Source organism: Bombina bombina, chromosome 3 (assembly GCF_027579735.1).
Source record: "Bombina bombina isolate aBomBom1 chromosome 3, aBomBom1.pri, whole genome shotgun sequence".
Taxonomy (NCBI): domain Eukaryota; kingdom Metazoa; phylum Chordata; class Amphibia; order Anura; family Bombinatoridae; genus Bombina; species Bombina bombina.
Window position 1 is genome coordinate 735877851 of NC_069501.1, and position 144179 is coordinate 736022029.

Genomic DNA, 144179 nt, shown 5'->3' on the forward strand with positions numbered 1-144179 from the left:
ATCTGCATAATATGCCTAGTAAAGCAATTGTTTTAGCCCAGAAAAATGTCTACCAGTTTTTAAGCCCTTTTTGAAGCCCTTTATTCTTTTATGTTTAACTAAGAAAATGGCTTACCGGTCCCCATGAGGGGAAATGACAGCCTTCCAGCATTACATGGTCTTGTTAGAAATATGGCTAGTCATACCTTAAGCAGAAAAGACTGCTAACTGTTTCCCCCAACTGAAGTTACTTCATCTCAACAGTCCTGTGTGGAAACAGCAATCGATTTTAGTTACTGTCTGCTAAAAATCATCTTCCTCTTACAAAAAGAAATCTTCATCCTTTTCTGTTTCAGAGTAAATAGTACATACCAGCACTATTTTAAAATAACAAACACTTGATAGAAGAATAAAACTACAAAAAACTCTTAACCATCTCCGTGGAGATGTTGCCTGTGCAACGGCAAAGAGAATGACTGGGTGGGCGGAGCCTAGGAGGGATCATGTGACCAGCTTTGCTGGGACTCTTTGCCATTTCCTGTTGGGGAAGAGAATATCCCACAAGTAAGGATGACGCCGTGGACCGGACACACCAATGTTGGAGAAATAGGCCCCGCCCATCTCACTCGATGTTTCCTCAGCCTTAAAGAACCACACCAGAGCGGTTATAACCAGCCATACGGGTTCTAAGACCCAAAAATTAAGCCATATGTGTCCTAATAAAATTGCCCAAAAACGTTTATCCACAAAACGTTAAAGCACTCCCATCAACAAAAAAACGTTTGCTCACAAACATTTGTCTATTCAGTGTCAACCATATTAGAAACTGGCCCCATATGCAAGCTAAGTAATGCCCTTCTTTTAGCTCTACGATTACTGCTTACCCTTACCCTCCTGTGTATAATGTCAGCCTTTCTGAAATACACAGTCTCTCCAGAAAAATATGACTGAACATACCTCATTGCTGCATAGCATGAAACCGTTACTCACACTGAAGTTTCCTGTACTCCTCAGCCTCTGTGGGAACAGCAATGGACCTTAGTTACAAATGCTAAGATCATCATCCTCCAGGCAGCAGTCTTCATCCATCTGCTGCCTGAGAGTAAATAGTACACACCGGTACCATTTAAATTAACAAACTCTTGCTTGAAGAAATTAAAAACTAATATTTTATCACCTCTTTCACTTTACCCTTCCTAGTACTTAGAGTAGGCAAAGAGAATGACTGGGGGGTGGAGCTAAGGGAGGAGCTATATAGACAGCTCTGCTGTGGTGCTCTTTGCCACTTCCTGTAGGGAAGGGTAATATCCCACAAGTAAAGGATGAATCCATGGACTCGTCTTACCTTTATAGAAGAAAATATATATATTTATTTTTTTTAAAAAACTCAAATCAGCTTAGCACCCAGGTGGGAAATTGCTTAGCACTTAAAGGGTTAAGGGTAAGACCTTATTTGGTCCTGGCCTGGCAGAAATAATTTCCACAGTCATGGGTGGAAAGGGTGCCTTTCTGCCTCAGGATAAGAAGGTTAGGCCTAAGGGTCGTCAGACTTCTAATTTTCGTTCCATTCGCAACTATAAGGGACAAAAATCCTCTTCTTCTAGATCGGAGCAATCCAAGCCCTCATGGAGATCTAACCAACCTTGGAATAAGGTTAAGCAATCCAAGAAGCCTTCCTCAAAGAACAAATCAGCATGAGGGGTCCACCCCGATCCAAGTTCGGAGCAAGTTGGGGGCAGACTTTTCCGTCTTTCAAGAGGTTTGGAGGTTATAGTCAAAAGAACTGTCTTAAAATAAATGGTGGGGCAGTGGACTCACCATATCTGGAAATAAATTTATCAGGCAAGCATAGTCCACGGCTTGAGTAATTACTGTTGGGAGCCAATACCCAAGCTAGGAAACATGGATAAACAGGGAGGGACAAGACAGGCAGTCCTAAACAGAAGGCACCACCGCTTGAAGAACCTTTCTCCCAAAAGAAGCCTCGAAAAAGTATGTAGAGAAGACTAAGTTGCAGCCTTGCAAATTTGTTCCACAGAAGCTTCATTTTTGAAAGCCCAAGAAGAGGAAACAGCTCTTGTGGAATGAGCCGTAATTCTCTCAGGAGGCTGCTGTCCAGCAGTCTCATAAGCCAAACAAATTATACTTTGTAGCCAAAAAGGAGTAGTAGCAGTAGTTTTCTGACCTTTATTTAAGAGCACGTACAACATCCAAATTGTGTAACAAACGTTCTTTGGAAGAAGAAAGATTAGGACACAGAGAGGGAACAACAATTTCCTGATTGATTTTTCTATTAGAAACAACCTTAGGAAGGAAACCTAACTTAGTATGAAGACCTGCCTTATCTGCATGAAAAATAAGATAAGGGGAATCACACTGCAGAGGTGAGAGTTCCGAGACTCTTCGAGCAGAAGAGATAACAAGAAACAAAACCTTCCAAGATAACAACTTAATGTCTATGGAATGCAATGGCTCAAAACGGAGCCAGCTGTAAAACTTTAAGAACAAGGTTAAGGCTCCAAGGAGGAGCAACAGACTTAAAGACAGGCCTGATTTTGACCAAGGCCTGAAAAAAAGATTGCACATCTGGAACATCCGCCAAACGTTTATGTAGTAACACAGATAAAGCAGAAATCTGACCCTTCGGGGTACTGACTGACAATCCTTTCTCAGGGCCTTCCTGAAGAAAAGATAAAATTCTAGGAATTCTAATTCTACTCCAAGAGTAGCCCTTGGATTCACACCAATAAAGATATTTACGCCATATCTTATGGTAAATATTTCTAGTAACCGGTTCGTGGAAGGAGAGCAAACGGAGGAAACAGGTATGCCAACCTGAAAACCCAAGGAACCGCCAGAGCATCTATCAGAACGGCCTGCGGATCTCTTGACCTTGAACCATACCTTGGAAGCTTAGCGTTCTGACGTGACGCCATCAGATCTAACTCCGGCACCCCCCATTTGAGGACTAAGCTGGAAAACACCTCCGGATGGCGTTCCCACTCCTCGGGATGAAAAGTCTGTCTGCTCAGAAAATCCGCTTCCCAGTTGTCTACTCCTGGAATGTGGATGGCAGAAAGCAATTGTGGTCAAAATAAAGTAGTTTTCCAGCCTCCAGTCAAGTTAAAAAGACCTTTATTAGTTTCTTACAGGGTCCATCACACCAACCAACAACGTTTCAAACCTATTCCAGGTTCTTAATCATGTCTATTGAATGGTGTACAGGTGTGTCTTTTATACCTGTCCAATATTTTATCAATTTGCACACTAGTGCCATCTTGTGGTTAAAATTTAAAATTACATGTGATAAATAAGTTTTTAGATTTATAAATTTTTATTCTTTTCTAAAGGATTTTAAATGTGTTTTTTAACTCCTTTTATTTATCACATGAAATATTAAAACCAAATTATAGTATATACAATTAAAACCCATACACATAATAATATCAGAATCAAAATTGTGCAATTGTGGGTCTCTGCCCACTGAAGAATCCGAGTAACCTCCTTTATGGCTAAGGATCTCCGAGTTCCTCCCTGGTGATTGATGTCAGCCTCAAATTTTATGTTGTCTGACTGGAACCTGATAAACTGGGCTGTGGACAACTAGCCAATAGAGCATTATAAATCGCCCTCAACTCCAAGATGTTGATGGGAAGAGCAGACTCCTAACGAGTCCAAAGGCCCTGAGCTTTTAACAAGTTCTAGATTGCTCCCCAGCACAGCAGGCTAGCGTCCATGGTAACGATCACCCAGGAAGGTCTCTGAAAGCATGTGCCCTGAGACAGGTGTTCCTGAGAAATCCACCACAGGAGAGAATCCCTTGATGACTGATCTAACTCTATTCTCTGAGATAGATCCACATGGTCGCCATTCCATTGTCTGAGCATGCACAACTGGAGAGCTCTCAAATGGAATTGAGCAAAAGGAATGATGTCCATGGAAGCCACCATCAGACCGATTACCTCCATACATTGATCCACTGAAGGGTGAGCAGTAGCCTGAAGAGACGGCCAAGAGCTAATGAACATTTTTCTGACAGAGGTCAGGAAAAACAAAATCATCAATAGAGAATCTATTATGGTCTCTAAGAACACTACTCTTGTAGCAGGGGAAAGGGAGCTTTTTTTCAAATTCACATTCCATCCGTGGGAACGAAGAAAATACAACAACATTTTGGTGTGAGATTTTGCTTGTTGAAAAGATGGCGCTTGAACCAATATGTCGTCCAGGTAGGGTGTCACAGCAATTCCACGAGAACGGATCACAGCCAAAAGAGCCCCCAGAACCTTTGAAAAAAAATCTGAGAGCCGTAGCTAGACCAAATGGAAGGGCCACGAACTGGAAATGTTTGTCCAGAAAGGCAAATCTCAGCAATCTGTGATGGTCCCTCTGAATAGGAACATGAAGATATGCATCCTTTAGGTCTATGGTTGTCATGAACTGACCCTCTTGTACTAAAGAATGGAGCGTATAGTCTCCATCTTTAAGGATGGAACTTTGAGAAACTTGTTTAGACACTTCAAGTCTAGAATGGGACAGAAGTTCCCTTTTTTTTGGGAACCACAAATAGGTTGGAGTAGAACCCGAGACCCTGTTCCTGCACTGGAACTATCACTCCCAGGGAGGTAAGATGTTGTATACATTTCAAGAACGCCTCTCTCTTTAGCTGGTCTGCGGATTTGGAATCAGCTGCAGGTTTCTTTGATTGTTTCCCCTTGTTCCAAGACTGATTGGGTTTCCAAGAAGACTTGGATTGTTCCTGCTTGGAAGAAGAAGGGGAAGGCTTTCCTCTGAAGTTACGAAAGGAACGAAAATTACTCTGACATCCTTTAGGCCTATTCTTCTTACCTTGAGGTAGAAAAACCCCTTTTTCACCGGTAATATCAGAGATAATTTCTGCCAAACCGGGTCCAAACAAGGTTTTGCCCTTGTAAGGAATCGCCAGAAGCTTGACTTTAGAGGAAACGTTCGCAGACCAGGATTTCAACCATAACGCCCTGCAGGCTTGGAAAGCAAAACTAGAAGTTTTAGCTTCTAGTCTAACAACCTGTAAAATGTCATCTGCAATAAAGGAATTGGACAACTTAAAAGCTTTAATCCTATCCTGAATTTCATCCAAGGAAGTCTCTACTTGAAGAGAATCAGACAAGGCATTGAACGAATAAGATGCCACACTAGTCACGGTGGCAATACACACCGCAGGTTGCCATTGGAGACCTTGATGAACATAAATCTTTTTCAAATAAGCCTCCAGCTTCTTGTCCTTCGGATCCTTAAAAGAGCAGCTATCCTCAATAGGAATAGTGGTTCTCTTAGTCAGAGTGGAAAAGGCCCCTTCAACTTTGGGTACAGTATACCAAGGGTCTTTAATGGAGTCATCGACAGGAAACATTTTCTTAAAAATGGGAGACGGGGAAAAAGACACCCCAGGAAAAACCTCCGAAGTGGAAGGTTCATCAAAGAAACTATTAAGTTTACTAGATTTCTTAGGAGTGACAACGACTGGTATCAGAGTCATCTAAAGTAGCTAAAACCTCCTTTAACAATACACAAAGGTGTTCAAGCTTAAATCTGAAGGACACCACCTCAGTCTCAGAAGAAAGAATTATACTGGCCGAATCTGAGATTGCATCCTCAGAAAGTCCTGATGTATCTTCCACACCAGACTTATGAGAAAGAGCAACTTGGGAAGCAGAACTGAGGACAGGCACCTTACTTTCTGAATTTCTAGATTTCCTCTTGCGTTTCCCCTGTAATCTGGGAATGGCAGCTAATGCCACAGATACTGCTGAAGATACATGGGCAGCAATTTCTGCTTTTAAATAAACTCCACTAGGAATTATAGAGTAACCACATGACACTGCATGTGATGCCATTGAGGCTTGGGACGTAGCAGGAGAATGCAGAGGTATTTTTTTTAACAGCATCATCCTGAGAGACATTAGGCTAAAAAAATGTACCTTTATTTTGCAAGGTTTTCTTGACACATTAAGAACAAAATTGCATAAGAGCTGCAATTTGTGCATCTAAACATAATAATCATGAATTCATGAGAGCAGGCTCTTGCTCGATATCAGACATGCTGTGAAACAGTAAATAAACTTGTACAGATAAGTTTCAAATATAATATTAAATTAAAATAAGGAAAAAAATACACTTTTATCCCAAAATTAAGATCAATCCCCAGCTAAATTTATGTCAGAAAAGTTAAGATTTTTTTTTAATAAACATCAAATAAATAAACTTCTAAAATACCCCTCAGGCAACCCCACACCTCAATTACTGAGGTGCCTTACCGCTACCAATTAAGACCTGATCACCCAGAAATGGAGAAAAACAACTTTTTAATCAGAAACATTATGAAGTAAAGCCGTTCATGTGACCACAACTGCCAAGCTCAAATTACTGCTGCGACACAGAAAGGCACTAAAAATAGCTTCCTGGTACACAGAGTACCAGAAATAACCGTTTTTTCAAACCGGACAGTTTAAAATGTTGCATTGTTTTATTTTAAAGCAAAGAGGAAATGAATAAGCTGCTGAAATAGAAAATTCAGCCTTACTTTCAGTTTAAACTTGAATTGTTTTATCAAGTAAATGTGTCAGAAAATAAAGCCTAATAAAAAGATTTTACCCTTTTTTTTTAAAAAAGAGTTTAAATGTTAGTCTCACACATGCTACAGTGCCTGCTTCATGCCCCAGTGTAACCCATACAACAGGATTATCTAAGTCAAAATAAAAAAGCAGTGTTTTTAATTTGTTAAGTGCATGGTCTCCCCAGCTGGAAGAAAAAGCACTTACCTGCTCCACTGCCCGACATGTAGACAGTTACAATGTATGAGAAGACACAGTTCTTCACAGAGACCTTTGAAAAAGAAAGAACAGAGTAGCCAACTCTGGCTTTCTAAACTAGGGCAGGGCAGCAATTGTTAGGAAAATGGAGCAAGTACCTCTTTACAAGTTCCTAACTGCTTTAAAGCCACCACTACCCGACTGCAAGGAATGACGTGAAATACAGCTATACCCCAAAACTTGCTTGTAGATTAAATCAAAAAAATTTCTTCAGACACCTCCTCCATGCACCGAAGGCAAAGAGAATGACTGGGGGTTGTGGGTAAGGAAGTGATACTTAGCAGTTTAACTGTGGTGCTCTTTGCCTCCTCCTGCTGGCCAGGAGTGATATTCCAAACAGTAATTACTCAAGCCATGGATTCACCATAACTTAGGAAAGAAATAAAATACGCACAATTTGGTGTAAAAAATAACACTGCTCTTAATCACTAAAACAAATCATCATTTAAATTGATATGAAAAAAAAATTGTTTCATTGTAATAAAAAAAAAAAAAGCAGTGGGAAATTATAGCAATGTGTATTTAAAATTTTACATTTTAGTATTAATTTTTTAACTTTATTTGTTCAGGGTCCTATTACTTCCAGAGGTATCTGCAGGAAATGCATATATAGCTTGATGTTATAAATGTTCTAGAGTAAGTTAAGCTGGTTTACTGTTCAGTGAATGCAAGATAAACATGAAGTTACAATGTTTCATATCTCTTTAACTATTTAGCTGTTTAAAATGCATGAAACCCAATGAGATTGGAATATAAAATGCCTGTTTATATGTAGTAAAACAATTTTGCAATATAATGACACATTTTCTTATAATTTAACTCTGGAAATACCTTTAAGAAGTGAAAGTAAAGACCCCAAGCCTAAAACTAATTTATTCCACACAGACATTATTTCTCACTCTAGTAAGTAATTTATATTAGTCCCTAACTGGCCTCGGCAGAGGAAATAAGGGAAACCTAGGTTACAACATGGTGGTGCCCATTACTTCATAGAGACATACAAAACTGTATAAGTTGTTTTTAACAAATAAGTGTAAAGGAGTTGATCACAATCTTTTAGAAAAGTTTTTCTAATGCAGGGTTGACAAACCCAGGCGCCAGGGTGCCACTGACACCTTAAAGTTAGGCCCTGGCAGCCTGGATTAGAGTCCCAAGATACCCATGGGTGACCCCCGCCCTTCGCCCTGCCAGCCGCACCTAAAATTTAGCTTGGTGAGGCTGAATTATTCTACGCCTTGCAGCTGTGAAGTACAAATCTAACTTTTATTGTGTTATAATATAGTGTTTATGTATAGAAAAAAAAAGGCATGCTGCAGCGATTGGCTATTTTTGCCGCCGGATTTATTAGTGTAACCCACATATCTGGATTTGCACAGATGTGTGTTGCACTTTAACACGTATAAATCCAGCACTGAAAATAGTTTGCTGCAGCCCGCAGACTTATTCTGCATTTGTTTCTATAATGCCCATGCCTTATATGTATTAGGGATGACCAAAAGTTTAGTTTCTGTATATTTGATAAGCTTTGTGATCAACCCTATACTAAAAATAAAATAATAAAAAGAATAAAAACATTCTCAAGCAAATCTTTGTTTATGGTTTTATGTCACTTTAAATCTGAGTGAGTCACTGAAATCATATCTGAACAAAAAGACTGGAGCTGGGACACACTATGGGCTAAATTTATCAATCAAGGGTGGACACATTCGCCCCTTCTCCTCTGACGGGCAACAATCCGCTGCCCGAATTTAACATTGCACAAGAGCGCTATTTTGCACTCGCGTGCAACCCTGCGCGTGCAGAAGCTGTCAATCTTCCTGGTCGGACATTCTCCACCTAAGAGGTGGAGAAGACGGTAGGGATGAATGATGACCGATGCTTGATAAATCCTGACGGCAGGTTCTCTAGTGAGAACCTGTAGTCGAAGGAAGGAGAATGGCTTGATAAATTGAGCCCTACGGGACAATGTGTTTTTATCTGCTCAAGTTGAAATCCAAGCCTTGCGCTTTATAGGCTAATCCTTCCATAAAAGTCTGCCATTTGAACGATGCCATAAAACACTTTTTATTCTTATTGCAAAATGTAAATATTTATATTTAAAGCATAAGAAATAATTGCAGCTATTTATAGAAATCCATGAAAATGAAAAAGGTATTTTGCTTACACATAGCAATCCTAATATTTTGGGCCGAATCACCTATTTGTGCAAAATACCATTTTTATGGGAACAAAATATACCTGTATTTTAAAAAATAAAAAATTTACTCATTTCTTTTCATGTTTTTAATATTGGTTACATGGAAAATCACACAGTATTTTGGTATATTGGTCAGTGCCTATAATATATATTAGTCAGTGCCTATAATATATTTTGATCATAAAAATTATGGTGCAGTTATTGTCAAAATGCACAGGAATGTTCTGTGTATGACATAAAATAACAGGAAATTTTTCAGTTTTCATGAATTAGTTAAAATTATTTTTGTGAGCAATGTTAATATTTTGTTTTCTGACTAAATAAACTTGAGCAAACATAGCTCTAAATATATTCAAAAAAGCCAAAATCTAAGGACATTTCACCCAAAAACTGAAACTTGAACTTTCATGGCTCAGACTTTAAATAGTTTTCATAAATAACAAAAATAATTTTAAATAGAATTCTTTATTAAGGAATGTGTAGAATACATCTAAGGGGCCATATCATCTTAACAGACCTAGCTTTCTCCTATTTTATTGGTCATCTAAATAAAAACTGACCTCAGATTAGGACAGAATAATTTGATCTTTGGAGGTATAATTACACATTTCCTGCTAATTATAAAAAAAACCCAAAATTTATGCTTACCTGAAAAATTTCTCTCTCTTGTGGTGTATCCAGTCCACGGGTTCATCCATTACTTGTGGGATATTCTCCTTCCCAACAGGAAGTGGCAAGAGGACACCCACAGCAGAGCTGTCTTTATAGCTCCTCCCCTAACTGCCACTCCCAGTCATTCAACCGAAGACAAGCAAGAAAAAAAGGAGAAACTATAGGGTGCAGTGGTGACTGTAGTTTAAAAATAAAAAACACCTGCCTTAAAGTGACAGGGCGGGCCGTGGACTGGATACACCACAAGAGAATGAAATTTATCAGGTAAGCATAAATTTTGTTTTCTCTTGTAAGGTGTATCCAGTCCATGGGTTCATCCATACTTGTGGGATACCAATACCAAAGCTTTAGGACACGGATGAAGGGAGGGACAAGGCAGGAACTTAAACGGAAGGCACCACTGCCTGCAAGACCTTTCTCCCAAAAATAGCCTCCGAGGAAGCAAAAGTATCAAATTTGTAGAATTTAGAAAAAGTATGAAGCGAAGACCAAGTCGCTGCCTTACAAATCTGTTCAGAGGCCTCATTTTTAAAAGCCCATGTGGAAGCTACCGCTCTAGTGGAATGAGCTGTAATTCTTTCAGGAGGCTGCTGGCCAGGAGTCTCATAAGCTAAACGGATTATGCTTCTCAGCCAAAAAGAAAGAGAAGATGCCGAAGCCTTTTGGCCTCTCCTCTGTCCAGAGTAGACCACAAATAATGCAGATGTTTGACGAAAATCCTTAGTAGCTTGGAAATAAAACTTTAAAGCACGAACCACGTCAAGATTGTGTAATAGACGTTCCTTTGAAGGAGGATTAGGACACAGTGACGGAACATCAATCTCCTGATTGATATTCTTATTAGATACCACCTTAGAAAGAAACCCAGGTTTGGTACACACAACTACCTTATCTGCATGGAAGATCAGATAAGGGGAATCAAACTGTAAGGCAGATAACTCTGAAACTCTTGGAGCCGAAGAGATAGCTACCAAAAACAGAACTTTTCAAGATAAAAGCTTTATATCTATGGAATGCAGAGGTTCAAACGGAACCCCTTGAAGAACTTTAAGAACTAAATTTAAACTCCATGGCGGAGCAACAGGTTTAAACACAGGCTTGATTCTAACTAAAGCCTGACAAAACGCCTGAACATCTGCCAGACGCTTGTGCAGAAGAATAGACAGAGCAGAAATCTGTCCCTTTAAGGAACTAGCCGACAATCCCCTCTCCAATCCTTCTTGGAGAAAGGATAATATCCTAGGAATCCTGACTTTACTCCATGAGTAACCCTTGGATTCACACCAATGAAGATATTTACACCATATCTTATGATAGATTTTCCTGGTGACAGGCTTTCGAGCCTGAATTAAGGTATCAATGACCGACTCGGAGAAACCACGTTTTGATAAAATCAAGCGTTCAATCTCCAAGCAGTCAGCCACAGAGAAATTAGATTTGGATGTTTGAATGGACCTTGGAGTAGAAGGTCCTGCCTCAGCGGCAGAGTCCATGGTGGAAAGGATGACATGTCCACCAGATCTGCATACCAAGTCCTGCGTGGCCACGCAGGTGCTATCAAAATCACTGAAGCTCTCTCCTGCTTGATCTTGGCAATCAGACGAGGTAGGAGAGGAAATGGTGGGAACACATAAGCCAGGCTGAAGGACCAGGGCACTGCTAGAGCATCTATCAGCGCTGCCTGGGGATCCCTTGACCTGGACCCGTAACAAGGAAGCTTGGCGTTCTGACGAGACGCCATCAGATCCAGTTCTGGTTTGCCCCATAGTTGAATCAGCTGGGCAAATACCTCCGGATGGAGCTCCCACTCCCCTGAATGAAAAGTCTGCCGACTTAGAAAATCCGCCTCCCAGTTCTCTACTCCTGGGATATGGATAGCTGAGAGATGGCAAGAGTGAACCTCTGCCCATAGAATTATCTTTGAAACCTCCAACATTGCCAGGGGGCTTCTTGTTCCCCCCTGATGGTTGATATAGGCTACAGTCGTGATATTGTCCGACTGAAATCTGATGAACCTGACCGCATCTAGTTGAGGCCAAGACTGAAGAGCATTGAATATGGCTCTTAGTTCCAGAATGTTTATCGGAAGGAGGGCTTCCTCCTGAGTCCACGAACCCTGAGCCTTCAGGGAGTTCCAGACTGCGCCCCAGCCCAGAAGGCTGGCATCTGTCGTCACTATAGTCCACTCTGGCCAGAGGTCAGGTTATCTTTGATAACCTGACCTCTGTCAGAAAAAAATTCATTTCTACTGAATCTATCAGTGTTCCTAGAAAGGAAACTCTTGTGAGAGTGGAGAGAGAACTCTTTTCTTCGTTCACCTTCCACCCGTGAGACCTCAGAAAGGCCAGAACAATGTCCGTATGGAACTTGGCGATTTGAAAAGTCGACGCCTGTATCAGAATGTCGTCTAGGTAAGGAGCCACCGCTATGCCCCGTGGCCTTAGAACTGCCAGTAGGGACCCTAGAACCTTCGTAAAGATTCTTGGTGCCGTGGCTAACCCGAAGGGAAGAGCCACAAACTGGTGATGCCTGTCTAAGAAGGCAAACCTGAGGAACTAATGATGATCTCTGTGGATTGGAATGTGGAGATAAGCATCCTTTAAGTCCACATTAGTCATATATTGACCCTCCTGGATCATAGGGAGGATGGTTCGGATAGTCTCCATCTTGAAGGATGGGACCCTGAGAAATTTGTTTAGGATCTTGAGATCCAAGATTGGTCTGAAAGTTCCCTCTTTTTTGGGAACTATAAACAGATTTGAATAGAAGCCCTGCCCCTGTTCCTCCCTTGGAACTGGGTGGATCACTCCCATAACCAGTAGGTCTTGAACACAACGTAAAAATGCCTCTCTCTTTATCTGGTTTACAGATAATTGTGAGAGATGAAATCTCCCCTTTGGAGATGAAGCTTTGAAGTCCAGAAGATATCCCTGGGAAACAATCTCTAATACCCAGGGATCTTGGACGTCTCTTGCCCAAGCCTGGGCGAAGACAGAAAGTGTGCCCCCCACTAGATCCGGTCCCAGATCTGGGGCTACTCCTTCATGCTGTCTTAGAGGCAGCCGCAGGTTTCTTGGCCTGCTTCCCCTTGTTCCAAGCCTGGTTAGGTCTCCAGACTGGTTTGGGCTGGGCGAAATTTCCCTCTTGTTTTGCATTAGAGGAAACTGAAGCTGCGCCACTCTTGAAGTTTCGAAAGGAACGAAAATTAGTCTGTTTGGTCCTTAACTTATTGGACCTATCCTGAGGAAGGGCGTGACCTTTACCTCCAGTAATATCAGAAATGATCTCCTTCAGACTGGGCCCGAATAGGGTCTGTCCCTTGAAGGGGATGTTAAGAAGCTTAGACTTTGAAGTAACGTCTGCTGACCAGAACTTAAGCCATAGCGCCCTACGCGCCAAAATGGCAAAACCTGAATTCTTAGACGATAGCTTGGCTAAATGAAAAATGGCGTCAGAAATAAAGGAGTTAGCTAACTTAAGAGCTTTAATCCTGTCTAGAATATCGTCTAACGGGGTCTCTACCTGTAGAGCCTCCTCAAGAGACTCAAACCAAAAGGCCGCTGCAGCAGTAACTGGGGCAATGCATGCAAGAGGCTGGAGAATAAAACCTTGATGTATAAAAATTTTCTTAAGGAGACCCTCCAATTTTTTATCCATAGGATGTAGGAAAGCACAACTTTCCTCGACGGGGATAGTTGTACGCTTAGCTAGGGTAGAGACTGCTCCCTCCACCTTAGGGACCGTCTGCCACGAGTCCCGTATGGTGGCATCTATGGGAAACATCTTTTTGAAAGCAGGAGGGGGAGAGAACGGCACACCTGGTCTATCCCATTCCTTAGTAATAATTTCCGAAAACCTCAGTGTAAACAGGCACTGCAAAGTATTTGTCCATTTTACACAATTTCTCTGGAACCACAATGGGGTCACAGTCATCCAGAGTCGCTAAAACCTCCCTAAGCAATAAGCGGAGGTGTTCAAGCTTAAATTTAAACGCTGTCATCTCAGAATCAGACTGAAGCAACGCCTTCCCTGAGTCTGAAATGTCACCCACAGATAGAAGCTCACCTGCCTCGGCTTCTGAGTATTGTGAGGGTATATCGGACACAGGCAATAAAGCATCAGAAAGCTCTGTATTAGTTCTAGCCCCAGCAGTTTGGAGAATACCTCTGTGAGGGTAGCATTCATAACTGCCGCCATGTCCTGTAAGGTAAAAGAATTAGACGCGCTAGATGTACTTGGCGTCACTTGAGCGGGAGTTATAGGTTCTGACAGATGGGGAGAGTTAGATGGCATAATCTCCCTCTTTTCAGTCAGAGAATCCCCTGGAGATAAATCTTTAAGCGCCATAATATGGTCTTTATAGTTTATAGAAATTTCAGTACATTTGGTACACATTCTAAGAGGGGGTTCCACAATAGCTTCCAACATATTGAACAAGGAGTTTCCTCTATGTCAGACATGTTTAACAGACTAGTAATGAGACAAGCAAGCTTGGAAAACACTTTAATAAAGGTGAAACAGCAATTAAACAAAAATGTTACTGTGCTAGCACTTAAACTGCAAAACAGTGAAAAAATACAGTAAAATCTTTGAAATTTTTACAGTGTGAGTAAGGGACTAAAGCAACATTTCACCCACTTGCAAATGGATGATTAACCCCTTAGGCCCCAAACCGGATTGAAAAACGTTAAAAGTCAATTGAGCACCATGCCACAACTTTGCTGAGGCTCCTACCTGCCCTTAAATACGATTTTGTGCAGAAATAACCCCTGTGAAATGGTTCTCAGATGCCAGAGGACTCTTCTAGGGAAGCTGGATGTCTCAGTCTGAATTAAAACTGCGCAGTTAGAGCGCTAAAATAGGCCCCTCCCACCATGTACTGGATGTCAGAGGGGCCTTAAGAAAATACTCCTAGGAGCATCTGACTAGCCATGTGGAAACTAGGCCCCAAATAAAGACTTCTCCCTCAGAGAAAAAACGTCCTATTTTATGAAATCATGTAAACTTTTTGTCACTAAGCAATATGAATATTAACATGAGTATTACCCTGTTATGTAAGCATGATCCCAGTCGCTGTTAAATCACTGCATCAGGCTTACCTCAAATACACAAGGCTCTGTCAGCATTTTCTAGAACTTATTCATCTCTCTAGAAATAAAAATACTGAACATACCTCAAAGCAGGTAATCTGCAGGCCGTTCCCCCAACCGAAGTTTTCCCATATTCATCAGTTATGTGTGAGAACAGAAATGGACCTTAGTTACAAACCGCTAAGATCATCAAACCTCCAGGCAGAAATCTTCTTCTAATTTCTGCCTGAGAGTAAAACAGTACAATGCCGGTACCGTTTAAAAATAACAAACTCTTGATTGAAGGTAAAACTACACTAAGTCACCACATATCTTTTTATACTTCCTTTCTTGTCGAGAGTTGCAAGAGAATGACTGGGAGTGGCAGTTAGGGGAGGAGCTATATAGACAGCTCTGCTGTGGGTGTCCTCTTGCAACTTCCTGCTGGGAAGGAGAATATCCCACAAGTAATGGATGAACCCGTGGACTGGATACACCTTACAAGAGAAACATTGTTTTGCTGATGGGTAAATACACAGTACTGTAATTATGCAGTATCCTTCCCTGTGCATCTACGCAAGGCATCGTGTGTATATCAGATCTCTATTTCACAGAAATAGAGATGGAAGAATATTGTTTGGAGTGTCATTGTGACAAATAAAGTGCATAAAGAGATTATATTGTTGTTTTATACCCAAAAGGCAAATACTTATTGATTTCTGGGAACTGAGCCAGTGGTCTGTGCTTATCTCTGTTAGAGAGCCAAATCCACTTGTGGCATGTGAAAGCAAGAATCACATGTTTTGTGTATGTTGTGCACTTCATTAGAAGTGGGCAAACAGTTGTCTGACGTTTTGCAGATATCCTCTTTACAATTATCATATGAAATGTGTGTGAAACTGCCAGAGGTAAAGTCAGAGATTTCTAAGCAGTTGGCAGATTCAGGCCTCGTCTCCTCAGATCTTTCACTGCAGCTTGTGTACTCATCAGCCTGTTCAAGCTGCACCACGGATTGTAAGTACTGCTGCAAAAGGCTGCTGTCTTGTTCACTGTTGGAGCTGTCCTTGCTATTTTGGTTTTCATCTTCAGCGGCTGCTTCTTGTTCTGTACTGCAGTCTGATACTGGATTATTATAGTGTCTCACTGTGTCCAGTGACAACTCAGATGATCCACTCCCGTCACTACTGTTGAGTTTGTTGTCTATCAAGACAGAATGAAACCCGGAGTCTGGGAAGTCTGTTGAAGCTTTTCCGTCTTCAGGATTAGAAACAAAACCAGATGAAATTGGCTCCAGTATTTCAGATGAACAAACAGGGATATCAGTCAAAGACTGAGCTGATATTATACCAGGGAAGGGATTATTGAGTTGTTTATTAACTATAGTTTGCCACTTTTGAATGGATTGAACCTGAAAATGTAAAATATTATTAAATTAGTTTTATTTTAAAATATGCAGTATAAAATAACTAGGTTTTTTTTTTAACTATTAAAGGACCAGTCAACACAGTATATTTGCATAATCAACAAATGCAAGATAACAAGACAATGCAATAGCCCTTAGTCTGAACTTCAAATGAGTAGTAGATTTTTTTTCTGACAATTTTAAGTTATGTCTTTTTCCACTCCCCCTGTACCATGTGACAGCCATCAGCCAATCACAAATGCATACACGTACCATGTGACAGCCATCAGCCATTCACAAATGCATACACACTTATTCTTGCACATGCTCAGTAGGAGCTAGTGACTCAAAAAGTTTAAATATAAAAAGACTGTGCACATCTTGTTAATGGAAGTAAATTTGAAAGTTGTTTAAAATAGCATGCTCTATCTGAATAATGAAAGTTTAATTATCATTGAGTGTCCCTTTAATAAAGAATCAAGATATAGTATACAGAAATTTACAAGATTACTGAGATCACCAAGTACAATCAGTAAGACTGCTATATATATATATACATATATATATATATATATATATATATACACACACACACACATATACATATATATATATATATATATATATATATATATATATATATATATATATATATATATACACATACACACACATTATATATACATACATACACACACTCCTCATGTATCTGCACTCACAATTCCAACCAGGGTGTAAAGTCAAAATATCAATGGAAGTAAAGGTGGGGGACTGCACTCACAGGATTTAGGTAAAAAAAAAATTTATGGTAACGTTTTGGGGTTCGCAGACCCATTTCTCAGACCAAGCAGTGATCAATACAAACTGTGCAACTTAAATATATCCCACCCCCAAAAACAATTGCGCCAAAAGGTCAGTAACCAAACAACGTTTCATTGTCTGTGTTTACCTTAATTTGCGCAATGGATATTTACCTAAGTATTATTTCAGAGAAAATGTCAGTGTCTCAATAACCCTGATCATAATGGTGTACTACCTGCATGAGAGGCGTAGCGTCCTATTGCGTACAACTGACACGCCCCTTGGAGATTCTGCACATGGCTAATTAGCATATAATCAGCGCATGGAGCCAGAGTCAAAGTTACGTCAGTGTGTGCAGCCTTGTCTCTAATGATACATTTATTCCGATCCTATTAAAGAGTATAGATAGCCGCTGGTTTAGAGTGAGGAGTAAAGTGGGAAAGCATTTCCTTGGCTAGTAAGTTGCAATGTATGTATTCACCTTCCGATAAGTCTACCATTACATATATGTCCCAATCGCAGTTATTAAGTACATGATGTACTTTGAGTATGGCTCCATGCGCTGATTATATGCTAATTAGCCATGTGCAGAATCTCCAAGGGGCGTGTCCGTTGTACGCAATAGGACGCTACGCCTCTCATGCAGATAGTACACCATTATGATCAGGGTTATTGAGATACTGACATTTTCCCTGAAATAATACTTAGGTAAATATTCATTGCACAAATTATGGTAAGCGCAGACAATGAAACGCTGTTGTGAATCTTTTCGTAATTTATTAGACAATGTTGTGTTAGCATACTGACATGATGTGGTTATTAATATGCACCCTGAATGTACACTTTAGAGGTTATTACTGAACACCAATTGAATCATAAATTTCGAAACAATGAGCATGAGTGACACATTGCTTTAACGATCCACACTATGTTCGATACAGCAGGAATAACCCTGCTTTAAACTATGAGTACTTTATTATTGTTCTGACTGGAATGAGTTATGCTGTTCTCTATCTAATATTAGATTGTCACTAGTCACTGTATTAAGGGCTGTATTATGTAAAGATTGGTGTATATGTGTTTATAGTACACAGATTATTTTTGGGACTACTAATATTGGATGCTATTTTTCTATAAACTGTTTTCTTTCCTAAAATATGGTGAGTCCACAACTTCATCAATTGCTGTTGGGAATATCACTCCTGGCCAGCAGGAGGAGGCAAAGAGCAAAACAGCAAAGCTGTTAAGTATCATTTCCCTTCCCACAAACCCCAGTCATTCTCTTTGCCTTGGTGCATGGAGGAGGTGAAATTTTGGTGTCAGAAGAAAAATTGGATTTCTTTCACTACAAGCTTGGATTTTAACTACTTTAGAAAGCCAGAATAGATTTACTCTGTTCTTTCCCCTTTTTCAAGGATTGGGTCTAGCCGTACTCCACATCAGTCTCTTCAGTAGGGCAGTGGTGGCTTTAAAGCAGTTAGGAACTTGTAAGGTGGGCCTTGCTGCGTTTTCCTAACATTTTTGCTGCCCATGGTGCAGAGAGCCAGAGTAAGTTTACTCTGTTCTTTGTTTTCTCTACAGGTCCATGTGAGGAGTGGCATCCTCGCACACCGTGTAGGCTGTCCTCCTGCAGGATGGCTAGATGAAGGTAAGTACTGTGTCTTCTATGTATGGGGACTTGCACTGTTGAGAATTAAATCTGCAATGCTATTTGGGAATTATATATCCATGGGAAGCATATCTTAGGCAGAATGCAGGCACTTTCTGGTGACAAGGAGACTAGGGGTTAATACTTTATGTATAGTAACCCCTAACTTTTTGGCTCTTAGGACTAATTTATTACTGATGGTAACGTTTACATTTGTATCCTATTAAGAGGATTTTTCCAAACTTTTATCGGAGTGCGCTCTTCTATCTACTTGCCTGTTGCTAGTATCTTAAGCGGGAGGAGTGTATTTGTTTTCACATGTAGAGAGTCAAAGAGGAGATTGCGCTCGATGAGCCAGAGGAAAAATCAAAGTAAAGTAAGCCCAGGCAGGAGGTTTATTAAAAACCAAGATTTATTAGAAAAAATGTTAAAAAGTAAGAAATAAGGACCAAATACAAAAGTCCTGTAAAGAAGCCAGCAGTGACTCAGAGCAGTCAGGTTAGTGAACTGATCCTCCTGCAGACATGTTTTGTGCGCATGCGCACTTGTTCACTGCTTACCTTAGGATCAGTTCAGACTCCTATTAAAGGCTAAAATTAACACACAATTAACAATTACTAAACCTGATTGGCTACCTAAGACCACATGACATAATGGTTGTACATCCTGTCTGACAATACATTAGAGAAGAACATCTTATGCTAATTCTATGCATTATGCTGGCCAAATAACAGAAGATAATTATAGGCAAATAATATGTTACTCTTATACACCAATCTATAGTTACAATTTGCAGATACTATAGTTCTATTTAGTACTACATGAGTGATTAATTTGGATTTTGAATATTCAGACTCAAATCACCAAAATTTTAGCAATGCTTACAAGATATACATCTAAGTGCAAACCTTGCAAATACATGTTATATCTATGTATTTTCTGCTGCTCATTTAAATAAAGAATCAAGATGTTTAAATAGAAGAAACCCTAGGCTAATCACTGTTTTAGCCTTTCAATCAAAGATAAAAAAGAGTGAAAGAACACAGACATGGGAAGGCTAGTAACCTATTAGTATGATCTATAGACTCTAAGCATATGTCCAAATGGCATATTATTTAGGTAAATACATCAAGATCACGTCTGATGTTTAACCCTTCAGGTTCACTTGTCTGAAGGGTGAACATCCAAAAAATGTCCTTTTTATTGAGTAAAGTTTCCCTATTACCTCCTCTCTTCCATTTTGGGATGTGATCAATTCCTTGTATTTTTAGAGATGAAACATCTGACTTATGATTTATTTTAAAATGTCTGGATACAGGGGTATCACTCTCTTCATCATCTATTGACCTCAGATGCTGCAAAAATCTATCTTTCAAAGACCTTTTTGTTTTACCTGTGTATTGTATTTTGCAAATATCACAGGTAAGAAGATAAACAACATGAGTTGTTGCACAATTTATGTAGTACCTGATGTCATATTCTTTATCTGTTGTGCTAGAAACAAATTTATTGCCTTCATATATAAAACTACATGTTTTGCAGATAGGGCGTCTACATTTGAAACATCCCTGTTTCAGCCAACATTTGTTAGTTTTGGTTTTAACATCAGATGGAGAAAGATAGTTGGCTAGGGTCTTAGCTCTCTTGGGGATAAAGTCACATCCTGATTTCAAAATTTCTTTGATGGTAGGGTCAGAGTATAAAATAGGAAGAGATTCTCTAATGATGTCACATATCTTATTGTATTCAACACTAAAAGTGGTGATAAATTTAATCTTGTCTGGTTCTTCACTTTTAATATTCATTTTTTTCGGTTTATATTGTAACAATTCTTCTCTGGGAATTAAATCAACACTTGCCTTTGCTTTTAGTAGTACGTTCTCCTTATACCCTCTCTGTTGAAATCTGTCTGTTGCTTCTCTGGCCTGCTTTTGATATTCTTCCTCTGTTGTGCAATTTCTTTTAATGCGGGTATACTCCCCTTTGGGTATACCTCGCAAAACTGGCCGTGGATGGCATGAGTCAAACTTTAACAGCGTATTGCCTGCTGTTTCTTTCCTATACATCCTGGTTTGGATGAATGATCCTATGTCTCCCCCCTTGACAGTTAAGTCCAGAAAGTTAACACTACTAGCACTATGCATGCCTGTGAATTCTATGCCTAATTCATTGCAGTTGAAAATCAGGCAGATCGCTTCTGTAGATATCTCATCACATTCCAAGATAAAAAACAGATCATCTATGTAGCGGTAATAATGGATTATAATGTCCCTTAGTGGATTCTTATCTCCAAAGACGTGGGATAGCTCCCACCAACCCATAAAAAGGTTGGCGTAGGAGGGGGCAAATTTTGCCCCCATGGCCGTCCCACGTCTCTGGAGATAGTAATCTGTCTGAAACATAAAAAAAATTGTGAGTTAGAAGATACTCAACTGCAATGAGTAAGAAAACTTTAGTTGTTTCCTCAAAATCACAGGCAGAGTTAATGAAGAACTCTATGGCATTGAGACCTTTAGAATGGTCTATAGATGTATATAAAGATGTGACATCAATAACCATTAATCTGTAGTTGGCCTTCCATTCAATTTTGTCAATTTTATTGACAAATGAGGTAGTGTCCTGTATATAGCTTGGCAGCTGGACAACTAAGGGCTGCAAAAAAGTATCAACAAGCTCGGATAGGGCTTCATTAAGAGACCCTATTCAAGCAATGATAGGTCTGCCGGGAGGAGATTGGGAGTTTTTATGCAGTTTTGGAAAATGATGGAAAATAGATGTGATAGGGTGAGAAACTAACAATTTTTCCTCAACTGACTGCGAGATGATGTTATTGTGACGTGCATATTTTATAAAGTTGGTAATTTCTCTCTGAAACTTATTAGTTGTATTTGTTTTCACATGTACCGATGTTGGAAGGTATTTGTTTTTACATGTACTGTTTTTCATGTACCGATGTTGAAATGACTTGTGTATTCCTTTCGGCTGACAGAATGAAGCGCAAGGTTAGCATCTAACTGCACGCTTCATTTCTAGGCCAAATCTGTTTTCCTGCCTTCTTTCTTTTTCTGCTACGGAGAAGCACCATTTTCGGCTCTCTGAGCCGGTCTTTTGTACATGCCCCCTTTCTCCGATTAGATTGGAGCGTCATTTTTATTTTGTCTGTCTCTGTATGTTAAGAGACATTGAACCCTCATGTAGGAAATATTTAACTTTGCTTACAGTGTGGCTGCCTTATTGTGTAACATGGCTGGAAGTAACATTTCCTGGAATATTAGAATTAAGCTCTATAAATATTTAATGTATGTTTAAAGCATATGTTAAGTATTTTAAGCCTTATAAATAAAGCTTTTGCCACTGTATTTTTCATTGCCTTCTAATAAAGTGTGCTTTGCTGGCATTATGGTGTTCAGAAACATTCATTTTTCAATGTCGCTTTAAATCCTAAAATAAGGGTTTAATAATAACCTTAATTTTTTAATTAGGTGATTTGGGGTTTATGTTCAGGTTTTTGGAACAGAGGTCTGATCCTAGGAACTAATATTATTGTCTCTTGAGGATCATATTGTTTTTATGAGCATTCTGTTCCTCATATTTAGAATTGTCTTTTAAAGAAATAAAGATATTCTTAGTTTGAGCCCTTCGTTTTTAAGGATAATTTTAAACCGATTAAAATGTCTATGCCTCTAGCCGTATGTCTCCCAGGATAATGCTGTTCAGGCGATGCCACAGCTTTCTCCTCAAACGTCCCTAGCCTCTATGGTGTCACATGCAGTGCCCTGCGGTTCCTCTCAATCTCCTGGAGGAATGTATTTGCAACTCAGGTATCCTCTGCGGTATCTGCAGCTTTATCTGCCTTTCCTATCCTACAGGGAAAACGCAAGAGGACACTTAAAAGATTTAGATAGAACGGTTTCTGCTCCGCTTTATGCTACAGAGGTTGCTTTCCCTCATATGTCTGATGAAGGGCATTCGCTAGTAGCTTCTGAGGGTGATATCTCAGGTTCGGACAGTATAATTCCTTTATCTGATGCTGAAGTGATTTCCTTCAGATGTATGCTTGAACACCTCGTATACTGTTAAAGGAGGTTTTAGCTACTTGGACAACATTGATACCCTATCGTTGTCAACCCTAGGAAGTTTTTTGTATACTTTATCTTTTCTATGATGTTCCTTCCTATGAGGAAGTGTTTCTAGACGTGCTATGGATATTTACACAGGAATAGGAGAAACTAGGGATGCCTTTCTCCTTGTCTCCTGTCCTTTAAAGGATTGTCCTGTCGCTGACTCCATTAAATTGCAGGGTGTCTTAAGTAGAAGGTAGATTTTCTACTAGGGCTCAGAAAACTTTGATTCCTATAGAGGATAGTTGCTCCTCTGCGGATCCATAAATAAGAAGCTGGAGGTTTATTTAATCATCTGGAGCAATGCCTTGTCTAATTAAACTTGCTGTGCTAGCCCGCGGGGGCGTTGTGGCTGTAACCTTGGGTCAGCTGAGCAGCCTATCTGTGGCTTAGTGGCACAGCAGATGCAGGTTCTATATCCTAATTGACCAAGACATGTGACAACCATGGACATATTTGGATTATATTATATTTATGTTTCCTCTAAGTCTAAACTTCTGACGCTTCCTTACAAGGGCGAATAAGCCTTACACTTTAGTGGTATTGGTTTACTCCTGGGAATATGGGTACATGAGTTTGATCCCGACATATCCCATTTTAGAAGTGAATGATAAAAAAAGAAGGCGCCACCATAGTGCACATTCAGATGTATAAAACACGCCAATAAAACAAGTAAGACCGTACTTACAAGCTGTAAGACACTTGAGAAGTGTCACAACCGCCTTCTGGACTGTTATGGAGTCGTCCAGCTAACTCACACTGGTAGATCTCAAAAGTCCTCTTGGATGTGAGAGCGGCGATGGCAAAAGAAACCAGCATCCAGCAGCAATTTCACAGAGCCGGCTCGTCCTGTACTATCCACTATTATTGTAGATACAATGTATCAGATGGATAGGTAAAATGAGTAGATAAATGAATAAAAGATAGTTTGTGGCAAAAGTCTTGTAAAAGCAAACAGACTTTATTTGGGGTACAAAAGCACAACGTTTCTCGGTCTCTCCTGACCGTTTCCTCAGGTGCAATATACATAATAATTTAAACCACAAACTTTTATTGCCGCATTCTCGGCGTCCTCTAAAATGAACAGCGCATGCGTGGAGGTGTGACCACTGATAGAGCTTCCATTGGTAGCTGATTATCCAATGATAAGAGCAGAAATGTTCAAGCCTCTGTGTATAATCAAATCAATAGCGTAGCCGAGTAAAAGCTGCTGTTGGTAGATAACCAACCATAATCAGGCGGTAAAATGCTCGACTATCTGAGCATATTCAAAACATATGTGTCTTGAGGAATGTAAGGAATATAACAAGGGTATTGAGAGATAAATTAATAAACTGTATACGTATATATATGTGTGTACACAGGGAATAAACTAAATTCTTAGCCATTCGGTCACTCTTAGTGGTAACACCCACACCGCCACTTAAATCCTAAAGCTAAACAGGTAAAACCAGAGGGTCTCTCTATCAGGATACAAATTGTATAGATAAAACACTATTACTTAGTATACAACTCGCTATATAGAACTATAGAAAAGAACCTCATATAGATAGCCTATAAATTGCAGTATTCTAAAAAATATATATTCAGATTCTTAAAACATTGGCAGAGCTCAAAATCGAATAAAATCACAGATATAACAAGGTATCATACCTATTATTAGTACTGGACTAAAAATATATATATATATATATATATATATATATATATATATATATATATATATAACAAACCATAAAAACATATAAAAAATTATATATATATATATATATATATATATATATATATATATATATATAAAACAAACCATAAATACATATAAAATATATATATATATATATATATATATATATAAATATATATATATATATATATATATATACATACACAAAAAGGTAATTTGTAAAAATATAAATATAACCATACATGCATATATGTATATACACACATTGTATACCCACTGAGCATAAATAAATCAATGTACAAACGGCATTAGCAATGAAATACAATATACCTGTCATATAGTAGTGATATAATGCATGTGTATTAATAACATATGGTGTAATCGAAGTCCCAGAGGGCCATAGTGGTGGATGTAACCACTAGAAGCCCTATGAGTATATTCTAAATGTGTAGGTATGCAACAAAGTTGAAGCTATAAAATATATTTAAAAATAATAAGATAAAAACCTATGTAATTAATTAAAAGCTGCCATATCAATATTGGCATTGAGCCCGCAGGGAGACAAACTTTGGAGTTTCCATATCCAAAAGGTCTCCCTTTGTCTCAAATACAAAAACCTATTTCTGCCCCACTTAGGTAGGATCTGTTCTAATGGAAATATGGAAAAGCAATCAGAAGATGCAGAATGGCATTGACTAGCATGTTTGGGGACACTGTGGTTTTGTATATTGTTCTCTATATTTCTTTTGTGTTCCCCCCACCTCTTTTTTAGGGGCCTGGAGGTCCTCCCCACGTATTGGACCCCACAAACACACTCCAACAGATAAATGACAAAGGGAGAATCACACGTAAAATGTGAATTTATATTGAATTTTTCTTTGGTGACAAATGAAATAAATTTAGTTCTATTTGGTTTTGTAAAAGCACACAGGCCACAATGCGCTCGATTACATTTAAAAAAACCTGGTTTGCCTAGGATTGTAGAATCTCTATTTCCAAAAGTACATCCCTTAGCTTTGTTTTTCGACTGATGTACTTTCATAACTACTTTGCTGGGAGCCAGCTTGTTTTTTAGGGTAGGAGCTCTTCTGAAAGTACACACTGGTTGTTTACTCAACGTGCTTGTAAGAAATGGATCGTTCTCCAGGATGTACCAATATTTTTGCAAAATGCCTTTAATTTTGCTATGATTGTTATTATATTGTGTAACAAATCTAACCCCAGTGTTATTTTGATTCATAGGAGTTTTTGACTTTTCTTCTTTATTGGTCTCCTTATTTACCCCTGTGTATTTAATAAAAAAATCCTCTCTGCATTTTTTTCTGGCTTCAAGAAAACTGGTCTCAATTAAACTACTAGGGAAATTCTTCTCTATAAATCTTTCCTTTAAAAGGTTGGTCTTTATATCAAAAGTTTTCAAATCAGTGCAGTTTCTGCGCAACCTACAGAATTGGTTGTAAGGTATATTCTTTTTCCAGGGTAAATGGTGGTTGCTTTTAAAGTTTAGATAGCTATTAGCATCCACTGATTTGAAAAAAAGTTTTGGTAGAAATATTACCTAGGTTATCCCATTCCAGTATTAAATCCGGAAAGTCAATACTCATTTAATCTATTTTAGATGTAAAATGCAAACCCATATCATCATTTAATCTTTTGACAAAATTCCGGGCCTCTAGATGGGTGCCTTCCCAGATGAACAAGAGGTCATCAATGAAACGGCCATAGAAAACCAGATTCGCCACCGAGCTAGAGGAATAGATATATCTGTCCTCAAAAAGGCCCATAAATAAATTGGCAAAGCTCGGGGCGAATCTGGTCCCCATGGCCGTTCCCTTGATCTGCAGGAAATTTTTTTCTTGATAGACAAAGTAATTATTCTTCAAAACAAACAATATACACTCTAAAAGGAATTCCCTTTGTTTGTCTGGCATATAGATATCTTGTTTCAAATAATATTCAATGGCTTTGATGCCTAGATCATGAGCTATATTTGAATACAAAGCCGAGACATCACAAGTTAGCCATAAGAGTTTCCTATTTGCCTTCTTAATAGACATTGGTGGGACATTGACACACTCAAAAAATATAAAGAGAGAGGCCAGATCCCTAGAGGTCTTAGAATTTCCAAATTATGTTCCTTTAAACAAGATGCAGATTTGACTGAAAAATGGCAAGCTATTCTGACAGATTGTTCGCTAAAACTTATAGATCTATTAATTGAGTTTAGAACAACTCTATTGAATAGAACGGAGTTAGAAATCGAGGAAATTCAGAATACCTTAATCAAACATGAATCTAATACGGACTATGTAAAACACATAAAAGAAGTACAAGAAAGGTCAGATACATTTCAAAAGAAAATTATACACACTAAAAAACTAGCCAGGGATGAGAAAGATTACCTAGAAGGCAAAGTGTATGACCTACAGAAGGAAACTTTAGAAAGAGAACCTGACAGTGGTTTACCTGTAACAGATACACCACAAGATAAACCATGGGTAAAAGTCAATTACAAGAAACCTAAGGATAAAAAGAAAAATTTGATTTTCAGAAACACAAACAATACCCCTTTTAATTCTAACTTTAGGGAATACAGTCAATCTTGTACCTCAAATTGGGAAAGAGAGAACTTTAATAACAGTCCACACACACACAGATATAATCAATATCACCACAATACCCAACAACACAACAGAGAAGAAGAGAGAGATTATAGAAGCCCTGGTTTCCAACAAAGAAATCATGGGGGTAATCCCAGATTCCAACAAAATGAAATCGATTACAATAATAGTTACCAAAGAGATGACAATAGACAGATCAATAAATCTCAGGTTTTTCAGTACAACCAAAAACAAATGTACACCCGCCACATCTCAGACATGCACCAATCAGATTAAAACAACTAGAGAGGGCTCAAGAGGAAGAAAAACTGGTTACTACTACACCAAGAAAAAGATCATACGCCAACGTGGCAGCAGAGGGAGAGGTAAGACTTCCAAAAAAGAGAAACTTAAACGCATGAGTAAAAATATATACAATCTATCTGATCACGTTCTCTCTAATGAAGAAATTTGCGTTTTAAATATGGGTTTATCTTTTTGTCCATCAAATCAACATAACTTGTTTGATTTGTTTGTGGACCTGAACAAATTTATTCGCAAATTGTCTTTACAGCGTTATTTTTGTGAAAAAAAATTAAAAGATTCAGGCCACAAACCAATTCTGACAAATGATATGAGTGAACGTCCTTCTATGGATATTGTATATTTTGATCCAGACACTCTCTGTGCTGATCTCTTTGAAGATTATATACATTCAAATTTAACCCCCAAATCAAATTTCAATCCACCCAATGCAGGTTTAAATATTGAATTATTTCAGAAATTAGTATTGGAAGACTTTGGAAAATTACCAGGAGATAAAATCAAAGATTCCAATTTGAATGTCTATGAAACCAAAGCTCTATCCAGACTAGCTTCTAACAATAACATAGTGATCAGAGAAGCCGATAAGGGCGGAGGAATAATTATACAGAATCGTGTAGATTATATCAGGGAAGCAGATAGGATTTTGTTTGATCAACAATATTACAAAATTCTCACTTTTAATCCCACTAATAAATTCCTGGCCAGTCTGGTTAAAATGGTAGACCGGGGTTGGTTGGAAGGTATTTTAACAAAGAAAGAAAGGGATTTTTTAATCCCAAATACTCCCAATTTGGCATACTATTATCACCTCCCAAAGATCCACAAAAATTTAGTGGATCCTCCTGGGAGGCCTATCATTTCGGGCATTGGCAATCTCACATGTAATCTATCTGAATATGTGGACCAATTCCTAAAAAAATCAGTAGTCACCTTAACTTCATATATTCAAGACACCCCGGATCTGATTTATAAGATTTCTAAAATTAAGAAGGCAAATAGGAAACTCTTATGGCTAACTTGTGATGTCTCGGCTTTGTATTCAAATATAGCTCATGATCTAGGCATCAAAGCCATTGAATATTATTTGAAACAAGATATCTATATGCCAGACAAACAAAGGGAATTCCTTTTAGAGTGTATATTGTTTGTTTTGAAGAATAATTACTTCGTCTATCAAGAAAATTTTTTCCTGCAGATCAAGGGAACGGCCATGGGGACCAGATTCGCCCCGAGCTTTGCCAATTTATTTATGGGCCTTTTTGAGGACAGATATATCTATTCCTCTAGCTCGGTGGCGAATCTGGTTTTCTATGGCCGTTTCATTGATGACCTCTTGTTCATCTGGGAAGGCACCCATCTAGAGGCCCGGAATTTTGTCAAAAGATTAAATGATAATGATATGGGTTTGCATTTTACATCTAAAATAGATGAAATGAGTATTGACTTTCCGGATTTAATATTGGAATGGGATAACCTAGGTAATATTTCTACCAAAACTTTTTTCAAATCAGTGGATGCGAATAGCTATCTAAACTTTAAAAGCAACCACCATTTACCCTGGAAAAAGAATATACCTTACAACCAGTTCTGTAGGTTGCGCAGAAACTGCACTGATTTGAAAACTTTTGATATACAGGCCAACCTTTTAAAGGAAAGATTTATAGAGAAGAATGTCCCTAGTAGTTTAATTGAGACCAGTTTTCTTGAAGCCAGAAAAAAATGCAGAGAGGATTTTTTTATTAAATACACAGCGGTAAATAAGGAGACCAATAAAGAAGAGAAGTCAAAAACTCCTATGAATCAAAATAACACTGGGGTTAGATTTGTTACACAATATAATAACAATCATAGCAAAATTAAAGGCATTTTGCAAAAATATTGGTACATCCTGGAGAACGATCCATTTCTTACAAGCACGTTGAGTAAACAACCAGTGTGTACTTTCAGAAGAGCTCCTACCCTAAAAAACAAGCTGGCTCCCAGCAAAGTAGTTATGAAAGTACATCAGTCGAAAAACAAGCTAAGGGATGTACTTTTGGAAATAGAGATTCTACAATCCTAGGCAAACCAGTTTTTTTTTAAATGTAATCGAGCGCATTGTGGCCTGTGTGCTTTTACAAACCCAAATAGAACTGAATTTATTTCATTTGTCACCAAAGAAAAATTCAATATAAATTCACATTTTACGTGTGATTCTCCCTTTGTCATTTATCTGTTGGAGTGTGTTTGTGGGGTCCAATACGTGGGGAGGACCTCCAGGCCCCTAAAAAAGAGGTGGGGTGAACACAAAAGAAATATAGAGAACAATATATAAAACCACAGTGTCCCCAAACATGCTAGTCAATGCCATTCTGCATCTTCTGATTGCTTTTCCATATTTCCATTAGAACACATCCTACCTAAGTGGGGCAGAAATAGGTTTTTGTATTTGAGACAAAGGGAGACCTTTTGGATATGGAAACTCCAAAGTTTGTCTCCCTGCGGGCTCAATGCCAATATTGATATGGCAGCTTTTAATTAATTACATAGGTTTTTATCTTATTATTTTTAAATATATTTCATAGCTTCAACTTTGTTGCATACCTACACATTTAGAATATACTCATAGGGCTTCTAGTGGTTACATCCACCACTATGGCCCTCTGGGACTTCGATTACACCATATGTTATTAATACACATGCATTATATCACTACTATATGACAGGTATATTGTATTTCATTGCTAATGCTGTTTGTACATTGATTTATTTATGCTCAGTGGGTATACAATGTGTGTATATACATATATGCATGTATGGTTATATTTATATTTTTACAAATTACCTTTTTGTGTGTATATATATATATATATATATATATATATATATATTTTTTTTTTATATGTATTTATGGTTTGTTATATATATATATATATATATATATATATATATATATATATATATATATATATAATTATTTTTTTAGTCCAGTACTAATAATAGGTATGATACCTTGTTATATCTGTGATTTTATTCGATTTTGAGCTCTGCCAATATTTTAAGAATCTGAATATATATTTTTTAGAATACTGCAATTTATAGGCTATCTATATGAGGTTCTTTTCTATAGTTCTATATAGCGAGTTGTATACTAAGTAATAGTGTTTTATCTATACAATTTGTATCCTGATAGAGAGACCCTCTGGTTTTACCTGTTTAGCTTTAGGATTTAAGTGGCGGTGTGGGTGTTACCACTAAGAGTGACCGAATGGCTAAGAATTTAGTTTATTCCCTGTGTACACACATATATATATACGTATACAGTTTATTAATTTATCTCTCAATACCCTTGTTATATTCCTTACATTCCTCAAGACACATATGTTTTGAATATGCTCAGATAGTCGAGCATTTTACCGCCTGATTATGGTTGGTTATCTACCAACAGCAGCTTTTACTCGGCTACGCTATTGATTTGATTATACACAGAGGCTTGAACATTTCTGCTCTTATCATTGGATAATCAGCTACCAATGGAAGCTCTATCAGTGGTCACACCTCCACGCATGCGCTGTTCATTTTAGAGGACGCCGAGAATGCGGCAATAAAAGTTTGTGGTTTAAATTATTATGTATATTGCACCTGAGGAAACGGTCAGGAGAGACCGAGAAACGTTGTGCTTTTGTACCCCAAATAAAGTCTGTTTGCTTTTACAAGACTTTTGCCACGAACTATCTTTTATTCATTTATCTACTCATTTTACCTATCCATCTGATACATTGTATCTACAATAATAGTGGATAGTACAGGACGAGCCGGCTCTGTGAAATTGCTGCTGGATGCTGGTTTCTTTTGCCATCGCCGCTCTCACATCCAAGAGGACTTTTGAGATCTACCAGTGTGAGTTAGCTGGACGACTCCATAACAGTCCAGAAGGCGGTTGTGACACTTCTCAAGTGTCTTACAGCTTGTAAGTACGGTCTTACTTGTTTTATTGGCGTGTTTTATACATCTGATTGTGCACTATGGTGGCGCCTTCTTTTTTTATCATTCACTTCTGCAGAGTTTAAGATCTTGGGACACCAACAAGAAATTCGAAGAAGCAGCCTGCCATCCGTTCCAGATTTAGGATTTGGATTATGGACTAGATGAACTGTCCATTATAATATTCCCATCACGTACAACAGTGGTCTGGTTTGATTGGGTTTATGACTACACTGTCTTTACTTTCATACATGTCACTTATGTTTATATATATGTATAGGTGTTTTATTTAAGATGCACTATATGTTTATACATTTTTTATATAGGTATTTGGCGCACTGATTTTATATTATAAGTTCTATATCCCATTTTAGACCTTGTTTGGATCTGGCCTCTGACTTTCCGGGTGGAAAAACATAATTTATGTAAGAGCTTACCTGATAAATTCATTTCTTTAATAATGGCAAGAGTCCATGAGCTAGTGACGTATGGGATATACATTCCTACCAGGAGGGGCAAAGTTTCCCAAACCTCAAAATGCCTATAAATAAACATCACACCACACATATACTTCAATTTAACGTATAGTCAAGTAGTGAGGTGTAATAAAAAGCATACAAAAAAGAGGAACTAGAAAATAAAATTGTGCCTTTATACAAAAAATATAATCAATAAAAACAGGGTGGGCCTCATGGACTCTTGCCATTATTATGCCATGTAAATGGCAAGAGTCCATGAGCTAGTGACATATGGGATAAAATACCCAAGATGTGGAAATCCATAGAAGAGTCACTAGAGAGGAAGGGATAAAATAAAAACAGCTATTTCCGCTGAGAAATTAAATCCAAAACATAAGTTCTTCTTATAAACAGACTAATCAAACTGAGACAGCTGCCTGAAGAACTTTTCTAGCAAAGACTGCTTCAGAAGAAGCAAATACATTAAAATGGTAAAACTTAGTAAATGTATGCAAAGAAGACCAAGTTGCTGCTTTGTAAATCTGATCAACTGAAGCTTCATTCTTAAAAGCCCAAGAAGTGGCAACTGATCTAGTAGAATGAGCTGTAATTCTCTAAAGCGGAGACTTTCCCGTCTCCAAATAAGCCTTGTTAATCAAAAGCTTTAACCAAGATGCCCAAGAAATGGCAGAGGCTTTCTGACCTTTCCTAGAACCAGAAAAAACAAATAGACTAGAAGTCTTCTTGAAATCCTTAGTAGCCTCAACATAGTATTTCAAAGCCCTTACCACATCCAAAGAGTGTAACGATTTTTCAAGCGAATTCTTAGGATTTGGACACAAGGAAGGAACAACAATTTCCTTACTAATGTTGTTAGAATTCACAACCTTAGGAAGAAATTTAAACGAAGTCCGCAAAACAGCTTTATCCTGACGGAAAATCAGGAAAGGAGACTCACAAGAGAGAGCAAACAATTCTCAAACTCTTCTAGCAGAAGAGATAGCCAAAAGGAACAATACTTTCCAAGAAAGTAATTTAATATACAAAGAATGCATAAGCTCAAAAGGAGGAGCCTGCAAAACCTTCAAAACCAAATTAAGACTCCATGGATGAGAAATAGACTTAATAACAGGCTTGATACGGACCAAAGCCTGAACAAAATAGGGAATATCAGGAAGTTTAGCAATCTTTCTATGAAATAAAACAGAAAGAGCAGAGATTTGTCCCTTCAAAGTACTTGCAGACAAACCTTTATCCAAACCGTCCTGAAGAAACTGTAAAATTCTAGGAATTCTAAACGAATGCCAAGAGAATTTATGAGAACACCATGAAATATAGGTTTTCAAAACCAGCTAATAAATCTTCCTTGAAACAGACTTACAAGCCTGCAACATAGTATTGATCACTGAGTCAGAGAAACCTCTATGACTGAGCACCAAATGTTCAATTTCCATACCTTTAAATTCAGAGATTTGAGATCCTGATAGAAAAACGGCCCTTGAGGCAGAAGGTCTGGCCTTAAAGGAAGTGACCAGGTTGGCAACTGGACATTCGGACAAGATCCGCATACCAAAACCTGTGAGGCCATGCTGGTGCTATCAGAAACACATGAGATTGTTCCATTATGATCTTGGAGATCACCCTTGGAAGAAGAACTAAAGGCGGAAAAATATAAGCAAGTTGGTAAGACCAAGGAACTGCCAACGCATCCGCCATCTCGCCTGAGAATCCCTGGACCTGAAAAGGTATCTGAAAAGTTTCCTGTTTATATGGGAAGTCATCAGATCTATTTCTGGAAGACCCCACATCTTTACCATCTGTAAAAACACATCTGGATGGAGAGACCACTACCCCGGATGCAAAGACTGACGGCTGAGATAATCCACATCCCAATTGTCTACACCTGGGATATGAATAGACAAGAGTTGGATTCCGCCCAAGAAAGTACCCGTGATACTTCTTTCATTGCCAAAGGACTGCAAGTCCCTCCCTGATGATTGACATATGCCACAGTTGTGATATTGTCTGTCTGAAAGCAAATGAAAAGTTTGCTTTAATAGAGGCCAAGCCTGAAGATCACTGAAAATAGCACAGAGTTCTAAGAAATTGATTGGTAACCTCGCCTCTAGAGGATTCAAAACCCCTTGTGCTGTCAAAGACCCCCAGACAGCTCCCCGACCTGAAAGACTTGCATCTGTTGAGACTACAGTCCAGGAAGGACGAACAAAAGAGGCCCCTTGAATAATACGATGATGGTCTAACCACCAAGTCAGAGAGAGTAGAATGCTGGGATTTAAGAATATCAATTGTGATATACAAGTATAATCCCTGCACCATTAATTCAATATGCAAAGCTGCAGGGGTCTCATATGAAAACGAGCAAAGGGGATCACGTCCAATGCTGCGGTCATGAGACCTAAAACTTCCATGCGCATAGCCACTGAAGGGAATGATCGAGACTGAAGGTTTCGACAGGCAGAAACCAATTTCATTCGTCTCTTGTCTGTTAAAGACAGGGTCATGGACACTGAAATGATCTGGAAACCTATAAAGGTGACCCTTGTCTGAGGAATCAAGAAACTCTTTGGTAAATTGATCCTCTAACCATGTCTTTGAATAAACAACACTAGTTGATTTGTGTGAGATTCTGCTAAATGAAAAGATTGGGCCAGTACCAAGATATCGTCCAAATAAGGAAACACTGCAATACCCTGCTCTCTGATTACAGATAGAAGGGTACCGAGAACCTTCGAAAAGATTCTTGGAGCTGTTGCTAGGAAAAATGGAAGAGCGACAAATTGGTAATGCTTGTCTAGAAAAGAGAATTTCAGAAACCGATAGTGATCTGGATGAATTGGAATGTGAAGATAAGCGTCCTGTAACTATTACGGACATGTAATGACCTTGCTGAACAAAAGGCAGAATAGTGCTTATAGTCACTATCTTGAATGTTGGGACCCTTACAAAATGATTCAAAAACTTCAGATCCAGAACTGGTCTGAATTAATTTTCTTTTTGAATAAAAACTCAGACCCTGTTCCTGGAGAGGAACTTGTGTAATCACCCCTGAAAGCTCCAGATCTGAAACACACTTCAGAAAAGCCTGAGCTTTCACAGAATTTGTTGGAACATGAGAGAGAAAGAATCTTCTCACAGGAGGTCTTATTCTGAAACCTATTCAATATCCTAGAGAAACAATGCTCTGAATCCACTGATTCTGAACAGAATCTGCCCAAATGTTGTGAAATAATTTAAATCTGCCGCCCACCAGTTGAACTGCATTGAGAGCCGCACCTTCATGCAGTCTTGGGGGCTGGCTTTGACTTCTTATAAAGGCTTGGATTTATTCGAACTTGAAGATGGCTTGCAATTGGAGCCAGAGTCCTTAGGGAAAGGAGTGGTTTTCTGTTCTCTATTCTAACGAAAGGCACGAAACCAATTAGAAGCTTTAGATTTACCCTTAGACTTTTTATCTTGCGGCAAAAAAACTCCCTTCCCCCCCAGTGATAGTGGAAATAATAGAGTTCAACTGAGAACCAAATAAATTATTACCCTGGAAAGATAGAGATAGTAATCTAGATACCATGTCCGCATTCCATGATTTAAGCCATAAAACTCTTCTAGCCAGAATAGAGAAATACAGATTTAACATTAATCTTGATATAAAAAATAGCATCACAGATAAAATGATTAGCATGTTTAAGCAAACGAACAATGCTAGACAAATCAGGATCTGTTTCCTGATGTGCTAAGCTATCCAACCAAAAAGTTGATGCAGCCGCAACATCAGCCATAGAAATGGCAGGCCTGAGAATATAGCCAGAATGTAAATAAGCTTTCCTTAGATAAGATTCAATTTTCCTATCTAAAGGATCCTTAAAATAAGTACTATCTTCCATAGGAATAGTAGTATATTTGGCAAGGGGAGAAATAGCCCCATCAACCTTAGGGACTTTTTCCCAAAACTCTAAATTAGCCACTGGTAAAGGATATAACTTCTTAAACCAAGAAGGAGGATTGAAAGAAGCACCAGGCTTAGACCATTCCTTAGCAATCACATCAGAAACCGCATCTGGAACAGGAAAAACCTCAGGAGTAATCACAGAAGGTTTAAAAACAGAATTTAAACGTTTACTGGATTTGTTATCAAGAAATGTTGAAGGAACAACAGGTGCTGTACTAGTACTAATAGAAACATTAATCGGCATGCAAAAGCTTATCATGACGACTGTTACATAATATAGCCGGAGATATAATCTCAGCTTGCTTACAAAAGATACACTTAGCTTTGGTAAAACTCAGGCAGCATGGTTCCTACAGTAGCTTCTGAGACAGGAAGAGACTGAGACATATTGCAAAATGTAAAAGAAAAAAAATAACATTTAAACAAAATATCCAATTTCCTCATATAGCAGTTTCAGGAATGGGAAAAAATGCATATGCTACATAAGCAAAAAAGCAAACAGCATAGCCCTCTAGAATATAAAGAGAGCAGGGAGCATAAGGGAAGTAGGGTAACATAATCAAAAAAATATTTCCGGAAATGACGCAACTCACGTCATAACAATCGCGACTTCGCGCCAATCAAACTAACGTCAATAAAGGCTCAGAAAATGAGGAAACTTGCGGCACTATAGACGCAAATTTGCGGCAAACAAAATTTCGCACCAAAAATGACGCAATAAATAACAGCATTTTGCACCCTCGTGAGCCTAGATTTGCCCGCAAAATTTAAGGAAAAAACAGTCAGATTGGAAAAAAGACTAAACCCCAGGTAAGAAAATTTTAAAAAATAACTTCCTAAAACATGATTTTCATACTGAAACTGTTAGACTGCAAAGGGAAATGCACATAGACCTGACTCATGGCAAATATAAGTAAATACATATATTTAAAACTTTATATTAATACATAAAGCACCAAACATAGCTGAGAGTGTCTTAAATAATGATACATACTTACCGAAGACACCCATCCACATATAGCAGACAGCCAAACCAGTACTGAAAACTATCAGCAGAGGTAATGGTATAAGAGTATATAGTCGATCTGAAAAGGAAGGTAGAAGATTAATCCCTACGACCGATAGAGAACCCTTGAAAAGATTTCCCATGAGTGAAACCATAAAAATCAACAGGCAATACTCTCTTCACGTCCCTCTGACAAACACTGTACTCTGAGAGGAATTGGGCTTTAGAATGCTTAGAAGCACTTATCATAGAAGAAATCATAAAGACAAGCACAAACTTACTTCACCATCTCCATAGGAGGCAAAGTTTGTAAAAACTGAAGTATGTGTGTGGTGGGAGGTGTATTTATAGGCATTTTGAGGTTTGGGAAACTTTGCCGCTCCCGGTAGGAATGTATATCCCATACGTCACTAGCTCATGGACTCTTGCCATTTACATGAAAGAAAACATAATTTATGTAAGAACTTACCTGATAAATTCATTTCTTTCATATTAGCAAGAGTCCATGAGCTAGTGACGTATGGGATATACATTCCTACCAGGAGGGGCAAAGTTTCCCAAACCTCAAAATGCCTATAAATACACCCCTCACCACACCCACAATTCAGTTTAACGAATAGCCAAGAAGTGGGGTGATAAAAAAGTGCGAAAGCATATAAAATAAGGAATTGGAATAATTGTGCTTTATACAAAATCATAACCACCACAAAAAAAGGGCGGGCCTCATGGACTCTTGCTAATATGAAAGAAATGAATTTATCAGGTAAGTTCTTACATAAATTATGTTTTCTTTCATGTAATTAGCAAGAGTCCATGAGCTAGTGACGTATGGGATAATGATTACCCAAGATGTGGATCTTTCCACACAAGAGTCACTAGAGAGGGAGGGATAAAATAAAGACAGCCAATTCCTGCTGAAAATAATCCACACCCAAAATAAAGTTTAATGAAAAACATAAGCAGAAGATTCAAACTGAAACCGCTGCCTGAAGTACTTTTCTACCAAAAACTGCTTCAGAAGAAGAAAATACATCAAAATGGTAGAATTTAGTAAAAGTATGCAAAGAGGACCAAGTTGCTGCTTTGCAAATCTGATCAACCGAAGCTTCATTCCTAAACGCCCAGGAAGTAGAAACTGACCTAGTAGAATGAGCTGTAATTCTCTGAGGCGGAGTTTTACCCGACTCAACATAGGCAAGATGAATTAAAGATTTCAACCAAGATGCCAAAGAAATGGCAGAAGCTTTCAGGCCTTTTCTAGAACCGGAAAAGATAACAAATAGACTAGAAGTCTTTCTGAAAGATTTAGTAGCTTCAACATAATATTTCAAAGCTCTAACAACATCCAAAGAATGCAACGATTTCTCCTTAGAATTCTTAGGATTAGGACATAATGAAGGAACCACAATTTCTCTACTAATGTTGTTGGAATTCACAACTTTAGGTAAAAATTCAAAAGAAGTTCGCAACACCGCCTTATCCTGATGAAAAATCAGAAAAGGAGACTCACAAGAAAGAGCAGATAATTCAGAAACTCTTCTGGCAGAAGAGATGGCCAAAAGGAACAAAACTTTCCAAGAAAGTAATTTAATGTCCAATGAATGCATAGGTTCAAACGGAGGAGCTTGAAGAGCCCCCAGAACCAAATTCAAACTCCAAGGAGGAGAAATTGACTTAATGACAGGCTTTATACGAACCAAAGCTTGTACAAAACAATGAATATCAGGAAGAATAGCAATCTTTCTGTGAAAAAGAACAGAAAGAGCAGAGATTTGTCCTTTCAAGGAACTTGCGGACAAACCTTTATCTAAACCATCCTGAAGAAACTGTAAAATTCTCGGAATTCTAAAAGAATGCCAAGAAAAATGATGAGAAATACACCAAGAAATATAAGTCTTCCAGACTCTATAATATATCTCTCTAGATACAGATTTACAAGCCTGTAACATAGTATTAATCACAGCGTCAGAGAAACCTCTTTGACGAAGAATCAAGCGTTCAATCTCCATACCTTTAAATTTAAGGATTTCAGATCCTGATGGAAAAAAGGACCTTGTGACAGAAGGTCTGGTCTTAACGGAAGAGTCCACGGTTGGCAAGAGGCCATCTGGACAAGATCCGCATACCAAAACCTGTGAGGCCATGCCGGAGCTACCAGCAGAACAAACGAGCATTCCTTCAGAATCTTGGAGATTACTCTTGGAAGAAGAACTAGAGGCGGAAAGATATAGGCAGGATGATACTTCCAAGGAAGTGATAATGCATCCACTGCCTCCGCCTGAGGATCCCGGGATCTGGACAGATACCTGGGAAGTTTCTTGTTTAGATGGGACGCCATCAAATCTATTTCTGGAAGTTCCCACATTTGAACGATCTGAAGAAATACCTCTGGGTGAAGAGACCATTCGCCCGGATGCAACGTTTGGCGACTGAGATAATCCGCTTCCCAATTGTCTACACCTGGGATATGAACCGCAGAGATTAGACAGGAGCTGGATTCCGCCCAAACCAAAATTCGAGATACTTCTTTCATAGCCAGAGGACTGTGAGTTCCTCCTTGATGATTGATGTATGCCACAGTTGTGACATTGTCTGTCTGAAAACAAATGAACGATTCTCTCTTCAGAAGAGGCCAAAACTGAAGAGCTCTGAAAATTGCACGGAGTTCCAAAATATTGATCGGTAATCTCACCTCCTGAGATTCCCAAACTCCTTGTGCCGTCAGAGATCCCCACACAGCTCCCCAACCTGTGAGACTTGCATCTGTTGAAATTACAGTCCAGGTCGGAAGCACAAAAGAAGCCCCCTGAATTAAACGATGGTGATCTGTCCACCACGTTAGAGAGTGTCGAACAATCGGTTTTAAAGATATTAATTGAGATATCTTTGTGTAATCCTTGCACCATTGATTCAGCATACAAAGCTGAAGAGGTCGCATGTGAAAACGAGCAAAGGGGATCGCGTCCGATGCAGCAGTCATAAGACCTAGAATTTCCATGCATAAGGCTACCGAAGGGAATGATTGTGACTGAAGGTTTCGACAAGCTGCCATCAGTTTTAGACGCCTCTTGTCTGTTAAAGACAGAGTCATGGACACTGAATCTATTTGGAAACCCAGAAAGGTTACCCTTGTCTGAGGAATCAATGAACTTTTTGGTAAATTGATCCTCCAACCATGATCTTGAAGAAACAACACAAGTCGATTCGTATGAAATTCTGCTAAATGTAAAGACTGAGCAAGTACCAAGATATCGTCCAAATAAGGAAATACCACAATACCCTGTTCTCTGATTACAGACAGAAGGGCACCGAGAACCTTTGTAAAAATTCTTGGAGCTGTAGCAAGGCCAAACGGCAGAGCCACAAACTGGTAATGCTTGTCCAGAAAAGAGAATCTCAGGAACCGATAATGATCCGGATGAATCGGAATATGCAGATATGCATCCTGTAAATCTATTGTGGACATATAATTCCCTTGCTGAACAAAAGGCAAGATAGTCCTTACAGTTACCATCTTGAACGTTGGTATCCTTACATAACGATTCAATATTTTTAGATCCAGAACTGGTCTAAAGGAATTCTCCTTCTTTGGTACAATGAAGAGATTTGAATAAAACCCCATCCCCTGTTCCTGAACTGGAACTGGCATAATTACTCCAGTCAACTCTAGATCTGAAACACAATTCAGAAATGCTTGAGCTTTTACTGGATTTACTGGGACACGGGAAAGAAAAAATCTCTTTGCAGGAGGTCTCATCTTGAAACCAATTCTGTACCCTTCTGAAACAATGTTCTGAATCCAAAGATTGTGAACAGAATTGATCCAAATTTCTTTGAAAAAAACGTAACCTGCCCCCTACCAGCTGAGCTGGAATGAGGGCCGCACCTTCATGTGGACTTAGAAGCAGGCTTTGCCTTTCTGGCTGGCTTGGATTTATTCCAGATTGGAGATGGTTTCCAAACTGAAACTGCTCCTGAGGATGAAGGATCAGGTTTTTGTTCTTTGTTGAAACGAAAGGAACGAAAACGATTATTAGCTCTGTTTTTACCCTTAGATTTTTTATCCTGTGGTAAAAAAGTTCCTTTCCCACCAGTAACAGTTGAAATAATAGAATCCAACTGAGAACCAAATAATTTGTTACCCTGGAAAGAAATGGAAAGTAGAGTTGATTTAGAAGCCATATCAGCATTCCAAGTCTTAAGCCATAAAGCTCTTCTAGCTAAAATAGCTAGAGACATAAACCTGACATCAACTCTGATAATATCAAAGATGGCATCACAGATAAAATTATTAGCATGCTGAAGAAGAAGAATAATATCATGAGAATCATGATGTGTTACTTGTTGCGCTAAGGTTTCCAACCAAAAAGTTGAAGCTGCAGCAACATCAGCCAAAGATATAGCAGGTCTAAGAAGATTACCTGAACACAGATAAGCTTTTCTTAGAAAGGATTCAATTTTCCTATCTAAAGGATCCTTAAACGAAGTACCATCTGACGTAGGAATAGTAGTACGTTTAGCAAGGGTAGAAATAGCCCCATCAACTTTAGGGATTTTGTCCCAAAATTCTAATCTGTCAGACGGCACAGGATATAATTGCTTAAAACGTTTAGAAGGAGTAAATGAATTACCCAATTTATCCCATTCTTTGGAAATTACTGCAGAAATAGCATTAGGAACAGGAAAAACTTCTGGAATAACCACAGGAGATTTAAATACCTTATCCAAACGTTTAGAATTAGTATCAAGAGGACCAGAATCCTCTATTTCTAAAGCAATTAGAACTTCTTTAAGTAAAGAACGAATAAATTCCATTTTAAATAAATATGAAGATTTATCAGCATCAACCTCTGAGACAGAATCCTCTGAACCAGAAGAGTCATCAGAATCAGAATGATGATGTTCATTTAAAAATTCATCTGTAGGGAGAGAAGTTTTAAAAGATTTTTTACGTTTACTAGGAGAAATAACAGACATAGCCTTCTTTATGGATTCAGAAACAAAATCTCTTATGTTATCAGGAACATTCTGCACCTTAGATGTTGAAGGAACTGCAACAGGCAATGGTACTTTACTAAAGGAAATATTATCTGCATTAACAAGTTTGTCATGACAATCAATACAAACAACAGCTGGAGGAATAGCTACCAAAAGTTTACAGCAGATACACTTAGCTTTGGTAGATCCAGCACTAGACAGCGATTTTCCTGTAGTATCTTCTGACTCAGATGCAACGTGAGACATCTTGCAATATGTAAGAGAAAAAACAACAACATATAAAGCAAAATTGATCAAATTCCTTAAATGACAGTTTCAGGAATAGGAAAAAATGCCAAAGAACAAGCTTCTAACAACCAGAAGCAATAAAAAAATGAGACTTAAATAATGTGGAGACAAAAGCGACGCCCATATTTTTTAGCGCCAAATAAGACGCCCACATTATTTGGCGCCTAAATGCTTTTTGGCGCCAAAAATGACGCCACATCCGGAACGCCGACATTTTTGGCGCAAAATAACGTCAAAAAATGACGCAACTTCCGGCGACACGTATGACGCCGGAAACGGAAAAGAATTTTTGCGCCAAAAAAGTCCGTGCCAAGAATGACGCAATAAAATGAAGCATTTTCAGCCCCCGCGAGCCTAACAGCCCACAGGGAAAATAGTCAAATTTTTGAAGCTAAGAAAAAATGATTGCATTATCCCAAATATGAAACTGACTGTCTGAAAAATAAGGAAAGTTGAACATTCTGAGTCAAGGCAAATAAATGTTTGAATACATATATTTAGAACTTTATAAACAAAGTGCCAAACCATAGCTTTAGAGTGTCACAGAAAATAAGATTTACTTACCCCAGGACACTCATCTACATGTTTGTAGAAAGCCAAACCAGTACTGAAACGAGAATCAGCAGAGGTAATGGTATATATAAGAGTATATCGTCGATCTGAAAAGGGAGGTAAGAGATGAATCTCTACGACCGATAACAGAGAACCTATGAAATAGACCCCGTAGAAGGAGATCACTGCATTCAAATAGGCAATACTCTCCTCACATCCCTCTGACATTCACTGCACGCCGAGAGGAAAACCGGGCTCCAACTTGCTGCAGAGCGCATATCAACGTAGAATCTAGCACAAACTTACTTCACCACCTCCATCGGAGGCAAAGTTTGTAAAACTGAATTGTGGGTGTGGTGAGGGGTGTATTTATAGGCATTTTGAGGTTTGGGAAACTTTGCCCCTCCTGGTAGGAATGTATATCCCATACGTCACTAGCTCATGGACTCTTGCTAATTACATGAAAGAAAGGGTCTTTTTTACCACACGTTAAGCAGAAGAGACTAGAGGAAAATCTTCCTTTCCCTCTTTCTGCAAAGAAAGGTCTTTTGGAATCCCAACCTGGCTTGGTCCAGGGGGTAGCAATCTAAGATTTCCTCCAAGGGGCCGTTTTTCTCCTTTCTAAAGCAGCTGCAGACCAGGTTTGACGAGAGGCATTCTTGAACTGGGTTCAGGAACGTCCTCTCTGGGAGTGATAGTTCCAGTCAGGGGATGGGGTCTGGGTACCTTTCTCAAGTATTGTCAGAGTACAGTTCTTCAAAGTAGTATCCATTCTCCTTTGATTTAAGAGCATCTGCTCATGACGAACATAGACCTGAAAGATGTGTATCTTCCTGTTCCCATTATACAGGATTTTCTCAAGTTTTTGAGCTTCGTTATCCTAGAAAGACTCTATAGGTCTTGGAGAATTTTTCAGGGAGTGCCCTCCTGGACAATATATGGTTCAGGGCTCATCCCTTCTTCTCTCATCCCTTCTCTCTTTTTCAAGAAATGTTGTCCTTCTTCGCTCCTATGGATGGGAAGTGAATCTTGTATAGAGTTCCCTTGTTCCAACTACAAGGGTGATATTTTTGGGAACTTTATTATTCTCTATGAGAATGTTCTAACGGAGGTCAGACAGACAGACAATCATTTGATCTATTCCTCTTACCTTTCTTTTCAGTCTACGGTTCGGCCAACAGTAAGCTTTAATGACCGGTAGATAGTTTAGCCATCTTATAACCTGAGGGTTGGGAGTTTGAATCCAGCTGTAGCTGATTTTCCCTTCTCTTTTCAGTGGCAATAATGAATGGAGGTAATTGGTCTGAGCTCCCAGGGACGTCTTCCCTTTTCTTTAGTCAATCTGAGAACACTGGTTCAGATTTTAGAGACTCTTTTCAGTGTTGGTTTTTCAGGAGTATCTGTCTAAGGGCGCAGATTTCTGGAGACATTCCTGAGTGATTGTGACCACGGACGCCAGCCTGCTGAGCTGGAGAGCAGTCTGGAATTCATTAAAGGTGCAAGGACTTTGGACTCAAGAGGGGTCTGTTCTCTCCATCAATATCTTGGAGTGGAGAGCGATTTTCAATGCTCTGAGGATTTGTCCTTAGCCGGTTTATGAGGTTCCAGTCGGACAATATCTCCTTAGTGGCTCGGGGAGGAACTCAGGGTTCTATAGCCATGAAGGAGGTGCTTTGGCTTTGTTCAAGTGGGCAGGTAGCTCACAATGACTGTCTATTTTCCATCCTCATTCTTGGGGTGGACATCTGGGAAGAGGACTTCCTGAGCAGACAGAATTTTCATTCCGGGGAGAGGGTTCTCCATCCAGAGGTGTTCTCCAGGCTAACCCTCAAATGGGGGGGGGGGTGAGGGGGCTGGAGTTGGATTGATGGCGTCTCTGCAGCACGACAAACTTCAAGGGTAAGGTTCAAGGTTGAGAGAACCGCAGGCAGCACTGATAGTTGCTCTGGCGGTACCTTAAGATTTTGGTTTAGCATACCCGTTTCCTCTGTCTGCTCTCCTTCCACAAGTCATTGCTTGTATCAAAAAGAAGAGAGCATCAGTGATTCTAATAGCCCGGCGTGGCCTCGCAGGACCTGGTATGCAGACCTAGTGAAGATGTCATCTCTTCCACCTTGGCGGTTGCCTCTGAGGAAGGACCTTATAACTCAGGGTCCATTCCTTCTTACAAATCTCGTAATCTCGTTTCGCTGAAGCTGCCTGCTTGGAGATTGAACGCTTAGTTCTGTCTAGGCGTGGTTTTTCTGAGTCAGTCATGGAGACCATGATTTAGGTTTGCAAGCCTGTTACTAAAAAGATTTACCATAAGGTATGGCGTAATTACCTTTATTGGTGTGACTCCAAGAGCTAGTCTTGGAGTAAGGTCAGGATTCCTAGGATATTGTCCTTTCTCTAGGAAGGTCTGGAGAAGGGATTGTCAGTCAGTACTCTGAAAGGTCAGATTTCTGCATTATCTATCACCCTGCTTCCCTGCCACGTACTTAGAACAAACTGCTTCTAACACAGCAGTGGAATAATGGCGCGCAAACATGCCACGCAACATAGCTCCGCCCATCATGGGTGTAACAAGCTAAAAACTACAGGGCAGCTAAAATGTAAAAATGGAGCCGCCGGGAGAACTAAAGCCCATTCTAACAATAAATAAACAAACCTCCCGACAGTTATAGCATATAATAATAATGTCCAGGGGAGTAAAAATAACATTGATCATGCGACACACCTTACATGCGGTCTATCATGACTAACCTTCCAGACGGCTTGTTAGAGTAAAATAAAGCCGTTGTTAGAAGCCAGTATTATATTAGAGCCTCTTCTCCACGTCCTTCCAGTGCCTGCAATTACTGCCCAATAACATGTCCTCCCCTCCTAGGGATAATGTCATCTAGTGTTCCTTAATATAGAAAAGTGCCAATCTTTTTGTGAGTGTGTCCCCAGAAATAAAAATCAGCACTTACCTTAAATTACTGCCTGGCAGTAAGGCAGCCCACCCGGCTTGCGAGGTCCTCATTTTCTTCTCACATTGGCCTGTGGAAATAAAAAGTACTGAGTTTTTCTCTTCCCTCAGACTTTGACAAGCAGGGCAGCAAACCATGTATGGGAGGCGCAGTGAAAATTATGTCCCACAAGTTCCCATTGCTTTAAAGCCACCAAAAGCTCTGCTGTAGAGACCGACATGGACTACGGCTACACCCTAGAACAAAGCAGCACACTCTGGGACTACTTTAAAAATAAAAACTCTTGATTGAAGAATCTAATCTAACACCTCACTTTACCTCTTCCTATCACTAACGTAGGCAAAGAGAATGACTGGGGTGGGAGGGAAGGGAGGAGCTATTTAACAGCTCTGCTGTGGTGCTCTTTGCCTACTCCTGCTGACCAGGAGGTGAATATCCCATTAGTAATTATGATGATCCGTGGACTCAAAAAAGAAATATATGTATTTAAAGTGAAGGTAAACTTTAATGAATGAAAGACCGGTTTTAAAAAATACCATTAAAAACAGGGGCACTTTCATTCATCAAAGTTTAGAAAGCAGCCGTTTTGTTTAAAAACTTATCTTACCTTTCCTCTCTTCACAGCCGGAGCAACTTCCCCGGCCTGGAGATCCTCTCTTCACACATCAGCAATGACTAATCCAGCTTCCACCAATCACGGCTTTCCCCCCAGGGGAATCATTGCCTGAGGCCATGCTGTGATTGGAGGAAGCTGGATTAGTCATTGTGATGTGTGAAGAGAGGATCTCTGGGCGGGGGAAGCTGCTCCGGCTGTGAAGAAAGGTAAGTTTTTAAACAAAAACGGCTGCTTTCTAAACTTTACACTCAACTTGTCGTGATGTTGACTAAGATGACTAAGGTGTAGACTGTCCCTTTAAGTCACTGTTTGTTATGCAGCAATTCTGATTGCCTTGGTGTCTTTCCTGACAGTCAGGTGTTAAATGTTTGTTACAGGCAAAAGGATAAAAGTACTGTATCTCTGTATTCCTGGCAACCAAGGGGTTATATCATAAGTAGGCGAATATGTATTGCGTGTATAGATAGGTAGAAAGATATAAATACTATAGTTTAACAAAAGCTAGATTCATACATTATAGCAGTATCAGAGTGATTGTAAACCCTGTAAAATTTCACATCTGTTTAAGAAGGACATTTTAAAAAGGACAGTAAAGTCAAAATTAAACTGGCATGATTCAGATATAGCATGTAATTTTCTAATTTATGTCTATTATGTAATTTGTTTAAATCTCTTGGTATCCTTTATTGAAAGGAATACCTAGATAGATTTAGGAGCAGCAATGCACTGGAAACTAGCTGCTGATTGGTGGCTGTACATATATTCCTCTTGTTATCTGCTCACCGGATGTGTTTAGCTAGGTCCCAGTAGTGCACTGCTGCACCATTTAACAAAGGATACCAAGATAAAGAAGAAATAATAATATAAGTCAAATTGGAAAGTTATTTAAAATTATGTGCGCTGTCTGAATTATGACAGAACCATGTGTTTTATGTCCCTTTAAGTAGCACATATGCTGCGCTTTCAGATCTCACAGAACTATGATATTACTCATTCAATGTATTGTTTTCAAATTTCCGGAAATCAAACTAAATTACATTCCTACCTGTTCCCAAACATATTTCACAGCTTCTTCTTGTACCAGTCTTTGTATTCGCTCTTCATCTCTCTCTTTTTTCAGCCTGGGCAAAGAAAGAGGACAACATTTAGCTATCATCTGATTCTATGTCACGGAATACACAAAGTAATTTAAAACAGTAACAGTGCTGTGTTCATTACCATACTTTCTAAAAGGAATAAATATGCAACATAGCTCAGTAGTCCTTAGACTTAGATGTAGGACTTTTATTAGTTTTCAAACATTACTATGTATTCATGTTAGTGAAATAGGATGTGTGGCTATAGCTGTGTATAATGTAAAGTTACATGTAAATGGCACAGTATTGTAACTGTCATGATGTTCCTCCATTATGTACTCAACAGTCTCAATACAGCCATCTGAGGTAATTACATATCTACCACCAACAACGACTGCACCAGTGAAGCAATGTATCTCAAAGTTCTCACTCATTGCGGGATTCTTAACACAATGGGCTTGATTTATCAAGCCGCCTGCCGCATTACGACTGCAGGTTCTCACAAGAGAACCTGCAGTCAGTATTTATAAAGCAAAGGTCATCAGACCGCTGCATCCTACGGTCTTCTCCACTTCTTAGGTTGAGAATTTCAATCTCCCCAGTCTCGTCCAACCGGGGAGATTGAGGGCTCCTGCCCGCCCGTGACTGGCTGTGCTCTGGCAGGGAGCAGTGTTACACAAGAGTGCAAAATAGTGCATATGTACGCCCCTGTCGCTTCATAAATAGAGCCCAATGTGGTTGTAGTTGGTGGACCAGTAAAAAATAGATCAATGGTTTGCTTATATCACAGTGGTGCAGTCCAGACCCTTAAATAGTATATTTTATTATTACTGAAAAAGAAAGAAAATAGAGGGGAAGTAATTTACTCAAATAAAGCAGGGGACACAACTTGTGTGTGTGTGTGTGGGGGGGGGGGGGAGCAGCTAAAATAGAAGTTTAAAATCAGATAAACCTGTATTTGATTCTGAAATAAACATAGCTGTTTGCTTTCTTAGTACTGTTGAATTACTAAAATAACACACTAAAAATAAATGACAACTATTTCACAATAATTCTATATTTAGTACCGTAACTAAAATAAGCATGGACTATACTACACTTTCATATGGAGCATTTGTTCTAAAGCTTATTTATACTTCTAGATGATAATCACTTGTCAAACAGCAAAAAGGTTTACTATTTTTATCTTGTCACTGTTACTAAAAATAGATTATTTTCCCCCTTGTTTCACAATCTTAGTCACACCTTGCATGAGTGCTGTCAGACAGACAAATGTCAGAAATGCAAGTCTGCCTAGGCTCAAATACATAATCATTTTAATGTTACACGGTTTCAAACTTTTTTTTAAATCATAATAAATATAAATTGTACAAGCTTTATAATTACTGACATTTAGAAAAAAAAAACATAACAGCAAACGTGCTGTTAGTTTTGTTTTATGGGCTAAAGGATGTCATATAATGTGTGTGAGTTGGGTATCATTAATTACATAGAATAATCTGTAAATATTTGTATTTCTACTTAATATTCACAGTATACTTTAAAAGGACATAAAAAGGTATATAGAATAACATTACAGCATTTAATACAAGAGGACCTGATGTGTTATTGTGACTGTGAATATACATAAGCATACAACATCAAGTGCAGTAACTCAGCAAGCCAATGGAGCTCAACACTCCTCCAACATTACTGGCTCCCCAAGCAGAGTGGTATGGGGTTGCTGGGCCCTGGTTTTATATCACATGTTAAAGGTGAAATGCAAAGCATACCTATTGCATTAGTATATTTAAAAATAACCCTCTCACATGAACCACTCTCCGATTGGCTTTGGATTGGCTGTGGGTATGTGCTATTAAATGTACACATTTATGTCCAATTACAAAGACGGCAAGTTTTGGCAGGTCTTGCACATCTGGAGAATACACACAGAGGTCTTTTTCAGATGAACAAAATGTAGCACAACTGTCTAATATGGCTTTATGATAAACTGCATTTCTTAACACTATAATAATTTTACTGTTAATGATAATCATTAAAGACCGATAACTATAGTTTTTTTATTTTCATAATTGATGATACATCAACAATTTTGTATTGTATTATAATAGTTAGCTAGCTTTAGATTTATGTACAAGGTTGGTAGTTAAAGGCCCAAAATGTATCCAACACCTAATCCCACTGTACTTAAAACAATTGAATTTATAGTTATGGTTGTCTCTTACTAACTTTTTTGTAAATGATTGTTATATAGTCTTTTATGTTGCTTGTCTACACACTGCAGATAGCCATTACTGGTTGCAGCCTTTCCTCAGTCAGTAGCTGTACCACCTACCCCCCAGACTGCATGGTGCTATGCCTCTGAAGATCTAGAGCATCAAGACCATGAAAAAACCTGCAACACGCAAACAAGCACCACAGTGGGCATGCAAGATTATTTTAAGATCTTGTAGATGAAACTGGGGGTAGAATTGCATTGCTGTAGTTACCTGTCTACCAAGCAGCAAACAGAAGACCATAATGCCCCCCTATCTATCCACCTTATATACAAGAGAACCCCATACATCAGTTGACTAGTTCACCCGTCTGCCATAAATACAGTTAGGGGTCGATTTATGAAGCTGCAGCGGACAGGAGCATACATAAGCGCTCCTGTCTGCCATAGCTCACCTCTGGCGGGCTGAATTTCGCTGCTGGAATTCAGCATTGCACAAGTGCTCTTGTGCAATGCCGCCCCCTGCCCGCACACAGCCATTCACGCGCGGGCAGAAGCTGTCAATCTCCCGGTTGGATGAGACCGGGGAGATTGCAATTCACCACCTAAGAGGTGGCGAGAGGTTAGGGAAGCAGCGGTCTGACGACGGCTGCTTGTTTAATACGGACTACAGAATCTTGTGAGAACCAGCAGTCGTAGGGGGTCGAAAACCTTTGATAAATCGACCCCTTACAGTCACTTGTACAACAGAACCAACACACATGTTCATAAAGTACTCCAGCTGCACCAGACTAAATTTTGGTGCGACTCGGCAGGCGGTGGTCAGCAGGGGCAAGTGAGGAGGCACTTGAGATATCAAAAACAGGGCGTCCGGATTTGTCGAGGCCTGAAATACAGAATGTTTAAATATTTATATATGTGTGTGTGGATGTGTATATATTTATGTGTAAATATGTATGTGCACATATACACATAAATAAACTTATATACACACACTTTTGAGCCGTTCCCAGTCAATACCTTCAAAATATGCAATATAATTTTTTATGCGTTTTAAATAGAAATGCTTTAAATTCCAAAGATCTTCACATGTATTTTTTTTTTTTATATATCTGGTATATCTATATTTATATAAGTAAAGATATATATTTTACAGAAATACACACACACACATATATTTTTAGTGCAGTTAGCGTGCAAGTGAAAAATGTATTTTGTGCACCACTTGTAATCTAGCCCATAGTTCTTTTCGAGAGCTGCAGAAAACTGTGGTCCCAAGTAGAAACTGCCAGTGACCCAATCAGCAATGGCATAAACACAGCTGGGTAGCACTACTACTGCTGCTGATTGGGTCACAGCCCATATGTCATTTTTCCACTGTAATAGGCCTTTAGAATGTGCAGTTCAGTGAAAGGTCTTAGGGTTGCCCACAAGGTGCCTGGTCCAGTACTGCCTAATTTTATTCTTGTCTGGTCACAAGAGAAAGTGTAACAATCAAATCCTTTATTTTGCAAACATTCCATACACTATAGAATGACCTTCTGTTACACAAAGCGCAAATTCTATCCTAGACTGCCATCTAATGTTAGCCTGACAGTAGTTTAACGCAAAGTTAAAAGGACATAAAAGTTAGTATGACTATGTAAGCACGCTATATATCGGCAGTTAAACACTGCACTGCCAACTCCACTCACCATCTGCCCTATTTGGAAGAGCCAAAATGTGGTTTAGTCCACAGATAACAAGGCTAGCCACTGTCATAAAATTAGTAAAAAGAAATGCAATGTTTTGTAGTTGTCTAATAAAGCCAATTATTGACATATATGTAGTAGGGTCTTGAGAAGTTAGCAGAGTGCAGAATTGGAAACTGCTCAATTTTCAGAGCTCAATAACATGAAAAAAGGGCAAAAATAATATGCTGCAAAGTGGTTTCATTACGTAACTAAACATTTTCTATACAAATCTCAAGGTGTTTACAGTCCCTTTAAAATTATGTACCCACTATGGGTTAGATTACAAGTGGAGCACTAATTTATCTTGTGCCCGCAAACAGGCAAATTCACCAGTTTATGGGTGCGTGATAAATAACCAGCCATTCCGATGGCTGATTATTGCTACCGCGAGCTTACATGAAATAAAATGTTGAATCTTTTTAAAAAAAAATAAATATAACTGCACTAGGCAGTTTTTGGGGGCTAAAGTTGGTGACTGTGGGGGTGTTTGGAAAAAAAAAAAACGGCACTGAAAAGTACTTTTACATTGCCGTCTATAGGAATTGTGTGTTCCCTGTGTATATATATATATATATATATATATATATATATATATATATATATATATATATATATATATACATACATACATACACACACACACACTTTAACACATAAATATATATGTATATAATCATATACATATATATTTATATATATACCTCTTCACTGCGCTATTTCCTAGTGGCATGAGAACGAAGCTCCCATTGGAGCCTGTGGAAGCACGCTCTCGTGAGCACAATGCTTCTGTTCACATTGCACCTCACATGTAATACCAGCACACATTTGCGTGCGCTGGTATTACTAAGTTGAGCACAAATTTCGCTTTCGCGGAAGCAATATTTTGCACTCAACTTGTAATGTGGCCCTATGTAGTTGCATATCCCAATAAATGCACCTTCAATATGATGACTAACTTACAGTTAAAGATCAAAAAAACATAGTTTTGATAACTGAATCAAAATGCTGTAGAAGGAATGTAGTAGACAAAATGCTGACAAGCTTTTAAACTGAGATAGAATAAACTCCTATGGAAGGGATAATATTTACTTTATAGTAAATAATTAGAACTTACCGGGTGATCTCTTCTGACAAAAACACAACATAGTCTTGCATCCTGCTCAGCCGGATTTCATAGCGTACCTCCCTGACTTTTGGGTTATTTTTCCTAGTATAGTAGCCTCTCCAACATGACTGAACCTTTACAGCGGCTTTGTTTATAGTATTTAAACTATCGGCATTGTATTCTACGAGAGAGAATACCTTGCTTGGTAATGAAGAAGAATTGAATTGTTCAACACTCTCTAACACTGCGTTGTCAGACTCTGCGCTATTTGTTTTACTTAGTGTCAAGTTTTCAGTGGGTAATTGTGGAAGAACAGAACACATAATTTCTTCTCTCTTTTTGTTTCCCACTTTTTTAGGTACGCACTTGTCCTGCATCGCAAGGGATACCTTTTCTTTTTCAGCTGTATTAAATTCCAAGACTGTTTCGTTAGCCTCTATTTCACAGGTCATGCCTGGTATTCTCTCTGAAGTGGGAGAAACTGGGGACAGGCCAGGAGCAACAGGCATAAACGTAGATTCTGAAGACAGAAGGCTGCAGTTCAATTTATCCTCATCTGTTTGAATGTCTTCCAAATAAAGACTGTTGTAATGTGGATTTCCAGGCTGCGCAGAACTTGGGCAAATGTTTCTCTTTGCATAGGAGTGATCTTCAGGACTGCTGGCCCCAATCCATGTGTCTACCTTTATAACAGGCCCTAAAATAGATAGATAAAGGGATTAAGAAAGAGCTTAAAGGGACATAAAACCCAAACATTTTCTTTCATGATTCAGATAGAGAATACAATTTTAAAAAATATTTCCAATTTACTTCTATTATCTAATTTTTACTCATTGTCTTGTTATCCTTTTTTGATGCAGCTAGAAATGCACTATTGGGAGCTAGCTGAACACATTGGATGAGCCAATAACATGAGGCATATATTTTCAGCCACCAATCAGCAGCCCCTAAGCCTACCTAGGTATCCTTTTAAACAAAGGATACCAGATAAACAAAACAAATGAGAAAATAGAAGTAAATTGAAAAGTTGTTTAAAATAACACGTTCTACCTGACTCATGAAAGAAAACATTTGGGTTTCATGTCCCTTTAAAGCTGTAAGAGATTGTTGTGAATTATCATATTTACATTATTCAGTTACTAAAATAACATTTTAAATTGTGATTAGTTGATGATAATGTTGATGTGCATGACCAAGTCCTCAACTTCTTGCAACATCCCCTGTAATCTCTTCCCTACAATTCACAATATATTAATTCATTAAACTGATATGCACAAGGCAGTGACCAGATTGGACTGGCAGATAAGAACCCTGTGGTATGTAACAATATCTTAGCAATGCAAGGTATGCAAAGTAAAAAGCTTTCAGCTGTATTATGCTTGTGAAGTTCTTACAAATATCTGCTTCTGCACAATATACATGAAATTAGATTTTCTGGTGCACCGTTCAGATAATTTTATGTTGATATAAAACCGTTATTTTCAGAGCAGAAAGTATGCAATTCTCTATTTATCTTAGTTTTATAGAGAAAACTATTTGTTTGACACAGTCAGTGCTCACCATTTTCAGGCCATTTTTGGAAGGTTTGTGTTGGACTTTGATTTTCAGCAGAAGCTGCTGACCTCTTATTTGGTGTTGATGAAGACAAATGTCCATTACCACGAACCTGATGAAGTAACTGCCTCTGGTGTAATCTAGGGAAAGTCACTTAAACATCAAAATCCAATAAACTCTAGGCAAATTCTAAAACTAGTAACAAAACGGCACAGAATGAAAGTGCTACACATTTAATAATCTCACAGTATTTCAAAAACTGATGACTTAGAAACAGTTAGATGGAACATGATTTCATGAGATGGGAGGACATAAGTCAGGGGTCAGCAACCTTAGCACCCCAGAAGTTGTGGAACTACATTTCCCATAATGCTCAGACACACTTTAGGCTTGCTGAGTATCATGGGAAGTGTAGTTCCGAAACATCTGGGGTGCCAAGGTTGCTGACCCTGATATAAGTGATGATAAAAGCAGGCAATTAGAGAAGGGTTTGAAAATGAGGTCTGCAATGTACTCATTTATACACACACATACCTCATACTTACATTTTCTAATAGGTCATTTTTTCATGCAATATGTCTAATATTAGCTATGTACCTCTGTTTACTTAATATTTTTTCAAGCTTTGCGTCTTCTTCGGTTTGAAGGCCTGGTGAGGAGGTAATAGGGCACACAGATGCCAGATACTGCACAAGTGGGACATGCTGACCAGGTCTATATGATCTTCCTTTGCCCTGGCTATAAAGCCACTCAGCTTTCAAGCTAAAAATAAAAAAAAGGGAACTTTAGATTTATAAAGTTAACTGTATATAAAATAATAAGCCCTTCACTACGCCATGGTAAAAGAATATCAATGATGCAAAACTTCTACTATATTTGACAGAGACATTAAAAGGTGGCTGGTATTTAATTTGACATCAATAATTTATCTTAGCAATATAGAGACTAAATGATGTTGTTGCTACTTTATACTGAGAGTCTATTGGCGAGTTTAGCTGATTCTACACCATCCCGCTGCTTGTTACTTAGAAAAATGCGATTCTAGTATATATTACCTGAGCTACATTAACCAGTACAAACACACACACACACACACACCTACCTTTCTTTCTGAGATACCATGTACCCATCTAATACTTTGAGGTTCAAGCACCAACTAACAATGTAAGGTCTGTAGTCAAAACCAGGAATTGAAGGAGTGGCCATTACACATGGATTATTCATTATTGACAACTGTTCTAAATCAGCAAGGCCAGCAAGGAATGACACCTTTAAGAAAAGAAAAAGGAATGAATAATAAAAAATAAAAAAAACTATCAAGTTCGTTAGTTCCGAACTAGTAAGAATCTGTAGAGATCTAGCGCACTTTTGAGATGCAGTTTTTATTATGGGTTTAACCCCTTTGAAAACTTTAAACAGAATAATAAAAAATCATTTAACAAATAAAAGCATTTTGTTATTACTTTAATATTGAGTGGACTAGTAGTAACCTTAAAGGGACAGTTCACCCAAAAACTTTCTCCCCTTTAAATTATTCCCAATTATCCTTTTTACCTGCTAGAGTGTATTAAATTGGTTGCAAGTAGATCCTTTACTCATATTTCAGCATTAGAAATAGCTGATTTAGCTTGTGGTTTCCCAACCTATACTGAAAGTTTATATACTGGCGTATACACTATTGACAAGCCTAAGTAAACACAGCCAGCAGAAGAGATTACACCCTCAGTGGGGGCATGATAGTTAAGTAATAAAATGATAATATTCCATTGTTCTCTCTATGTATTGAGCTTTGGTGTTCCAGACAAATATAAGATAAGGAAGCAAGTCTGTGTACATAAAAGTGATAACATAATGAGATCTGATATTACCTGAAGCTCAACCCATTGTAATAGGCTGTGGTTTAAAAGTACAAAACCAGCTACTTCAGATACACAAATAAACCCGAAATTGCAATTTCTCAAATATTTTATACCCTGCAGTTGGTATAACAAGTCATTTAAAATACATTTATGGAAAAACAATTTTACAGTGTACTGTCCCTTTAAAGTAAAACTGAAAATTCCATTGTTTTAGAAGGCTTCAGCAACTTTTGTTTCCAATAGCTCCAAGCAAGACAGGAAGTTAAACATGACAAAGCATAGCTCAAACAAAGGTGAATCATTTCTAGTCAAACAAGTTTTACACATACACTATAGAAACGTCCTAGCATAACAAAGGACTACATACTTCTTTAATACAAATAATAAAAAAAAAATTGCTATAGCCAAAATGTTAACATTTGTTAATATTTTGTAGATCGCTGTATAAGGAAGCCTGTGAAAGTGATGGTAAATCCAAGCATATAACAAAACGCTAGGATTTACCATCACTAAAAAGCAAGTGGAGTTTAAGTGATGAGATATGTTAAAGAAAAAAAAGTGCTAAACTCGCCCTTTCTGTGCCGTTGCCCAGCACTAAACTCAGCGGCTCCGGCCACCCACAGCACATCACTCTCCTTCAATGAGGTGACGTTTGAAACTCTGAACCAATAGCCGTGCATGTCAGCTGACAGTGTTCTGTATGCACGCACGGCTATTGGTTTAGAGGTGCAAGCGGCATCTCATTGGTAGAAGAGCGATGTGCCGCGGGCGGCCGGAGCCGCTGAGTTTGGTGCTGTGAAACGGCACAGAAAGGGTGAGTTTATCACCCTTTTTTACATAACGCATCACTTAAACTCCACTTGATTTTTAGCGATGGTAAATCCTAGTGTTTGTTTAAAGTAATGGTATATCTGAGCATTTAACAAAGTTTTTTTATTTACTCAAATAAGTGACAACTTTTAGTAAAATACTTGTCATTATTTACAAACAAAACATACATATTCAGCAAGGGGGAGAAAATAAAAAGCATTGGAGGGCCTAATTCGGTTCTCAGGCATTAAGTTAAACAACCTTGGTATATAACAAGGTAAAAAAAGCGCTATTACATTTTTATACATGTAAAACAATTTGAATACACTTACTTCATTTAAATCTCTGATTTCATTTTCTGCCAATGAAAGTATATTGAGATACGGAGGAAGACAAGTGGAAGCTGTGCGTAGAGAGGAGATGTTGTTGCCATGCAAAAGAAGAGTCTACAACAGATTAAGTAATTAGTACATTTGGGTAATTTTCAACGAGTATGAAAATATCCTAAATTTAACACAAATAGCAAGAAAACTGTCTGGAAACTAAAGTAGACACCTTGTGGTTACAAGACATTTCTGTTATCTTGTTATAGTATAACATATCAGCCAAGACGAAACCATGTGCAATTCCAGCTCTGAGAATTAGAAAAACAAAATGTATGCTTACCTGATACATTTCTTTCCAGATATGGAGAGCCCACAACATCATTCAATTACTAGTGGGACTATCACTCCTGGCCAGCAGGAGGAGGCAAAGAACACAACAGCAAAAGCTGTTAAGTGTCACTCCCCTACCCATAATCCCCAGTCATTCGACCGAAGGGAAATGGAAAAGGAATAACAAAAAGGTGTAGAGGTGCCTGAGGTTTAGTAAAAAAATAACTGTCTTAATAAAAGGGTGGGGTCATGGACTCTCCATATCCGGAAAGGAAAAAAAATTTTTTATCAGGTAAGCATACATTTTGTTTTCTACTAAGATATGGAGAGTCCACAACGTCATTCAATTACTAGTGGGATACAATACCCAAGCTAGAGGACACAGATTGAACAGAAAGGAAGAACAAGAGAGGCAGACCTAAACTTGAAGAACCTTTCTCCCAAAAGTGGCCTGAGCAGAGGCAAAAGTATCAAATTTGGAAAAAGAATGCAGAGAGGACCAAGTTGCAGCCTTGCAAATCTGTTCCACAAAAGCTTCATTTTCCACAGAAGCCCAAGAAGAGGAGATAGCCCTAGTGGAATGAGCTGTAATTCTCTCAGGAGGCTGCTGTCCAGCAGTCTCATAAGCAAAACTAATCATACTTCTCAAACAGAGGGAAAGAGAAGTAGAAGTAGCCTTCTGACCCTTACACTTTCCTGAGAAACAAACAGGGCAGAAGACAAATCCTTAGTCGTCTGTACGTAGAATTGTGGAGCACGCACAACATCCAAATTGTGCAACAGACATTCTTTAAGAGAAGAAGGATTGGGACAAAGAGAAGGAACAAAAATTTCCTGATTAATATTTCTATCCGAAACCACTTTAGGAAGAAACCCCAATTTAGTATGAAGAACCACCTTATCCGCATGAAAGATAACATAAGGCGAATCATACTGCAAAGCCGAGAGTTCCAAAACTCTCCGAGCAAAACTCTCAGAGCAAAAGAGATAGCAATAAGAAACAAAACCTTTCAAGAAAGCAACTTAATATCTATGGAATGCATTGGCTAAAACGGAGCCTGCTGCCAAACTTTAAGAACAAGATTCAGGCTCCAATGAGGAGCAACAGTTTAAAAAACATGCCTGATTCTCACCAGGGCCTGACAAAAAGATTGAACATCTGGCACATCCGCCAGACGCTTATGTAACAAAATAGATAATGCAGAAATCTGACTGACAACCCTTTCTCCAGACCTTCCTGGAGAAAAGTAAAAATTCTAGGAATCTTGACCCTACTCAAAGAGTAGCCCTCAGATTCATACCAATAAAAAGGTATTTACGCCATACCTTATGGTAAATTTTTCGAGTAACAGGCTTGAGAGTCTAGATAATGGTCTCAATGACCGACTCAGAAAATCCACGCTTAGACAGAACTAAGCGTTCAATCTCCAAGCAGGCAGCTTCAGAGAAACGAGATTTGGATGGAGGAATAGACCCCGAGTTAGAAGGTCCTTCCTCAGAGGCAACCTCCAAGGCAGCCGAGATGATATCTTCATTAGGTCTGCATCCCAGATCCTGCGAGGCCATGCAGGAGCGATTAAAATTACTGATGCTCTCTCTTGTTTGATATGGGCAATAACTTGTGGAAGGAGAGCAAACTGAGGAAACAGGTATGCTAGACCGAAATCCCAAGGAACCGCCAGAGCATCTATCAGAGTGGCCTGAGGATCTCTTGACCTTGAACCGTACCTTGGCGTTCTGCCGAGGTGCCATCAGATCCAACTCCGGCACCCCCCATTTGAGGGTTAACCTGGAGAACAACTCTGGATGGAGAGCCGAGTCCCCGGGATGAAATGTATGTCTGCTCAGGAAATCCGCTTCCCAGTTGTCCACTCCAGCTTACGCCCACTGAATAATCCGTGCCACCTCCTTCATGGCTAAGGAACTGAAAATTTGACTGAAAACTGATAAACCGGGCTAAAGACAATTGAGTTCAAGCCATCAGAGCATTGTAAATCACACTCAACTCCAAGATGTTTATTGGGAGAGCAGAATCCTCCCGAGTCCATAGTCCCTACATCTTTAACGAGTCCCAGACTGCTCTCCAGCCTAGTAGGCTGGCGTCCGTGGTCACAATCACCCAGGAAGGTCTCCGAAAGCATGTGTTCTGAGACAGATGGTCCTGAGCAAGCCACCAAGGAAGAGTCTCTTGTAGACTGGTCTAGATCTATCCTTTGAGACAGATCCAAATGGTCTCCGTTCCATTGTCTGAGCATGCATAACGGCAGAGCTCTCAAATTGAATCGAGCAAAGGGAATGATGTCCATAGAAGCAACCATCAGACCAATTACCTCCATACATTGAGCTACTGATGGCAGAAAAAATTTCATAGATAGGGAATCTATTGTGGTTCCTAAAAAAACAAAAACAAAAAAAAAAAAAACACCCTTGTAGCAGGAACAAGGAAACTCTTCTCTAGATTCACTTTCCATTCGTGGGAATGTAGAAAAGACAACAAGATCTCTGTATGAGAGTTTGCTTGTTGAAAAGATGGCGCCTGAATCAATATGTCGTCCAGGTAGGGCGCCACTGCAATTCCCCGAGACCTGATCATTGCCAAGAGAGCCCCCAGAACCTTTGATAAAATTCTGGGAGCTGTGGCAAGGCCAAACGGAAGAGTCACAAACTGAAAGAGTTTGTCTAGAACGGCAAATCTCAGGAACTTGTGATGATCCCTGTGGATGGGAAGATGCCTCTCTTTACCTGGTCTGTAGATAATCGCGAGAGGCGGAATCTGCCCCTGGGAGGGAAAGTTTTGAATTCTATTTTGTAACCCTGAGATACTATGTCCACAGCCCAAGGATCTGGGACATCTTGTATCCACGCTTGACAAAACAGGGAAAGTCTGCCCCCCACTTGATCAGATCCCGGATCTGGGGCGGACCCGTCATGCTGACTTAGACTCAGCTGATTGCTTCCCCTTATTCTAAGATTGATTGGGCTTCCAAGAAGACTTGGACTGTTCCTGCTTGGAAGAGGGAGAGGAAGGCTTTTGACCTTTGAAGTTACGAAAGGAACGAAAATTACTTTGACGTCCTTTAGGTCTGTTCTTTTTGTCTTGTGGTAGAAAAGACCCTGTTCCAACCGTAATATCAGAAATGATTTCTGACAGACCAGGTCCAAACAAATTCTTACTCTTGTAAGGAAGCGCGAGAAGCTTGGACATGGAGGTAACATCAGCAGACCAAGATTTTAGCCACAAAGCACTGCGGGCTAAGACAGTGAAGCCAGACATCTTGGCTCCCAGTCTAACTTTCATGTTAGAATCAGAAATAAAGGAATTGGCTAGTTTGAGAGCCTTAATCCTATCTTGGGTCTCCTTCAACTGAGTCTCTACTAAAATTGATTCAGACAAGGTGTTGCACCAATAAGATGCCGCACTTGCTACTGTGACAATACAAACTGCAGGTTGCCATTGAAGACCTTGATGAACATAAATCTTTTTCACAAAAGCCTCCAGCTTCTTGTACATCGGATTCTTAAAGGAGTAGCTATCCTCTATAGGGATCGTAGTTCTCTTAGCCAGAGTAGAAATAGCCCTTACTACTTTAGGCACCGTGCACGATGAATCTTTAATGGAGTCAGCAACAGGAAACATCTTTTTAAAGACGGGAGACGGGCGGGAAGGTATCCCTGGCTTCTCCCATTCCTGTGAAATAATCTTCGTCACACAGTCTGGAACAGGAAACACTTCCACAGAGGAAGGAACATCATAGTATTTATTAAGTTTACTAGACTATTTTGTAATAATAGGTTTTTTAATTTGTAACGACAGAAGTATTGGAGTTGTCACTCGCCTCAGCTGCATTACAAAAGTTGTGTGAGGTAGTGGGTGATGGTAGTGCGCTTAGTGTAGAGTATTAAACACCTTAACTTAATAACAGATCCTTCAAACTGTTATAGTGAAAAGTTAGACAAGTGCAAGAGAGGAAGTAAGGGCGCTGAAACAGCTAAAAATACCACTTAAAAGCTGACAGATAATTGTATAATAACCAGGGACTTAGATAGAATATATGTATATTTAATATACCTTAAAAAATGACAAGAACATAAACATTTAAAAAGGGACGTCTCCCTAAAATTGCCAATACATTCGCATAATAAAACAACAATCCAACATAAAAATATCAAATATATTAGATTAGAGACCAGAATTCAAATAAGCGGTGGATACTATGTTTAGGTTAGTGTTCATTACTTAGGACATTGCCGTTTGCATGATACAGTGTCTATATTTAGTATCAAATGTCAGATATACAGTTCTCTTGATAGCTGGTCTATGTTATATTTGAAGGTTAAAAAGTCTTTACTTTATCTGTGATTTTGCGGATTAGAAACGTCTATACCTTATCTCAAATACTTGGCAACAACTTTACCAGTAGCCGGTCTCTGTCAGGCAAACTTCATATGTGTTCCTCGAGAACTCGGCGTCTGACGTCACAGTTTCCGGCTCGGGGGCTCGCCTCTACCCAGCCAACCAGAACCTCCGTGGGTCCCTGTCTGTTATTCCTCTGCTGTCCGGTCCGGTTCGTAGTAGTCAGGTTATGGTTGGAGATTGCTCTTAGTGCTGTGCACGCAACCTCTATTTGTCTATCCGCCAGGGGATATAAAGTAAAATAACAACCCGGGTTGATAATTTTCCTCTGTATGGTGGTGGTTAATTCTTAGGGTATAGTATGTGGTACTAGTGTTTCTACGCGTTTCACTCCTTTCAGAGCTTTATCAAGAATGATTCTTAGAGAAGAAGACATCTGCTTTAACCCGTTTACCATCATATGCATTGCCCTCCTGGCTTAACTTTTGTGATTTTTCACTTTACTCTCATCATTGCCGGATTTCCAAGCCCTGATGCTCTTTTGTGGTCCCCATATTTATGCTTATCCTACACTGATTGTTAAACTCTTATACTGGTGCCCCAAGGCTTAGGGTCTTTCACAGTAGGATCACTTGGGCTCCAGTAGTTTATGCTTTTGGGCTCAATACTTGTGCACTGCTTACTGCCCTAACAAGCGGAACTTTTACTTGCATGGAACTACTGCATATCACATAAGAATGTATTTTCATCACTGGTACCCCCTAACAGCCTCAATACGTGGAACTTTTGATTGATATTATTGTTGTGCCTCTAGCTTTGGCAACACAGTTGTAGTGACTGTCATGCTAATAAAGCTTAATTGAATTGACTAAAGTATATATATATATATATATATATATATATATATATATATATATATATATATATATATATATATATATACACACACACACACACTGTATTAGGCTACAATGTGTGATTTTTTGGGACGGTGGTGTGCCTCAGGATTTTTTAATGTAACAAAATGTGCCGTGGCAAAAAAAAAAGGTTGAAAATCACTGCTGTATATGACTCCATAGAGGCTTGGGACGTTTGAGGAGAAAGCTGTGGCATTGCCTGAACAGCATCATCCTGAGAGACATTGGGCTTAGAGGGCAACGATTTATCTTTAAATTGAAGTGTTCTAGCTAAGCATGCAGCACTGAAATGCATAGGCAAAACAATTTGTGTCTCTATGGAGAACAAGCATTTATCAAAAAACACAGATTCTTGGTCCATGTCCATAATACTAAATAAAATTGTAGAATTTTTTTTTTTTTTTTTTTTTAAATACACTGTCACTTTAAGAATTTTTAATACCACAATTTGGCCGCCCCGTGAATATCCGACAGCAGAGAGAAGTCACATGACCGGCAGAGAGAGGAAACTATGCAGCAAGTACTCTGCCTACAACATAAGATGCAAGTAACTGCAGCTAGTTTCAAACTCAAGCAGTTTGTCAGTTAGCCTGTTCTAGCTAAGCAAGCAAGCAAAGAAAACCAACTGACAAATTTTAAGTTTATACATAAATCCCTGTATAAAACATAAGCCACACACTTACTAATAAAGTATTTCAACAAAATTAGCCCAAAGAGGAAAAACTTCCCAATAAAGAGATGAGCCCCTAGTATCAACATACATAATGTGCCTGCCCACTGCCAAAGAAAATCCTGTATAAATCTACTGCATATGACATATTCTTCTGAAGTGCAAGTCTCCAAGACCTAGAAGACAAAAGCACTTACCTGCAGTCTAGCTGTCTGGCAGGAAGACAGCTCACAAGGCGTGAAAGGACACTTACTCTTTACAGAGACCTGTAGAAAAAGAAAGAACAGAGTAACCATCTCTGGCTTTCTGTACCATGGGCAGCAATGTGTTAGGAAACAAAGCAAGGACTACCTCACAACTTCCTAACTGCTTAAAAGCCACCAACTACTCTACTGATTGACGTGGACTCAGCTAAACCCAAATCCTTGCTTACAGGAAAAAGTACCCGAAAAAGGAATTCAAACCAAACTTCACCTCCTCCATTGACAGAGGCAAAGAAAATGACTGGGGATTATGGGTAGGGGAGTGACACTTAACAGCTTTCCTATGGTGCTCTTTGCCTCCTCCAGCTGGCCAGTTAGAGCGTGATTGGAGGCCAGAATAGAGAAGGCAGGCAGACAGTTCCATCTTATTGGATATGGATAATTCCGCGAGGAGGGGGCAGGCTTTGCAACATTTTTTATGTGACCCATTGGATATTTTTTATCATAGTACTTTTGTTATTTGTGTATGATACGGCAAAAGGTGATGAAAACCAAGTAGAATTGTTCATTTGTTTTTTTTCCTTCTGTATTATGCATGGTAATCTTTTAAGGTAAATGTGACGTACCTGTTTGTTTTTTTGTGTTGTATGGATCTATAATTGTTTTCTGAAAACCCAATTAAAAAAAAAATGGAATGAAGTCATGGACTCTCCATAGCTTAGGAAAGAAATCCACAATTTTAAGAGCAAAAATTACATGAAAAGGGGACAAAAATAAATAAATAATGAAAATATATTTCAAAGTTGTTTTACTAAGCAAACTAAAAACAAAATATATAAAAATATCAAGGTGTTTACTGTCTATTTAAAGGCATATTAAAAATAAAGGGCCAGAATACGAGTGGGGTGCAAACGTTTGCATGCGAGCGAAAAGGTTTATTTTCATGGGGTTTGCGCTTGTCTGGATTACCGCTGGTATTTTACTAAGCAAACTAAAAACAAAATATATAAAAATATCAAGGTGTTTACTGTCCATTTAAAGGCATATTAAAAATAAATGGCCAGAATACGAGTGGGGTGCAAACGTTTGCATGCAGGCGAAAAGGTTTATTTTCGTGGGGTTTGCGCTCGTCTGGCTTACCGCTGGTATTACAAGTCAGACGATTGAGCACAATCGTGATTTACGCTAGAATGAAAACTGACTTCAGAGCTCTAGTTTACCGTTTTGCAAAACAAAAAAGTTGCACAAAACACATCAAAAATACTTTACAAAGTATAGTTACACTAATAACACTATTGAATAAAAATTATATATACACGACATGAATATATTTCTATAATATAATTATATTACCTCTCGTGCTCATGAGTAAACAGACTCAGTTTGGCTATCCTCCCTTGAGAAATGTTTATAGTTATGCAATGTCCATTTCAATAGCGCTACTTTTTAGAGTTCCTGGTCTCCTTTGCCATAGCCAGAAAGGGAAAGAGTTTGTGCTCTCAGCTAAGCAATTATTTTTTAGACTCTTCTGGAAACAGGTAAATTTCACCATGCATAAAGGGACAATAAACATTTTAAAATTGTAATATAAAATGCTTAATTATACATAGAAATGCAACTCTGCAGTCTACTTACTTTATTTATTTTGTCCTCTTTTCCAGTCATTTAAGTCTATAAAATTGCAGATTTTCTAATTCTAAAAATTGGAAGTGCACATGGCAGGCTTTACAAACCTAAATGGCTTCAGAGAATATATATATATATATATATATATATATATATATATATATATCTATCATAGAGTATATATACGTCTCAGCTTCAGGAAGCTCCAGCAGTCTCAGCTGTTAAAGGGACAGTCTACACCAGAATTGTTATTGTTTAAAAAGATAGATAATCCCTTTATTACCCATTCCTTAGTTTTGCATAACCAACACATTTATATAAATACACTTTTTACCTCTGTGATTATCTTGTATCTAAGCCTCTGTCAAAAGAACTGAAATAAGGGGGCAGTCTCCAGACAACTATTTTAGCCAATCAGAGTTGGCCCACTGGATCTCCAAGTGCGTGAGCACAGTGTTATCTATATGTCACACATGAACTAACATCCTCTAGTGGTGAAAAACTGTCAAAATGCCCTGAGAGAAGAGGCAGCCTTCAAGGGCTTAAAAATTTGCATATGAACCTCCTAGGTTTAGTTTTCAACTAAGAATACCAAGAGAACAAAGCAAAATTGGGGATAAAAGTAAATTGTTTAAAATGACATTCTCTATCTGAATCATGAAAGTTTATTTTGGACTAGACTGTCCCTTTAAGTTACAGCCGAGAGCTCGAGTTCCTGAGCTCCAGGCATCTGCTGCGATCGGTGCTCTGGTTCCATATAAGGGCAGATGCCTGATTGTTACAGACGGTGACACTGTGTGTCACCATCTGTAACAATTGTTGCTGGTTACCGCGGGAGGGCCCTACGCTACAGAAAATAAAGGGATATGGAGGAATGGTGCCGCTACACTACAGAAAAAGGGGTGTGGGGGGTCCCTAACTTGCAATTGCGGGAGTGGGTGGAGGTGGTGGGACCACTACACTACAGAAAAGAAAAAAATATAACATAAAAAAGGGCTTTTATAGGTACTGGCAGAAAGCTGCCAGTACCTAAGATGGCGGCACTAGTTAGAGGGGAGAGGGATCAGGGAGGTTGGAGGGTATCCTACCCTGTAGAAGAAAAAAAAAAAATATTGGCAGAGGGAGGGAAGAGAGTTGTTTGTGAGGGATCAGGTAGGGATGTGTCAGGTGGGAGGGTAATCTCTACACTAAAGCTAAAATTAACCTTACAATCTACCTAATTAAACCCTTCACTGCCAGGAATATTAGAAAAGTGGTGCGCAGCAGCAATTAGTAGCCTTCTAATTACCATAAAGCAATAGCAAAGCCATGTATGTCTGCTATTTTTGAACAAAGGGGATCCCAGAGAAGCTTTTACAACCCTTTGTGCCATGATTGCAGAAGCTGTATGCAAATAATTTCAGTGAGAAACCCAAAGTTTCAAAGTTTATGGGGGGTGGTTGAAATTTACTTTAGTGAAATGGTGGCATGAAATATACCAAAAATAGGCCTAGATCAATACCTTGGCTTGTCTGCTTAAAAAATATATATCTAAAAAAATATGGCGCTATTTCTGTTTAAATAGTCCCGGTAGTTAAAGGGACACTGTACCCAAAAAATTTCTTTTGTGATTCAGATTGAGCATGAAATTTTAAGCAACTTTCTAATTTACTCCTATTATCAAATTTTCTTCATTCTCTTGCTATCATTATTTGAAAAAGAAGGCATCTAAGCTTTTTTTTGGTTTCAGTACTCTGTTTTTTGGTTTCAGTACTCTGGACAGCACTTTTTTATTGGTGGATGAATTTATCCACCAATCAGCAAGGACAACCCAGGTTGTTCACCAAAAATTGGCCGGCATCTAAACTTACATTCTTGCATTTCAAATAAAGATACCAAGAGAATGAAGAAAATTTGATAATAGGAGTAAATTAGAAAGTTGCTTAAAATTTCATGCTCAATCTGAATCACGAAAGAAAAATTTTGGGTACAGTGTCCCTTTAAGGGGTTAATAAACTTTTTCACATTTAATGTCCCTTTAAATTAAAGCTGCTTTTTTTTTTTTAAATCGACAGGAAGTTCACAAACGGTCCATGGGATAGAAAAATTAAAAAAAAAAAAAAAAAGAACACAACCAAACTAGTGGACAGAGACACTTGAAACAAACAGAATATATATATTTTGCACAACAATTGAGTCTTGAAACGTTTTATTTCAGATGAAATAAAGAAAAAAATTGCTTTAATTGACCCTTTAAATACTTACAGTTTGACCACTTACCTTTAAAGATATCAGCTTTGAAAGATCACCAATTAAGGAGATATTATTGTCTGATAAATCCAGATGTTGAAGACAAATGCAGCTGTTTATTTGATCAATGACCTGAAAAATATGTTTAAAAATGAATGTGTGTAGCTTCAGCAGTTGGCTCCATGTAGTTTAATGTTGTTACTGAGCCTACATATGCTTTCCAACAAAGGAAAGTCTTAATAGTAAATTGAAAAGGCTCTTAAAATTGTATGCTCTGTTTGAACCATGAACATTTAATGTTTTCATTCATGTAATTTAACCACGTAACGACCAAGGACGTGTCAGGCATGTCCCCATTTGGATGTCAGTTAATGACCAAGGACGTGCCAGACACGTCCTCTGGGGTTTGAAGCGCTGGAAGCAATCGTGATCGCTTCCAGTGTATTGCAGTGATGCCTCAATATTAAAGCATCATTGCAATACCCTTTTTTATCCACCGATGCAGAGAGGGACACTCTGTGGCCCTCTCTGCATCGGCCATTAATGGTGCTGATAGTGGGTCGGCGGCCTATCAGTGGTTTATTTCCTGTTTAAGTCGGCTCTGAGTGCGCACAGGGGGGCAGGGGGTGCGCCGCATTTCCAGTAGATGCATTTAAATGCATAAGGAGGGAGTGGGAGGAGGGACTCCGATGTTGGGCAAGGGATCTGGGTAGGGGGTAGGGTATTGAGGGAGGGCAGCTACACTACATAAGATTGAGGATTTTATTTATTCATTTAAAAAAGGCAATTTATTTTAAATTTATATATATTGCAATATTGGAAAAAACTGAATTGGTCCCTGCCACAATAGGGCCCCCCCGGCGGAGCAACCAAAGACTATACCGGTGTTATAGGGTCCTTGACTTGTAAAAAAAAATGTAGCAGTTTTAGCATTAATAATTGCATTAGCTAATGCAAACTTAATTGTGGCTTGAATTTCTTTGCAATTGTTGATAAACCTCCTTCTTATAAATCGTGCCTATCAAGTACAACAGTTGCATCGCCCTTGTCTTCCGATTTTAAAATTAACTCCTTCTTAGATTTAAGATGTTTTGCTGTCTTTTTTTTTTTTTTTTTTTTTTTTTTTTTTTAAACATGAGGTTGGTTAGATTTGTATATATCAATTTAGTATTCTTGTGAGGCTTCATAGCTGTTTATATGTATATTCACCTTTTTCCACCAGGTGGCACTACCATTATTTAATGAGATGCATTGGTAATAATTAAAGGCACACTGTACCCAAAAATTTTCTTTTGTGATTCAGATTGAGCATGAAATTTTAAGCAACTTTCTAATTTACTCCTATTATCAAATTTTCTTCATTCTCTTAGTATCTTTATTTGAAATTCAAGAATGTAAGTTTAGATGCCGGCCCATTTTTGGTGAACAACCTGGGTTGTCCTTGCTGATTGGTGGATAAATTCATCCACCAATAAAAAAGTGCTGTCCAGAGTACTGAAACCAAAAAAAAGCTTAGATGCCTTCTTTTTAAAATAATGATAGCAAGAGAACGAAGACAAATTGATAATAGGAGTAAATTAGAAAGTTGCTTAAAATTGCATGCTCGTTCTGAATTACAAAAGAAAAAATTTGGGTTCAGTGTCCCTTTAACTAAGGGTTAATCCCAGGTAGATGCCTATTTAAACAGGTGTATTGTGTATCTAATTTTATCATATGATTAAGGGGCATTGACCCCGAAACGTTATCTTTTTTTGATCCTGTCCTGGTTACTCGAATTGAATAAAGAATTTTGCATTATTGGAAATCCTCCTTTGCTTCTTTATAGTACCCAATATGGTGGCAACTAGGTAGAGAGTAATCAGGGAGGTTGGGGGCTAAGGGGGGGAATTCAACACTGCAGAATGAATATATATATATATATATATATATATATATATATATATATATATATATATATATATATATATATATATATATATATATATATATATATCTTATTTTAGTACTGGCAGACTTTCTGCCAGTACTTAAGATGGTGGTGACAATTGTGAGGTGGGGGAGGGAAGAGAGCTGTTTAAGGGAGGTCAGGGAGGGATCAGAGGGTGGGTTGTGTCAGGTGGGAGGCTGAACTCTACCCTAAAGCTAAAATTAACCCTACTAGTTAGTGAAAAGGTGAACTTTTTTTTTTTTTTATTTGATCGCATTTGGCGGTGAAAGGGAGGCATGAAATATACCAAAATGGGCCTGGATCAATACTTTGGGTTGTCTACTACACTAAAGCTAAAATTAACCCTACACGCTCCCTAATTGACCCCTTCACTGCTGGACATAATACACGTTTGGTGCGCAGCGGCATTTAGCGGCCTTCTAATTACCAAAAAGCAATGCCAAAGCCATAAAGGTCTGCTATTTCTGAACAAAGGGGATCCCAGAGAAGCATTTACAACAAAAGCGTTGAAAATTTTGAAAAAGTGAACGATTTTTTTTTATTTGATCACATTTGGCGGTGAAATGGTGGCATAAAATATACCAAAATGGGCCTAGATCAATACTTTGGGTTGTCTACTAAAATAATATATATACACATGTGAAGGGTTATTCATGGATTCCTGACAGATATCAGTGTTCCTATGTAAATATCGCTAATTTTGAGGGGGGAAAAAAATGGTTTGGAAATAGCAAAGTGCTACTTGTACTTATTGCCCTATAACTTGCAACAACAAAAAAGCAAAGAACATGTAAACATTGGGTATTTCTAAACTCAGGACAAAATTTTGAAACTATTTAGCATGGGTGTTTTTTGGTGGTTGTAGATGTGTAACAAATTTGGGGGGTCAAAGTTAAAAAAAAGTGTGTTTTTTTTAATTTTTTTTATCATATATTTTTTTTTTTTTTTATAGTTAATTATATGATGAAAATAATGGTATCTTTAGAAAGTCCATTTAATGGTCGAGAAAAAAAACAACGTATATAATGTGTGTGGGTACAGTAAATGAGCAAGAGGAAAATTACAGCTAAACACAAACACCCCAGAAATGTAAAAATAGCCCTGGTCCCAAACAGTCAACAAATGGAAAAGAGTTCTGGTCACTAAGGGGTTAAAAGGTACATAAAAAAAAGTAAAATGTTCTATTGTGCTAGAATAGAACTGTGTGTTTAACCCCCACAAAGAGGTTAAACACATGGTTAAAGTCTGCTCTGGACATGCAATGCACTTTAGGTCTGGAGCTGAACATGTTCACTGAGCCAAGGGTGGCAAATGTGCATAGCTTCCAAACACTGACCATGTTCAGCACACGATCAACAGTGCAGTGCAGATGTGGAATGAGCTTGAACTATATTTTTTTACCTCTTTGCAGGAGTTAAACACAGTTCTGTTTCAGGCAGTAGTGCAACATTAAAATATTCTAGAACATAAGAATATTTTATTACTGCTACTTTATGTTTATTTAAAGGGACAGTCAAGTCCAAAAAAAAACCTCTAATGATTCAAATAGGGCATGTAATTTTAAACAACTTTACAATTTACTTTTATCACCAATTTTGCTTTGTTCTCTTGGTATTCTTCGTTGAAAGCTAAACATAGGAGGTTCATATGCTAATTTCTTAGACCTTGAAGGCCACCTCTAATCTATATGCATTTTGATAGTTTTTCACCAATAGAGGGTGTTAGTTCATGTGTTTCATATAGATAACATTGAGCTCATGCACATGAATTTACCATGGAGACAGCTCTGATTGGCTAAAATGCAAGTCTGTCAAAAGAACTGAAATACGGGGGCAGTCTCCAGAGGCTTAGATACAAGGTAATTACAGAGGTAAAATGTGTATAATTATAACTGTGTTGGTTATGCAAAACTGGGGAATGGGTAATAAAGGGATTATCTATCTTTTAAAACAACAAAAATTCTGGTGTTGACTGTCCCTTTAAACTTAGATAATACTTAAACTTCTGTAACCACAGACAATTGTTTGGGCAATAATTTTAATAACTTTGCCTTGACAACTGTTTCAGCAATTATATCTAATTCACACAAAGACATTTGGCCACGCCCACGGTTATTTAACAATTACCTTTAAGTTGTTTCCAGCAAGATTAATCCATTCCAAATGCGCCAGATCCTTAAGTCCTTCCACATATCCAATGCTGTTATGAGGCAGGTTTAGTACACGAAGATTGGTCAGTTTTGCTACACCCATCATCCTCACAAGTCGATTGTTGGCTACAGATAGCTGAAAGCACAAAAAAATATATAATACTTAAATAATTTATCCACAAATGTACCGCTATCATAAAAGACAGATACAAACATTTTTTGATAAAACTATATATAGAGATATATGTCACAACAAAAAAAAACCTATTTTATTTATCTCAAAGCAATACAACTTAAATGGGCATATGCACAATTTAGAGATGCAAAGCTTGACAGATTATAGAGATAATTATTCCATCCAGTAAGAGCTATGTCTCCATGCATCGGTCATCATATTCCCAAAGTCCTTCATATGGATCAGCCACACAAGGAGGAGCAAGATCTAGGAGTCACTGGTGCCAAGCAGGGGAAAACTAAGAGGAGAACAGGCAGCTCATTTTTGCTAGATCTACCATTCTTAACTAGGTCCTGATTCTCAAAAACTATCCAGCATGGATAGAAGTCAACAGAGCATTATATAATAAAGTGAGTGTCTCTCCTTAAAATATTAGTAAACTCCTGTTAATGAGATACAAAATCCCCAAGGTAACAATTCCCATAATACTGACAAGGCCTCTTATAGAATCTCACCAGTCCAAAGAGCTTTAAAGAATGGGGCTACTAGAGAGAGCAAAGTAGCTGCTACTGGCCATTGTGATGACATCACCACAGGTAGCTCCATTGACAGCAGGGATGATGTGTGATTGAGTATTTAAAACACACAAACAAACCATTTATAATATAAACTCTTTTCATGTGCCGGTTGTGGTATAAAGGGTAGTGGTAATGCAAGCAATGGCTCAGAAGAGTTTGTTAAACATGGCACAACTGAAAAGCAAATTCAGTCATTTTACACCTAAAGAATTATCAGACCTGTGTGAGATTTTTGCATTTTTCCAGATGTTCCAGTTTAATGATCTGATTCTTATCCAATACAAGTGTGTGACTGTCTGCCCCAAAAGGTAAATTGGGGCTCAGTTTCTGTAGCCCTTGTCCAGAGAGATCCACTGTACCACCTATAGGAAAAATAAGTTAAAGGAACATTACATACAGTACAATTGCATTATCAATAAATATATAATAAAAAGGCTATGCAATAACACTTGGAAAACATTTCCCCCCTCCTCCATTTCAAAGCTTCCTTTCATTTTGCTGCACCCCTTGTATCATCATTTGATAGCCATCAGCCAATCATGGACTTATGTACATACCGTTATATACCGTGAACCGGAGCTCGACAAACCCAGGGAGCCAATGGCTCCTAGAATTTTAACCTGGCTCCTAACTTTTTGGGTAATTCTCCATATATCTTTATACAAATACCACTGTCTGGCTCCTAAATTTTGAACAGATTTGTCGACCACTGCCATGAACAATTGCATAAGCTTAGTAGGAGTTGGTGCCTCAGAAAGTATAAATAGACTGTGCATAGTTTGACAATGGAAGTGAACTGGAAAAGTTTTTATATTTTTTATTTTTACCGGCTGCTCTATCTGAAATATGAAAGCTTAATAGTGGCTTTATTCTCCCATTCACAACAATTAAACAATGCATGATGAGTTTCTACAAAACTGTTTTGCTAGAATTACAGGGCTGCATAGTTGACCTCATCTGCCAGTATTTACAAATACTTTAAAGTGAATGTAAACTTCGATTAAATAGTGCCCGGTTTTTAAAAATACTATTAAAAACAGGGGCACTTTCATTCATCAAAGTTTACATTGCAGCGGATTTTACAAATATTTACCTTCTTCTCCTGAAACACCGGATCGCCGATCCCCCGCCTGCAGTTCCTCTGCACTTAGTCAGCAATGACGAAAAACGCTGCCTCCGATCACGGCTTCCCCCCGGGAGTGTCCATCTGGTGAGGCCATGCCGTGATTGGAAGAAGCCTGTTTCGTCATTGCTGTGTAAGTACAGCAGGAAGAAGCAGGCGGGGGGGGGGGGGGAATCGGCGATCTGGCGTTTTAGGAGAAGGCATTTGTAAAATCCGCGGCACTATTTCATCAAAGTTTACATTCATTTTAAGGACATATTCGTCTAGCTAAATGTATTTTCTACAGTTAAACCAATTGTTAAATTAAAAAGTAGAACAGGTCATCTAATACACTAGTTGAGTTTGCCATAATGAGATACCCTTCATCTATTTATAATGGGAATATCAGAGATAAATGGAAATGCACACACACACTCACTATAGCAGCAGTGTTTACAACTGTGTACAATATTGATACATTGTTGCAAACACTACTGCCATAGAGTCTGAAAGATGTATGCATGCTCCAAGGAGCCTTTACTTTTGAACAATAGATACTAAGAGAACAAAGTAAATTAGATAATAGAATTAAAATTGGAAAGTTGTTAAAGACTGCATGCTCTAACTGTATTATAGTTTAACTAGGACTTTAACAGGACATGAAACCCAATTTTTTTCTTTAATGTTTTAGAAAGAGCATTCAATTTTAAACAACTTTCCAATTTATTTCTATTATCTCATTTGCTCCATTCTCTTGATATTTTTTTGTTGAAAAGCATATTTAGATAGGCTCAGTAGCTGCTCATTGGTGGCTGCACATAGATGCCTCATGTGATTGGCTCACCCATGTGCATTGCTATTTATTCAACAAAGAATATCTGAAGAATGAAGCTTATTAAATAATATAAGTAAATTGGAATGTTTAAAATTGTATCCTCTATCTGAATAAAAAAAAAAAAATGTTGAAGCACTTGAAAGTGGGGAAGCCTAACGTTAAATGGCAGATTAGAAAATAGAACATGAACATCTCTATGTAAAAAAATGAATATAGTCAACCCCCACTGTAAAGAGACTTTAAGCAGCCAATCAGAATGCAAGTCTCAGGACTTGCAAGGGAGTGTGCATCTGGGATGTGCAGGCACAATCAGCAAGATCTGATGAGATCAGAGCAAAGCAATGCAAAGCATGACCTCAGCGCTGCTGATGCCGTCTGGTTGATTTTTTGTGTTGTTTTTTTTTAACTTTCAGCTCAACAGCAGCTGAAGTATAACGGTTCACAGAGCACTTACTCTGTAAGGTAACATATCTTCCCTTTTTACAGAGATGTACAGGTGATAGTTCCATGTCAGCCTTTCATGTTTTATCACATTCAAGTGATTTATAATATAGATAATATATCCCTTTAAGTAATCATATATGGTAGTTTGATGAATCATGGTAGCCAATTGCTCCTAATATTTAATTGCAGTATAAAATAAAATGATTCCCCATCCAGATATGTCATAGGACTAGATTTTCCACAGAAATCCTTAGCAAACAGTAAGTTAAAGGGACAAGAAAACGCACATTTTCCATAGGGTTGTGCAACACCCTTCAAAATGCATTGTGTGGGTTGAAAAAAAAATGCTTTGGTATTTTTTCACAATGAGATTGGCACATTTTAGACACCCCCAGGTACCAGTCTGGAGGGGATACTTAGTCCCTGACTCGTACCATGTTGTGCACTTAAAGGGACACTGAACCCAAATCTTTTTGTTCGATAGATAGAGCATGCAATTTTAAGCAACTTTCTAATTTACTCCTGATATCAATTTTTCTTCATTCTATGCTATCTTTATTTTAAAATCATGAATGTAAATCTTAGCAGCCAGCCCATTTTAGGTTCAGCACCATGGATAGCGCTTGCTTATTGGAGGCTGACATTTACCCACCAATAAGCAAGCATAACACAGGTTCTCAACCAAAAATGGGCCGGCTCCTATGCATCACATGCCTGCGTTTTAAATAAAGATAGCTAGAGAACAATGAGAAATTGATAATAGGAGTAAATTAGAAAGTTGCATGATGTATCTGAATCATTAAAAAAAAATATGGGTTCAGTGTCCCTTTAACTGAAAGGTAAGCTAGAGCACACCCACCACTCGGCATCCATCTAAGCTCCTAGATCGACATCCATTTCTGTGTTTAAAATGCTAAAACATTTCTTAGATCAGTTTAAATAAAATTATAAATGTAAGAACAAAAAGTATACACTAAATACTAGTGAGATTTTTTTTATCGGGTTTACTGCAATAATGAATTTGTGACTATGGTATTGGTTATGCAAATTACAGTCACAATCTCCTACTTTTTTGCTCCTTAATCAGTTTTATTTTTATTCCCTTGTGCAAATTGGAGCTTTAAACTAGCAAGTGACAAAATTGCAATGTCAGGGGGAAAAAATACTACACATGCTCCTCTTATTCACTGGTGTAAATAAAACATTTGACATAATACATCAGTGGTATAGTACTCACAGTAACTGACGCAAAGCAAATTAGAAACCCCCATATTATGTGACTTCAGAACAGCTGTGCACTATTTCTAACAAATCAATAATAGATTCTACAAGATGACCATTTAGTGCCCTCGTAGTGTAATAATAATAACCCATTCATATACCAATGTTTAAGAATATCCTATAGCTGTCAGTTAAACTGCTACTAGTCCAATGTATTCTGGAACATGTAGTTTAAGCCGCAAACACCATCCAAATTGCCAAGCTCCAAAAGACCACAAGTCCCATAACCCCGTGCGGTGGCGCATATTTTGCTATTGTCCGCGCTTGAAAACAGTATACCTACTGCACAGATCCGATTCCCACATTACAGTAGCTACTTTATAATTTCTCTAAATCTGACAAAATTATTATTCAATAATCATGCCAGGGATAACTTTTTACCTTGTCCCCGTGCAGACGCCCCGCTGTCAAGCTCTTCCTCCGCCATGGTTCCCGCTGCCAGTCAGCTCCTGGGCAACCAAAGAGTTACACTAATGCCGTCACTTCCGGGTATGAAGTGTAAACATACCCAGCGCAGGGTTCACCAATGAGCGTGCCGCTGTCCATAGAAACGTTTAATTACCTTAGTGATAATCAGAAAACCAGGGCTACCAGCCCTGCCTTATATAATACCCAAACCCGTAAACAGACTTAGTTTTTGCATTTGCCAAGCGCACACTACAAGGTGTGGTTGATAAAACTTTCTGCGGTTGCCAAAACCTTATGTAGTAGAGTAGTTAAAATACATTTTTTTTTTTACAATATAGAGGATTGGTTTTCCTTTATTAGACGAAGCGTTTGTATCTGTGCAGCCTGGTAAATACAGTAGAGAGAAGTAAAAAAATACATTAAAAAAATAACATTATAGCGGCTAGGGCTATTACTTGAAAGTGTTCCTATCTCCCAGATAGCAGTAAAGTCCCAGGACACACAGTCATAGTTCCTATTAGTTTCCCTTTAATGTAAAGTGTATTGTTAACCTTTTTAATGCAAAACTATAAATTATTATACATTTATATCATATAAAACAGTAATTTGTATATCTTGGTCTATACTCTCCAATACCCACAAACTAATATACCCTTCCCTAGAGGGACATGGACAGCAACTTCTTCTACAACCCCTTTTACCTATAAATTGGATACCTTGATTACCTATTCCTATTACTAGTTCCATCCACCATAGCATGGGAAAGATAGAGACTGGGACCTGTAAATAAATATAGCGAATCGGAAAATATCATGAATGAAAGTGACATTTTTTTCGGATTTTCTTTACAATCGCTATTTCGAAGTAAGCAAAGTTTACCATCTCTTTAAGCATTGTCTAGGAGGTAGGCCAATACATATAGGCAGTACAAAATACATTATGGTGGGAAAACAAGAACAACTCAGAGAGGAACCTAGTCCTGTCCATGGTGGACAAAACTAGGAATAGGTAATCCAGGTATCCAATTTGTATGTAAAAGGGGTATGTCACATTTTATTTCATATAAATGTCCCTGATCACCCAACTACACCACTAGACAGTGACTGTCCTAAATATAGTATGTCTAGGCTCGCACACAGCATAATTCAACTCCACCCCTGGCCCACCTTTACTCTGCCCTGTTTGCCATGACACTTCCCTAGCCTTCTGGTCCCAGCTATTAGGAATATATGGTAAGTTTGTAAGGCTCAAGATATTGTGGTTGCGAAGCTGCTGGAGAGCTAGTGGGAGTTAATACACACAAAGATGCATAGTTGCCAACAGTCCCTGATTTTCAGGGACAGTCCCTGGATTTTGTTGTATGTTCCTGGATTTTTTTTGGAGGGCTGCAGCCTGCAGCTGAGCTGGGGCATGTATGACACAAGTTAATGGGGAAGAGCTGCCGGTGAGGCTATGCATGCAGAAAGTACTCTGCTTGATAACTCAGAGCAGGTCTAGGAAAAGACTCCTTACTATACCTTCTGTGAGTGATCGCTGTTTAAACTGCCACAAATCAGAAGAAAAAACACTTACAAACAGCTCATCCACACTAGACAACAAGAATGGAAGGGAGCGCTAAAAGCTGAATAGGAAAAATGATCTAAAAAGGGTCTAATCGTAAGTACATAAAAACACAAGTTTAATTGGATGAGTCTATAAAAATGAATCAGAATGAATTCGGCTAAAAATGACAGCAGCCTAAGGATATTTTAAAAGCTTAAAAGTAACATGGATCCATGATACATATAAAATAAACAATAATACAATAAAACATATGATGGTGACAACAGAAGATATTGGATGATAAAACCAATCCTATAAAATTCTAGGGATACTTTCTGGGAACTCCCTTAGAGTAAATGCTAAACAATGAAATGCTAAACAGAGAAATGAACAATAAAATGATGGAAAGTGGTACAAAACATATGGGTTAAAATATAAAGTTATACATCAGTGTAAAAAATGAACAGACAGAGTAAAAAATGGGTGTAAAGTGTCCAAAAAGTGTCCAAAAAATGTCTATGAGTCCAAAAAATCCAAAAATCCAGTATAGTCTATCCAAACAAGTGTATGAAATCAAATAGCTGGGAAATGGTATCCAACATAAATGTGTAACAATCCAAAAAACTCCAGTCGTGTCAAAGCAGCAAAAAAAAGTCAAATAGGTGGTTACAATAAACCAGAAAAATTATGGAAAATTAAAAAATTGAGTAAAAAATAAGTTAGGTGATGTGAGATAAAACTATAGATCCTTTTTCAAATTAAAGAAGTCAAATGTGATGTTGGAAATGTGTATCCAAGTGGGTAAAAAAGGTGAAGGTAAAATCTAGTAACAATACAAAGTGCTGATGGTGATGATGAAAAATACAGGTAAAAAATAGTAGAAACTTCTGACCTGTAAGTAAACAAAAAACAAACAATGGTGCAATAAAGTTTTTACACTTTAGGCATAAATAGAAATAAGCTTACCAGTATGTCTGTGTCAACGCATTTCGGCCTATACCAAGGCCTTTCTCAAGACTATACTGATTGTGAGTATACTGGGAGCTTATATAGGGTGTCAAGTAGAATGATTGGTGGTAATTTTGGCGCCAAAAATTAATGGAATACCTCTTCCTGTCAATCCTAATGCATTCTGGGAGTTGGCTTCATTTAATTTTCTTTCATGTAATTGGCAAGAGTCCATGAGCTAGTGACATATGGGATATACAATCCTACCAGGAGGGGCAAAGTTTCCCAAACCTCAAAATGCCTATAAATACACCCTTCACCACACCCACAATTCAGTTTTACAAACTTTGCCTCCTATGGAGGTGGTGAAGTAAGTTTGTGCTAAGATTTCTACGTTGATATGCGCTTCTCAGCATTGTTGAAGCCCGATTCCTCTCAGAGTACAGCGAATGTCAGAGGGACGTGAAGGGAGTATCACCTATTGAATACAATGATTTCCCTAATGGGGGTCTTTTTCATGGGTTCTCTGTTATCGGTCGTAGAGATTCATCTCCTACCTCCCTTTTCAGATCGACGATATACTCTCAAATGTATCATTACCTCTACTAAAGAACTGTTTTAGTACTGGTTTGGCTATCTGCTATATGTGGATGGGTGTCTTTTTGGTAAGTATGTTTTTATTACTTAAGACACTCTCAGCTATGGTTTGGCACTTTATGCAATTATATAAAGTTCTAAATATATGTATTGTACATATATTTGCCATTAGTCAGGTTCATGTATTTCCTTCTGCAGACTGTCAGTTTCATATTTGGGAATATAAACACTTTAAGAAATTTGTTTCTTACCTGGGGTTTAGTCTTTTTCAATTTTGACTACTTTTGCATTTGCGGGTATTAGGCCAGCGGGTGCGTCAAATGTTAGACTTTATTGCGTCATTTTTGGCGCGGGAAATTATGTTTTTGACGCAACTTCGTCATTTTCAGTGTCATACGTGACGTCGAGACCTTTCACACGGCGGCGTCATTAGTGACGCAAGTGTGTCATTTCCGGTCATTTTTGGCGCCAAAAAAGTTTACGTTACGTTGTGCGTCATACTTGGCACCAAATTTTTTTCATTATTTCAATACCCCATTCATGTTTGCCTCCTGCTTTCTTCTCTATCAAGAGGCCTATGCTTTTACTTTTTTTCCCATTCCTGAAACTGTCATTTAAGGAAATAGATCATTTTGCTTTATATGTTGTTTTTTCTTTTACATTGAGCAAGATGTCCCAATCCGATCCTGTCTCTGAAGTTTCTGCTGGAACTTTGTTGCCTGACATCGGTTCTACCAAAGTTAAGTGCATTTGTTGCAAAATTGTAGAAATTATTCCACCGAATGTCATTTGTAATAGTTGTCATGATAAACTTTTACATGCAGATAGTGTTTCTATCAGTAATAGTACATTGCCAGTTGCAGTTCCTTCAACTTCTAATGTGCATGATATACCTGTAAATTTTAAAGAATTTGTTTCTGAATCTATTATGAAGGCTTTGTCTGCATTTCCACCTTCTAACAAACGTAAAAGGTCTTTTAAAACTTCTCATTTAGCTGATGAAATTTCAAATGACCAACAACATAATAATTCATCCTCTTCTGCTGAGGATCTATCTGAAACAGAAGATCCTTCCTCATATATTGACACTGACAAATCTACTTATTTATTTAAAATAGAGTATATGCGTTCTTTATTAAAAGAAGTGTTAATTACTTTGGATAGTGAGGTAACCAGTCCTATTGACGTTCAGTCTAATAAACGTTTAAATGCTGTTTTTAAACCTCCTGTGGTTTCCCCAGGTGTTTTTCCCATTCCTGAGGCTATTTCTGATATGATTACTAGGGAATGGATTAAGCCAGGTACTTCCTTTATTCCTTCTTCAAGGTTTAAGAGATTGTATCCTTTACCAGAAAAATCTATAGAGTTTTGGGAAAAGATCCCCAAAGTTGATGGGGCTATTTCTACTCTTGCTAAACGTACCACTATTCCTATGGAAGACAGCACTTACTTTAAGGATCCTTTAGATAGGATCTACAACATGCTAATCATTTTATTTGTGATGCCATTTTTGATATTATCAAAATTGATGTTAGATCCATGATGTTAGATCCATGGTCAAGGAACCAACTCGTAAGGAAGCTATATTAGATCTAATACTTACAAACAGTGATACAGTTTCAGATGTGTCTGTAGGTGAGAACTTAGGATCCAGTGATCATCAATCTGTTTGGTTTAGTATTCATGTTCAGGAACTGTCCACCCAGACTAAAACAAAAGTTTTAGACTTTAGGACGGCAGATTTTTCATTAATGGGAGAATATCTAAAAAACTATTTAAAGGGGAAAACTCTTATTACAGGGGTTCAAGAACAGTGGGAATTTGTGAAAGGTGCCATTTTAGATGCAACCGCACACTGTATTAGACATGTCTGTAAAAGTAAAAGAAAGCGGAAACCAATTTGGTTTTCCAAAGAAGTAGCACATGCTGTAAAGACAAAAAAGATAGCTTATAAAAATTACAGACACACACAAGCAGATGATGATATGAAAATATGGAGACTCCAACAAAAAAAGACTAAGCAGTTAATTAGGAAGGTTAAAGCTCATGCAGAAGAGAAGATAGCACAGTCAGTAAAACATGGGGACAAAACATTCTTTAGATATATCAGTGAAAGAAGAAAAAATAAGGTAGGAATAGTAAAATTGAAATCAGTTGATGGTAGAATAATAGAAGGAGATAAGCAGATTGCAGACTGTCTCAATGATTACTTCTGTTCTGTTTTCACTAAAGATTGTGAAGATACAATGTCTACATTAAGGGATGCTACGCAAAATAGAAACAAGCTTAACAGTAATATTTTTACAGAGGATGAGGTTTTGTTAGCATTATCAAAAATAAATGTTACAAAGGCAGTGGGTCCTGATAATATTCATCCAAGGGTTTTAAAAGAACTTCGATCAGTGCTAACTGTCCCATTAACTGATCTGTTTAATCAGTCACTATTAACAGGAGCTGTCCCAGATGATTGGAGAATAGCAAATGTAATACCCCTTCATAAAAAGGGCAGTAGAGAAGAATCTGGCAACTACAGGCCAGTTAGTTTAACTTCAGTAGTAGGGAAATTAATGGAAAGCCTCTTAAAAGAAAGAATTATGACTTACATAAAGACAAACAATTTAGAGGACCAAAATCAGCATGGTTTTACTTCAGGGAGATCATGTCAGACTAATCTAATTGACTTCTTTGATTATGTAACAAAAGTATTAGACAAGGGAGGAGCAGTTGATGTAGCATATCTAGATTTCAGCAAAGCATTTGACACCGTCCCACACAATAAACTTATTCACAAACTATATCTCCTTGGTCTAGATTCAAAAATTGTGAAATGGGTGGAATGCTGGCTTAAGGACAGAAAACAAAGTGTCTTAGTAAATGGAGTTCATTCAGCAGAGGGGGCTGTTACTAGTGGTGTTCCTCAGGGGTCAGTTCTGGGGCCTGTTTTGTTTAACATATTTATCTGCGATATCAGCAAAGGGCTACAGGGGAAAGTATGTCTTTTTGCAGATGATACAAAAATTTGCAACAGAGTGGATGTTCCAGGGGGGGTAGACAAAATGAGAAGTGATATACAACAATTGGAGGATTGGACAAACGACTGGGATCTAAAGTTTAACACAGCAAAGTGTAAAATAATGCATTTAGGGAAGAAAAATCCAAATGTTGATTACAGACTCAATGACACTTTACTGACTGTTACAGACGAGGAACAGGACTTGGGAATTATTATTTCAGATGATTTAAAACTTAGTAAACAATGTAGTAATGCAGCGAGTAAGGCTAGCAGAATGCTTGGATGTATTGGTAGAGGTATTTGCAGCAGAAATAGTAAGGTTCTTATGCCACTTTATAGATCATTAGTTAGGCCTCATCTTGAGTATTGTGTGCAGTTCTGGAGACCATATCTTCAGAAGGATATTAACAAACTTGAATCTGTGCAAAGGAGGGCTACCAAAATGGTACATGGTCTAAAAAATAAAACTTACCAGGATAGGCTCAATGACCTAAATATGTATAGCTTAGAGGAGAGAAGGGAAAGAGGTGATATGATAGCAACTTTCAAGTACATTAAAGGGTTTAGTAAAACTGAGGCTGTGGGTATTTTACATAAAATGGAAAATTCAAGAACAAGGGGTCATGAGCTCAAGCTAAAGGGTAGTAGATTCAGGAGTAATTTGAGGAAGCATTTCTTTACAGAAAGAGTGATTGATTTATGGAATAAACTTCCTCAAGAGGTAGTAGCAACAAACACTGTGGGGGACTTTAAAAATGCATGGGACAAGCATAGGGCTATCCTATGAACTAGATAAGTTTATACTGTTAGGTAAGGTCGGGCAGACTTGCTGGGCCTATGGCTCTTATCTGCCGTCAATATCTATGTTTCTATGTTTCTATGTCTTTAGCTGTATTAGCTAGAAGAGCTTTGTGGCTTAAATCTTGGAATGCTGATATGACATCTAAATCTAGATTACTATCTCTTTCTTTCCATGGTAATAATTTATTTGGTTCTCAGTTGGATTCTATTATTTCAACTATCACTGGAGGAAAAGGAGTTTTTTTGCCTCAGGATAAAAAAACCTAAGGGTAAATCTAAGGCTTCTAACCGTTTTCGTTCCTTTCGTCAGAATAAGGAACAAAAACTCAATCCTCCTCCCAAGGAATCTGCTTCCAGTTGGAAGCCTTCCTCAAATTGGAATAAATCCAAGCCATTTAGGAAACCAAAGTCTGCCCCTAAGTCCGCATGAAGGTGCGGCCCTCATTCCAGCTCAGCTGGTAGGGGGCAGATTAAGGGTTTTCAAGGATTTTTGGATAAAATCTGTCCAAAATCATTGGATTCAGAGCATTGTCTCTCAAGGGTATCGAATAGGTTTCAAAGTAAGACCTCCTGTGAGAAGATTTTTTCTCTCACACATTCCTGTAAAACCAGTAAAAGCTCTGGCTTTTCTGAAGTGTGTTTCAGACCTGGAGTCTTCAGGGGTAATCATGCCAGTTCCTCTTCAGGAACAAGGTTTGGGGTTTTATTCAAACCTATTCATTGTACCAAAGAAAGAAAATTTGTTCAGACCAGTTCTGGATCTGAAAATTTTGAATCGTTATGTAAGAGTACCAACTTTCAAGATGGTGACTATAAGGACTATTCTGCCTTTTGTTCAGCAAGGACATTATATGTCCACAATAGACTTGCAGGATGCATACCTTCATATTCCGATTCATCCAGAACACTATCAGTTTCTGAGATTCTCTAGACAAGCATTACCAATTTGTTGCTCTTCCATTTGGCCTAGCAACAGCTCCAAGAATCTTTTCAAAGGTTCTGGGTGCCCTACTATCTGTAATCAGAGAACAGGGTATTGCGGTGTTTCCTTATTTGGACGATATCTTGGTACTAGCTCAGTCTTTACATACTGCAGAATCTCACACGAAACAACTAGTGTTGTTTCTTCGGAAACATGGTTGGAGGATCAATTTACCAAAAAGTTTCTTGATTCCTCAGACAAGGGTCACCTTTTTAGGTTTCCAGATAGATTCAGTGTCCATGACTCTGTCTCTAACAGACAAGAGACGTTTAAAATTGGTTGCAGCCTGCCGGCACCTTCAGTCTCAGTCATTCCCTTCAGTGGCTATGTGCATGGAAGTTTTAGGTCTAATGACTGCAGCATCGGATGCAATCCCCTTTGCTCGTTTTCACATGAGACCTCTACAGCTTTGTATGCTGAATCAATGGTGCAGGGATTATACAAAGATATCACAATTAATATCCTTGAATCCCAATGTACGACACTCTCTGACATGGTGGATAGATCACCATCGTTTGGTTCAAGGGGCTTCTTTTGTTCGCCCAACCTGGACTGTGATCACAACAGATGCAAGTCTTTCAGGTTGGGGAGCCATTTGGGGGTCTCTGACAGCACAAGGGGTTTGGAAATCTCAAGAAGCGAGATTACCAATAAATATTTTAGAACTCCGTGCAATTCTCAGGGCTCTTCAGTTTTGGCCTCTACTAAAGAGAGAACCGTTCATTTGTTTTCAGACAGACAATATCACAACTGTGGCTTATGTCAGTCATCAGGGTGGGACTCACAGTCCCCAAGCTATGAAAGAAGTATCTCGGATACTTGCTTGGGCGGAATCCAGCTCCTGTCTAATCTCTGCGGTGCATATCCCAGGTGTAGACAATTGGGAGGCGGATTATCTCAGCCGCCAGACTTTACATCCAGGGGAGTGGTCTCTCCATCCAGATGTGTTTTCTCAGATTGTTCAGATGTGGGGGCTTCCAGAGATAGATCTCATGGCCTCTCATCTAAACAAGAAACTTCCCAGATACCTGTCCAGGTCCAGGGATGTTCAGGCGGAAGCAGTGGATGCACTGACACTTCCTTGGTGTTATCAACCTGCTTACATCTTCCCGCCTCTAGTTCTTCTTCCAAGAGTGATTTCCAAAATCATCATGGAACAGTCTTTTGTGTTGCTGGTGGCTCCAGCATGGCCACACAGGTTTTGGTATGCGGATCTGGTTCGGATGTCCAGTTGCCCGCCTTGGTCACTTCCGTTACGGCCGGACCTACTATCTCAAGGTCAGTTTTTCCATCAGGATCTCAAATCATTAAATTTGAAGGTATGGAAATTGAACGCTTAGTTCTAAGTCATAGAGGTTTCTCTGATTCAGTGATTAATACTATGTTACAAGCTCGTAAATCTGTCTCTAGGAAGATTTATTATAGAGTTTGGAAGGCTTACATTTCATGGTGTTCTTCTCATAAATTCTCCTGGCATTCTTTTAGAATTCCTAGAATTTTGCAGTTTCTTCAGGATGGTCTGGTTAAGGGTTTGTCTGCAAGTTCCTTGAAAGGACAAATCTCCGCTCTTTCTGTTTTATTTCACAGAAAAATTACTATACTTCCTGATATACACTGTTTTGTACAGGCTTTAGTTCGTATTAAGCCTGTCATTAAGTCAATTTCTCCTCCTTGGAGTCTTAATTTGGTTCTGAGGGCTTTACAGGCTCCTCCATTTGAACCTATGCATTCTTTGGAAAGTGTTGTTCCTTTTGGCTATCTCTTCTGCTAGAAGAGTTTCTGAGCTATCTGCTGTTTCTTGTGAGTCTCCTTTTCTGATTTTTCATCAGGATAAGGCAGTTTTGCGGACTTCTTTTCAATTTTTACCTAAGGTTGAGAATTCTAACAACATTAGTAGAGAAATTGTTGTCCCTTCTTTATGTCCTAATCCTAAGAATTCTTTGGAGAGATCCTTACATTCTTTGGATGTGGTAAGAGCTTTGAAATATTATGTGGAAGCTACTAAAAATTTCAGGAAGACTTCTAGTCTATTTGTTTTATTTTCTGGTCCTAGGAAAGGTCAAGGGGCTTCTTTTGTTCGCCCAACCTGGACTGTGATCACAACAGATGCAAGTCTTTCAGGTTGGGGAGCCATTTGGGGGTCTCTGACAGCACAAGGGGTTTGGAAATCTCAAGAAGCGAGATTACCAATAAATATTTTAGAACTCCGTGCAATTCTCAGGGCTCTTCAGTTTTGGCCTCTACTAAAGAGAGAACCGTTCATTTGTTTTCAGACAGACAATATCACAACTGTGGCTTATGTCAGTCATCAGGGTGGGACTCACAGTCCCCAAGCTATGAAAGAAGTATCTCGGATACTTGCTTGGGCGGAATCCAGCTCCTGTCTAATCTCTGCGGTGCATATCCCAGGTGTAGACAATTGGGAGGCGGATTATCTCAGCCGCCAGACTTTACATCCAGGGGAGTGGTCTCTCCATCCAGATGTGTTTTCTCAGATTGTTCAGATGTGGGGGCTTCCAGAGATAGATCTCATGGCCTCTCATCTAAACAAGAAACTTCCCAGATACCTGTCCAGGTCCAGGGATGTTCAGGCGGAAGCAGTGGATGCGCTGACACTTCCTTGGTGTTATCAACCTGCTTACATCTTCCCGCCTCTAGTTCTTCTTCCAAGAGTGATTTCCAAAATCATCATGGAACAGTCTTTTGTGTTGCTGGTGGCTCCAGCATGGCCACACAGGTTTTGGTATGCGGATCTGGTTCGGATGTCCAGTTGCCCGCCTTGGCCACTTCCGTTATGGCCGGACCTACTATCTCAAGGTCCGTTTTTCCATCAGGATCTCAAATCATTAAATTTGAAGGTATGGAAATTGAACGCTTAGTTCTAAGTCATAGAGGTTTCTCTGATTCAGTGATTAATACTATGTTACAAGCTCGTAAATCTGTCTCTAGGAAGATTTATTATAGAGTTTGGAAGGCTTACATTTCATGGTGTTCTTCTCATAAATTCTCCTGGCATTCTTTTAGAATTCCTAGAATTTTGCAGTTTCTTCAGGATGGTCTGGTTAAGGGTTTGTCTGCAAGTTCCTTGAAAGGACAAATCTCCGCTCTTTCTGTTTTATTTCACAGAAAAATTGCTATACTTCCTGATATACACTGTTTTGTACAGGCTTTAGTTCGTATTAAGCCTGTCATTAAGTCAATTTCTCCTCCTTGGAGTCTTAATTTGGTTCTGAGGGCTTTACAGGCTCCTCCATTTGAACCTATGCATTCTTTGGACATTAAACTACTTTCTTGGAAAGTGTTGTTCCTTTTGGCTATCTCTTCTGCTAGAAGAGTTTCTGAGCTATCTGCTCTTTCTTGTGAGTCTCCTTTTCTGATTTTTCATCAGGATAAGGCAGTTTTGCGGACTTCTTTTCAATTTTTACCTAAGGTTGTGAATTCTAAGAACATTAGTTGAGAAATTGTTGTCCCTTCTTTATGTCCTAATCCTAAGAATTCTTTGGAGAGATCCTTACATTCTTTGGATGTGGTAAGAGCTTTGAAATATTATGTGGAAGCTACTAAAAATTTCAGGAAGACTTCTAGTCTATTTGTTTTATTTTCTGGTCCTAGGAAAGGTCAGAAAGCTTCTGCTGTTTCCTTGGCTTCTTGGTTGAAACTTTTGATTCATCAAGCTTATTTGGAGTCGGGTCAAACCCCGCCTCAGAGAATTACATCTCATTCTACTAGATCAGTCTCCACTTCATGGGCTTTTAAGAATGAAGCTTCAGTCGATCAGATTTGCAAAGCAGCCACTTGGTCCTCTTTGCATACATTTACTAAATTCTACCATTTTGATGTATTTGCTTCTTCGGAAGCAGTTTTTGGTAGAAAAGTTCTTCAGGCAGCTGTTTCAGTTTGATTCTTCTGCTTTTTGATTTAAGTTTTTTTCTTTCAAAAGTGAAAATAAACTTATTTTTGGGTTGTGGATTATTTTCTCAGCGGAATATGCCTGTTTTTGTTTTAGTCCCCCCCTCTCTAGTGACTCTTGAGTGGAAGACTCCACATCTTGGGTATTGATATCCCATATGTCACTAGCTCATGGACTCTTGCCAATTACATGAAAGAAAACATAATTTATGTAAGAACTTACCTGATAAATTAATTTCTTTCATATTGGCAAGAGTCCATGAGGCCCACCCTTTTTTATGGTGGTTATGATTTTTTGTATAAAGCACAATTATTTCCAACTTTCTTTTGTTGATGCTTTCTACTCCTTTCTTTATCACCCCACTGCTTGGCTATTTGTTAAACTGAATTGTGGGTGTGGTGAGGGGTGTATTTATAGGCATTTTGAGGTTTGGGAAACTTTGCCCCTCCTGGTAGGATTGTATATCCCATATGTCACTAGCTCATGGACTCTTGCCAATATGAAAGAAATGAATTTATCAGGTAAGTTCTTACATAAATTATGTTTTTTCTGAGTTAATTCCTTTTAATTTTGATTATCAGTTTGGTTGTGTGTAGTGTATCTAAGATTTGGTTTCTGTAATTTATAATGGCATTTTGACCCAAGGTATTTATCTAAATGTTTGTCTATTTGATTATCGGCAATTTTTACCGGTACTTCCGTTTTTTCGTGTCACTTCCGGTTCCGGTTTTGCGTGTCACTTCCAGTTCCGGCTATGGGTTTTTTTTTACATCACTTCCGGTCCCGGAATTTTATCACTTCCGGTTTTGAGTTTATATCGTTATTTCATGTCAGTTATGTTTTTATCTTGCTTAAAAATAGTCTGTCCATCTGTCAATATTGTGAGTGGGAGAAATTACATATTACTTATGATATTTGTAATAACATTCTGTATGTGTGAAATGTATCCAAAGTACCCTCTGGTACTTCCTGTCTATTCATAGGAAGCAATCTTATTTGTTCCAGAAAAGGAACAAGCAATATATAAAAAGGAATAAGCAGTATATAAAAGGTACAAACAATATATAAAAGGTACAAGCAATATATAAAGGTAATCTGATTTACTTTCAATAAAGGGCGTATGCTTGCAGATGGTGAAGATGGTGGTGGCTGCCCTCGTGTATCCAATGGGTCTTATGACACATAATATCCTGGAGTCTGAATAGCCAATAGATCCTGTCTAACATTATGTGTGTATATGTCTCCAATGTCTGTATTTAAACATCCACATAAATTGGATGTGAATGATTGGCATAGATTGGGGAGGAACCATACACATGTTCAAAAATAAAAAATGGTCAAAAGAGTCTCCAAGTCTAATAAAACATGAAACAAAGTGTTTATATCAATTTATAACAGCAAATCAGCAAACATGTTATGTTAAATGCTGTTATCTGTAGTTATTGTATATATAGTATGGATCTTGATCTAGACTATAAAGCATCTTTAAGTTGGGATCAAAATGTGCCCAAAATGTGAGAGGATAAGAATTATGGTGTGGTTGGATGTCTATGTTTACTATGTATATAATGATCCTATACTAAGACCTAACCCACCCTATGATCTAATATCTGTGTTTTAGGGTAGTTATAGATTATTTATAGTAGGGCTAGACTCATCTAAATATTATAGAATGTCCAATGATGGACCAAACCTTTCACTGCCTAAAGGTCTAAATCTGAAAAGGTGAGGGAATCTATAGAATAGTCTGTCCTATTAATCCAATTTTGGTATGGGAGCTAGTGTGATGACACATGCAGTCAAATAAAAATTAATATCAAATGGTCAGGCTTAATCTTTCTATTCCTTTCTCAGAGACAGTAGGTGTGATAGGTCTTCTTTGTGGTTCAGCCCTTTTGGAAAGAGACAGTCCAATATGAAAATCCATTTGGACTCATTATATAGTAGCTTTTTCTCATGGTCACCTCCTCTCCATTTGTTCTTGACCTTCTCGATTCCAAAATATTTGAGATCTTTCACATTACCTCCATGTTTCATTGAAAAGTGTTTGTATAACGGGGTTTCTGTGTTGTTTTTCTCAATGCACAAAATGTGCTCTCTGATTCTATCTTTGAGGGCTCTCGAGGTTTGTCCCACATATTGTAAACCACAAGTGCAGGATATCACATATATTATTCCTTTATCACTGCACCTTATGAGGTCTCGGATCTTATGTTGCTCTCCCTTGTGGTGGGAGGTGAATCTGTTAGTCTTCAAACCATTCTTGCAAGCCTTACAGCTAGAGCAAGGAAAAAAGCCTTTGATCATTTTTCCTTCACAGTTGGTTATATTTGATGTCTTATTTCTTGGGATACTTGGGGCTAGCATGTTTTTCAAATTGTTAGCTTTTCTATAAATGAACCGCGGATGTGGTATAAATTTTTCACCTATTATATCATCCTCCTTGAGTATTGTTTCTTGATGATCTTTTCAATGATGTATTTGTTGGCACAATACTCTGTAGCCATGGGAACGTCGATGATATTTGCGTCTCCTCCTGGTATGCGTTTAGGTTTATATTTAATGAGTTCGTTCCTATCAATTTTATAGACTTCGTCTATTTTTTCCTCCAAAGTCTCCTTGTTATAGCCTCTATCCAGAAACCTTTGTTTCAGTATGTTTGCTTGTTCCTCCCATTTTTGGGGATTGGAGCAGTTTTTCCTCACTCTTAGCAATTGACCCTTTGGTATGTTCGCCTTCCAGGTTGGATGGTGGCAACTTAGGCTGTGTATATAATTGTTGCAATCGACCTTCTTGAAGAAGGTCGATGTCTCAATTTTGCCATTATTAATTTCAATTGTTAGGTCAAGAAAGTTGATTTTGGTAGAGCTATGTTCATATGTGAATCTCAGATTCATTTCGTTTTTGTTCATTACATCAAATGTGTGTTTGAGATCGTCTAATGAACCTTTCCAAATTATCAATATATCATCGATATACCTCGAGTAGAGGACCAGGTCCGTGCCGGCTGGGCATGAGTCCCAGAAAATCTGTTCCCATTTGCCCATGTATAAATTCGCATAGCTCGGCGCGAACCTGGTCCCCATTGCTGTTCCACATAGCTGTTTATAGAATTTGTTGTCATGACAGAAGTAGTTGTGGTTTAGGATAACATTTATACTATCCAGTATAAATTCTCGTTGTTCTTCTGGTACCTCTTGATCCTTTTTAAGGAATGAATACACCACTTCTATACCGTCTTCATGCGGAATGCTTGTATAGAGCGAGGTGACATTGCATGTTGCCATAATGTATTTGGGGTCCCAAACCAGTTTATCTAAAATCGCTAAGACTTGGGTAGAGTCTCTCAGATACGATGGAAGCTGGGTCACGTATTTTTGTAGGTTCTTATCGACATACTCAGAAAGGTTACAGGATAGGGAACCTATTCCTGATATTATCAGCCTTCCTGGCGGGTTATCTATGGACTTGTGGATTTTAGGCAATTGATAGAATACTGGAGTTATTGGGTGTAGTATTCTAATATAGTTAAACTCCTTGTCGTTTAGTATTCCTTGTGTCTTAGCCTTTGTTAGTAAATCCTCTATTTCTTTTTTGTATCTTGTCACTGGGTTGTTACACAGTTTTTGATAAGTCTTCTCATCACTTAAAATCCTTCTACATTCTCCGTCGTATTTTTCTCTGTCCATTTTGACTATCCCGCCACCTTTGTCTGCTGGCTTGATAGTCAGTTTGTGGTTTCTTTCCAGTTTTTTTATGGTCTCTATTTGTGACCTCAATAGATTTTTTTAATTTTCCACAATGTTTCTGGTTTATTGTAACCACCTATTTGACTTTTATTTTTGCTGCTTTGACACAACTGGAGTTTTTTGGATTGTTACACATTTATGTTGGATACCATTTCCCAGCTATTTGATTTCATACACTTGTTTGGATAGACTATACTGGATTTTTGGATTTCTTGGACTCAAAGACATTTTTTGGACACTTTTTGGACACTTTACACCCATTTTTTACTCTGTCTGTTCATTTTTTACACTGATGTATAACTTTATATTTTAACCCATATGTTTTGTACCACTTTCCATCATTTTATTGTTCATTTCACTGTTTAGCATTTCATTGTTTAGCATTTACTCTAAGGGAGTTCCCAGAAAGTATCCCTAGAATTTTATAGGATTGGTTTTATCATCCAATATCTTCTGTTGTCACCATCATATGTTTTATTGTATTATTGTTTATTTTATATGTATCATGGATCCATGTTACTTTTAAGCTTTTAAAATATCCTTAGGCTGCTGTCATTTTTAGCCAAATTTCATTCTGATTCATTTTTATAGACTCATCCAATTAAACTTGTGTTTTTATGTACTTACGATTAGACCCTTTTTAGATCATTTTTTCCTATTCAGCTTTTAGCGCTCCCTTCCATCCTTGTTGTTTACTGTTTCTCACAGTCCGCTAGGGGACTGCTTTGGAAGTGAGCTTTAGGTATCTTCAGTGCTTGGTTTTCTATATCCATTACATATTTGTCATTTGCTCATCCACACTAGGTAAGGAGCTGTGATTTGTTGTAAAAGTGGGGGAATTACTTGGCTACTACTGTAGATAATTTATTGTTTGCATCTTTGCATTATTTAGTCTGACAGTAATCTTCATATTTTAGCACACTGTATCGTCTGCAGCTTACTGATTTTAGCATGAGTTTTAAACATATACCACTTCCTACACACTTTGCAAAAATATGAAAATCACTGTCAGACTAAATAATACAAAAATCCTATTGCCCCCAACAGCTCACCCAGTGTTGTGCATAATCACACAGTAATATCATCTGCACTGAATGTTTGCTCTCCTCCTGTTTATAGTAACTTGACACACTGCAGCCTAGCTCCTTCCCTGAACCCTTGCCCACAGAGTGTCATTATGAGTCCAGGATAGCTTAAAGGGACACTGAACCCAAATATTTTCTTTCGTGATTCAGATAGAGCATGCAATTTTAAACAACTTTCTAATTTACTCCTATTATCAATTTTTCTTCGTTCTCTTGCTTTCTTTATTTGAAAAAGAAGGCATCTAAGTTATTTTTATGGTTCAGAACCATGGAAAGCACTTGTTTATTGGTAGGTGAATTTACCCACCAATCAGCAAGAACATCACAGTGTGTTCACCAAAAATGGGCCGGCATCTAAACTTACATTCTTGCATTTCAAATAAAGATAGCAAGAGAACAAAGAAAAATTGATAATAGGAGTAAATTATAATATTGCTTAAAATTGCATGCTTTATCTTTATCACGATAGAAGAAATTTGGGTTCAGTGTCCCTTTAAGAAGCATTGCTTCTGGCTATTAGGATAGGGGATCTAAGGTAACTTTGCGTCACTTCAGTTCTGTGTGTCTTTAAGCACTCAGCTGAGCCCTGCAATTGTGTAATATATAGGGAAGTGATATAAGACCTGGACAGTTAAAAATAATTGATTAAGAGATGGTTTATGTTTCATTATAATTTTACTACAATAGTGCAATAATGCTTCTATTTTTATGGTCTTTTGGAAGAATTAATGACTGTTAATAGTTAAAGATTTGTAAATAAGTGTGCACACGTATTATTTGTTAAATTATACACTTTAATACATTTTGACTAGTGATGAAGACTTTTTTCTGTTAACTGGTACACATTCTAAAGTAAAGGAATTGTTTTTATTCTTTAACATATTTAAAAGTCTGTTTTTGCATATTGCTTTACTTCATGTGACATCTTGACATCCCTTCCTATGACATCTCTTACTGTGATGTCACTGAGGCCACAATGATCAAAAGTGCTACGAGGCGGCGAGATATTCAAAGGGATCTGCCACTGTGTCGAGATGTCATAGAAAGGGATGTCAAGATGTCACAAGATTGGTCTGAAGGAATTCTCCTTCTTTGGTACAATGAATAGATTTGAGTAAAAACCCTTTACCTGTTCCTGTAGAGGAACTTGAACAATCACTCCCATTAGTTCTAGTTGTGAGACACATTTTAGAAAAGCCTGAGCTTTTAATGGATGTTTTGGAACATGAGTTAAATAAAACCGTCCCCTTGGGGATTTTATTTTGAAACCAATTCAATATCCCTGAGAGATTATATTCTGGATCCAGGGATTTTGGACAGATTCTGACCAAATTTTCTGAAAAAGTTTTAATCTGCCCCCTACCAGAAGAACTGGGTTGGGGGCCACACCTTCATTCTGTTTTCTGCACAGGATTAGTTTTTTTTAATTGTTTACATTTATTCAAATTGAAAGAAGGTCCCCAGTTAGAGCCAGGGGCTTTTGGAGAGGGGGAGGCTTCTAATCTTTGTTTCGAAAAGAACGAAAACGATTTGGAGCCTTGAAGTTGCCTTACGATCTATAGTCTTATGTTGAAATATTTTTTATTGGTTTACAACATAAATAAAAAAAAAACAATAAGCTTCATACAACCTCATTTGTATATATGGGTTCTTATATAAATTGCCGTAAAACAATACACCTTAAGGTACAGAGTACATAAATCTTATGACTTTATATCCGCCTTCATCTGGTAACCATCATAAAACCCACATTGCAATGTAATTATAAATGCAATCAAGTTTTAACTATCCCTGCCCTCCCACCCCACACCCCCTGATACCCATCCCCCCCTACCAGAAAGTGCCATTAGTATTCTAACCAATCCTAATGATCCTTTTTAAAGGTGACAATCTCATAGTATATCTTTTCCTCCCCCCGATTTAGGTAACACTCTTGTCTAGGTCTGTGACTTCATCAGTTAGTCAAGTAACTTACTATCCCTCTTAATTTAATCTCCACACCTTAGTACCCAATAGAACCACACCTTATGAAACTGTTCTGGCTACCCCTGTGACCATGCAGCTAATTCTGACAAGGTATATATCTCTGTAATTTTCCCCAACACTTCGTGCCATGATGGAACTCCCACCTTCCAATGTCTGGCTATGCATATTCTGAAGCAGGTGCATAGTATTCTAATAAGTTTATTAATTGATGAGTTAAATGGTTTCACTCTTTCATGTAATAAAGCTTGGGTCATTGTGAGGTTCACTCTCTCGTCTAACAATTTACTTATTAATTCTGATAGTTTCCCCCATAGAGGCCGTACCTCTTGACACTCCCACCACATATGTCTATATGTATCCCTTTCCTGACAGCCTCTGTAGCAGCAACCGTCAAGCCCTGTGGAGAAATGTGCTGTTCTTTCCGGCGTCAGGTACCATCTAAATATTACTTTCATGCAATTCTCCTTCATATCTGCACTAATCAAACCTCTGTAAGCGATCTATAGTCTTAAAGGGACAGTCAACCCAAAAATTACTGTAACTTATTTAGATTTCTTTCATATTAGCAAGAGTCCATGAGCTAGTGACGTATGGGATATACATTCCTAGCAGGAGGGGCAAAGTTTCCCAAACCTCAAAAGGCCTATAAATACACCCCTCACCACACCCACAATTCAGTTTAACGAATAGCCAAGAAGTGGGGTGATAAAAAAGTGCGAAAGCATATAAAATAAGGAATTGGAATAATTGTGCTTTATACAAAATCATAACCACCACAAAAAAAAGGGCGGGCCTCATGGACTCTTGCTAATATGAAAGAAATGAATTTATCATGTAAGTTCTTACATAAATTATGTTTTCTTTCATGTAATTAGCAAGAGTCCATGAGCTAGTGACGTATGGGATAATGACTACCCAAGATGTGGATCTTTCCACACAAGAGTCACTAGAGAGGGAGGGACAAAATAAAGACAGCCAATTCCTGCTGAAAATAATCCACACCCAAAATAAAGTTTAATGAAAAACATAAGCAGAAGATTCAAACTGAAATGGTAGAATTTAGTAAAAGTATGCAAAGAGGACCAAGTTGCTGCTTTGCAAATCTGATCAACCGAAGCATCATTCCTAAACGCCCAGGAAGTAGAAACTGACCTAGTAGAATGAGCTGTAATTTTCTGAGGCGGAGTTTTACCCGACTCAACATAGGCAAGATGAATTAAAGATTTCAACCAAGATGCCAAAGAAATGGCAGAAGCTTTCTGGCCTTTTCTAGAACCGGAAAAGATAACAAATAGACTAGAAGTCTTTCGGAAAGATTTAGTAGCTTCAACATAATATTTCAAAGCTCTAACAACATCCAAAGAATGCAACGATTTCTCCTTAGAAGTCTTAGGATTAGGACATAATGAAGGAACCACAATTTCTCTACTAATGTTGTTGGAATTCACAACTTTAGGTAAAAATTCAAAAGAACTTCGCAACACCGCCTTATCCTGATGAAAAATCAGAAAAGGAGACTCACAAGAAAGAGCAGATAATTTAGAAACTCTTCTGGCAGAAGAGATGGCCAAAAGGAACAAAACTTTCCAAGAAAGTAATTTAATGTCCAATGAATGCATAGGTTCAAATGGAGGAGCTTGAAGCGCCCCCAGAACCAAATTCAAACTCCAAGGAGGAGAAATTGACTTAATGACAGGCTTTATACGAACCAAAGCTTGTACAAAACAATGAATATCAGGAAGAAAAGCAATCTTTCTGTGAAAAAGAACAGAAAGAGCAGAGATTTGTCCTTTCAAGGAACTTGCAGACAAACCCTTATCTAAACCATCCTGAAGAAACTGTAATACTCTCGGTATTCTAAAAGAATGCCAAGAAAAATGATGAGAAAGACACCAAGAAATATAAGTCTTCCAGACTCTATAATATATCTCTCTAGATACAGATTTACAAGCCTGTAACATAGTATTAATCACAGAGTCAGAGAAACCTCTTTGACCAAGAATCAAGCGTTCAATCTCCATACCTTTAAATTTAAGGATTTCAGATCCTGATGGAAAAAAGGACCTTGTGACAGAAGGTCTGGTCTTAACGGAAGAGTCCACGGTTGGCAAGAGGCCATCCGGACAAGATCCGCATACCAAAACCTGTGAGGCCATGCCGGAGCTACCAGCAGAACAAACGAGCATTCCTTCAGAATCTTGGAGATTACTCTTGGAAGAAGAACTAGAGGCGGAAAGATATAGGCAGGATGATACTTCCAAGGAAGTGATAATGCATCCACTGCCTCCGCCTGAGGATCCCGGGATCTGGACAGATACCTGGGAAGTTTCTTGCTTAGATGGGACGCCATCAGATCTATTTCTGGAAGTTCCCACATTTGAACAATCTGAAGAAATACCTCTGGGTGAAGAGACCATTCGCCCGGATGCAACGTTTGGCGACTGAGATAATCCGCTTCCCAATTGTCTATACCTGGGATATGAACCGCAGAGAGTAGACAGGAGCTGGATTCCGCCCAAACCAAAATTCGAGATACTTCTTTCATAGCCAGAGGACTGTGAGTCCCTCCTTGATGATTGATGTATGCCACAGTTGTGACATTGTCTGTCTGAAAACAAATGAACGATTCTCTCTTCAGAAGAGGCCAAAACTGAAGAGCTCTGAAAATTGCACGAGTTCCAAAATATTGATCGGTAATCTCACCTCCTGAGATTCCCAAACTCCTTGTGCCGTCAGAGATCCCCACACAGCTCCCCAACCTGTGAGACTTGCATCTGTTGAAATTACAGTCCAGGTCGGAAGCACAAAAGAAGCCCCCTGAATTAAACGATGGTGATCTGTCCACCATGTTAGAGAGTGTCGAACAATCGGTTTTAAAGATATTAATTGAGATATCTTTGTGTAATCCTTGCACCATTGATTCAGCATACAGAGCTGAAGAGGTCGCATGTGAAAACGAGCAAAGGGGATCGCGTCCGATGCAGCAGTCATAAGACCTAGAATTTCCATGCATAAGGCTACCGAAGGGAATGATTGTGACTGAAGGTTTTGACAAGCTGCAATCAATTTTAGACGTCTCTTGTCTGTTAAAGACAGAGTCATGGACACTGAATCCATCTGGAAACCCAGAAAGGTTACCCTTGTCTGAGGAATCAATGAACTTTTTGGTAAATTGATCCTCCAACCATGATCTTGAAGAAACAACACAAGTCGATTCGTATGAGATTCTGCTAAATGTAAAGACTGAGCAAGTACCAAGATATCGTCCAAATAAGGAAATACCACAATGCCCTGTTCTCTGATTACAGACAGAAGGGCACCGAGAACCTTTGTAAAAATTCTTGGAGCTGTAGCTAGGCCAAACGGCAGAGCCACAAACTGGTAATGCTTGTCCAGAAAAGAGAATCTCAGGAACTGATAATGATCTGGATGAATCGGAATATGCAGATATGCATCCTTCTAATCTATTGTGGACATATAATTCCCTTGCTGAACAAAAGGCAAAATAGTCCTTACAGTTACCATCTTGAACGTTGGTATCCTTACATAACGATTCAATATTTTTAGATCCAGAACTGGTCTGAAGGAATTCTCCTTCTTTGGTACAATGAAGAGATTTGAATAAAACCCCATCCCCTGTTCCGGAACTGGAACTGGCATAATTACTCCAGTCAACTCTAGATCTGAAACACAATTCAGAAATGCTTGAGCTTTTACTGGATTTACTGGGACACGGGAAAGAAAAAATCTCTTTGCAGGAGGTCTCATCTTGAAACCAATTCTGTACCCTTCTGAAACAATGTTCTGAATCCAAAGATTGTGAACAGAATTGATCCAAATTTCCTTGAAAAAAACGTAACCTGCCCCCTACCAGCTGAGCTGGAATGAGGGCCACACCTTCATGTGGACTTAGAAGCAGGCTTTGCCTTTCTAGCTGGCTTGGATTTATTCCAGACTGGAGATGGTTTCCAAACTGAAACTGCTCCTGAGGATGAAGGATCAGGCTTTTGTTCTTTGTTGAAACGAAAGGAACGAAAATGATTATTAGCCCTGTTTTTACCTTTAGTTTTTTATCCTGTGGTAAAAAAGTTCCTTTCCCACCAGTAACAGTTGAAATAATAGAATCCAACTGAGAACCAAATAATTTGTTACCCTGGAAAGAAATAGAAAGTAGAGTTGATTTAGAAGCCATATCAGCATTCCAAGTTTTAAGCCATAAAGCTCTTCTAGCTAAAATAGCTAGAGACATAAACCTGACATCAACTCTGATAATATCAAAAATGGCATCACAGATAAAATTATTAGCATGCTGAAGAAGAATAATAATATCATGAGAATCATGATGTGTTACTTGTTGCGCTAAAGTTTCCAACCAAAAAGTTGAAGCTGCAGCAACATCAGCCAAAGATATAGCAGGTCTAAGAAGATTACCTGAACACAGATAAGCTTTTCTTAGAAAGGATTCAATTTTCCTATCTAAAGGATCCTTAAACGAAGTACCATCTGACGTAGGAATAGTAGTACGTTTAGCAAGGGTAGAAATAGCCCCATCAACTTTAGGGATTTTGTCCCAAAATTCTAATCTGTCAGACGGCACAGGATATAATTGCTTAAAACGTTTAGAAGGAGTAAATGAATTACCCAATTTATCCCATTCTTTGGAAATTACTGCAGAAATAGCATTAGGAACAGGAAAAACTTCTGGAATAACCACAGGAGCTTTAAATACCTTATCCAAACGTTTAGAATTAGTATCAAGAGGACCAGAATCCTCTATTTCTAAAGCAATTAGTACTTCTTTAAGTAAAGAACGAATAAATTCCATTTTAAATAAATATGAAGATTTATCAGCATCAACCTCTGAGACAGAATCCTCTGAACCAGAAGAGTCATCAGAATCAGAATGATGATGTTCATTTAAAAATTCATCTGTAGGGAGAGAAGTTTTAAAAGATTTTTTACGTTTACTAGAAGGAGAAATAACAGACATAGCCTTCTTTATGGATTCAGAAACAAAATCTCTTATGTTATCAGGAACATTCTGCACCTTAGATGTTGAAGGAACTGCAACAGGCAATGGTACTTTACTAAAGGAAATATTATCTGCATTAACAAGTTTGTCATGACAATCAATACAAACAACAGCCGGAGGAATAGCTACCAAAAATTTACAGCAGATACACTTAGCTTTGGTAGATCCAGCACTAGACAGCGATTTTCCTGTAGTATCTTCTGACTCAGATGCAACGTGAGACATCTTGCAATATGTAAGAGAAAAAACAACATATAAAGCAAAATTGAACAAATTCCTTAAATGACAGTTTCAGGAATGGGAAAGAATTCCAAGAACAAGCTTCTAGCAACCATAAGCAATAAAAAATGAGACTTAAATAATGTGGAGATAAAAGCGACGCCCATATTTTTTAGCGCCAAATCAGACGCCCACATTATTTGGCGCCTAAATGCTTTTGGCGCCAAAATGACGCCACATCCGGAACGCCGACATCTTTGGCACAAAATAACGTCAAAAAAATGACGCAACTTCCGGCGACACGTATGACGCCGGAAACGGAAAAGAATTTTTGCGCCAAAAAGTCCGCGCCAAGAATGACGCAATAAAATGAAGCATTTTCAGCCCCCGCGAGCCTAACAGCCCACAGGGAAAAAAGTGTCAAATTTTTGAAGGTAAGAAAAAAATGAATAATTCAAATGCATTATCCCAAATATGAAACTGACTGTCTGAAAAATAAGGAAAGTTGAACATTCTGTGTCAAGGCAAATAAATGTTTGAATACATATATTTAGAACTTTATAAACAAAGTGCCCAACCATAGCTTAGAGTGTCACAGAAAATAAGATTTACTTACCCCAGGACACTCATCTACATGTTTGTAGAAAGCCAAACCAGTACTGAAACGAGAATCAGCAGAGGTAATGGTATATATAAGAGTATATCGTCGATCTGAAAAGGGAGGTAAGAGATGAATCTCTACGACCGATAACAGAGAACCTATGAAATAGACCCCGTAGAAGGAGATCACTGCATTCAAATAGGCAATACTCTCTTCACATCCCTCTGACATTCACTGCACGCTGAGAGGAAAACCGGGCTCCAACTTGCTGCGGAGCGCATATCAACGTAGAATCTAGCACAAACTTACTTCACCACCTCCATCGGAGGCAAAGTTTGTAAAACTGAATTGTGGGTGTGGTGAGGGGTGTATTTATAGGCATTTTGAGGTTTGGGAAACTTTGCCCCTCCTGGTAGGAATGTATATCCCATACGTCACTAGCTCATGGACTCTTGCTAATTACATGAAAGAAATACACTTACTAGATCTCATCTGGCCGTTTTGAAATGGCCACTTGACCCCTCCTTCTCTGACAACTCTCAAAAGCTCCCACTAGTACAGGATCCTTTCCTTTTGTCCCTGTGCGCTCCTGTGTCTCCATTCAGTTCAGTGAAACACACACTGAGATCATAAATTTCAAAAGGACAATTAAAAACAAAGAGTTAGCAGCACCGCTGCCAGTGCATAATCTCTGGGTTTTATATTTCCAGGTACATCAGCCATAACTCCCACCACTGTCTAATAAATCTCATCTATTGTATATCTTGTAGCATTAATTAAATGGTCTGTTCACTGCCTGCATTTAAACCATGTCTATAAGGAAAGGGCTGCTCTATTGACGGTGAAATATAGGAACATTCTGCATTTATACATCAGGGCTGATCTGTGCTTCTAGCACTGTGTGTTACAGAGAATGAGAGACAGTGAGTGCCGGGCAGGAACAGCTTGTAGACCCGGTTATCGCTGTTACACGCACAGACCCACATCACATCGCCGCCTGCCGGGCACTCACTGCCTCTAATTCTCTGTAACATATATTTTCAGTACAAATGTTCACACAGTGTCATTCTAATTAGTGAGCAATCTGATCTAAGAATATGATCTCTATATAATATTGGACACTGGGAAGATCATTTAGCACTTAAATAACCTATGCCCATTTCATGCAGATTTGCAAAGGATTTTTTAAGGCAAAAAGACTAACTTACCTCTAGTAATAGAAGAAATAGTTGAATCTAATTATGAACCAAATAGATTCTTACCCTGAAAAGAAAGAGATAGTAATCTCATCTTGGAAACCATATCAGCATTCCAAGATTTAAGCCATAAGGCTCTTCTAGAAAGAATAGCTAAAGATATGGTTTTAATGTTAATTTTGACAATGTCAAATACTGCATTGCATATAAAAAGATTTGCTTCTTGTAGTAAATTAATCACATTACAGCATTCAGGATTTGAAGAAAATTGCTGAGCGAGATTAGAAAGCCAAAAAGTAGAGGCGGCGGCTACATCAGCAATAGATATAGCTGGCCTAAGAACATAACCAGTATGTAAATAAGCCCCTCTCAAAAAATATTCAAGTTTCCTATCTAAAGGATCTTTGAAAGAAGTACTATCTTCTAACAGAATAGTAGTACGTTTAGCTAGAGAAGAAATAGCCCCATCTACCTTAGGGATAGTTTCCCATAGCTCTAGATTAGCAACAGGTAAAGGATACAACTTCTTAAACCTAGAAGAAGGATTCAAATAAGTATTAGGTTTAGATCATTCTTTAGAGATAATTTTAGATACTGCATTAGGAACAGGAAATATCTCTGGAATAATAATGTTAGACTTAAAAAAGGAATTCAACTTGTTACAAGGAATATCTTTAGAAGGTTTAACATCTTCAATACCTAAAGTTACTAAAACCTCTTTTAAAAGAGAACAAATGTGCTCTCAATTTTAAATAAAAAGGAAGATTTATCTAGTTCTGTATCAGATGAAGGAGCCTCAGTATCAGAGGAATCATGAGAAGATATGTCAGTATAAGACTGATCAGTACATATTTTACTAGATGAAGGTAAAACATGTGCTGATCTCTTACACTTATTTGAAGGCGGAAATTCAGTCAGAGCCTTCTCAATTGAAGCAACAATAAATTTCTTTATTGCTGGGGGTACGCCATCTACATCCATCTGTGAAATTGAAACAGAGGGAGCATTTGAAACCATAGGGACTCAGTAGGTCGTGATGAAAACAATATACATGAGTCACCTAAATTTGCTGAAGATGGCACTTCAGAAGTTTTGTAAAATATACACTTAGCTTTGGTAGAAATGTGTTCAACAGACTCAGGTCCTATGGCGATTTCAGGGACAGTAGTAGGTTGTTCCATTATGGCAGAGGAAAAACGAAAAATTCAGAAAAAAGTTAAATTAATTACTATTTAAAGAAAAACTCTTAAAAAGACTGAGGATTTGATAAAAAGTATTTGCAAAGATAATTAAATACTCATAAAAACACTTGTAAAAAGAGCTTTACACTGTGTGCAGAATTATTAGGCAAATGAGTATTTTGACCACATCATCCTCTTTATGCATGTTGTCTTACTCCAAGCTGTATAGGCTCGAAAGCCTGCTACCAATTAAGCATATTAGGTGATGTGCATCTCTGTAATGAGAAGGGGTGTGGTCTAATGACATCAACACCCTATATCAGGTGTGCATAATTATTAGGCAACTTCCTTTCCTTTGGCAAAATGGGTCAAAAGAAGGACTCGACAGGCTCAGAAAAGTCAAAAATAGTGAGATATCTTGCAGAGGGATGCAGCACTCTTAAAATTGCAAAGCTTCTGAAGCGTGATCATCGAACAATCAAGCGTTTCATTCAAAATAGTCAACAGGGTCGCAAGAAGCGTGTGGAAAAACCAAGGCGCAAAATAACTGCCCATGAACTGAGAAAAGTCAAGCGTGCAGCTGCCAAGATGCCACTTGCCACCAGTTTGGCCATATTTCAGAGCTGCAACATCACTGGAGTGCCCAAAAGCACAAGGTGTGCAATACTCAGAGACATGGCCAAGGTAAGAAAGGCTGAAAGACGACCACCACTGAACAAGACACACAAGCTGAAACGTCAAGACTGGGCCAAGAAATATCTCAAGACTGATTTTTCTAAGGTTTTATGGACTGATGAAATGAGAGTGAGTCTTGATGGGCCAGATGGATGGGCCCGTGGCTGGATTGGTAAAGGGCAGAGAGCTCCAGTCCGACTCAGACGCCAGCAAGGTGGAGGTGGAGTACTGGTTTGGGCTGGTATCATCAAAGATGAGCTTGTGGGGACTTTTCGGGTTGAGGATGGAGTCAAGCTCAACTCCCAGTCCTACTGCCAGTTTCTGGAAGACACCTTCTTCAAGCAGTGGTACAGGAAGAAGTCTGCATCCTTCAAGAAAAACATGATTTTCATGCAGGACAATGCTCCATCACACGCGTCCAAGTACTCCACAGCGTGGCTGGCAAGAAAGGGTATAAAAGAAGAAAATCTAATGACATGGCCTCCTTGTTCACCTGATCTGAACCCCATTGAGAACCTGTGGTCCATCATCAAATGTGAGATTAACAAGGAGGGAAAACAGTACACCTCTCTGAACAGTGTCTGGGAGGCTGTGGTTGCTGCTGCACGCAATGTTGATGGTGAACAGATCAAAACACTGACAGAATCCATGGATGGCAGGCTTTTGAGTGTCCTTGCAAAGAAAGGTGGCTATATTGTCACTGATTTGTTTTTGTTTTGTTTTTGAATGTCAGAAATGTATATTTGTGAATGTTGAGATGTTATATTGGTTTCACTGGTAAAAATAAATAATTGAAATGGGTATATATTTGTTTTTTGTTAAGTTGCCTAATAATTATGCACAGTAATAGTCACCTGCACACACAGATATCCCCCTAAAATAGCTATAACTAAAAACAAACTAAAAACTACTTCCAAAACTATTCAGCTTTGATATTAATGAGTTTTTTGGGTTCATTGAGAACATGGTTGTTGTTCAATAATAAAATTAATCCTCAAAAATACAACTTGCCTAATAATTCTGCACTCCCTATAAGTATAAAAATCTTATGTAGGTAAACATAAAGCCCCTTTTAATATGGAAGCGCTGAGGGATGTAGAGAGCATCTAAGGCCAAAATAATGCGCAAAATCACGGCAAAAAAGCGTGCAAAAATGACGTCATAGGGGCGGGTTTAAAAAAGACGCTATTCGGCAGCACGCTTGCCAGATTTCAAATGACCAGGTAAGGTAAGCAAAAAGGTTAAAGAATGCATGTGCTCAAAAAAAACAAAAAACCCTTAGCACATAGCAGCAGAATATAAATCCTCAAAAATGTCTTTTAAGCAGATAAATAAACTAAAGTCCCTGGGCTGCAATATATAAAAATAAAGAGATAAACATTCTTATAAAAAGTGCCCAAATTAGTCAGGAGTTCCTTAGTAAAAAATTATACTTACCGTAATAAAGCAGACACTCGTCCACAAATGCAGACAGGCTAAACCAGTGCTGAAAATTATCAGCAGAGGTATAGCTATAGGAGTATGTAACAGTAGAACCATAAAGGGAGGCAGGAGATAAATCCCTGAAACTGATTTACAGTTAGCCCAAAAAAAAAGGTTTTAAACAGAGGTAGAACATGATAAACTTAGGCAAAAACTCCCTTAAAGGGCCATAATACCCAAATGTTTAAACACTTGAAAGTGATGCAGCATAGCTGTAAAAAGCTGACTAGAAAATATCTCCTGAACATCTCTATGTAAAAAAGAAAGATATTTTACCTCAAAAGTTCCTCAGTAGCCACCTCCCATTGTAAAGGATTTCTAAGCAACATTTTAGTGTGTCTGTCCTGGGACAGCTGTGTACAAAATATCTAACAGCGCTCAACCTACTTCCTAATGGCTCCTGGATATGGGGTATCTAGCTTTTTGATTTTTAAGCACCTTTTCTTCACATACACTTATTTTTTACACTATTTACAATTTTTCTTTTTTTGGGGATCCCCCGCTTTTATCTTTATTTTTATTTTTATATTTTTTTCACATATATACAATTTTTTCATATCAATTTTTTCACATAATTTTTTCACATAGATTTTTTCACTGATTCATCAATTCATTTTTACTTTTTTCATCTGATTTTTTCACTGGATTTCTTCACTGGATTTCTCACTTGACTTTTATATATATTATATTTTTATACCAAGGGAATTATACAACTTATTTATTGGACTTTTTTTATCCTTCTTCTAGAGATCATTTCATGTGACTCACATCTTTGTTCATCCCCGTAATTGGTGACATTATTTGTTTTTTAATATTTTTAATACTGTTTTTAATATAATTTTCATTTGCATATTATTATTATTTATAATTGTATTTTTAGTATATATGTTACATGGATCCATGCTACTAATTATATGTTAAATAAATGTCTGATTATCATTGATTTATTTGTTAGAATCTTCCTTTGCCTCTAGTTGGCACTCTCGGATTATTTGTTGTTTTCTGTGTCCTGGGACAGCTGAAAGGATGAGCCTCGTGAACTCTCATATTATTTCACCAATCAGGTAAAGGAAGCTTACTTTGGCCTAGATTTGGAGTTCGGCGGTAGCCGTCAAAACCAGCGTTAGAGGCTCCTAACGCTGGTTTTGGCCGCCCGCTGGTATTTGGAGTCAGTGATTAAAGGGTCTAACGCTCACTTTTCAGCCGCGACTTTTCCATACCGCAGATCCCCCTACGCCATTTGCGTAGCCTATCTTTTCAATGGGATCTTTCTAACGCTGGTATTTAGAGTCGTTTCTGAAGTGAGCGTTAGAGCTCTAACGACAAGATTCCAGCCGCCTGAAAATAGCAGGAGTTAAGAGCTTTCTGGCTAACGCCGGTTCATAAAGCTCTTAACTACTGTACCCTAAAGTACACTAACACCCATAAACTACCTATGTACCCCTAAACCGAGCTCCCCCCACATCGCCGCCACTCGATTAAAATTTTTAACCCCTAATCTGCCGACCGCCACCTACGTTATTACATTTATTAACCCCTAACTTGCCCCCCACAAACGTCGCCGCCAGCTACTTAAAATAATTAACCCCTAATCTTCCGACCGCAAATCGCCGCCACCTACGTTATCCCTATGTACCCCTAATCTGCTACCCCTAACACCGCCGACCCCTATATTATATTTATTAACCCCTAATCTGTCCCCCTCAACGTCGCCTCCACCTGCCTACAGAATGCGAGCTCAATCTGATTGGCTGATTGGATCAGCCAATCGGATTGAACTTGATTCTGATTGGCTGATTCCATCAGCCAATCAGAAAATTCCTACCTTAATTCCGATTGGCTGATAGAATCCTATCAGCCAATCGGAATTCGAGGGACGCCATCTTGGATGACGTCCCTTAAAGGAACAGTCATTCGTCGTTCAGTCGTCGGTCCGGATGGATGTTCCGCGCTGGATGTCTTCAGGATCCTGCCGCTTCGCTCCGGATGGAAGAAGATCGAAGATGCCGCTTGGAGAAGATGTTTGCCGGTCCGGATGTCCTCTTCTTGCCGGATAGGAGGAAGACTTTGGAGCCTCTTCTGGACCGGATTATGGATCGCCAACCCCCGCTTGGGTTGGATGAAGATCTTGGAGCCAGGACGGATCGGTGATACCTGGATGGTGAAGACAAGGTAGGAAGATCTTCAGGGGCTTAGTGTTAGGTTTATTTAAGGGGGGTTTGGGTTAGATTAGGGGTATGTGGGTGGTGGGTTGTAATGTTGGGGGGGGGGTATTGTATGTTTTTTTTTACAGGCAAAAGAGCTGAAATTCTTGGGGCATGCCCCGCAAAGGGCCCTGTTCAGGGCTGGTAAGGTAAAAGAGCTTGTAACTTTTTTAATTTAGAATAGGGTAGGGAATTTTTTATTTTGGGGGGCTTTGTTATTTTATTAGGGGGCTTAGAGTAGGTGTAATTAGTTTAAAATTGTTGTAATATTTTTCTTATGTTTGTAAATATTTTTTTATTTTCTGTAACTTAGTTCTTTTTTATTTTTTGTACTTTAGCTAGTTTATTTAATTGTATTTATTTGTAGGAATTGTGTTTAATTAATTTATTGATAGTGTAGTGTTAGGTTAATTGTAGGTAATTGTAGGTAGTTTATTTAATTATTTTATTGATAGGGTAGTGTTAGGTTTAATTATAACTTAGGTTAGGATTTATTTTACAGGTAAATTTGTTATTATTTTAACTAGGTAACTATTAAATAGTTCTTAACTATTTAATAGCTATTGTACCTGGTTAAAATAATTACAAAGTTGCCTGTAAAATAAATATTAATCCTAAAATAGCTATAATATAATTATAATTTATATTGTAGCTATATTAGGATTTATTTTACAGGTAAGTATTTAGCTTTAAATAGGAATAAGTTATTTAATAAGAGTTAATTTATTTCGTTAGATAAATATTATATTTAACTTAGGGGGGTGTTAGTGTTAGGGTTAGACTTAGCTTTAGGGGTTAATCCATTTATTAGAATAGCGGTGAGCTCCGATCGGAAGATTAGGGGTTAATAATTGAAGGTAGGTGTCGGCGATGTTAGGGAGGGCAGATTAGGGGTTAATACTATTTATGATAGGGTTAGTGAGGCGGATTAGGGGTTAATAACTTTATTATAGTAGCGCTCAGGTCCGCTCGGCAGATTAGGGGTTAATAAGTGTAGGCAGGTGTCGGCGACGTTGTGGGGGGCAGGTTAGGGGTTAATAAATATAATATAGGGGTCGGCGGTGTTAGGGGTACATAGGGAGAACGTAGGTTGCGGCGGTTTACGGAGCGGCAGATTAGGGGTTAAAAAAAATATGCAGGGGTCAGCGATAGCGGGGGCGGCAGATTAGGGGTTAATAAGTGTAAGGGTAGGGGTGTTTAGACTCGGGGTACATGTTAGGGTGTTAGGTGCAGACGTAGGAAGTGTTTCCCCATAGGAAACAATGGGGCTGCGTTAGGAGCTGAACGCTGCTTTTTTGCAGGTGTTAGGTTTTTTTTCAGTTTTTCCTATGGGAGAATCGTGCACGAGCACGTTTTTGAGGCCGGCCGCGTCCGTAAGCAACTCTGGTATCGAGAGTTGCATTTGCGGTAAAAATTCTCTACGCTCCTTTTTTGGAGCCTAACGCAGCATTTGTTTGAACTCTCGATACCAGAGTTAATTTTATGGTGCGGCCAGAAAAAAGCCCGCGGAGCGTTAACAGCCCTTTTACCGCCGAACTCCAAATCTAGGCCTTTGAAATCTCATGAGAGTTAAGTAAAATCTCATGAGATCACAGTAAGAGTTCATGACCTCAGCACTGCTGATGCTGATTGGCTGCTGTTCATTTATTCATTTTTTTTTACCTGCAGCTGGGAGCAGGTGAAGTATAACTTTTTACACAGAACTTACTCTGCTGAGCTGAGGAGATTGTGAGATAAAATATCTTCCTTTTTTACATAGAGATGCTCAAGTGATATTTTCCTGTCAGCTTTTTACAGTTATACTGCATCAGTTTCAAGTGATTTAGCATATGAGTATTATGTCCCTTTAATGTCTCTCTGACAAGCATTGTAACTCTGAGGGAAAAAAACGGACTTTGATATACACTGAAGCACATCATGCTTAACCACCTCCAAAGGAGGCAACGTTTAAACTGAGATATGAGTGAGGTGGGTGGGTGGGGCATTTATAGGCTTTGAGGTTTGGGAAACTTTGCCTCCTCCTAGTAGGAATGTATATCCCATATGTAACAAATCGTGGACTCTCTCCACCTATATGAAAGAAACCCCTATCTAACCCCAAAAGTGTTACATCTTATGGGGACTCTGGCTCCTCTTGATCCAACATCGGGCCCATCTTCATCCAGAGTCCAGGCGCCGGGGCCCATATTCATCCAAGGTCTAGGCGCCAAGGCACATCTTTGCGGCGGCAGAGGCTTCTGTGGCCTACATTTAGCCACCAATCAGCAAGCGCTACCCAGGTGCTGAACAAAAAAATTGGACGGCTTCTAAGCTTACATTGCTGCTTTTTCAAATAAAGATACAGAGAGAACAAAGAAAAATTGATAATAGGAGTAAATTAGAAAGTTGCTTAAAATTGCATACTCTATCTGAATCAGGAAACGGAAAAAAATGTGGGTTTCATATCCCTTTAAACTCCTTACTAACCCCCATATCTGTAATTTAAAAAAAAAAAACTGATAAGAGAATTCAATTGAAACATTGTTTAAAATTGTATATTCTATCTGAATCATGAAATAAAATGTTTGGGTTCATGTCCCTTTAATTAGCAAGGCATTTTTGGTCATGGGGAAGATATCCCCTGTTTGCATTACTGCTCATTCCACTTGGGCAGTAGCTACTTCTTGGGCTTTTCATCATGAAGCTTCTTTAACCCCTTAATGACAACTGACGTACCAGGTACGTCATGCATTAACAACCAGTTAATGACAATAGACGTACCTGGTACGTCAGTTGTCTAAGAGAGTGCTGGAAGCGATCGCAATCGCTTCCAGCAGCTCTCAGGGTATTGCAGTGATGCCTCCATATGGAGGCATCCTGCAATACCTTTTTAGAAGACTCCGATGCAGAGAGAGCCACTCTGTGGCCCTCTCTGCACCGGTAGCGATGGTGCCGGTTCGTTGGTGGGTGGGAGCATAACAGGGAGGCGGGTGGGCGGCCCATCGCTACCCGGCATCCGGTTCCTGTAAGTGCAATGTGCACGCCGGGTGCCGGGAGCGTGCGGGGGTGCGCGTGCGCGCGATTAGCTGGCCACTGACACCAATGAGGAGGGAAGAGGGGGGAAAAAAGATTTTAAAAATATAAATATATAAGGATCTGGGAGGGGGTTGGGGTATTGTGGGGGGCTGCTACACTACAGAAAATATTAATAATTGCAAAAAGAGAAAAAGATACTTTTGTTTTTGGGGGCAAATTGGGTACTGGCAGACAGCTGCCAGTACCCAAGATGGTGGCAAATAGGTAGGGGAGAGTGTTAGAGAGCTGGGGGGGGGGGGGGGGATCATGAAGGTTGGGGCTAAGGCAGGGGTCCATCACAGCTAAAACATTTTTTTTTTTTTTATTAAAAAAAAAGAAAAACATAATTTATGTAAGAACTTACCTGATAAATTCATTTCTTTCATATTAGCAAGAGTCCATGAGCTAGTGACGTATGGGATATACATTCCTACCAGGAGGGGCAAAGTTTCCCAAACCTCAAAATGCCTATAAATACACCCCTCACCACACCCACAATTCAGTTTAACGAATAGCCAAGAAGTGGGGTGATAAAAAAGTGCGAAAGCATATAAAATAAGGAATTGGAATAATTGTGCTTTATACAAAAATCATAACCACCACAAAAAAAGGGCGGGCCTCATGGACTCTTGCTAATATGAAAGAAATGAATTTATCAGGTAAGTTCTTACATAAATTATGTTTTCTTTCATGTAATTAGCAAGAGTCCATGAGCTAGTGACGTATGGGATAATGACTACCCAAGATGTGGATCTTTCCACAGAAGAGTCACTAGAGAGGGAGGGATAAAATAAAGACAGCCAATTCCTGCTGAAAATAATCCACACCCAAAAATAAAGTTTAACGAAAAACATAAGCAGAAGATTCAAACTGAAACCGCTGCCTGAAGTACTTTTCTACCAAAAACTGCTTCAGAAGAAGAAAATACATCAAAATGGTAGAATTTAGTAAAAGTATGCAAAGAGGACCAAGTTGCTGCTTTGCAAATCTGGTCAACCGAAGCTTCATTCCTAAACGCCCAGGAAGTAGAAACTGACCTAGTAGAATGAGCTGTAATTCTTTGAGGCGGAGTTTTACCCAACTCAACATAGGCAAGATGAATTAAAGATTTCAACCAAGATGCCAAAGAAATGGCAGAAGCTTTCTGGCCTTTTCTAGAACCGGAAAAGATAACAAATAAACTAGAAGTCTTACGGAAAGATTTCGTAGCTTCAACATAATATTTCAAAGCTCTAACAACATCCAAAGAATGCAACGATTTCTCCTTAGAATTCTTAGGATTAGGACATAATGAAGGAACCACAATTTCTCTACTAATGTTGTTGGAATTCACAACTTTAGGTAAAAATTCAAAAGAAGTTCGCAACACCGCCTTATCCTGATGAAAAATCAGAAAAGGAGACTCACAAGAAAGAGCAGATAATTCAGAAACTCTTCTGGCAGAAGAGATGGCCAAAAGGAACAAAACTTTCCAAGAAAGTAATTTAATGTCCAATGAATGCATAGGTTCAAACGGAGGAGCTTGAAGAGCTCCCAGAACCAAATTCAAACTCCAAGGAGGAGAAATTGACTTAATAACAGGTTTTATACGAACCAAAGCTTGTACAAAACAATGAATATCAGGAAGAATAGCAATCTTTCTGTGAAAAAGAACAGAAAGAGCAGAGATTTGTCCTTTCAAAGAACTTGCGGACAAACCCTTATCTAAACCATCCTGAAGAAACTGTAAAATTCTCGGTATTCTAAAAGAATGCCAAGAAAAATGATGAGAAAGACACCAAGAAATATAAGTCTTCCAGACTCTATAATATATCTCTCGAGATACAGATTTACGAGCCTGTAACATAGTATTAATCACAGAGTCAGAGAAACCTCTTTGACCAAGAATCAAGCGTTCAATCTCCATACCTTTAAATTTAAGGATTTCAGATCCTGATGGAAAAAAGGACCTTGTGACAGAAGGTCTGGTCTTAACGGAAGAGTCCACGGTTGGCAAGAGGCCATCCGGACAAGATCCGCATACCAAAACCTGTGAGGCCATGCCGGAGCTACCAGCAGAACAAACGAGCATTCCTTCAGAATCTTGGAGATTACTCTTGGAAGAAGAACTAGAGGCGGAAAGATATAGGCAGGATGATACTTCCAAGGATCCCGGGAGGATCCCGGGATCTGGACAGATACCTGGGGAGTTTCTTGTTTAGATGGGACGCCATCAGATCTATTTCTGGAAGTTCCCACATTTGAACAATCTGAAGAAATACCTCTGGGTGAAGAGACCATTCGCCCGGATGCAACGTTTGGCGACTGAGATAATCCGCTTCCCAATTGTCTATACCTGGGATATGAACCGCAGAGATTAGACAGGAGCTGGATTCCGCCCAAACCAAAATTCGAGATACTTCTTTCATAGCCAGAGGACTGTGAGTCCCTCCTTGATGATTGATGTATGCCACAGTTGTGACATTGTCTGTCTGAAAACAAATGAACGATTCTCTCTTCAGAAGAGGCCAAAACTGAAGAGCTCTGAAAATTGCACTGAGTTCCAAAATATTGATCGGTAATCTCACCTCCTGAGATTCCCAAACTCCTTGTGCCGTCAGAGATCCCCACACAGCTCCCCAACCTGTGAGACTTGCATCTGTTGAAATTACAGTCCAGGTCGGAAGCACAAAAGAAGCCCCCTGAATTAAACGATGGTGATCTGTCCACCATGTTAGAGAGTGTCGAACAATCGGTTTTAAAGATATTAATTGAGATATCTTCGTGTAATCCTTGCACCATTGCTTCAGCATACAGAGCTGAAGAGGTCGCATGTGAAAACGAGCAAAGGGGATCGCGTCCGATGCAGCAGTCATAAGACCTAGAATTTCCATGCATAAGGCTACCGAAGGGAATGATTGTGACTGAAGGTTTCGACAAGCTGCAATCAATTTTAGACGTCTCTTGTCTGTTAAAGACAGAGTCATGGACACTGAATCCATCTGGAAACCCAGAAAGGTTACCCTTGTCTGAGGAATCAAAGAACTTTTTGGTAAATTGATCCTCCAACCATGATCTTGAAGAAACAACACAAGTCGATTCGTATGAGATTCTGCTAAATGTAAAGACTGAGCAAGTACCAAGATATCGTCCAAATAAGGAAATACCACAATACCCTGTTCTCTGATTACAGACAGAAGGGCACCGAGAACCTTTGTAAAAATTCTTGGAGCTGTAGCTAGGCCAAACGGCAGAGCCACAAACTGGTAATGCTTGTCCAGAAAAGAGAATCTCAGGAACTGATAATGATCTGGATTAATCGGAATATGCAGATATGCATCCTGTAAATCTATTGTGGACATATAATTCCCTTGCTGAACAATAGGCAAGATAGTCCTTACAGTTACCATCTTGAACGTTGGTATTCTTACATAACGATTCAATATTTTTAGATCCAGAACTGGTCTGAAGGAATTCTCCTTCTTTGGTACAATGAAGAGATTTGAATAAAACCCCATCCCCTGTTCCGGAACTGGAACTGGCATAATTACTCCAGTCAACTCTAGATCTGAAACACATTTCAGAAATGCTTGAGCTTTTACTGGATTTACTGGGACACGGGAAAGAAAAAATCTCTTTGCAGGAGGTCTCATCTTGAAACCAATTCTGTACCCTTCTGAAACAATGCTCTGAATCCAAAGATTGTGAACAGAATTGATCCAAATTTCCTTGAAAAAAACGTAACCTGCCCCCTACCAGCTGAGCTGGAATGAGGGCCGCACCTTCATGTGGACTTAGAAGCAGGCTTTGCCTTTCGAGCTGGCTTGGATTTATTCCAGACTGGAGATGGTTTCCAAACTGAAACTGCTCCTGAGGATGAAGGATCAGGCTTTTGTTCTTTGTTGAAACGAAAGGAACGAAAACGATTATTAGCCCTGCTTTTACCTTTAGATTTTTTATCCTGTGGTAAAAAAGTTCCTTTCCCACCAGTAACAGTTGAAATAATGGAATCCAACTGAGAACCAAATAATTTGTTACCCTGGAAAGAAATGGAAAGTAAAGTTGATTTAGAAGCCATATCAGCATTCCAAGTTTTAAGCCATAAAGCTCTTCTAGCTAAAATAGCTAGAGACATAAACCTGACATCAACTCTGATAATATCAAAAATGGCATCACAGATAAAATTATTAGCATGCTGTAGAAGAATAATAATATCATGAGAATCATGATGTGTTACTTGTTGCGCTAAAGTTTCCAACCAGAAAGTTGAAGCTGCAGCAACATCAGCCAAAGATATAGCAGGTCTAAGAAGATTACCTGAACACAGATAAGCTTTTCTTAGAAAGGATTCAATTTTCCTATCTAAAGGATCCTTAAACGAAGTACCATCTGACGTAGGAATAGTAGTACGTTTAGCAAGGGTAGAAATAGCCCCATCAACTTTAGGGATTTTGTCCCAAAATTCTAATCTGTCAGACGGCACAGGATATAATCGCTTAAAACGTTTAGAAGGAGTAAATGAATTACCCAATTTATCCCATTCTTTGGAAATTACTGCAGAAATAGCATTAGGAACAGGAAAAACTTCTGGAATAACCACAGGAGCTTTAAATACCTTATCCAAACGTTTAGAATTAGTATCAAGAGGACCAGAATCCTCTATTTCTAAAGCAATTAGTACTTCTTTAAGTAAAGAACGAATAAATTCCATTTTAAATAAATATGAAGATTTATCAGCATCAACCTCTGAGACAGAATCCTCTGAACCAGAAGAGTCATCAGAATCAGAATGATGATGTTCATTTAAAAATTCATCTGTAGGGAGAGAAGTTTTAAAAGATTTTTTACGTTTACTAGAAGGAGAAATAACAGACATAGCCTTCTTTATGGATTCAGAAACAAAATCTCTTATATTATCAGGAACATTCTGCACCTTAGATGTTGAAGGAACTGCAACAGGCAATGGTACTTTACTAAAGGAAATATTATCTGCTTTAACAAGTTTGTCATGACAATCAATACAAACAACAGCTGGAGGAATAGCTACCAAAAGTTTACAGCAGATACACTTAGCTTTGGTAGATCCAGCACTAGACAGCGATTTTCCTGTAGTATCTTCTGACTCAGATGCAACGTGAGACATCTTGCAATATGTAAGAGAAAAAAACAACATATATATAAAGAAAAATTGAACAAATTCCTTAAATGACAGTTTCAGGAATGGGAAAAAATGCCAAAGAACAAGCTTCTAGCAACCAGAAGCAATGAAAAATGAGACTTAAATAATGTGGAGACAAAAAGCGACGCCCATATTTTTCGCGCCAATAAGACGCCCACATTATTTGGTGCCTAAATGCTTTTTGGCGCCAAAATGACGCCACATCCGGAAACGCCGACATTTTTGGCGCAAAATAACGTCAAAAAAATGACGCAACTTCCGGCGACACGTATGACGCCGGAAACGGAAACGAATTTTTTGCGCCAAAAAAGTCCGCGCCAAGAATGACGCAATAAAATGAAGCATTTTCAGCCCCGCGAGCCTAACAGCCCACAGGGAAGAGTCAAATTTTTGAAGGTAAGAAAAAATGATTGAATCAAATGCATTATCCCAAATATGAAACTGACTGTCTGAAAATAAGGAAAGTTGAACATTCTGAGTCAAGGCAAATAAATGTTTGAATACATATATTTAGAACTTTATAAACAAAGTGCCCAACCATAGCTTAGAGTGTCACAGAAAATAAGATTTACTTACCCCAGGACACTCATCTACATATTTGTAGAAAGCCAAACCAGTACTGAAACGAGAATCAGCAGAGGTAATGGTATATATAAGAGTATATCGTCGATCTGAAAAGGGAGGTAAGAGATGAATCTCTACGACCGATAACAGAGAACCTATGAAATAGACCCCGTAGAAGGAGATCACTGCATTCAAATAGGCAATACTCTCCTCACATCCCTCTGACATTCACTGCACGCTGAGAGGAAAACCGGGCTCCAACTTGCTGCGGAGCGCATATCAACGTAGAATCTAGCACAAACTTACTTCACCACCTCCATCGGAGGCAAAGTTTGTAAAACTGAATTGTGGGTGTGGTGAGGGGTGTATTTATAGGCATTTTGAGGTTTGGGAAACTTTGCCCCTCCTGGTAGGAATGTATATCCCATACGTCACTAGCTCATGGACTCTTGCTAATTACATGAAAGAAAACTCCTTTTATTTAGTACTGGCAGACTTTCTGCCAGTACTTAAGATGGCGGGGACAATTGTGGGGTGGGGGAGGGAAGAGAGCTGTTTGGGAGGGATCAGGGGGTGGGATGTGTCAGGTGGGAGGCTGATCTCTACCCTAAAGCTAAAATTACCCCGGAAAGCTCCCTACAACCTACCTAATTAACCCCTTCACTGCTGGGCATAATTTACGTGTGGTGCGCAGCAGCATTTAGCGGCCTTCTAATTACCAAAAAGCAATGCCAAAGCCATATATGTCTGCTATTTCTGAACAAAGGGGATCCCAAATAAGCTTTTACAACAATTTGTGCCATAATAGCACAAGCGGTTTGTAAATACTTTCAGTGAGAAACCTAAAATTGTGAAAAATGAATTTTTTTTTAATTGTTTGCTCGCATTTGGCGGTGAAATAGTGGCATAAAATATATCAAAATGGGCCTAGATCAATACTTGGGGTTGTCTACTACACTACCCTAAAGCTAAAATTAACCATGCAAGCTCCCTACAACCTACCTAATTAACCCCTTCACTGCTGGGCATAATTTACGTGTGGTGCGCAGCAGCATTTAGCGGCCTTCTAATTACCAAAAAGCAACCTCAAAGCCATATAAGTCTGCTATTTCTGAACAAAGGGGATCCCAAAGAAGCATTTACAACCATTTGTGCCTTAATTGCAGAAGCTGTTTGTAAATAATTTCAGTGGGAAACCTAAAGTTTGTGACAAAATTTGTGAAAAAGTGAACTTTTTTTTTTTATTTGATGACATTTGGCGGTGAAATGGTGGCATGAAATATACCAAAATGGGCCTAGATCAATACTTTGGGTTGTCTTCTAAAAAAAAATATATACATGTCAAGGGATATTCAGGTTTTCCTGACAGATATCAGGGTTCCAATGTAACTAGCGCTAATTTTGAAAAAAAGGGGTTTGGAAATAGCAAAGTGATACTTGTATTTATGGCCCTATAAATTGCAAAAAAAGCAAAGAACATGCAAACATTGAATATTTCTAAACTCAGGACAAAATTTAGAAACTATTTAGCATAGGTGTTTTTTGGTGATTGTAGATGTGTAACAGATTTTGGGGGTCAAAGTTAGAAAAAGTGTGTTTTTTTTTCAATTTTTTCCTCATATTTTATATTTTTTTATAGGAAATTATAAGATATGATGAAAATAATGGTATCTTTAGAAAGTCCATTTAATGGCGAGAAAAACGGTATATAATATGTGTGGGTACAGTAAATGTGTAAGAGGAAAATTACAGCTAAACACAAACACAGCAGAAATGTAAAAATAGCCTTTGTCATTAAGGGTAAGAAAATTGAAAAATGGTCTGGTCATTAAGGGGTTAAACAAAATATGCAAGCAGCTACTTTGTCCACTCTTCTCACTTTTACAAAATGTTACCATTCTTCTGAGACGGCTTTTGACTGTGTTATTCCCCCTGAATATGGTGGTCTTGTGCACTTCACTGCTTGGGTACAAGACCGCATGTGATGATCTTGTGAATATCTATTGAAAGGAAATAATATTTATACTTACCTGATGAATTTATTTATTTCATGATGGTAAGAGTCCATGGGGCCTATCTATCAAGCTCCGAAAGGAGTTTGACGGCCCGTGTTTCTGGCTAGTCTTCAGACTCGCCAGAAACAGCAATTATGAAGCAGCGGTCACAAAGACCGCTGCTCCATAACCAGTCCACCTGCTCTGAGCAGGCGGATAGACATCGCCACAATTCAACCCGATCGAGTACGATCGGGTTGATTGACACCCCCCTGCTGGCGGCCGATTGGCCGCGATTCTGCAGGGGGCGGCGTTGCACCAGCAGCTCTTGTGAGCTGCTGGTGCAATGCTGAATACGGAGAGCAATACTCTCCGTATTCAGCGAGGTCTGGCGGACCTGATCCGCACTGTCGGATCAGGTCCGCCAGACTTTGATAAATGGGGGCCCATGTGTCCGGTCCTTCTAAATATACTGTTAATGGAGGAACTTGTTTTCCCCTTCATTTGTCCCACTTGACTTTCCTGCTTTCGAGTTTCCTTCCATCTAATTGGCCATATTGTATGTATCAATGAGGGATTCTGGGAGAGCGGGAGGGTTTAGAGCTCTAGTATGTAGGGGTGTTTTGCCTCCTCCTAGTCAGTACATAGAGAGTGCAATTCCATATGTTATGATCTTGTGGACTCTCACTATCATGACAGAAATTAATTTATCAGGCAATCATACATTTTGTTTTTTAAAAAGCTAGCAAAGTTTTCTTCACCCATGTCTATTATAAAAACAATCACAATGCTTCTGACTAGGTGGTACCTCACCGCTCATAGGCTAGCAAAAATGTTTCCACATATGATAGCTACTTGTTGCAGAGGATGTGTGAATGTTGGGACTTGGGGCAGTTCCACATATATGGTGGTTTACCCCTTGATAGTAGATTTTGGCCCAAGCTTATCAAGGAAACTAAAATGATATGATCTTGTTCCCTTCCTGTTGATCCCCTTGTTTATCTATTTTATAAGCAAGTTGATATATCACATAGCTTTAGATCTGCACTGTTTAAAATCTTAATCAATAGTGTTAAAGGGATATGAAACCCAATTTTTTTCATTTCATGATTCAGATAGAGCATGCAATTTTTAAACACTTTTCTAATGATCAATTTTTCTTTATTTTCTTGGTATCTTTTGTTGAAAAGTAGGGACATAAGCTTATGAGCTGCCCCATTTCTGGAGCACTATATGGCAGCAGTTTTGCAAGAATCTTATCCATTTACAAGATCACTAGAGCACTATTTCCTGCCATGCAGTGCTTCAGATGCCTACCTAGGTATCTCTTCAACACAGAATATCATTGGAACAATCAACAAAGCTAATTTGATAACAGAAGTAAAATGGAATTTTTTTTTAAATGGTATGCTCTGTCTGAATCACAAAAGATAATTTTTGGGTTTCATATCCCTTTAAGCAACTGTCATCCGCAAATACGCTGGAATTCCGCAGCATATTTGTGGCGAGCCTGATTCGCCATAGTTATCAAACCCTACAGACCGGCAAAAGTAGAATATAGTGACGTAACATACGATCCGCCGGACTCAGTCTGACACAGATCGATGGTTACTTCACTACAGATGTTCTGAATGCAAGTCCGGCACAATCTGACTACTTTTGCTAGTTATCAAATAACTAGCAGGTACGCTCGCCACTTTTCCGGCCCAGCGTACCTGGTTTTCAATCCGCCGCCCCTGGAGGCGGCGGTTGCCATAGGAATCAATGGGAGTCTGACAGCAGCGAAAGCTTATGTTCGCTGCTGCCCGATATCCCATTGATTCCTATGGTAGTGTCTACACCTAACACCCCAACATGTACCCCAAGTCTAAACACTCCTAATCTGTCCCCCTACACCACCGCCACCTACATTATACTTATTAACCCCTAAACTGCCGCTCCCGGACCCTGCCACAACTAAATAAAGTGTTTAACCCGTAAACCGCCGCTCCCGGATCCTGCCGCCACCTACATTATATTTATTAACCCCTAATCTGCCCCACCTACACCGCCGCCACCAACATTCAATTTATTAACCCCTAAACCTAAGTCTAACCCTAACCCCCCTAACTTAAATATAATTTAAATAAATCTAAATTAATATTCCTATCATTAAATAAATTATTCCTATTTAAAACTAAATACTTACTTATAAAATAAACCCTAAGCTAGCTACAATATAACTAATAGTTACATTGTAGCTAGCTTAGGGTTTATTTTTATTTTACAGGCAACTTTGTATTTATTTTAACTAGGTACAATAGTTATTAAATAGTTATTAACTATTTAATAAACTACCTAGCTAAAATAAATGCAAAAGTACCTGTAAAATAAAACCTAACATAAGTTAAAATTACACCTAACACTACACTATCATTAAATTAATTACCTAAATTAAAATAAATTAATTACAATTAAATAAAATTAACTAAAGTACAAAAAAAAAACCCCACTAAATTACAGAAAATAATAAAATAATGACAAGAATGCCCCCCAAAACAATAAAAATCCCTACCCTACACTAAATTACAAATAGCCCTTAAAAGGGCCTTTTGCGGGGCATTGCCCCAAAGTAATCAGCTCTTTTACAATACCCCCCAACATTATAGCCCACCACCCACACACCCAACCCTACTCTAAAACCCACTCAATCCCCCCTTAATAAAACCTAACAGTAACCCCTTGAAGATCATCCTACCTTGAGACGTCTTCACCCAACCGGGCAGAAGAGGTCCTCCAGACGGCCAGAAGTCTTCATCCAGGCGGCATCTTCTATCTTCATCCGGAGCGGAGCGGGTCCATCTTCAAGACATCCGACGCGGAGCATCCTTCCAGGCCGACGGCTACCCGATGAATGAATATTCCTTTAAATGGCATAATCCAAGATGGCGTCCCTTGAATTCCGATTGGCTGATAGAATTCTATCAGCCAATCGGAATTAAGGTAGGAAAAATCCTATTGGCTGATGCAATAAGCCAATAGGATTGAAGTTCAATCCGATTGGCTGATCCAATCAGCCAATAGGATTGAGCTTGCATTCTATTGGCTGATTGGAACAGCCAATAGAATGCAAGCTCAATCCTATTGGCTGATTGCATCAGCCAATAGGATTTTTCCTACCTTAATTCCGATTGGCTGATAGAATTCTATCAGCCAATCGGAATTCAAGGGATGCCATCTTGGATGACGTCATTTAAAGGAATATTCATTCGTCGGGTAGTCAACGGCCTGGAAGGATGCTCCACTTCAGATGTCTTGAAGATGGACCCGCTCCGGATGGATGAAGATAGAAGATGCCGCCTGGATGAAGACCTGTCTGGAGGACCTTTTCCGCCTGGATAGGATGAAGACTTCGGACCGTCTGGAGGACCACTTCTGCCCGGATGGGTGAAGACGTCTCAAGGTAGGATGATCTTCAAGGGGTTAGTGTTAGGTTTTATTAAGGGGGGATTGGGTGGGTTTTAGAGTAGGGTTGGGTGTGTGGGTGGTGGGTTGTAATGTTGGGGGGGTATTGTATTTTTTAACAGGTAAAAGAGCTGATTACTTTGGGGCAATGCCCCGCAAAAGGCCCTTTTAAGGACTATTTGTAATTTAGTGTAGGGTAGGGATTTTTTATTATTTTGGGGGGCTTTTTTATTTTATTAGGGGGATTAGATTAGGTGTTATTAGTTTAAAATTCTTGTAATTATTTTATTATTTTCTGTAATTTAGTGGGCGGGGGGTTGTACTTTAGTTAATTTTATTTAATTGTAATTAATTTATTTTAATTTAAGTAATTAATTTAATGATAGTGTAGTGTTAGGTGTAATTGTAACTTAGGTTAGGTTTTATTTTACAGGTAACTTTGTTTTTATTTTAACTAGGTAGTTATTAAATAGTTGATAACTATTTAATAACTATTCTACCTAGTTAAAATAAATACAAAGTTGCCTGTAAAATAAAAATAAACCCTAAGCTAGCTACAATGTAACTATTAGTTATATTGTAGCTATCTTAGGGTTTATTTTATAGGTAAGTATTTAGTTTTAAATAGGAATTATTTAGTTAATCATAGGAATATTTATTTAGATTTATTTAAATTATATTCAAGTTAGGGGGTGTTAGGTTTAGGGTTAGACTTAGGTTTAGGGGTTAATATGTTTATTATAGTGGCGGCAGTGTAGGGGGGGCAGATTAGGGGTTAATAATCACCTAATCTATAATATATATATATATAATATAATGTAGGTGGCGGTGGGCTCCGGGAGCGGCGTTTTAGGGGTTAATATATTTATTAGAGTTGCGGTGGGGTCCGTGAGCGGCGGTTTAGGGGTTAATAACTTTATTTAGTTGCGGGGGTCCGGGAGCGGCGGTTTAGGGGGTAAAACTGTATAGTATAGTGTGGGTGCTTAGTGACAGGGTAGCAAGAAAGCTGTGAAAAAGCCGAAGAGCAGCGAGATCGATGACTGTTAGTTAACAGTCTGCTGCTCATCGCCCCGTACTTGGTGCGCGGCTTTTTGACAGCTTTTTTGATAATTTTGGAGAACATATTCAGGTCCACGGCGGCGATGTTAGGCGATCTTAGGCGAGCGTATTGGTGCCGTTGAATGCAAGAAAGTCGACGGCTTGATAACTAGAGGCCACAGTCTCTACGGGAATGCAGGAGCCAGGTATCTACCAACCTTTCCTTACAATACCATTATATAAATAAAATGGATGATTACCAATCAATAACATTTATATTGGAGGAATATATCAAGGGTTTAATGTAATAAAAAGCCAATAATTTCTGTGTAGTATACTCTGGTTTGCTGTTATTTAACTACCTGGGTTAAATGGCTCTGCCAGAATTTGCTTTATTTTTATTTTACTTTGATTTTCTTAATCTATTTCTCCACTTGCTATACTTGTCAGTATAATGTGATAAATGTTTGTATAGAAACTTGTAATAAAAATAAAAGAAAAAAACCAACTATATCAGAAAATATGCCCACATGCATATGCTAAATAAATGAGTACAGAATACTAGTACATTTAAAGCATTTTAGCATGTCATCTGACATAATAACAATTGACAAAAATCTATGTCTGCATTTGTGTTCAGCTGCTCTGGTAATAAAAGAAACAGGAATGATAGATGGTTTAATGGAACAGAACAATGACTATGTTGTCTAAATAAAAGCTGTATAGTTTAACTACTAGGAAGGTTATTGATAAAAGGTAGTTGCATTTAGAAAAGAAAATGCTTTAATAAAAGATAAATGAATGTAATTCTTTATTAGTTAGCAAATATTATAGTTTCAAATAAAATTAAGTCCCTTATCCCCTAAGCAAATGTGATATATAGTAGTAGCAGTACTTTGCTTATAGTACCGGCAATGTATATATACGTCAGAACTGCAGGAAGCTTTAGCAGTCTCGGCTGTTCAGTTACAGCCAAGAGCTGGAGTTCCTGAGCTTCAAGCATCTGCCTGCGTATGGAACCAGAGTGTGATTGGTGCTCTGGTTTCATATGAAGGCAGATGCCAGATCTTTAGACAGTGACACTGTGTGTGTCCCGGTCTGAAACGATCATCTGCTGCTGGCAGTAGGAGGTGTGGGAGGGAATCCGGGAGGCGGGTGGGCGGTTCAGCAGCAGAGTTAGTGGGATGGCCCTACACTGCAAAATAAAGGGTGAGGGAGGGAGGGGGAATTACACTACAGAAAAAAGTGGGGTGGGGGTCCCTAAGAAACAATCGCAGGAGAGGGGGGATCACTAAACTACAAAAAAAAAAAAAATATATATATATTTTGTATAGGTACTGGCAGACAGCTGCCAGTAGCTAAGATGGCAGACACTTGTCAGAGGGGGAGGATTAGAGAGCTGTTTGGGAGGTATCATGGAGGTTGAAGGATAAGGGGGTATCCTACACTGCAGAAAATAGAAAAAAAATTAATATTATTAATTTAAAAATAATGATAAATTGCCTTAAAATTTCATATTGGCAGATTGTCTGTCAGTACCTAAGATGGTGGTGACCAGTGGGGGGTGAGGGAGGGAGGGAGGGAGGGAGAGAAGAGAGCTGTTTGGGACGGATCAGGTAGAGATCGGGGTGGGAAGTGACAGGTGAGAGGGTAATCTCTACACTAAAGCTAAAAATAACATAACAAGCTACCTGATTAACCCCTTCACTGCCAGGAATAATAAACATGTGGTGCGCAGCTGCAATTAGCGGCATTCTAATTACCAAAAAATAATGGCAAAACCATGTATGTCTGCTATTTCTGAACAAAGGGAATCCAAGAGAAGCTTTTACAATCATTTGTGCCATGATTTCACAAATGGTTTTAAATAATTTCAGTGACAAACCCAAAGTTTGTAAAAAAAGTTAACAATTCTTTTTATAAGACCGCATTTGGCGGTGAAATGGTGGCATGAAATATACCAAAATGGGCCTAGAAGATCAATACCTTGGGTTGTGTCCTTAAAAAGAATATAAAGTCTTGACAGGTAAATAAAAACAAGGCTCTATTTCTGTTTAAAAGGACAGTCTAGTATTAATTAAACTTTCATTATTCAGATAGGACTTTTCTCTTGGTATTCTTAGTTTAAACTAAACCTAGGCAGACTCCTATGCTAATTTCTAAGCCTTTGAGGGCTGCCTATTATCACATGCTTTTTAAATCTCTTTTCAACACAAAGAGACGGAAAGAACACGCTAAATGCAAGACAATAGATAATAAACAGTCACAGTCATGTGATCAAGGGGCTTGAAGAAGGTTCCTAGATACTAGGTAATCACAGAGGTAAAACGTATATTAATATAACTGTGTTGGTTATGCAAAACTGAGGAATGGGTAATAAAGGGATTATCTATCTTTTAAAACAATAACAATTCGATGGTAGACTGTCCCTTTAAATGGAGTGATAGCAAAAATGCTAAAAATTCTCTGGCATTTTGGGCAAGTTCTTCTCTGAAAATCCCGTTAGTGAAGGGGTTAAAAAATCTATCCAACCAGGGGGGGCGGAGCCAGCTCTGAGAAAGAAAGGTCGCATGTTGCCACAGCTCTGGCTGTATACTATCCAAAAAACGCATATTTGGCCTTTGTTCTCAGCAAAATTAACATTCATAAAGTGCCTAATTGTTCACTGAGCATTATTCAGAAGTTTGGAGCCCGTAGGACAAGGAGAAGTTATGCTAGCCTGTCTACTTTGTCGGAGGAACAAATTGAGGCCTTTCTAGAGCAGCCATCTTTAATCCACACCAGAAGGATAACCCACAAAAAAATTACTAAGCTCACCATGGCATTCGCTTGCTGCCTCTTGAAGGACATTGGAGCCCTTTTAAAGCAATATCAGCTCCGATTCACAGAATCTTTGCAATCTATTATGAACCTACCTAACCCAGAAGCTAAGGACCAGCCTGCCGACAAATTGGAGGATACGCGCTCTTGTGATCTTTTGCAACTCAACAGCACACCCCTGACTGAGATCCCGCTTTTCATACGGGAGGCTGGGGGCTTCTGCCTTTATGCGGAACAGATTGATGATCAACAGTCTAAGGTCCCGGAGCGGGCTTTGCTGCGACCCAAGCTGCTATCACTGAGAGGGGAACGATCCGGGAGTGCTAAAACTCAGTTTGAGCGCCCTACTATCTACTCTGCTGATTTGGGATGGAGGTCAGCAATGGCGCATATCTCCTCTCAGCATATACCGCTCCAGAAACTTGTGCTGTGGGGAAATCCCCCATCTCATTTTAGGGCCGGTATCGGCTAGAACACAACTAACGTTAGATCTTGGGCTGCCAACTCCAAGCTGTCACACCGATGCTCGGAAATTGCTCCCTAGTGTTGGCCACCACGCGAAGCCCGGCTCCTGGCTGAGCTTTTACTACATTTTGGGACAGATGTGTCTATATCTTACCAAACTGTTATACAGATACGTTTATTACAGGACATGGTAATACTCATTTAAAACAGCTCCTTTGCCTCATAAATAGTCAATATCTGTTTGCAGGAAAATACTGGGTTAAATAGTTATTTTTGGGATAGATGTAAACACTGGATTTCCACTTTATTTTACAGTCATATTTTGGTTTAATCGTTTGTATACGTGATTTTTTTTTTACTATAGCTAATACAACTGTCCCATCAGATAATAGAGATACTGGAGAGATATTTGGATTTGCCGTAAACATATTTTATTTAGTATGTCTTCTAGTCACATATTACCTACGGCAACTGCACACACATATCAAATAGCAGAGTTTGGATTTACATCTCACTGTCTAATAGGACTGCTTGTCATGCTTATATATACATACTATATTGGCCACTGCTATACTGTATATCCCCAAGTGTGGAGCTGCAATATTATATGCTTACAGATTACTACAAGCTGTTCCCTGCAAAATTTGTTTGAGCCCTGATATGTTTCTTTTTATTTTTCATTGGGGCATTAATAGAAACTTAATAGAAACTGAATGTAATGCTATTTATATGTATTTCTGTTTATGTTTAAATGGGGCCAGATTATCATCCCTTTAGCTATTCATACTATTGCATTATATGTACAGGCTCCTCATTGTTTGCATATTTAGTGAGCTTACCAGAATTTAAATATTTCATCACACAATTCTTCTAAGTTTGCAGGCTCTCATGCTTCATGTATAGGCATTGTGTTTAGATGAAATTTGTGCACATGACCTCTCGCTGCCAGCGGCCGGGGCGGCGTGATGTTTGTGTCTAACAAATATATGGCTTTATAGAATAGTTTTTGATATAGTATTGCATCATAATGCCTGTTACTAATGCACAACTGTTTGTATTGCTTTCATAATTAATATGTCCAGGAATATAAATGTTCCATTATGTTTACTGGATCCATCCCTTTATTGTTATGATGTTTTCCCATTGTTGGCATCTCCGCCTATAGCAGATCTTTTACTCATTTATATGTGGGTGACAGTTTAAATAAGGTGTGTGCCTGTTGCTGGGCATAGGGCCCGTGCCTAGGCGGCAGATGCACACTAATGTTTCATTCAGTTGCTTTAGCGCTTGTTCTCCCTATAGGAATCATCTCCTTATAGCATCTGCATTTTATATTTTTCTGTGAATCTAATTGTCTCCTCAGTCCCAGTGTGTAATTTTCTGAGGTGAGGAGACGCTTCCCTGTTCACTTATTTTTAAGGGCAAGACCCCCTTAGATAAATAGCTACTAATAACAATACCTAATAGGTTTGAGCCTGCCTACAGTAAGTTCTGTTCCCCTTCTCGCCCTAGATAGATACCAATCTCGGCGTGGAATAATGTTATCCTCTATTTTTTGTTTATTAGCTCATTAATATTGATTAGTATACATATCAAAACCACGCCCAACCACAATATGAAGTACAACATCAATGCAATACTCCAAGTATATCCCTGCAGCAGGCTGGCCCTGCATTAGCATTCCCATCATTTGGGATCTATATACTTACAACACTCATAATGCAACGTTACTATCATGAGTAGCTAATCTATATCTACTTCTCCCCCAGTTTTCCATATGCTCTTGAGACCTTAATCAGAGTTATGTTAAGTTCTACCCACCTAGTTTAAATAACCACCTATAGTAGTTAGCCCAACCACAACCTATTTCCTGCGCATCTGTTTGGCAGATTTAGAAGACTAGCTGACATCTCTTATCTGCTTCTCGTAGGTAACTCATCACCTCCACCCCCCCACTCCACTTAATATGCCTCCCTTAAGTGGGAGGACTGACTACGCGGTTTTTCTCACATATACCGCACCCTATTTACCCTCCTTTCTAGCTAAATCTTGCAGGTTATCATTATACTCAGCTTTATTTTTTTTTCTTAATCTATGCAAGATTGTCCAAATATATATATGCACGTAACAATTTTATCCCTTTAGCACCTTACTTAATTTACACACTATTCATATTAGCAAGAGATAAAATTATAAAAAACTGAGGTTTACCAACGAGACCCACAAGTGGTCTCTTTGTTTGCACATGCCTTCTTTTATCTTAAATGCTTGGGATGGTCCAAGAGTGGCCTAGGATTTTATTTAAAAGGCATTTCAATATTTGGCATTCTATGTATTTCATGGTTGCATGATATGTAAATTGTTACACTTGCGTTTATTTTCTGTGTTGGTTTTCTCATTCTTGTAACACTAAATCTTAATGTATGTGACATGCAATGCAAGAACCTGTTTTTATGACTATTGTATGCCTTTGAATATTCCTCAATAAAAATTATTAAAAAAAAAAAAAAAAAAAAATCTATCCAACCAACTGACCAAAATCAACAAATAATAACATCCTTCTTTTAAGCAGGTCTTAAAATTAGGTAAATGCAACCTGAGGTGAACAACAACACATGACATATTACACTGTGTCATGATTTATTTAACAAAAATAAAGCCAAAATGGAGAAGCCATGTGTGAAAAACTAAGGTGCTGCTAATCAAATGCCCTTCATTAATTGATCATCAGCAAGTGTGACCACCTTTATAAAAGCTGAAGTTTTAACAGTTTTCTGGTCTAGAGCATTCAGGTGTGTGGTAACACAATGCCAAGGAGGACAGGCATCAGCAATGAGCTTAGAGAAGCAATTGTTGCTGCCCATCAATCTTGGAAAAGTTATAAGGCAAATTCCAAAAATTTAAAGTCCACCATTCTACAGTGAGTAAGATTATTCACAAGTTGAAAACATTCAAAACAGTTGCCAATCTTCCAAGGAGTGGACGTCCCAGCAAATTACCCCAAGGTCAGACCATGCAATGTTTAGAGAAATTGCAAAAAAAACAAGAGTTACATCTACAGGCCTCAGTTAGCATGTTAAATATTAAAGTTCATGACAGTACAATTAGAAAAAGATTGATCAAGTATGGTTTGTATGGAAGGGTTTCCAGGAGTAAGCCTCTTCTATCTAAAAATAGCATGGCACAGTGGCTTAGATTTGCAAAGTTGCATCTGAACAAACCAATACTTCTGGGACAATGTCCTTTGGACAGAAGAGACCAAAGTGGAGATGTTAGGCCGTAATGCACAGTACTACATTTGGCAAAAACCAAAAACAGCATATCAGCACACACCTCATACCAGCTGTCAAGCACAGTGGTGGGAGTGTAATGATTTGGGCTTGTTTTGCAGCCACAGGACCTGGGCACCTTGCAGTCTGTCAGGTTAGGAAATATCCAGAAGTAGACCCAAATGCAAGGGCGAACTTAAACAACACCCTTGCACTGAGTTTAATCCAGGACGTGACCCAACGACAACCTCCAAAAAACAAAGTACTCACGATATGGAGCAGGGTTAGCCTGTGCCAAAGTAATTCATGATATCAGCCAGATAGACTTCTGAATAAGGAACTAGTTTCAGGAAATGCCTTCCACAGAATCAGGAGAGCAGGGAAAGTCATTTATACTCAGACAGAAGAAGGGTAAAACTGGAAACAGTTAATAATGCAGGAGTAGGTCATTTGTTATCAGGCAGTCTGAAGGTTAACACTGTGTAGACAGTCTTTGCAGAGTATGCAACAGGTAATCAGGCAGTTTGAGGGTTAACACTGAGTAGACAGTCTTTGCAGAGTATGCAACAGGTAATCAGGCAGTTTGAGAGTTAACACTGTGTAGTCAGAACTTGCAGAATTAACAACATGTAATCAGGTAGTTTGAAGGTTAACACTGTGTTGTCAGAACTTGCAGTGATAGCAACAGGTAAGCTGGTAGTTTGAAGGTTAACACAGATTAATCAGTACTTGTGGAGATTGGCAACAGGATATCAAGCAGTTTGAAGGTTTACAATGAATAATTGTATTTGCAGAGTAAAATAACAGTATTTGAATAGTTTGCACTACACAGAGTAGTCTGAATATGCAGGGATTGCAGCAGGTAAACAGGAAGTTTGAAAGTTTCACTAAACAAACAGTACTTGCATTGATTGGAGACAGGTATTCAGGAGGTTGAAGGTTAATCCGGCATAGTAAGTCCTTGAAGAGATTGGCAACAGAAAAGCAGCAATTAGAGAGATTCCTCAGCGAAATCCTAACAGAAGCATCAAAGTTAACAAACAAATGGACACTGGAGAAACAGGAAGCCAGAATAAAAAGCCTGGTTGACATCATCAGGAAGGGGTGGCTCAGACACCTGTCAATCAAGCACACAGAGAGGGCTGCAGAGCTTCCCAGCAGCTGAGCGTGACAGTGCCCCCTCCTCAAGGACCCCTCCGGGGGACCCGACCGGGCCTGGCAGGGTATTTCTTGTGAAAAGACTTGACAAGAGCTGGAGCATGAACATGAGAGGCCGGTTCCCAAGATCGTTCAGAGATAGGATAACCCTTCCAATGGACCAGGTAGTACAGCCGATTGCCCCGTAGCTTGGAATCGAGAATCTGGCTGACTTCAAACTCAGAAGTTCCCTCTACGGAAAGTGGAGGAGGTGGTTTACTCTTGATAGAGTACCGATTGTAGATGACTGGCTTGAGTAGGGAGACATGAAACACTGGATGGATCTTGAGAGTCTTGGGTAAGGCCAGGCGGTATGCAGAAGAACAAACTCTGGAAACAATTCGAAATGGTCCAATGTACTTAGGACCCAACTTGGTACAAGGTTGTTTTAGACGTATGAATCTGGTGGATAAAAATACTCTGTCTCCAGTACGAAGTAAAGGAGCCTTGCACCTTCTGCGATCAGCATATTTCTTATGTCTTAAGGAAGAAGAGAGTAGATTTTGACGTATGAGTTGCCAGTGATTACTGAGATTTTTCACTATACGATCTGCTCCAGGGACTTCAGTAGAACTGGTAATCATAGGAAAGGTTCTAGGTTCAAATCCATAAGCTGCCTTAAAGGGAGAGGTCTGTAATGAGGCGTTATAACGTGAGTTGTGAGCTAATTCCGCCAAAGGCAATAACTGAGACCAGTTGGAGTGGTGATGGTCTACATAATGTCTTAGAAAAGATTCCAAGGCTTGATTTACACGCTCAGTCTGTCCGTTGGATTGAGGATGGTGTGCAGTAGAAAGTGATATGTTGATTCTGAAGTGTTTACAAAAAGACCTCCAAAATTTGGAAACAAATTGGACTCCACGATCTGAGACTATGTCAGTGGGAAAACCATGTAAACAAGATATATATATAGAACAAAGAGTTCAGAAAGTCTTTGAGCTGTAGGCAAGCCTGGAAGAGGTATGAAGTGAGCAGACTTGGAGAACCGATCCACCACTACCCAAATGGTCGTATTTCCAGCAGAAACAGGAAGATCTGTAACAAAGTCCATGGATAAGTGAGACCAAGGGTAATGAGGAGTAGGAAGAGGGTGTAATAGACCAAACGGTCGATGAGAAGATTGTTTGTTCGAAGCAAAAGAACTACAAGCAGCAATATAATCCTTAACATCCCTCCTCATAGTGGACCACCACACATGCTGCTTCAGTTTCCACAATGTATTGGTTATTCCCGGATGACCTGCTGAAATGTTGTCATGAGCCCAACGTAGAAGCTTAAGACGTAATCCTTTGGGTACATACAGGATACCAGAAGGTAGTTTGCAAGAAGATGGTACCCGGACTTGAGCAGCATGTAAAGCCTGTATTGGAAAAGAGGATACTTGAGCCAAAACTTTGACTGGACGTAGTATAGGTTCTAAATCCAATGGAGAAGGTTCAGAAGATTGGAACTGCCTAGATAAAGCATCTGCCTTGGAATTTTTTTAACCAGGAACATAGGAAAGTACAAAATTAAACCTGGAGAAGAACAAGGCCCACCGAGCCTGACGAGGATTGAGACGTGTAGCTGTTTGGAGGTATAAAAGATTCTTGTGATCTGTCAGAATGAAAAAAGGTTGACTGGTACCCTCTAACCAATGCCTCCATTCATCCAAAGCTAATTTTATAGCCAAAAGCTCCTTATTGCCCACATCATAATTTAACTCGGCAGGATTGAATTTTTTCGAAAAGAACGCCACAGGATGTATCTTGCTGGTAGTCGGATCACGTTGGGAGAGAACAGCTCCAGCTGCTATAGAGGAAGTGTCAACCTCCAAAATAAACTGGAAATCAGGAATTGGATGACTGAGAAGAGGTGCAGAAGAAAATGCTGATTTTAGCGTTTCAAAAGCCTGTACTGCCGAAGAGGACCAGTTCTTACAATTTTGCCCTTTCTTAGTAAGAGAAGTGAGTGGAGACGTGATGTCAGCAAAGTTCTTTATAAACTTTCTATAGTAATTGGCAAAGCCAAGAAACCTCTGCAGGGATTTGAGAGTAGTTGGTCTGGGCCAGTCCTTGATAGCTGACAGTTTAGCAGGATCCATCTCAAAACCTGATTCAGAAATGATATACCCCAAAAAGGGGATGGAACTCTGATGAAAAGAGCATTTCTCCAATTTAGCGAACAGGGAATTGTCTCGTAACCTCTGAAGAACCAGTCTTACATGATGTACATGTTCCTGTAATGTTTTTGAATAGATTAGAATGTCATTGAGGTAAATGATAACAAATTGATTTAGATAATCTCTGAAGATTTCGTTAACAAAGTGCTGAAATACTGCTGGTGCATTGCACAATCCAAATGGCATTACTAGATACTCATAGTGACCAAATCTAGTGTTAAATGCCGTCTTCCATTCGTCTCCTTTACGGATTCTGACCAGATTGTAGGCCCCACGGAGATCTAACTTGGAAAAAATAGAAGCACCTTGAAGACGATCGAATAACTCAGAAATGAGCGGCAAAGGATAGCTGTTTTTGACAGTAATCTGATTCAAGGCTCGATAATCAATACAGGGACGAAGACCTCCATCTTTTTTCCCAATGAAGAAAAAACCTGCACCCACAGGTGAAGAGGAAGGACGAATGAATCCTCTGGCTAAGTTGTCCTTTATGTATTCCTCAAGAGAGACATTTTCTTGATGAGAGAGGGGATAGGTCCTTCCCTTAGGTAGAGGAGCCCCTGAATACAATTCGATAGGGCAGTCAAATATCCGGTGTGGAGGTAACGTCTCAGCCTCTTTTTTAGAAAACACATCACTAAAGGCATGATAGTAATTGGGCAATGATTCAGGAACTTCCACCAAAGCTACGACAGGACTGGATGGTTTAGAGGGATTTTGCAGGCAATGTTTGAAACAGGTAGTTCCCCAGGAAATAAGTTCTCCTTTAGACCATGAGAAAACTGGATCATGAAGCTGCAACCAAGGTAACCCCAGAATCAATGGTATGTGGGGAGAAGAGATGACATCAAAACGAATAATTTCAGAATGAAGTATGCCCACAGTCAAAAGAAGAGGAATGGTAGAATGTTTTATGATACCAGTACCTAGAGGCTGTCCACTGACAGTAGTTACCTTAATTAACTGTTTCTTTGCTTGAAGAGGAATCCTGAGAGAGTCAGCAAAGTTTGAATCAATGAATACTCCAGCAGCTCCAGAATCGATGAGAGCTTGAGCTCGAAACTTAGTGTTTCCAAAAGAGATAGTTACAGGAACAAAAAGTTTAGAATTGAGGGAAGACATGGGATTCTGGCTTAACTCTGTCCCTCTATCAAAAGTTAAGCCTTGGCTTTTACTGGCCGGATAGGACAGTCCTTCAGTAAATGTCCTTTGGTACCACAATACAGACATAACCCAAGAGTACGCCTTCTATGACGTTCAGCTTCTGACAATTTAATAGCTCCTACTTCCATGGATTCCACAGACTCAGGAGATTGGGAATTATTATTAGAAAGACTTGAGGTTCGAATAGGAGGACAAAATGAAGATTTAGCAAAGGATCTCCGATTCCTATCTCTCTCCTGAAGACGTTCAGAATGCCGGGCGTCAAGAGTAATACATAAATTGATAAGACCCTCCAATGAATCGGGGAGTTCCCAAAATACTAGTTCATCCTTAAGGCGTTCGCAAAGTCCTTTGCGAAAGGCTGCCCATAAGGCTCCATGGTTCCAATCAGTTTCTGCGGCTAAAGTCCTGAATTCAATAGCAAATTGAGCTACCGAAAGGGATCCCTGTCTCAGATCCAACAATCCTGCCTCAGCAGCTGCAGACCTCCCAGGCTTGTCAAAAACAGAGGAAAAAATGGACACAAATAATTCCACATCCTGTAGTAACGGATCATTCTTCTCTAAAAGAGGGGACACCCAGGCTAGAGCCTTACCCTTCAAGAGAGAAATAATAAAGGTGATTTTGGAAGTAGAATTGGAAAAAACTTGAGGATTGTTTCTGAAGTGTAAACGACACTGATTAAGGAATCCACGGCATTCTTAAGGATTACCGTCATATTTATCTGGAATTGGGATTCATGGTATATTCTGTCCAACAGTTTGAGGTGGATTAAAGACAGCATTGGTGCTAGTAGCAGTGGCAGCAGGAGTCACCGTCGCTTGAGAAGGAGCGGAGAGGTTATGTAGCAGAGCAGTAATCTGGTCAAGCTTGGAATCCAAAGATTGCAAATGAGCAGAATGATTTCCTAGAAGTTGCCCTTGTAGAGCCACAGCCCTGGATAACTCGTCAGGGTCCATATTATGGTCCGTTTGTACTGTCAGGTTAGGAAATATCCAGAAGTAGACCCAAATGCAAGGGCGAACTTAAACAACACCCTTGCACTCTGAGTTTAATCCAGGACGTGACCCCACGACAACCTCCAAAAAACAAAGTACTCACGATATGGAGCAGGGTTAGCCTGTGCCAAAGTAATTCATGATATCAGCCAGATAGACTTCTGAATAAGGAACTGGTTTCAGGAAATGCCTTCCACAGAATCAGGAGAGCAGGGAAAGTCACCTATACTCAGACAGAAGAAGGGTAAAACTGGAAACAGTTAATAATGCAGGAGTAGGTCATTTGTTATCAGGCAGTCTGAAGGTTAACACTGTGTAGACAGTCTTTGCAAAGCATGCAACAGGTAATCAGGCAGTTTGAGGGTTAACACTGAGTAGACAGTCTTTGCAGAGTATGCAACAGGTAATCAGGCAGTTTGAGGGTAAACACTGTGTAGTCAGAACTTGCAGAATTAACAACATGTAATCAGGTAGTTTGAAGGTTAACACTGTGTTGTCAGAACTTGCAGTGATAGCAACAGGTAAGCTGGTAGTTTGAAGGTTAACACAGATTAATCAGTACTTGTGGAGATTGGCAACAGGATATCAAGCAGTTTGAAGGTTTACACTGAATAATTGTATTTGCAGAGTTTGGAAACAGGTAAACATGCAGATTGAAGGATTCACAGAAATAACAGTATTTGAATAGCTTGCACTACACAGAGTAGTCTGGATATGCAGGGATTGCAGCAGGTAAACAGGAAGTTTGAAAGTTTCACTAAACAAACAGTACTTGCATTGATTGGAGACAGGTATTCAGGAGGTTGAAGGTTAATCCGGCATAGTAAATCCTTGAAGAGATTGGCAACAGAAAAGCAGCAGTTAGAGAGATTCCTCAGCGAAATCCTAACAGAAGCCTCAAAGTTAACAAACAAATGGACACTGGAGAAACAGGAAGCCAGAATAAAAAGCCTGGTTGACATCATCAGGAAGGGGTGGCTCAGACACCTGTCAATCAAGCACACAGAGAGGACTGCAGAGCTTCCCAGCAGCTGAGCGTGACACAGTCATTAAGTCCACCATAAACTCCACTGTATACCAAAGTATCCTAGAGGTCATCTGTCCGACAGCTAAAGCTTGGCCGAAATTGGGTCATGCAACAGGACAATAATCTCAAGCACACCAGCAAATCTAAAACAGAATGGCTGGGGAAAAAAAGAATAAATGTGTTGCAGTGGCCCAGTCAAAGTCCAGACCATAACCTTTTAAAATGCTGTGGGGGGACCTTAAAGGGACACTTTAAGTCAAAATAAAATGTTATGATTCGGAAAGAGCATGCCGTTTTAAGACACATTCCAATTTACTTCCATTATCAAATTTTGCAGTCTTTTATATTCACACATGTGCACAAGCTCACAGGGTATACGTATACTAGTCTGTGATTGACTGATGTCTGTCACATGATACAGGGGGCCGGAAAATAGTAGAAAAAAAAAATTAGTCCGAAAAATAAACTACTCCTTATTTGAAATTCAGAATAGGTATTAAATCATTGTCTTTTTATTATGCACTTGTTAATTATGCAATTCTACTGCATTGAGTGGTCCTTTAAGAGAGCTGTGCTTAAACAAATTCCCACAAACCTCAATGAACTGAAGCAATGTTGTAAAGAAAAGTGGGACAAAATTCCTCCACAATGTGAGAGACTGATAAAGTCATACAGAAAATGATTACTTCAAGTTATTGCTGCTAAAGGTGGTTCTACAAGCTAATTGTATACTTAGTTTTTCACACATGGCTTTTCCATTTTGGCTTTATTTTTGTTAAATAAATCAATTTTATCTGAGGTTGTATTTACCTTATTTTAAGACCTGCTAATGACCTGATAGATTATTGTTTTTATGTCCTGATAAAACCATAGAATTAAAAGAGGGTGTACTTTCTTTTTCACATGACTGTAATCTACCAGTGTGCCATGTTGTTTATGTTACATATACTGTATGTCGGTTTTGCTTTACTGAAACAAAAGTTATTAAATATTTATTGTATGTAGTGTTTTGGGTATAGCATCTTAAATGGGCAGTGTTGTGTAAAATTGTTTTTCCCTTAATGATTTTTCAATGACTTGTTATACCATCTGCAGAGTATAAAATTTATAGAAGTGTGCTTCTTTAGGTGTATTTTGTATTTGAAATAGCTATTTTTTTGCTTTCAAAACACAATCCATTAAAATGAGTTGAACTTGCTGAATTGAACTTGCAGGGAAATCAGAATTCCTTATTTTTTTTTAACTTTCTTTAAACACACATGCTTCTTTTTATTATCTCGGTCAGTAAACCAAAGTCGAAGAGTCTGGGGATCTAAAGATCTCCACTTCGGCAAGACAATCTAAGAAGTCTTGTAAGTACATTGAGGTCAATTAAATATTTTTTGAAATGTAAATTTTAGCTTGAGAACAGTTTATCTCACTACATTACAATATAAGGTCTATAAAAATCCCAAAGATTTTATGTGATTTCTCTCCATGCTGGCAAGTTTTTTAACATCGTGCCCTTAGAGAGACCAATCAAACATTTTTTTTTCCTTATCTCTCCTACCTCTCACTGGGGCCCCGATGATTGAAAGTGCTGCATGTGGCAATATATTCAAAGGGATCCGTTGTGATGTCAAGCGAGCTGGCAAAATATTCCAAGCTACCGACATCTATTTTAATAGGTGATATATCGATGAGAGGCGTTTTACTATACATCCCAATGGGTGGAGTTGCTGGCGATTAATTCCAGCTAGCATTGGTGCTGACATTGGCAATGTATAGTAAAGGATCCTTTTGGAATATATTACATTGAGCCTAACAACTATATCTATGTTCCCCTAAACAGACAGAACCCACCATCGCCAACTAACCCTACACTACTTAACCCCAAAATCGCCATTAGCCTACCACAATAAACCTTCTACTCTATTAACCTATAAACTACCAATAGCCCAACATATTATCCCCCTACTCTACTTAACCTCTACACCACCACAACCTCCATACCTATTAACCCCTACTCTGCCACAATCCCCAAAGCAATTAGACCCCAAACCTATTAACTCCTAATCCGCCATAACCCTCAATGCAAACTACTCCTACACTACTAAAACCTATCCCCACACACACACCCTTAGGCTAACAACCGCTAAATTACAACAAATAACAAAATTTACACAAAATATTATATAGAAAAAATAGAACACTTACAAAAATAAAAAAAACACAGTTATGCCTCTACTAAAAAAACACCCCAAAATAATAATAGTGAATCAATACAAAGATTCATGTAACGTGGTAATTGTATTCAGTATACTATTAATATGGCTGACTCAAAGCATTATAGGATATGAAACCCAAAGTTTTTCTTTCATGATTCATTTATACTATGTGATATAAAAAACTTTCTAATTTACTTTTATTATCAGTTTTCTTTGTTCTCTTGGTATCTTTTGTTGAAAAGCAGGGACGTATATGTAGGAGCCAGGCTATTTATGGCAGCATTTTTGCAAGAATGTTATCCATTTCCAAGAGCACTAGATGACAGCACTATTTCCTACCATGCAGTGTTCCATATGCCTACCTAGGTGTCTCTTAAACACAGAATATCATGAGAAAAAAGCAAATTTGATAATAGAATGGAAAGAATGGAAAGATTTTTAAATGGTATGATCTGTCTGAATCACAAAATAATTTTTTTGGGTTTCATATCAATTTATAGGGACAGTCAATTCCAAAATAAACTTTCATGATTCAAATAGGGCATGTAATTTTAAACAACTTTCCAATTTACTTTTATAACCAATTTTGCTTTTCTCTAAGTATTCTTAGTTGAAAGCTAAACCTAGGAGGTTCATATGCTAATTTCTTAGACCTTGAAGGCCGCCTCTAATCTGAATGCATTTTGACAGTTTTTCACCACTAGAGGGCGTTAGTACATGTGTTTCATATAGATAACATTGAGCTCACACACGTGAAGTTACCTAGGAGTGAGCACTAATTGGCTAAAATGCAAGTCTGCCAAAAGAACTGAAATAAGGGAGCCGTTTGCAGAGGCTTAGATACAAGGTAATTACAGAGGTAAAACGTGTATTATTATAACTGTTGGTTATGCAAAACTGGGGAATGGGAAATAAAGGGATTATCTATCTTTTTAAACAATACAAATTCTGGTGTTGACCGTCCCTTTAGAGCAATTGAGATATAATGAGCTACTATAAATTTGATGGCAAATGGTTATTTACAACTATGTTCTATATGGAACGTATATATAATAGTATTGCAGAGTGAAAGTCTGCCTTTACTAATCAATGTATCGATAATATACAAACATGTATTAGTGTAAACTGTTCATTCATGTAAACATTAAATCAAAGTAGTAAGGTAACATAAATATAATAACTAGGGGCAATAATTGTAACCATTGAACTTATAGCTTCTGTGGAAATGTAATAGAAACTAATTTTAGCAGCTGTCAATATAATTAAAAGATACACACTTTATAAGGTACATCTCTGCTGTGCAAACAAATGGTTAGTTCCACTACGTTGCACGTCACGTGGCAACAGTTTTGGTATAAATACAGCAGAACAACCTTACCACTATCAGTTAAGTGTACAAACCGCAGCAACAATGAGGTTGAGCAGGGATCTAATGGACTTTGAACGTGGCATGAAAGTAGGTGCAAAAAAAGAGTTTGTAGAGTGAAGTGTAGATCAGACTCAACTTGCTTCCCCAAGTCTGATATGCTCCCAATATCAGATTGTGTGAAAGTGTGCAAGGTGGGGATGGGGAGCGCTCAAAGGAGCTGTGAATTGGACTGTGATTCTATGAACTATTCCTAAAAATTCCTTAAAATATTCCCACAAAGATCATTATTAAATGATATGCATGTGTATATATTTGTAAATGTGAGTGCTTGAATCCGCTACAAAGTGTTTACCTCGTGTTGAAACAACTGGTGATAAAAAATAGTGTTGGTGATTAGTTCTCCTAACGGCAACAATGGAATTGCCTGATGCAACAATTTAGTTGTTTAGTTGCAAATAAAGTGTGAAGTGAAGTGAACGTGTGTATGTTTATTGTGTACAGATTACTATATTTAAATACTCTTTTTTGTTCTATAGTTCTTTGGATTGATAAATGTAATAAGTTATTGGATTTGAAATAATATATCTGTGATACATGAGCAATTTTATAAATATACTTTACTTCAAACTTGATAAGTAAATAATAAAACTGGACAATTATATAAGAAAAGTGTTTACTTAAAACTTGGTTAAAAAACTGGTTCTACTGATATAGGCAATTTATAAGAATATTTCATACCATATAGAATTTATATAAGCATACATATTAGAGCATATCCATACCGTGTAAATTTTGTATAAATATACAATTTAAAACTTAATATAATGTTCAGTATATAGTCCAGATATTGTTAATCCTTCTATGGTGTATCTGATAGGATATTCCTAACTTGTGGCCACAACTTGTCCTGAGACTGTTAAAAAATCCCAATGTGATAGTTGAAAGTTAAAAGTTAACAGCTAGACTCCCCCTAACCGGACCTCCGATATCCCTTACCTCCGTGTTTATAAGCTTCCTCGTGGTTCTGTGGGTTCTGGGAAGAGTGCTTCTGTATACAAGCTGAATTTGCTGTTTCTCCAGTCGGCGTGCCGCCGTTTGAATTCTTCCGCAACTACTTCCTACCCAGGTGTGTTTGATGTCCGTCTGACGTGGTGCACGGAGGACCTATCGGGTAACCGGATCGTGGGGGGAGTGTTCCTGTAGTTCTTCTGCTGGAGCCAATAGTATCCACACTCAATGTCGGTATTTCTACTTGTTTCAGTGCTGTAACAGGCGCCTTTATCAAGACTGTATAATCTGGTGTGTTCTTTGGGCTCCTTTATAGTTCCTTAAGAATTTGGATACTCCCCCTAATTAGTTCTAACAGTTGTGCTCTTAATATGCTAATGGTATGCATTTTTTGTAAAATATCGGTATTGTGATACTATTATATGATGTACATAGTATTCTATTATTTGTTCAATAAAATTCCATCTTTATAGTATGTTACAAAAGGATTATAAAAATGATTATAAAAAACCGTACATACATTTTGATAGGTCGCTAAGTATAAAATAAATATACTGAGTGTACAAATTAAATAGTAACTGTGAATGTATAAATGATTGGTGTTCTTGGTGTATATATTCTATCACTATCTGTATTTATATAGATTTTTACAAGTATGTTGGTCTTTAAAAATTCAGGAATTATTCTGATGTTGGTGTTATATTTTTGGTATGCACTGTTAATATATATTGGGTCTGGTAAAGGATGTATATCTATAATCGTCTGTATTACAGATTTCTACGGATTTAAACACCACATGTGTATTTATTATATAGAATAGAAAATATAGATTTGAAAATATATTGTTGTTCTAATGTATGTATCTATTGTTATATAAATGGATTTAAATTGAATTCTGCGTTTAGGCCATTGGGGGTGAGTGTGTTGAACTTAAATATTAATTCAGCTTCTTTTAATAACAGCATTTTTTCCATATCACCTCCTCTATCATTGTATACTTTTTTTATGCCCCAGTATGTGAATCCTATCGTTTTTTTTTGGTGTATTTCTGTGAAATGTTTGGAGAGTAGGGCCTAGATTTGGAGTTTGGCGTTAGCCGTGAAAACCAGCGTTAGAGGCTCCTAACGCTGGTTTTAGGCTACCGCCGGTATTTGGAGTCAGTGATTAAAGGGTCTAACGCTCACTTTTCAGCCGCGACTTTTCCATACCGCAGATCCCCTTACGTCAATTGCGTATCCTATCTTTTCAATGGGATCTTTCTAACTCCGGTATTTAGAGTCGTTTCTGAAGTGAGCGTTAGACATCTAACGACAAAACTCCAGCCGCAGGAAAAAAGCAGGAGTTAAGAGCTTTCTGGGCTAACGCCGGTTCATAAAGCTCTTAACTACTGTACCCTAAAGTACACTAACACCTATAAACTACCTATGTACCCCTAAACCGAGGTCCCCCCACATCGCCGCCACTCGATTAATTTTTTTTAACCCCTAATCTGCCGACCGCCACCTACGTTATACTTATGTACCCCTAATCTGCTGCCCCTAACCCCGCCGACCCCTGTATTATATTTATTAACCCCTAACCTGCCCCCCACAACGTCGCCGCCAGCTACTTACAATAATTAACCCCTAATCTGCCGACCGCAAAGCGCCGCCACCTACGTTATCCTTATGTACCCCTAATCTGCTGCCCCTAACACCGCCGACCCCTATATTATATTTATTAACCCCTAATCTGCCCCCCTCAACGTCGCCGACACCTGCCTACACTTATTAACCCCTAATCTGCCGAGCGGACCTGAGCGCTACTATAATAAAGTTATTAACCCCTAATCCGCCTCACTAACCCTATCATAAATAGTATTAACCCCTAATCTGCCCTCCCTAACATCGCCGACACCTAACTTCAATTATTAACCCCTAATCTGACGACCGGAGCTCATCGCTACTATAATAAATGGATTAACCCCTAAAGCTAAGTCTAACCCTAACACTAACACCCCCCTAACTTAAATATAATTTAAATCTAACGAAATTAATTAACTCTTATTAAATAAATTATTCCTATTTAAAGCTAAATACTTACCTGTAAAATACATCCTAATATAGCTACAATATAAATTATAATTATATTGTAGCTATTTTAGGATTAATATTTATTTTACAGGCAACTTGGTAATTATTTTAACCAGGTACAATAGCTATTAAATAGTTAAGAACTATTTAATAGTTACCTAGTTAAAATAATAACAAAATTACCTGTAAAATAAATCCTAACCTAAGTTATAATTAAACCTAACACTACCCTATCAATAAATTAATTAAATAAAATACCTACAATTACCTACAATTAACCTAACACTACACTATCAATAAATAAATTAAATACAATTGCTACAAATAACTACAATTACATAAACTAACTAAAGTACAAAAAATAAAAAATAACTAAGTTACAAAAAATAAAAAAATATTTACAAACATAAGAAAAATATTACAACAATTTTAAACTAATTACACCTACTCTAAGCCCCCTAATAAAATAACAAAGACCCCCAAAATAAAAAAATGCCCTACCCTATTCTAAATTAATAGAGTTAAAAGCTCTTTTACCTTACCAGCCCTGAACAGGGCCCTTTGCGGGGCATGCCCCAAGAAAATCAGCTCTTTTGCCTGTAAAAAAAAAATACAATACCCCCCCCAACATTACAACCCACCACCCACATACCCCTAATCTAACCCAAACCCCCCTTAAATAAACCTAACACTAAGCCCCTGAAGATCTTCCTACCTTGTCTTCACCATCCAGGTATCACCGATCCGTCCTGGCATCCGGTGCTGAAGAGGTCCAGAAGAGGCTCCAAAGTCTTCCTCCTATCCGGCAAGAAGAGGACATCCGGACCGGCAAACATCTTCTCCAAGCGGCATCTTCGATCTTCTTCCATCCGGTGCGGAGCGGGTCCATCTTGAATCAGCCGACGCGGATCCATCCTCTTCTTCCGGCGTCTCCCGACGAATGACGGTTCCTTTAAGGGACGTCATCCAAGATGGCGTCCCTCGAATTCCGATTGGCTGATAGGATTCTATCAGCCAATCGGAATTAAGGTAGGAATATTCTGATTGGCTGATGGAATCAGCCAATCAGAATCAAGTTCAATCCGATTGGCTGATCCAATCAGCCAATCAGATTGAGCTCGCATTCTATTGGCTGATCGTAACATCCAATAGAATGCGAGCTCAATCTGATTGGATCAGCCAATCGGATTGAACTTGATTCTGATTGGCTGATTCCATCAGCCAATCAGAATATTCCTACCTTAATTCCGATTGGCTGATAGAATCCTATCAGCCAATCGGAATTCGAGGGACGCCATCTTGGATGACGTCCCTTAAAGGAACCGTCATTCGTCGGGAGACGCCGGAAGAAGAGGATGGATCCGCGTCGGCTGATTCAAGATGGACCCGCTCCGCACCGGATGGAAGAAGATCGAAGATGCCGCTTGGAGAAGATGTTTGCCGGTCCGGATGTCCTCTTCTTGCCAGATAGGAGGAAGACGTTGGAGCCTCTTCTGGACCTCTTCAGCACCGGATGCCAGGACGGATCGGTGATACCTGGATGGTGAAGACAAGGTAGGAAGATCTTCAGGGGCTTAGTGTTAGGTTTATTTAAGGGGGGTTTGGGTTAGATTAGGGGTATGTGGGTGGTGGGTTGTAATGTTGGGGGGGGGGGTATTGTATGTTTTTTTTACAGGCAAAAGAGCTGATTTTCTTGGGGCATGCCCCGCAAAGGGCCCTGTTCAGGGCTGGTAAGGTAAAAGAGCTTTTAACTCTATTAATTTAGAATAGGGTAGGGCATTTTTTTATTTTGGGGGTCTTTGTTATTTTATTAGGGGGCTTAGAGTAGGTGTAATTAGTTTAAAATTGTTAATATTTTTCTTATGTTTGTAAATATTTTTTTATTTTTTG

General features: G+C 38.6%; 1 protein-coding gene across 1 annotated transcript; it reads right to left on the reverse strand.

The window, feature by feature from the left end:
• Positions 1–9098: 9098 nt before the first annotated feature.
• On the reverse strand, positions 9099–76122 carry CEP97 (centrosomal protein 97). Its single transcript, XM_053707548.1, has 11 exons — positions 76051–76122; positions 72227–72369; positions 71232–71390; positions 67188–67289; positions 56835–56948; positions 54936–55102; positions 54431–54595; positions 53840–53973; positions 52289–52976; positions 47196–47271; positions 9099–16176 (listed from the first exon to the last, which is right to left on the reverse strand). The coding sequence occupies exons 1-11, from the start codon at positions 76094–76096 to the stop codon at positions 15523–15525; spliced, it is 2448 nt and encodes an 815-aa protein (XP_053563523.1). The 5' UTR covers positions 76097–76122; the 3' UTR covers positions 9099–15522.
• Between the last annotated feature and the right edge of the window lie 68057 nt (positions 76123–144179).

Coding starts and splice junctions, on each gene's coding strand:
- CEP97 (XM_053707548.1), bottom strand. CDS start 76,096: ATGGCGGAGGAAGAGCTTGACAGCGGGGCGTCTGCACGGGGACAAG. Junction 67,290..71,231: donor TTGCTGGAAACAACTTAAAG/GTAATTGTTAAA, acceptor CATATTTTTCAG/GTCATTGATCAAATAAACAG. Junction 54,596..54,935: donor ATGGTATCTCAGAAAGAAAG/GTAGGTGTGTGT, acceptor TTTTATTTTTAG/CTTGAAAGCTGAGTGGCTTT.